Below are 144,179 nucleotides of genomic sequence, written 5' to 3'. Positions count from 1 at the left end.
CACTAAAACATGTAGAAATGAAGTTTTCCTTAATATGGTAAATGATATCTATTTAAAACCAAGAACAAACATTATATGTAATAAAGAGGGGTTGAGGTATTTCCAATAGAATTAGGAGTATAACAAAGATACTCATTATCACCACTATTTAGCATAGCACTAGAGATACTAACTATAACAATAAAACAAAAAAGAGATATTAAGTAAAAAAAACAGGCAAAAAGAAAATACAACTATCACTTTTTGAAGATGATATGATGGTCTAACTAGAGAACTCTAAGGAGTCAGCCAAAATAATTGAAACAATAAATTCATCAAGGTCATAGGATAGAAAATAAATCTGCATAAATCAGCAGCATTTCTGTGCATTACCAACAGGATAACAAAACCCAGAAGGAAGAATAGAAATTGATTTTCTATCTAAAATAAATACAGAAGATATAAAATACTTGGGAAACATATCTACCAAGACACTCATGAGAATTACACAAATTCAGCTACGAAGCACTCTACAGAAATAAAGACAAACTATTAAACTTGAAAGAGGGATTTTTTAACCTTTCTTTGTATCTCCAGTACTTAGCACAATTCCCAGCTCAGGTGTTTAATGAACGTTCACTGATGTGTTGATTTGACAGACCTAAATAGATGGAGAACATTAATTGCTCATGGATTGGCTATGCTAATATAATAAAAATACTATCTAAATTAATTGCTTATTCAGTTCTATATCAAACTAACAAAGGATTATTTGCAGAGCTAAAAATGATAATAAAATTCATCTAGAGAAACAAAAAGTCAAGAATCTGAAGGGAAATAATGAAAAAAAGTAGGAAACAAGGGTACCTTACGTTATCAGATATTTAAGCAAACTACAAAGCTGTAATCATCAAAAGAACTTGGCACTGGTTAAAAAATGGAGAAGTCTGAAATTGATTTTCTCTGATCTCTGCCCAAGAAGTTACCAAAATGTACATATCCTTTTGCTCCATTCTATCATTTTAGGCTTATGCTCCAAAGGAATCAAAGAAAGAGAAAAGTATACAAAAAATACTTATGGCAACTCTCATAGTAGTAGCCAAAGATTGGAGACCTACTGGATAATGGCTAAACAAATTATGGTATATGAATATAATGGAATATTATTGTGCTATAAGGTTTGATAAAATGAACAATTTCATATGAAACTGAAAAAACCTTTGAAAACTGATACAGACTGAAGTGAACAGAACTGGAACAACTTATACAGGATGTCTCAAAGTGTGGTTTTAAAACTTTAATAAGTTTTCATAGCTTCAAGCCCTTTTGGGATACCCTGTTTAATGGTAACAGTATTATAGAGAAAAACCAACTCTGAAAGACTTTAAATCTCTGATCAGTGCAATGATAAACCACAAGTCCAAAACAATGGAGATGAAGCACAACTCTCACCTCCTAACAGAGAAGTGATGAACTGATCATTTGGAAAGAGACATACATTTTCAGATATAGTTAATGTAGACATTTGTTTTGCTGGGTTATATAGATATGTACTAAAGGTTTTTTTTTCAAGTTTGCTCAATGGGGCTATGGTCAAGTGGAGTAGCAAGAGGGATGAATTAATTTAAAAAATCCTTGTTACTTGAAATTTTTTTTCTTTAACATATAATTAATTTATTTTCAGTTTACAACATTCACCTCCACAAGATTTTGAATTTCAAATTTTCTCGCCATATCTCCCCACCCCCACCCCAGGACACTCCATCCACCCCTTTCCCCAGTCTGTCCTCCTTTCTATTACCACCCCCCTTCTCCCATCTCCCTCACCTCTATTTTCCTGTAGGGTAAGATTTCTATACCCCATTGCTTGTACATCTTATTTCCCAGTTGCATGAAAAAGCAATTTTAACATTTATTTTTAAAGCTTTGAGTTCCATATTTTCTCCCTTCCTCTCTCCCCTCCCACCCTCATTGAGAAAGTAAGTAATTTAATAGAGGTCATACATGTGTAGCCATGCAAAACACTTCCATAGTAGTCATGTTGTGAAAGACTAACCACATTTCCCTCTGTCCTGCCCTCCATTTATTCCATTCTCTCCCTTGACCTGTGCCCTCACAATAGTGTTTGTTTCTGATTACCCCTTCCTCCAATCTGCCCTCCCTTCTATTATCCTCCCTCTCCTATCCCCTTCCCCCTTGCCTTCTTGCAGGGTAAGATAGGTTTCCATACCCAACTGAGTGTGTGTTATTCCCTCCCTAAGTCAAATCTCATGAAAGTAAGGCTCATTTATTCCCTTTCATCTCCTCCCTCTTCCCCTCCTTTATAAAAGCTATTTCTTGCCTTTTTTATGTGAGATGATTTGCTACATTCTTCTATCTTTCCCTTTCTCTCTCTCCCAGTACATTTCTCTAAACAGTTAATTTTTTTAGATATAATCCTTTCATATTCAGCTCACAATATGCCCTCTGTCTATGTGTGTGTGTATGTATATATACACACACATATAAATATATATACACACATGTACACACATATACATACCTACACATATACATATTCATATATGATATACACATACACACATACGTTCCCTCTAACTACTCTAATACTGAAAAAGGTCTTATCAGTTGCAAATATCATTTTTCCATGTAGGAATGTAAATAGTTCAACTTTAATGAGTTCCTTATGGTTTCTTTTAACTGTTTACATCTTCATGCTTCTCTTGATTCTTATATTTTAAAGTCAAATATTCTAATCAGCTCTGGTCTTTTCCACAAGAATGTTTGTAACTCCTCTATCTCACTGAAATTCCATTTTTTCCCCCTAAAATCAGTTTTGCTGGGTAGGTGATTCTTGGTTTTAATCCTACTTCCTTTGACCTCTGGAATATCATATTCCAAGTCCTTTGATTGAATGAATTAGATTGAATTGAAACTTGAATTGTTTCTTTCTGGCTGCTTGTAATATTTTCTCCTTGACCTGTGAACTCTGGAATTTGGATACAATATTCTTAGGAGTTTTCCTTTCAGGGTCTCTTTTAGGAGGTGATAGGTGGATTCTTTCCATTTCTATTTTACCCTCTGGTTCTAGAATATTAGGGCCATTTTCCTTAATAATTTTTTGGAAGATGATGACTGGGCTCCTTTTTTGATCATGGTTTTCAGGTAGACTAATAATTTTTAAATTATCTCTCCTGGATCTATTTTCCAGGTCAGTTGTTTTTCCAATTAGATATTTCACATTATCTTCTATTTTTTCATTCTTTTGGTTTTATTTTATAATATCTTGATTTCTCATAAAGTCAATAGCTTCCATTTGCTCCATTCTAATTTTTAAGACATTATTTTCGTCAGTGAGCTTTTGGACCTCTTTTTCCATTTGGCTAATTCTCCTTTTTAATGCATTTTTCTCCTTATTGGCTTTTGGATCTCTTTTGCCATTTGGGTTAGTCTATTTTTTAAAGTGTTATTTTCTTCAGCATTTTTGGGACTCATTTTGAAAGCTGTTGACTCATTTTTCATGATTTTCTTGCATCACTCTCATTTCTTTTCCCATTTTCTCCACTTCTCTTACTTGATTTTCAAAATCCTTTTTGAGCTCTTCCATGGCCTGAGACCATTTCACATTTTTTTGGAGGCTTTGGATGTAGGAGTCCTGACCTGCTGTATATTTTGATCTCCCTCATTGAAAGGATGGAAGAATATACCTTTTCACCAAGAAAGTAACCTCCTATAGTCTTATTTTTCCCCATTCCTGGACATTTCCCCAGACGATTACTTGACTTTTGAGCTCTTTGGTAAGTGAGGGGGTGTACTACCCCAAGTTTAAGAGGTTTTGTGTAGCTGTTTTCAGAGATATCTTTAGGGACCTGTAAGTTCTCAGTTCCTCCAAAGTGGTATAATCGAGGGAGAGGTGTTTACTGCTCTCCTGGCCTATGCTCTGGTCTGTGAGAAAGCACAAGCACTCTTTTCTGCCCTGGAACTGTGAGTAGGATTCCCTCTCCACAGCCACCACCAGCTCTACCATGCCAGTAGTAGCACTCCTCACCCCAGCACTCCTCCTCACCCCAGGACTGCCACTCAGGACTGAGACCCACATCAGTCACTTGATTCCCCCACTATCTGTAGGTCGTGAACTGTAGAAGCAGCTGCCACTGCAACAGTGGCTGCTGCCACCCTGTGGCTGAGGCTGGACAAAGCTCCCCTCTCATCAAGGTCAGAGAGCTTTCTCATTGACCTTTGAAGCTGTCTTTGGCATGTATGGGTTGAAAAGTCTGGAAAACACAGGAGCTGCCAGGTATTAAGCACCCTGAGGCCTGCTTCAGCTCTGTCTATGCTGGCACAGTGTGAGTCAATTTCTACTCTGAGCCTGGTGCAATAGATTGTCTTGGGTTGGACATCTGTTTTATTCTGTCATTTTGTGATTTCTGCTGCTCTAGAATTTGTTTAGAGTCATTTTTATAGGTATTTTGAGGGGCTTGAGGGGAGAGCCCTAGCAGGTCCCTGCTTCTACTCTGCCATCTTGGCTCTGCCCCAGGAAATTTTTTTTTATTTAAAAAGTAAAGAATGTGATCATTGGAAGATATTTGGTACACAATATACAGAAGCAAGTTGCTGTTGTTGAGTTTTTTCAGTCATGTCTGACTCTTTGTGACCCCATTTGGGGTTTTCTTGGTGGAGATACTGGAGTGGTTTGCCATTTCCTTCTCCATCTACAGAAGTAAACATAATGGCTTCGTGCTTGATAAACCCCAAAACCCTGGATATTAGGATAAGGAGTCGCTATTTGGCAAAAACTGTTGAAAAGTGGAAAAGCAGCGTGGCAGAAATTTGTATAGAGCAACAGCTCACACCTTATACTGAGATATTAACTAGATGGATAAGTATGCAACTTAGATAGAAAAGGTTATATTATAAACAAATTAGAGGACAAGGAAAAAAATCACCTTTCATGTCTGTGGATAGGGGAAGAGTTCATGACCAAATAAGAGATAGAGATCACAGAAAATACAATGGACATTGATTAAAATTTTTTTTGCACAAACTAGTACAGTTAAAATTAGAAGTAACAGGTACCTAGGAAAAAAATTTACAGCAAGTTTCTCTGATAAAGGTCTCATGTCCAAGATATACCAGCAGTTATTTCCAAATTGATAAATGGTCACAGGATATGAACAGGAAATCTTTAAAGAAGAAACCCAAGTTATCAATAGCCATATGAAAACTTTCTTCCAAATTCCTAATAATTAGAAAATACAAATGAAAACAGCTTTCTTTCAATGTCTATTTTACCCTCTGGTTATCAGGGCAGTTTTCCTTGACAGTTTCTTGGAAGATGATGTCTAGGCCCTTTTTTGATCATGGCTTTCAGGTAGTCCAATAATTTTTAAATTCTCTCTCCTGGATCTATTTTCTAGATCAGTTGTTTTTCCAATGAGATTTTTTCACACTGTCTTCTGTTTTTTTATTCTTTTGGTTTTGTTTTTATAATTTATTGATTTCTTATAGAGTCATTATTTTACATTTGCTCCATTCTAATTTTTAAGGAATTATTTTCTTCAGTGAGCTTTTGGGCCTCTTTTTCCATTTGGCCAATTCTTCTTTGTAAGGTATTCTTCTCCTTGTTGGTTTTGTGGACCTTTTTTGCCATTTGGGTCAGTTTGTTCCTTAAGGTGTTATTTTCTTCAGCATTTTTTGGGTCTCCTTTAGCAAGCTGTTGAATAGTTGTTTTTTTTTTTTTTATCATTTTCTTGCACCACTCTCATTTCTCTACCAAATTTTTTCTCTACTTCTCTGGATTTTTAAAATCTTTTTTGAGCTCTTCCATGATCTGAGACCAATTCATATTTTTCTTGGAGGCTTTGGATGCAGAAGCATTGACTTTATTGTCTTCTTCTGGTTGTATATTTTTGTCTTCCTTGTCACCAAAATAAGATTCCATAGTCTGATTTCCCCCCCACCCCAACTGTTTGCTCATTTCCCCAGTCAATCACTCAACTTTTTAGCTCTTTGTTAAAGTAGGACTCTGCTTCCAGAGTGGAGAATGCATTGTCCCAAGCTTTAGGGGTTTTGCGCATCTGTTTTCATAGATATTTCTAGGGACTTGTAAATTTTTAGTTCTTCCAAGATTGTTTGATGAAAGGAGAGGTGTTTACTCCTCTCCCAGTCTGTGATCTAGTCTGTGAGTTATCATAAGCACCATTTTCTGCTTTGGAATTGTAAGGAGGATTCCCTTTCCACCACCCTGCTAGCATTCATCCTCACCCCAGGGATGCTACCCAGGACTGCGACCCAGATCCAAACAGGGAAAAAGCAAGAGAATCCTGCTTCAGAGCCAGCAAAGAGATCCCTGCAATCCCACTCTGACCAAGTGTTTGATCTTCCAACTCTCTGTGGGCTGAGATATCTGGAAGCAGTCCCTGCAACTGCTACCACTGCCACCACCCTGGGGCTAGGGTTGGACCATGCTCCTTTCTCACTCACATCCCACAGACTTTTCATACTGACCTTCTAAGTTATCTTTGTCGTTTGTGCGTTGAGAAGTCTGGAAAGTGCCACAGTTGGCCAATGAGTCAGTTACCTGCGGCCTACTCCAAATTTGCTGGGGCTCAGTCTGTGCTGGTGAAGCCCATGCTGGATTGCATTCTTCTCTCAGACTGGTGCAACAGACCTTTCCTGTCGACCTTTCAGGTTGTCTTGGGTTAGAAATTTGTTTTATTCTGTTATTTTGTGGTTTATGCCCTTCTAGAATTTTTTTAGAGTCATTTTTACAGGTATTTGGAGGGGATTGAGGGAGAGCTCGGGGAAGTCCTTGCTTTCTCTCCACCGTCTTGGCTCTGTCCCCTAAAACAGCTTTCAAGTTTTACTTTGCAACCATAAGATTGGCAAAGATGAAAAAAAAAGGAAAATAGCAAATATTAGAGGGGCTGTGGGGAAAATAGGGCTGTGACTTGGTTCAGCCATGTTGGAAAACAGTTTGGAACTATGATTCCCAAATCACTTAAACTATGCATATCTTTTTGATTCAGGCTTCTAGACCTATATCCCAAAGAGATGGAAGAAAGAGGAAAAGGACCCATATGTACAAAAGTTTTTATAGCAGCTCCTTTTTTTGTAGTGGCAAAGTATTGGAAACTAAAGGGATGCTCATCAATTGAGGAATGATTGACTAAATTGTGGTATATGAATGTTTTATAAAAATGAGAAAGGAACAGTTTCAGGGAAACCTGGGAAGACTTTTATGAACTGATGGAGAATGAACTGAGCAGGCCAGCGAAACAATTTACACAATAACCACAACATTATAAAGTAAAACAACTTTGTACAGCTTGAGAACTCTCATTACTGAATGAAATGCTTATTTTCTTTTTTTTAAAGGGACATAGAATGGAGGAGAGGGATAAGAAGAGGGCAGCAAAAAAAAGAAAAAAAAGAAAAAAGAAAAAGAGGATCATTGAGGTATTTCTTTAAAAAGTAAAGAGAAGACAAGAGAATGAAGGCCAGAAAGAAGCACAGACTGGCAGGACAGCTTTGAAAGCTAAATTGAGTCAGCAAGCATTTATTTAGCAGCTACTATGTACCAGTCACCGTGTTATATGCTGGAGATACAAAAAAGCCAGTTCTTATCCTTCAGGAGCTTGAGGTCTAATAGGAGAGATAACATACAAACAACTATGTATAGACAAGATATATAGAGAGTAAACTGGAGATTGTGTGTTTGTCCTTCATTGCTGAAGAAGACCATGCCATCAGAGAAATGATGCCATGACTAGAACTTGACTTTGTTCTGAGTGAGGGAGGGCTGTGCAGGGCACCAGCCTCACTCCTCCTCCTGAGCCATCTGGATCCAGTGACCAGATGGTGCTCTCTCCACTGCACCACCTAGCTGCCTCAAACTGGAGATAATCAACAGAGGGAACAACTAGCATTGAAGGGGGTCAGGAAACAACTTTTTGCAGAAGGTGGAGTTTTAGGGGAGACTTGAAGGAAACCAAGAGGCAGAGGGGGAATAGAAGAGAGAGAGAATTTCAGGTTAAACTGAATGCTTCTTTAACAAGAAAAACAAGTTGTATATAATTGGATTTGTAGTTTCTGTTTTTGTCTCCTTGTTTTGCTATCTGTGAAAGCATATTAAAATCCTCCTTTTTAAGTTTCTTTAGAAATATTAAGAAGCAAGATTTTCTCCAGCCTAAAACTCTCCTTTAGGAAAGTACGTAGAACAAAAATTTAGAGCTTTCTTAGGGAGATGGATTAAGGGTGATAAACAAAGATAACTCTTGTTTAAAGAAGAACGTTGTCTCTTCTTTATCCCAAGAAATGACAAATGCTAGGATATGCCCTTCTTCATTGAGAAAGCATCAAGATATTATTTAAGGGACAAGGTCCCGTTGATTTCTCCAGGGGAGTGGTTCAGGAAAGAATGGGAAGGTGATTTGGTTACATGAGTATTTTGGAATGCTAATTCCAACTTGTATTTTAATACATCTTTTCCTTGTTTAAGATTCCTGTGTTACCTAAAATTGTTTTAGGGCAGAGGATCACATAAAAAGGAATGGGAGATTATGCCAGTTTGGACATCTCCAAACTAGAAGTGCTTAGATATTAGACTAATGTTGAATTAAGGGCAGCTAGGTGGTGCAGTGGAGAGAGCACCAGTGCAGGAGTCAGGAGGACCTGACTTCAAGTCTCACCTCAGACACTTGACACTCACTAGCTGTGTGACCTTGGGCAAGTCACAACCCCAATTGCCTCATCCTGGGTCATCTCCAGTCATCCTGATGAATATCTGGTCACTGGATTCAGATGGCTCTGGAGGAGATGTGATGCTGGTGCCCTGCACAGCCCTCCTTCACTCAAAACAAAGTCAAGTGCAAGTCATGTCATCATTTCCCTGATGGCATGGTCTTCTTCAGCAATGAAGGACGAACACACAGACAATGCTGAATTAAGTAAAATTGTTTGCAGCAGACTTGTACCTAAAACACAGGGACAGTGCAGTATTATTATTATTATTTTTCTTTGAAATATGTATATAATTAGCTCTTTTCAACAATACAGTGATCCAAGATAATTCCAAAAGACTCATGATGAAAAATGCTATCCACATCCAGAAAAAGAACCATGGAATCTGAATGCAGATTGAAGCATACTGTTTTCATTTTTGTTTTTTTTTTCTTTCTCATGGTTTTTACCTTTTGTTCTGATTCTTCTTTCATAACACGACTAATGTGGAAATATGTTTAAACATGTATAACCTATATCAGATTGCTTGCCATTTTGTCAGGGAGGAGAGGAGAGGGAGAAAAATTGGGAACTCAAAATCTTATAAAAATGAATGTTGAAAACTATCTTCACATGTAATTGGAAGAAATAAAATACAATTATATACATATACATATACACATACATATACGGATATAGATAGATATATGAATATTCATTTTATTTGGTGTTTATGAAGTTCAGGATAAAAATAAAATTGTAAACCCTACAGTTTGTTCGGCCATAACCCAACTGGTAGATACTTATTTTGTTTCCAGTGTTTTGTTGCCACACAAGTGCTTTATTGAAGCTTTTGCTGTGTAAGGGGTCTTTCTGTCTTTGACTTCCTTGGAATATACTCTGGTAGTGAGATTGCTGAGTCAAAAAGGTGTGAATACCCTAATTACTTTTCTTTCTTTTTCCTTTTTTATACTTTAGTTACTTTCCTCACATAAAGCCAGCCTGGTCATATGCATAATCTTCTAATCTATTTGTTAATATTTTATTCACTTTTTTGTGTCAATGTTCATTAGGGATATTGATCTATAGTTTTCTTTCTCTGCTTTGTCCTTCCCTGGATTAGGTATCAGAGCCATATTTGTATCATAGAACTTTGAATAGTCCCTTCTTTTTCTTTTTCTACAAACATTTTATAATACTAGAATTAATTATTCTTTGAATGTTCATAGAATTCACTTATAAATCCATCTCGTCTAGGACTGCTTTTCTCTGAAAGTTCATTTATCGCTGGTTCAGTTTCTTTCTCTGATATTGAATTATTGAAATAATCCGTTTCTGTCTTTGTTAATCTGGATATTTTATATTTCTATAAGTACTCATCTATTTCTCCTAAATTATCAGTTTTATTGGCATATAATTCTATAAAAGAGTTTCTGAGAGTTTTCTTTAATTCCCTCTATAGTTGTTTTGAATTCTCCTTTTTCATTTTTTGTACAATGTGAGTTTCCTCTATTAATCCTCTCAAATAAAATTTTATAGATATTCTTGTTGCTCTGTCACCTAAATTTCTCTCTTTATTCCTTCTTTTTTCTTTCCCAGGTAGCCATTCAATTTAACAAAGCTCTATTTTAATCAGATTAGCTATTTACTTTTTTATTATTAAAACCCCATCAGCTCCTAGTTTTATAAACTCGATGTTTTTATTGATTTAATGTTGAGTTTTTTTAAATTTGGAATTGTTTTAATGGATTATTTATTTAATTTTCGTAGTCTGTTCTTTGATTTTCAGGATTTCTCCTTTGTTGTTTAAACCTAGATGCTATTAACAGGATTTTTACTGAGCCAGTCTCTAACCTGAGAATGCTCAGAGCAGCACAAAGCAGTCCTACAGTCAGGAGTACCAATAATCAAGTAGTTTAATTAATGTTTCAGTATGAGGAGTATTCTCCTAGCTGGAGTAAAAGCACAGATTACATGTTTAAATCACAAGTAGGGAAGGTAAACTACAAACAACCATTTAGTGGTTTCCCATGAGAAACTCACACATCACACAATACAACAATTCTGGAGTCAAGCGTTTGGGAGTTGTGATCACCTTCCCTAGGGCACAGAACCAGAATTCTGTGATGGGAACAGGTTCTACAATGTTTGATTCAATTCACTTAAGGTCCAGTTATTGTGAGCCTTATTAGAGTTTTGATTGATCAGTTTAAGCTGCATTGTGAACTCTGACTCTCGAGCCAGAGAGGCAGCTCTTGAGAAAACTAAATTATTAGTATATTCATTATACATATCATATCGATTAATAAAAAATTACAATTCTCTTCTCAATGCCGGAGGCAAGCCCTGATTGATCCTAAGTGAATTGGTAAAGACTAGGTCTGATTTTCCTCAAGAATTGTTTAACCCAGGCTTCCTAGATGTTGAGTTGGGCTAAGGATGCCTCGATATTTCTTAGGCATTTTCTTCTACTGCCATGGGACTCGAGGGTCACTATTCAGGGCCTTTCTCCTGTTGGGGCTCCATTGCTGCCAGTGGGACTAGGCTGCTTTTGCAGGAGCGCTTTCCATCTACCCTGGCTTGTCTCTGGTGAGGCTTCTGCTAGATTCTGGCAGTCTTTTTGTGCAGTCCTAGACTGGGTGGAGGAATTTGTAGCTGATTCTCTTTAGTTTTCTTGAGTTAGTGCATTTGTAGAACTTTATTGGGCTATTTCTAGGGGATATGGACTTGTCTAGGTCTGAACATGTCTCTATCTTCCCACAATCCTTCCTGGCGAAGTTTGTGGGTTCAATTTCCCCCCGGTCCTTGTATCCTTCCCATCTTGAGGAGACTGTGTGACTTTGGATTAGTTGCTTTCCCTTTCTGAGCCTCAGTTTCATAAGAGCATAGATTTTGAGGGAGAAGGGCTCTTACAGGCCACCAGATTCAACCTCCTCATTTTACAGATGAGGAATTAATTGAAGCACTGAGAAGTTAAGTGACTTGCCCAGGATCATCAGTGTCTGAGACAGGCTTTGAAGTTGAGTCTCCCTGACTGCAAGTCCCACATTCTATACATTGTGTAACCTGGCTGCCTCACCTGTGAAATGAGGAGATTGGGCCAGAATGATCTCGAAGCTCTTGTCCAACTCTAAATTCTCCAATCCTCTCCATGGAGGTAGTTGGTTGGTTGTTGTCCTTCGTTCTCAATGAGGACCAAAATGATATCACAATGAGAAAGTGAAGTTTCAGTGTGTACGACTGTGGCTGATCAGATCAACACGAGCTTGGAATGCTCTACCACAGACTGGGCACAGATAGTCTGCGTGAACATTTGGGGTGGATACTCTAAATTTGTGCATCCTGTGTTTCCTTTAAGCTGTTTCAATTATGCTTTGCTCATAGAGCACAGCACCTTCTCTGATGTGAGCACACCATGCTGAGCAGTCCTATGCCAAGGTCTCCCATGTCACACAATCAATTCTATAATTCTTGAGAGGGATCTTGAGAGTGTCCTTGTATCGCTTCTTCTGACCATCATGTGATTGCTTGCTCTGTGTGAATTCTCCATAAAATAGTCTTATTGGCAAGTGTACATTTTACATTTGAACAATGTGACCAGCCCATCAGAGTTGCACTCTCTGAAGCATAGTTTGAATGATTGCCAGCTTAGTTCAAGTAAGGACTTCAGTGTCTAGTACCTTATCCCGCCAGGTGATCTTCAGAATCTTCCTAAGACATTTTAAATGGAAGTGATTCAGTTTCCTGGCATGGCACTGGTAGACTGTCCATGTTTCATAGGCATGCAACAATGAGGTCAGCACCATGGCTCTGTAGACCTTCAGTTTGGTAGTCAGTCTAATACCTCTTCTCTCCTGAACTTTCCTTTGGAGCCTCCCCAAAACTGAGTTAGTTCTGGCAATGCGTGCGTCAACCTCGTTGTCAATATGTACATCCCTGGAAAGTTCACTACTGAAGTAAGTGAACTTATCCGCATAGTAGTACTATGTAGTGAAAAGGGCCCTGACAAAGCATAAGATATTTCCTTTCCTTTCCTTTCCTTTCCTTTCCTTTCCTTTCCTTTCCTTTCCTTTCCTTTCCTTTCCTTTCCTTTCCTTTCCTTTCCTTTCCTTTCCTTTCCTTTCCTTTCCTTTCCTTTCCTTTCCTTTCCTTTCCTTTCCTTTCCTCTCCTCTCCTCTCCTCTCCTCTCCTCTCCTCTCCTCTCCTCTCCTCTCCTCTCCTCTCCTCTCCTCTCCTCTCCTCTCCTCTCCTCTCCTCTCCTCTCCTCTCCTCTCCTCTCCTCTCCTCTCCTCTCCTCTCCTCTCCTCTCCTCTCCTCTCCTCTCCTCCCCTCTCCCCTCTCCCCTCTCCCCTCTCCCCTCTCCCCTCTCTCCTCTCTTTTTCCCTGTTCCTTCCTTCCTTCCTTACTTCTTTTCTTTCTTTCTTTCTTTCTCTTTCTTTCTTTTCTCTGAGTTTTCTTCCACAAAATGAGTAATGTGGAAATATGTTTTACATTACTGCACATGTATAGCCCAGATCAGATTGCTTACCATTTCAGGGAGATGGGTAGGGGAAGAAGGGAGGGATAGAATTTGGAACTCAAAACTTGAAAAAAAATCAATGTTAAAAACTGTTTTTACATGTAATTGGGGGAAAATAAAATATTATTTAAAAATTGCGCATTATACAGAATGTAGTGGAGGGGCACATGATGGATATGGGCAATATATAACCAATGAGAAACTGAGAAAGAGGAGAAGTAAAAGATGTAACCAGAGAAACAAATGTTAGAGGGAAAAAAAGGCTGATCACATGGTGAGGGGGAAAGATGGTGAGGAGATGGTCTGAATATTCTTCTATGACCTGAGAATTGTCATTATGTTGCTTATATCTTAGGATCTCCAGTGCCTAGCAGGGCATCTTAAATCCTATAGTTACTGAATAAATGCTTTATACAAATAAAAGCAAAGGAAAGGAAGGAAAGGTTTCCTGAGCTGGGAGTCTGGAAACCTGGGTTCTCCTTCTGGCTCTGTTCTTTGCTTGCTGTGTTCACTTTGGCTAAATCACTTCCATTCTTAGACCTCAGTCTCCTCATATGTAGCATGAAGGTGTGATTAGATAGCTTCCAAAGTCCTTTCTGGATCCAAGTTCCTTAGTTCTGGATTCTTCCAAGGGCTGATGTTCTTGCGGAAAAGGTAATCTCTCTCAGTGCCAGCAGGTGGCACTCTAACTTTGCCAATGTGGCGGCAGTCAGTCCTTAGTCCATGAAAGTGGGAGAATTGCCATGATGCCCTCGGTTTCAGGACTTCTGTGAGGAAAGGGGAAAGGATGGGGTAGGGGAGTCAAGAGTTCTTTGGGAGGGGCTCTTTACCCAACTGGCCAGAGGGATCTCCTGGCTTTCGGTGATAGTTGTTTTGTTGGTTAGTTGGTTTGTTTGGGGGGTGGAGGAGAGGGAAGTGATTTGAAAGGTAGCTCTTTTCCTAGAGGTGGCAGTATTAGATTGGAAATTCGAGGATCTGCTCTGAGTTCCAGTCCCTGGTCTGCTCTTTACTTGTTTTGTGACCTTGGGTGAGCTATTTCCCTTCTCTGGGTCTCAGTTTCCTTTTCTCTTGACAAAGGTGATCTCTGAAGTATCTTTCATGGCTGGTTCCTGTATGCAATAATGCCTTTTGTCCCTTCCCTCCTTCCTTGGGTGGGAGAGAGGTCCCTGGGCATTGCTAGAGGAGAAGGACAGAAAGGCTGGTGACATCTCAGCAAGCTACTGCATAAAATCAATCCCCTCCCAAGTGACAGGCAATGGTTTACGACTTCAGTATGGGCTTTTCTATAGCTTTTCAGATCTAGGGATCTTGTGTGAGGGAGTTAAAGTAGTAGTTTGATGTGAATGCCAACTTATCTAAATACTGAAATCAAACTCTTGGTAGTGGTGCTGTGTGAGGGAGCAATAAATCTGCCCAGTCAAGCTGTACCTGGAGTTTGGGTCCTGAGAAGAGTGAGGGATCATTTCTGGTGGACCTTTGTGCACTGATGGGGGATTCTCCACCTACCTATGTTCCCAACCCTCAGGTAGAAGCAGGGTAGGCCTGAACATTTCTGAGAATGATAGGATTTAGAGCTGGGAAGGACTTTGGAAATAAATTATCTTAGTTCAGCCCCCTACATTTTACAAATGAGAGAATCAAGACCCGGATGGGGGTTGTGACTTGCCCAAGGTCACATAACCAGTAGGCAGCAGAGCTGGGATTTGAATCCAGCTCTTCTGATTCTGACCCAGGAATTCAGCACTATATCATGCAGTAAAAAAAATTCTTTAAAAAAATTCAAAAGAAATTTTTTTTCAATTAGCAAGCATTTTTTTCTCCATCTCATCCTACCCATATTGAAAATGAAAATGAGAAACAAGACGTGTGTATCAGACATGCATAGCTGAACAAAACAAATTCCTACATTGGTCATATCCAAACATGTATGTCACAATCTGTATCCCTAGTCTATCACCTTTTGGGCAGGAAGTGGGTAGCATGCTTTATCATGGGACCTCTGAAATAACAACAATGATATTAAAATAACAGCAACAACAATATTAATAGCTAACATTTACATAGCACTATGTGCTATGCACTGTGCTAAGAGCTTTACAAATACCAGAGATTAAGTGACTCAGATCTTCTTGACTCTAGGGCCAGTGCTCTATCCACTGAGCCATGTTGATCAGAATTCTTAAGTCTTTCTAAGTTGTTTGTCTTTACAATGTTGTTATTGAATAAATTATTCTCGTGGCTCTGCTTACTTAACTCTACATCCGTTCATGAAAGTCTCCCCATGCTTCTTTCAGACTCTCCCATTTTTTATTTCTTATGGCACAACCATTATATTCATATACTACAATTTGTTTGGCCATTCCCCAACTGACAGGAATCCCTTCAGTTTCCAATTCTTTGCCATAACAAAAAAGCTGCGATGATTATTTTGTATATTTGAGTCCCTTTCCTCTTCCTTGCTTTCTTTGTATCCTGGGTCAAAGGGTATATGCAACTTAGTAACTATTTGGGTATAGCTGCTTTCAAGAATGTTTGAACCAATTCAACTCCACCAACAGTGTATTTGTATGCCTCTCCATCTAATATTTTCTTGAGCCTTCCCTCTGTCAGATAGTTCAGAACTAAGGAATTAGAAGGAATCTTTGAGGTAAATTATCCATTGAGGGAGGAATCTACCCCCATGCCCCATATCTATACATCCCTCTCTCCTTCTTCTTTATCTATCTCAGCTCTTTACTCTGGCCCTTCAAAGAAGAACAAACTGTTTACCGAGACTGCTGGAGAGGAACCATAGAAACACACCATGTGAGGCAGGCATCTGTTCTGTTAGATTTTCTCTGAACAAAGAGTCACAGGTGGATATCCTAATCTCTGGCTGGTGCACAAGGCCATTGCAAGAAGGAGAAAAGGGCCTCGTTTATTATCATTTTAATTTCCATTTCTAGTTGCTGCTGTGATTATATTTCAGAAATTCTTTATGGGCCCATCTGCTGTGGGAGGCAGCATGATGGGAGCACAGAATTTGGAATTGGAAGACCTGAGTTCAAATCCCAACTCTGTTTTTTGCCAGCTTTTGACTCCAGGCCAGCAAGTCCCTTCTTTTCTTTGGGCCTCAGTCTCTTCCTCTGTAAAACAAAGCAGTTAGCTGAGAAGGCCTAGCACTCTATGATCTCATGGGTCATTTCTCCTAAAAGGAAGGAAGAAAAGAAAGAAGGAAGGATAGAAGAAAACAAGTATTTGTTAAGCACCTTCTATGTGCGAAGTGCTGTGCTTACCAATTTTTGTCTCATTTAATCCACACAACAACTCTGGCAGGCACTATTTTTTATCCGCATTTTATAGTTGAGGAAACTGAAGCAGACAGAGGTTAAATACTTGACCAGGATCACACAGCTAGTAATCATCTGAGTCAGTATTTGAACTTGGTTCTTCCAGACTCCAGGCCCATCTCTGTGACTATCCAGGCCTCAGTTTCCTCAGTGTTAAGATGAATGGGACAAGGTGACTTCTAAAAATCCTTTTGTCTTTGATAATCTATCATTCTAAGTCAATCCCCTGCTCTGGGCTTTGCTTTCATTGTAACGATAATAGCTAACATCCACATAGTTCTTTAAGGTTTGAAAAGTTATTTTATTTGTTCCTCCTATTGGCCTCATTTGTAAAGTTGCTCACTTTGTCCCAGATTCCCAGACTCAGTCTCTTCAGGTATGTGTGTGTATGTATGTGTGCATGTGTGCGCACATGCCTGCACGCCTGTTGTGAGAGGGTCGTGAGTTCTGTCTGTTGTACTGAGATCCTACTTAGCAATATAGCTAACATTTAGGCAGAGGTTGCTTTTTCTAACTTTACATTTATATGTCTCTTGCTAATGTTTGGCCTCTTGGTGGTTGAGGCAAAATTCAATTTACTGCAAATGGTTGGGTAATATGACTGCATATTACAATATCTTCAGATAGATAGGTACTCAGGGAGGAAGTTGAGAAAAGAGCTGAACTTTTCTTGGTATTTCCCCCTGTCTGGGCATTCTGCCCTGAATCTGTAGAACTCAGGACCTTCCTTGGTATCTTCCTTCTTCACAGGCTGGATCTACCTTTGTTCCTCCAAGGTGCTGGAAAGCCATATACTCTCATTCCTGGAATTCCTCTCCTTTCTTTTTTTTTTTATTAAATTTATTTATTTAACTTTTAACATTCATTTTCACAAAATTTTGGGTTACAAATTTTCTCCCCTTTTATCCCCTCCCCCCCCAAACACCAAGCATTCTAATTGCCCCTATGACCAATCTGCTCTCTCTTCTATCATCCCTCTCTGCCCTTGTCTCCGTCTTCTCTTTTGTCCTGTAGGGCCAGATAGCTTTCTATACCCCTTTACCTATATTTCTTGTTTCCTAGTGGCAAGAACATTACTCGACAGTTGATCCTAACACTTTGAGTTCCAACTTCTTTACCTCCTTCCCTCTCCACCCCTTCCCTTTGGAAGGCAAGCAATTCAATATTGGCCAAATCTGTGTAGTTTTGCAAATGACTTCCATAATAGTTGTGTTGTATAAGACTAACTATATTTCCCTCCATCCTATCCTGTCCCCCATTACTTCTATTCTCTTTAGATCCTATCCCTCCCCATCAGTGTCGACCTCAAATTGCACCCTCCTCCCCATGCCCTCCCTTCTGTCATCCCCCCCACCCTGCTTATCCCCTTATCCCCCACTTTCCTGTATGGTAAGATAGGTTTTCATACCAAAATGAGTGTGCATTTTATTCTTTCCTTTAGTGGAATGTGATGAGAGTAGACTTCATGTTTTTCTCTCACCTCCCCTCTTTATCCCTCCACTAATAAGTCTTTTGCTTGCCTCTTTTATGAGAGATAATTTGCCCCATTCCATTTCTCCCTTTCTCCTCCCAATATATTTCTCTCTCACTGCTTGATTTCATTTTTTTTAAGATATGATCCCATCCTCTTCAATTCACTCTGTGCACTCTGTCTCTATGTGTGTGTGCGTGTGTGCATGTGTGTGTGTGTAATCCCACCCAGTACCCAGATACTGAAAAGTTTCAAGAGTTACAAATATTGTCTTTCCATGTAGGAATGTAAACAGTTCAACTTTAGTAAGTCCCTTATGACTTCTCTTTGATGTTCACCTTTTCATGCTTCTCTTCATTCTTGTGTTTGAAAGTAAAATTTTCTTTTCAGCTCTGGTCTTTTCATCAAGAATTCTTGAAAATCCTCTATTTCATTGAAAGACCAATTTTTCCCCTGAAGTATTATACTCAGTTTTTCTGGGTAGGTGATTCTTGGTTTTAGTCCTAGTTCCTTTGACTTCTGGAATATCCTATTCCATGCCCTTCGATCCCTTAATGTAGAGGCTGCTAGATCTTGTGTTATCCTGATTGTATTTCCACAATACTTGAATTGTTTCTTTCTAGCTGCTTGCAATATTTTCTCCTTGACCTGGGAACTCTGGAATTTGGCCACAATGTTCCTAGGAGTTTCTCTTTTTGGATCTCTTTCATGTGGTGTTCTGTGGATTCCTTGAATATTTATTTTGCCCTCTGGTTCTAGAATCTCAGGGCAGTTTTCCTTGATAATTTCATGAAAGATGATGTCTAGGCTCTTTTTTTGATCATGGCTTTCAGGTAGTCCCATAATTTTTAAATTGTCTCTCCTGGATCCATTTTCCAGGTCAGTTGTTTTTCCAATGAGATATTTCACATTCTCTTCTATTTTTCCATTCTCTTGGTTTTGTTTTGTGATTTCTTGGTTTCTCATAAAGTCCTTAGCGTCCATCTGTGCCATTCTAATTTTGAAAGAACTATTTTCTTCAGTGAGCTTTTGAATCTCCTTTTCCATTTGGCTAATTCTGCTTTTGAAAGCATTCTTCTCCTCATTGGCTTCTTGAACCTCTTTTGCCAATTGAGTTAGCCTATTTTTCAAGGTGTTATTTTCTTCAACATTTTTTTGGGTCTCCTTTAGCAGAGTGCTGACCTGCTGTTCATGCTTTGACTTCATGTCTCTCATTTCTCTTCCCAGCTTTTCCTCCACCTCTCTAACTTGATTTTCAAAATTCCTTTTGAGCTCTTCCATGGCCTGAGCCCATTGGGTGGGCTGGGACACAGAAGCCTTGACTTCTGTGTCTTTGCCTGATGGTAAGCATTGTTCTTCTTCATCAGAAAGGAAGGGAGGAAATGCCTGTTCACCAAGAAAGTAACCTTCTATAGTCTTATTTCTTTTCCCTTTTCTGGGCATTTTCCCAGCCAGTGACTTGACCTCTGAATATACTCCTCACACCCACCTCGCCTCCTGATCCTCCCAGCCAGCGTTTCGGGTCTGAGATTCAAATGCTGCTTCCAGCCTTAGGGCTTTTGGCGGGGACAGGGCTGCTATTCAGTGTGAGATTAAGTTCAGGTGGTCAGGTCAGGGCAGGGCTGCCTCACAGGCTCCGTTCCCTCATGGGGTTTATGCACAGACCTTCAACAATGGATCCAGGCTCCTGCCTGCTTGGGGAACCCTGGTCTGCCACTGCCTCTCAGTTTCTGCCTCCCGAGGGGGCCTGAGTTATGGGGACACCCCACTCCCCTCTCGACCCGCCAAAGAGACTCTCTCACCGACCCCTGTCACCTGTGGGTGGAGGCACTTGTGCAGCCGCTGGAGATCCCATCCCTGAAGCCTGCTCGGATCTGTTCCTCTTGGTGCTGCAGCCGCGGCAGGTCTAGGCTGGGCTCCGCGTCTGCAGCGCGACGGACCTTTTGCGAGAGGTTTGCAGGTCCCTCTGGAACAGAAATCTCCTTCGCTCCACTGTTCTGTGGCCTCACTGCTCCAGAATTCACTGTGAGTTACTTTATACAGATGTTGTATGGGTTGTGGGTTCGGAGCTATGTGTATTTGCGTCTTTCTACTCCGCCATCTTGGCTCCGCCCCCCCGGATCTGTCAATTCCTCTCCTTTCTAGCTAACTCATTGCTTTTATAGAGGATCTAGAGAGTATAAGGTAATTTACCAGCCAGTTGGAACATGTCTCTTGTTGGTGTCATTTCCCATCATCCAATGGTTTTTAAAGACTTTTCACACTTAGCCGAACATCTTTTGATCAGTAGGTTGATTGATACATGTTTTCACCCAGTTAATGAATCACAAGGAAGATAGAGAGTGGCTGGTTTGAATTCCTCCCTTAGCTATGGTCCCCTGTCTTTCCTCTTTTTGGTGACTAAACTCCTTGAGAAGACCATCTACAATAGGTGCATCCACTTACTTTCTTCTCTCTTGCTTCTTAACTCTTTACAGCTTTTCTTCCAACTTCATCATTGAACTGAAACTGCTCTCTCCAAAGTCATTAACATTCCCAGAATTGGCCAAATCCAATGGCCTTTTCTCAATCCACGTCCTTCTTGATTTCTCTGTAGCCTCTGGTACTGTTGATCACCCTCTTCTCTCTAGGTTTTCATGACGCTTCTCTTTCTCCTGGTTCTCCTCCTACCTATCTGACTGCTCCTTCTTTGTCTCCTTTACTGTATCTTCATCCAGGTGGTGGTTATTCCTCCAGGGCTCTCTCCTGTACTCTCTTCTCTTCTCCCTCTGTTCTCTCTTGCTTTGGTGGTCACATCAACTCCCATCAAGTAAACTATCATCTCCCTTCTCCAGTCCATCCTTCACTTAGCTATCAAAGTGATCGTCCTAAACTCAGCTCTGACCATGTCACCCACTTACTCAATAATCTCTAATGGCTTCCTGTCACTTCTAGGATGAAATCTAAACTCCTTTATTCAACATTCAAAGTCCTTCATAAACTGCCTGCCCCGATCCTCTTATTCCTTATAACAACGTACTCTCTAATACAGGAACAATGGCCTTCTTTGATGTTTCTGGAATATACAACTCCATCTCTTGACTGGGCATTTTCCCTGGCTGTCCTCCAAGTCTGGAATTCTCCCTCCTCATCTCTGCCTTCTGGCTTCTCTGGCTTCCTTCAAGTCTCAGCTAAAATCCTACCTTCTGCAGGAAGCCTTTCCCAATCCCCCTCCATGCTAATTGTTTCCCTCTGTTGACCATCTCCGGTTTATCCTGTTTGTTTAGCTTGTTTGTACACAGTTGTTTGTATGTGGATTATCCTATTGGACAGGACAGGGATTGTTATTTGCCTTTCTTGGTCTGCACAGTGCTTAGTGGCTGGCACATAGTAGGGGCTTAATAGATGTTTACTGACTGAATGACAGGTGCTCTATTTACCTCCTCACACAGAGGTAATAGATCAGAGATGCAGAATGAGACACATTTGTTTTTGGACATGGCCAAATGGATGGAGCCAAAGGTGAGAGTTTGTTTGGCTTGACTAGGCATGTTTGTTACAAGGGTTTTGTTTTTCTTTAAATGGAGAAGGGAAATTGGAGACAGAGAAAGCAATAAATGCTATAAATCTAAAAACAATATATTTTTATGGGAGAAAATGAGGAAGAAGGAATTATCAAAATGGACAGGACTGGGGGTTAGGGCCCCATGTAGATGATGTTACCAGTTGTTTATCTGAGGAAAATGACCCTTTCCTGTCCCAGAGTCTATGATGTACTGCAAATGTACAGGAAGATGAAGAGTTTACAGATTATGGAGGTAACCATGGTCAAGGAGCAGTCTTTGTGTGCTAATGGATGCTACTGAGGGTAGGCATGACCTCCTGTTTCTTCCTGTGACAGAGATTTTGTGAGGACACACAGGAGCTAGGGAATTGACCTTTTGAGTGAAGAAGGGGCCATGCTGCCATCCCTAACTCTCTGGCTTTAATCATCAGAAAAGGACTCTGTGATCTTCTTAAGGATCCTTCCTTGTCCCTAGCATTTGCCACTTCCACAATGCTTCACAGTCACAAATTGACTCCTTTGTGGTGGGGCTGACAATGCCAGTCTGATTGTCTTGGTGGCCCTGGAGAGCTGCTGATGACTGGCTAGTCACTGAATGTGAGCGAGCACTGGGGCTTACAAGGCTTTGGACTTTTCAGCACGACGTCTGGGTTCAGCCTGGCCAGCTTTTGTGGTCACAGCAGGATGGAGAAGGAGGGCAGTGAAGTCCTGGTTAGAATCATGGTTTGCCTTCAGTCACTGCTACCTACTTTTGATTCTAGAGACCACGGGTGAAAAATGGACCTTCTGGATTGAGAACCACGAGAGGTGCTGTAGTTGCCTACCAACAACCAGAAATTCAAGAAGTTATTTGAAAAAAGAGAATTGAATGAGAAGTCAGAGGATCTGAATTCAAATCCGAACTTCATCACTTTGTACCTGTGTGACCTTGGGCAAGAGCTTTGTCACTGGAATCCGAGAACCTGGGTTCAAGTCTGACTTCTGATGCTTACTCCATCTGTGACCTTGAGGAAGTCACTTCCCTTTTCTGGGCCACAGTTTCCTCATCTTCTAAAAGAGAGGGTTGTACTAGATGGTTTCTGAAGTCCCTTTTAGCTCTAGATCCATGATTTTATGAATAGAGCAGAGACAGCAGATAAAACCAATTGAGGAGGAGTAGAGGTGGGCTGAGGCAGGTCAGGTGAGGCTATCTGGGCAGTACAGAGAAGCTCTGGGCAGTGAACTAGTTACCAGGGTGCATTCCCTATCCCCCATCTAGAATTGTGATTCCTAACCTTGACTAGTCTAAAACACCTATGGAATCTCACATAAAACTTGGCCTGGGGTTGGGGAGATAGAGCCTCCTATCTAACCATCCATCTATTTTGTCCATACCATATCCACACAGACTGGTCTCATCCTGCATCTCTTTACCGAGCTCATCTATCATCCAGTTCCCTCCACTCATCTAGTCGTAAATTAGCAAAGGAAGTACAAAAACACAAAGATGATGATATTATCCAAGTAACATCTCCCATGTGGTTAAGGGGAACCAGTGGTCTACAAGTACAGATTTCCTATACCTTTGAATGGGTCTCAGACTTGGTAAGTCCTCCCACCCCCAAGAGAACATACAGAGTCCCTCTGGTTCCTTAAGTCCTTGTTCAGAGGTCTTTAGATAGAAGCTTTTTCAGAAAGGCTGATTAAATTCACAGCTCTACCAACAGCATATTAGTGTGTCTGTTTTCCTACAGCCCCTCCAGCATTTGTTATTTTCCTCTTTTGTCATCTTTGCCAACTCATGGGTGTGAGGTGGAACTTTAATTTGTATGTCTCTATCAGTGATTTTGAAGCATTTTTTAATCTGATTGTTGATAGTTTGGATTTCTTCTTTTGAAAATTGCCTGTTTATATCTTTTGACCATTTATCTATTAAGGAATGACTTTTATTTTCAACAATTTGAAGAAGTTTATTATATATCTTGGATATGAAAACATTATCAGAACAATTTACAGCATTTTTTCTAGTTATTTGTTGCCTTTCTAATTTTTTGGGTTGTTTCTCCTTTTTAAAATATCTAATTTATTTATTTTTCAGTTTTCAACATTCACTTCCACAAGAATTTGAATTCAAAATTTTCTCCCCATCTCTCTCCACCCCACACCCCAGGACAGCATGCACCCCATCCACCCCTTCCTCTAGTCTGTTCTCCCTTCTATTACCTTCCCTTCTTCCATTCCCCTCCCTTCTATTTTCCTGTAGGGCAAAATAGATTTCTATAACCCATTACCTGTATTTCTTATTTCCCAGTTGCATGCAAAAACAATTTTTAACATTCACTATTAAAGCCTTGAGTTCCATATTCTCTCCTATCCTCCCTCCTCACCCACCCTCATTGAGAAAGCAAGCAATTCAATATAGGTCATACATGTGTAGCCATACAAAGCACTTCCATAATAGTTATGTTGTGAAAGACCAACTACATTTCCATCTGTCCTACCCTGCATTCCATTTATTCTATTCTCTCCCTTGACCTGTCCCCCCACAATAGTGTTTCCATCTGATTATTCTTTTCCCCAATTTGCTGTCCCTTCTGTTATCTTCCCTCTCATATCCCCTTCCCCATGCTTTCATGCAGGGTAAAATAGATGCCTTTCTAATTTTAACTATATTAGTTTTATTTGTGCAAAATCTTTTAAATGTAATATAATCAAAATTATCCACTTTATTTTGGGTAATCTTCCCTTATCCATAGAACTGAAAGGTCATTTCTTCCTTGCTTGTCTAATTTGGTTTTGATGTCATCTTTCATGTTGGTGTTATATCCATTTGGAATTTATCTTGGTTTTTATTTGTAGTAGCTTTTTTGTGGTAGACAGGAATTGGAAATAAAAGGGATTCCTATCAATTGGGCTAAATAAAATACAGTATGTGGACATAATAGAATACTATTGTGCTATAAGAAATGGTGAAATGGATGATTTCAGAGAAACCTGGAAGACTTGTATGAACTGATACAGAATGAAATGATAAGAGCAAAGGCAACAACTTACACTTTAACTACAACATTGTGAAAATAAAAAATTTTGAAAGGCTAGAAGCCCCTGGTGGAGAGGTGATAAACACAAGATGTAGAATAAGGCATACATTTTTGGAGAGGGGCAATGTGGAAATTTGTTTGGCTTGATTGTTCATCTTTATTACAAAGGTTTTCTTTTTTCTTTCTCAAGAGGGGGAGGTTTAGGAGGGATAGAAAATAAATGCTTGTCAACTGAAAAAAATTTGAAAATAAATCCAGCTCTATATTAATAATAACAAAATTACAAGGGCAATAGGTAATTAGGAAAAAAACTTGGCAGCAAGTTTCTGTAATAATGATCTCAGATTCAAGATATAAATTAATGGATTTAAATTTATAAAAAGACCATTCTCTCATAGATCATCAGTAGGAATAAGAGTTGAAACGAGGATCCTCAGAGCTTATATGGGATATATATACACCAGTATTTATAGTAGCTCTTTTTGTATAGGCAAAGAACTGGAAACTAAGGAGATACCAATATTTGAGGAATGGCTGAACAAATTGTGGCATATGGATGTAAGAGAATATTATTTTGTCATAAGAAACTATGGGAGGGATGGTTTCAGATAAACCGAAGAAGACTGGTATGAACTGATGCAGAGTGATGTGAGCAAAACCAAGAGAGACATGTATACAATAACAACATTGTAAAGACAAACAACTTTTGAAGACTTAAGAACTCTGACCAATGAAGTGACCATCTACAATTCCACAGAACTAATGATGAAGTATGGTACCTATGTCCTGACAGAGAGTTGAGGGACTCAAGGTGAAGAGTGAGATTTACATTTTTGGACACAGGTAATGTGGAAATTTATTTTGCTCGACTATGCAGATTTGTTATAAGGATTTGTTTTTCCAGTGAAGGGGAAGGTAGGATGGAGGTAAAATAAATACTTCTTAATTGAATAATAACAGCATTTATATAGCATCTTAAAGTTTATAAAGTACACACACACACACACATACACACACACACACACATATATATAAATCTCATTTGATCCTTAACTCTGTGACATAGATACTATTGTTATCTCATTTTACAAAAAAGAAAACTGAGGCTAAGAGAGGTTAAATGATTTGTTCAGGGTCATGTAATTAGTATTTGCAGCAAGATTTGAATTAAGGACTTATTGATTCCCAGTCCAGCACTCTCTTCATTATACCTCCTAGCCACATTTAGAAAAAAGTAAGATAAAACTAAAGTTACATTTTAAAACATGTCAGGTAGTGTAGGGGCATTTGGGAATGGAGGAGGCCCTCCTGGGTCTGTGAGATCCCAACCGAATTACCTATCCCACTGGACTGGGAGGCTGGAGAGTTGAATAGACCTGACATGCAGGAAGGAAGGAAGAAGGGAGAGGTGAAAGAGAAAAAGAGTAAATTGAAGACAGCGAGGAAGGAGGTAATGGAACTTTAGTGTTTCCATTTTCCATTCATGATTTTACTAGGTCAGAAAAGTGATCATCAGCAGAAGCAGCTCATCCTGTGGCGCTGTCCATGTCTAAGGACAAACATCCATATGCTTCTGAATTCCAGATGGTCTGAGTCCACTCATTGCACCAGGTCGTGTGTATGTGTGTGTGTGTGTGTGTGCGCGCGCGCGCGCGCGCGTGTGTGTGTGTGAAAATAGATACCTCTCCAAGTCTGTCCCTGTCAATTCTCTTATGTTATCATCCCAGCAGCACTCCTGAAATAGGAATAGCAGGGTTCATCATTTCATTTTGCAGATATGGATACAGAGGTTGAAAGTGGTTAAGTGACTTCCCCAGTGTCATATAGGGAGTTAGCAGTAGAGTTGAGAGGGTACCCTAGTGTTAGACTCCTGACTGAGGACTGTTTCTGTCTTCTCTTTCCCCTCCCCTCCATTCAGTGGGGGCTGGGTTAGGAGGGGGGTTGGGGAAGAGAGGCCCCAGTTCCTGGGCTTTTGGCACTGAGAGAGTAGCCCTGCTGAGAATATGAAGGGGAAGGACTGTCTCCCTCCTCCTGCACTGTGGGAGCGTTGGGGGTGTAATCTTATTTGGGGACTTCTTTATTGAATTTTGCTTTGTTCTCATTATACCTGCAATACCATGAGCCAGGGAAGCCACAGAGCGCTTACTCAGTTGAAATTTGAGGCTTTGACCATAATTGCAAAAAACCCAGAAAGCAGGAACATCAAATTAAGGAACCAAATCCTGCAGATAAAGTCATTTTCTTCTCCTTTCTTTGTTATAAATTGTCTGTAAATTGAAGGTTTAAGTCCTTGGCCCCAAGAGATAGTCAAAAGAGAAATAATCACCTTCCTTCTTTCTTCTCTTACTTTGCCCTCTAACTCCCTCCCTCTTCATCTTGTCCCATCCATCCCATTCTCTTCTTCACTCTTCATTTCTTCTCTCTCATTCCTTCCTTCTTTGATTGCCCCTCCTTTCTTCTCTACCTCCCTTCATTTCTCCATTTTCCTCATCCCCTCTTCTCTTCATTTTGTCTATATTCCTCACTTCCTTTTTATCTGTTTCTCCCTCCTTCCTTTTCAATCTCTATCCAGCCTTCACTTCTTTCCTTTCTCCCTTTCTGTCCCTCCCTTCCATTCTTCTTCCCCATTCCTCCTTTCTTCCCTCTCCATCTTTCCTCCACTTTTTCCTTTCCTTCAATTATCTCCCTCTTTCTAACCCTTCCTCTCTCCTGTCATCTCTTCATTCTTTTCTTTATCTCTCTTCCTTCTCTCTCTTCCATTCCTTTCTTTGTCCTTCTTTATATATTTTTCCTCTTTTCCCCATCCTTTCCTTTTCTCTCTCCCCCTCTCCATTCCTTCCTTCATCTCTCTAGCTTTTTCCTTTGACCTTCCATCACATTTCATCCATTCCTTCCTCCAGCCCTTTTTCCATATTTTCTTCCTTTCTCCAACCTTGTTTTTCTTTCCTTTTCTCCCTTCCTCCTCCTCTCTTCTTCCTCTCTACCTTTCTCTTCATCTTTTCTACCCTCCTTTCTATCACTCTCTTCTTCCCTATTTTTATGTGAATATACATTTTTATATACATATACACACATATACAGGCATATATGGATGGGATTTGTGATTTAATTGGTATAGGATAATCCCAATGCAGAAGGCTCCCCCTACTGATGCAAGTTGGCACTTTCTCTACAATGTATAGTTCTAAAGGGTTGCTTTTAAGTATAAAGTAATTTTGAGTGTGGGGGAGCAAGAAAACCTGAGCAGGGAGCAGGGGAAAAACCTAAAGTCCTCCTGTAGGAGGTGATACCTTAGCTATACTTTCAAGGGATAAAGATAGCACCGCCTATCACCTGGTGCTTGTGATACTTAAATAAGATGATACATTTAAAGGACATTACAAAACCTGAAATGCCATGGAAATGGATGCTTGGGATGGTGAGATAAGTCTACAATGTGCACAGACTGTGGAACTCAAGGTCCTCTCCAATTTGGTGCTGATGACTCTAGAAGTCATGAACTGTTCAATTCACCTACATATACCCCAGCCAAATCAATCACCATAACCTGAGAATTGGCCAAATTTGTCACCTTGTCTCAGGACTGGAATTCTCCCTGGAAGGCTCTCTGACTCCATCAGTCTCTGCCTGTCAAAGGTCTTCCTATTCTTGAAAGTCCAGTTCAAATGCACACCCTTTAAGAAGCCTTCCTTGTTTACTCTTAGTCAGAAGTGACTTCTCCCTCCTCTGAACTCCCATAACTCATGTCTCATATGGTAGATATCACATCCTGCGTCTAGGTGGCACAATAGTTAGACTACTAGGCTTGTAATTAGAAAGATCTTAGTTCCAACCAGACCTCAGTCTCTTACTAGCTGTGTAAACTTCGGCAAGTCACTGAACTACTTTCTGTCTCAGTTTCCTCATGTGTAAGGTGGATATAATAATAGTATTTAACTCCCAGGGTTGTTGTGAGGATCAAATAAGATAATATTTGTAAAGCATTTAGTGCCTGGTACATAGTAGGTGCTTAATTAATATGTATTTCCTGTTTGCTTTATATTGTAGTTATTTGTGCATATATCTTGTTCTTTCTTCTAGATTGTAAGCTGCTTGGGGGCAGGGATCTGTGCCCTGGTTCTCTCCTCCAAGGATAGGGCATTTCAGGAGTGGAAGGTGTGCTGATTTTAGAGTCTAAGAACCTCAGTTTGAACCCTGGCTCTTCCACCTACAACCAGTGTGACCTTGGGCAAATCTCTGGCCCTTAGTTTCCTCATTTGGACAAGATGGTCTGTGGGGGCCCTTTCAGTTCTAGATCTAGGATCCTATGGGGAAGGAAGAAGGGAACAAGTATTTATATATACTCATAGAGTTCTAACTCTATGGTCCTGTGAATGTTGCAAGGTAGAGAAATGAAAGAAGGCCCAATGACTATTCCTTTTTGTGTTCCCTATAAGCCAGTTCAAGGCCACTGCTCTTGGTCCAAGAAACTCAGAGCCTAGACAACTCTGGCTACTGCACAGGGTAGGCAGCTCTTTGAAATCTGGCTTCCCTTGATATTAAAGGGAGAGAATTCTAGTCTCTTGGGACAGGCCTTTGTTGTGGACCCTGGGGGAACTGGATACTGGAACAGAGCAGCTGACTTCAGGCCAACCCAGCAGTTACCAGCTCTCGATTCTTCACTTACCCTCATGGTTGAGAACAGCTGGCTCTGTCCATGGTACTGTTCTGCTCAATGATTTCATCAATGAGTTGCAAGAAAGCTTAGTTGGCATGCTTACTTAATTTGCAAATCATATGAATCTAGGAAGGATAGCCAACATATTGGATGACAGACTCAGGATCCCAAAAGATCTTATTAGGCCAATTCTAATAAGTTGAAATTGAATTGGGATAAATATAAAGTCTTATATTTGGGTTAAAAAAAGTAACTGCCTAAATACAGATTGGGAAAGACACAGGCTCTTAGAGAGCTAGAAGGGCCCTTAGAGTTATGGTTAGACAATAGCTTCTGTGAACCAGCCTGGGGGTTTTAAGAGATTGCAAGCATAATAGGAATGCTATGTAGCAGCAAAAAAATTAACTTATGTTGCATTAATAGATATATAATTCTGCTGTCCTGTGCTCTGATCAAATCCCATCTGATGTATCATGTTCAGATTTGGGTTCTGCATTCCCTGTGGAATATGGAAAACATTATGTTGAGGAAATTGGGGCAGTGAAACCATGAAACCAGGCCAAGCCCAAAACTTTTCACACAACACAATGATGGCACAGGGGGCCTTTATCAGGGTGGCAACTCTTTTTTTTGGAGGATTTAACATTTATCTTTTTCTCAATTATATGTGAAAACAATTTTAACATTTGTTTTTTAAATTTTTGAGTTCCAAATTCTTTCCTTCCCTCTCCTACCCCCTCACTGAGAAAGCAAGAGATTCGATACAGGTTATACATGTGTAGTCATGAAAAACATATTTTCATATTAGTCATGTTGTGAAAGAAAACACAGACCAAAAAACTTAAGAAAAATATGGCAAAAAGTATGTTTTGATCTGTTTTTCAGACTCCACTGGTTCTTTCTCTGGAGGTGGATAGCATTTTTTCCTCATAAACCCTTCAGAATTGTCTTGAATCATTGTATTGCTGAGAATAGCTAAGTCATTCACAGCTAATTATCATACAGTATTTATGTTACTGTATATGGTATTCTCCTGGTTCTGCTCACTTCACTTTGGATAAGTTCATGTAAGTCCGTCTAGGTTTTTCTGAGAGCATCTTGCTCATCATTTCTTATAATATGATAGCATTCCATTTCATTTGTATACCCTGACTTGTTCAGCCACTCTCCAAATGATGGGCATCCCCTCAATTTCTAATTCTTTGAGGGTGGCAAGCCTTCACCACCACATATGGGAGAATGCAATCCATTTATAACTCAATGGATCAGTAGTTATTAGGGGGTTGCTTAACTCAAGGATAGCCAAGGCAAAATGATACATCCCCAGTGTCTCCTGTTGCCTCCTCAAATACAGTAGTCTCAGCTCATAAGTACTGTTCACCATGACTGCTATGTCCACTGCCTCTTTTTTGACACTGTACTCCCAGTAGACCAAGCTTTCTGACTCCCAAGTAATTTCTGGGCTCTGCTTCCACCACTACTAAGATCCATTCACACTCCTTGTCTCTCTTAGATGCTCCTATGGAGAAACTAGCACTACTCCTTCAGTGGTGAAGTTGTACCTGGGTGCCCATTTGCTCCCCAGCCCTATGGTGTCCCAGTCTTTTGACACTAGACAAGTTGCTGTGCTGAGGCATAGGTTAAAGATAATAATGTGGCAGGATACATTTGGAGCTGTGATTGAATAGAAGAAGGGGCATAGTGTTGGGGGATTCCTCCATCTTCTCTTTCTTGGAATGAGTAATGCCATTTTAGAATGTCTCTATTTCAGTGTAAATGAGCAGTCTTACCTAACCCCTATATAAAGTCTTCCTTTACCTTAGTTCTCATCCAAGGACAACTGAAAGCCCCAAAGGGTAGCAATATGGCTAGGACACTAGACTTGGAACCAGGAATACATGAGTACAAATACTTCCTCAGATACTTACTAGCTATATGACCCTCAGCAAGTCATTTAACTGCTCTGTGCCTCAGTTTTCTTATCTGTAAAATGTGAGGGTTGAAATTTTGAAGGCTTCTAAGATCTTTCAAGTTTTAAAATTTGTGGTCAATGCCTGAGAGTCTTTTCTGCCTCAGACCCTTGGGGCTGACCGTAATTTAGCAGATTAGAAAGTCTCTGCCTCTTCTTCTGATACAAAGCAAACTGTTCCAAGGCCAGTGAATGACTGATTGTAAAGGTAGGTAACTATGTACTTCCTGTATACTACAAGAACCTGTAGGAAATGGCTCAGGTTCAGAAGCCTGCTTGCCCTATGAAGATACTTCTCTGTATGGTAACTGATGCTTTCCTCTGCCTTGACTTATAACTATGGACCAAAGTAGTCTTTTATTGACTTCTGTTCTAAATTGTAAATAATGAGCTTTCTTTCAAGACCATGATTTCATTGGAGACATATGAGGGAGTGCCAAAAGCTCTTCCAAAATATTCTTTCCACAGGCCTATCCCACAACGTGAAATTCCCACCAACTGAGTTGATGATTGCCAGGCCTAGAGGCCTGTGTGGGCTACCCGAGTCTTCTTACCTCACCTCCGAGGTCTTCGGTTGGCCAAAACCGGATGCTCATATGAGAGAAAGGACGTTCCAGAGTTGAACAAGGGTTGAGCTTTATTTCAGGGTCTAGTTACAAGTGCAGGGGGATCTTCCTTAGGAGGAAGAGGGGGAGATTTCCTAAGGAGGCTAGGATCTTAAGGGATTGGAAGTAGAAGTACAAGCAGAGAGAGAGGGGGAGGGGAGAGAGGAAGGAAGAAAAGTGGAGCCCACTGTCCTCTTGGCTCCTCACGTGCTAAGAGAGCTTTCAGGCTTCCTCAATCCTACTTAACCTTCAGCCACACAGTTTGCATCTCAATACCGTGCTGTTAGATAACAATAGTGTGCCCAGATCCGGGACGACCTCGAGGGCAGGGAGACTCCACCCATCACGTATCTCCCGGGGAGAGGAGGAAATACCCGAGCTAGCTCGGTTCACCTCGATCCCCTGCCGTTTCCTGGGAGGGTCTCGTGAGAGCTCTAAGATTTAGAAGCTCCCACCTTTACCCACCCGAGACTGTCCACACGGAACTGAGCTTCCAATCCCAACAGATGATGTTTTTGCCTCCATAACCTAGTTCCTGGGTAAAATGGAAATATGCTATGTAGGAGGGGTAAAACCAGCTATTCATCTATATCCACTAAACATGAGAACAGAGAATGGCTTATCAGATTAGCTATCTGTCACTCAAGAGAGCAGTGTGGATGACAATTCTGAACTCTTCCTTGCCTGGGTACAAAAGCAGGATGTGGAGATCCACCAAAGGAGGTGGATCCTAAAGAGGTGTACATGGAGGAGGGTACCCAAAGGGTTATACCTTGCAGGTGGTGGCCCAATCTGGTGTGTGTGTGTGTGTGTGTGTGTGTGTGTGTGTGTGTGCACGCATGCGCAACAAGGTTATACATTGGTAAGACATGAATGGTTCTGGTAAGAAATCTTGACCAATTTACTGATATTTCAGGGAAGCAGTGAGTGGAGGTGGGCTGGGCTAAGACATGACTGCCATGATGACCAGGGTATTAGGAAGCTACTGTGTGAAAGAGCCCAGAGTCAGAGAAGGATTGCCATTTGATTTAGAGGATTGAGGAATGGAGAATTCCCACATTTCCACATATTCATTGTTTTTATCTTTCCCTTTCATCACACTCTTTTCTTAACTAGTATAAGAAATTAGTGCAAAAAGGCCAGAATAGTCTTTTGAGGACTGTGGTGATCAGCACCATGGACTATTAGTACCTGAAAGATCTCTTTTGCTGACCCATCTTTCCAAATGAGAATGCTCTAAGGAGGAGAAGGAGAAGGTGGAGGAGGAGGGTGTATCTTCAGAGAACAGGCTGATTTTCTGTATCCTGTCTTTTCTTAGTAGAGGTCCTAGTGCTTTCAGCTACATGGCAAGGCTGCTCTACCCTAACTCTGTCCAGCCTGACCAATCCTAGAACCATCAATCATCCATCTATACTCTAAAGCTCAGGTGATTTATGCTGCTGTGGCTCCCAACCTCCCTACAAAGGGGCAATGGTTTTGTTGGTTTTGCAAAGAATTGTCGAGGAGGCAAGATTAGCACCTTGGACAGAGCACATCAGTAGCTGATGGCCAGGGCTCAGGAATCCTATAACTCTCCTAAACTCAAAAATAACCCCCCCCCCCAAACCCCAACACTCCTAGTCTTCAGTCATGCATCTCCACTGGCCTCTTAGATACCTCAAAGTGGATGTTCCATTGTATCTCATACTCAACATGTCCAAAGCAGAGTTCATGAACTTTTCCCCAAATTTTCCTCTCCTCCTAACTCCACTATTGTGTAGGGCACCACCTTTTTCTCAGTTACTCAGGTTTGCAAAATAGCTGCCATCCTGGACTTCTTATTCTCCTTCATTTTGTTATCTTATCATCTCCCTCCTACTTATCTAATTAGCTGCCCAATCTTCTTGTTTCTATCTCCTTAACATCTTTTGCATCTGTCTACTTTTCACTATTCACACAGCCCCCATCTTAGCTCTGGCCCTCACCATTACTCCTGGATTATTGCAATAGTCTTCCAATTGCTCTCCCTGCCTCCAGTATTTACCCACTCCATCTATCCTTTACTCAGCTACCAAAGTGACTTTCATAAAGCACATGGCAAAACACATTACTTCACTACTCAGTAAACTCCAGTGACTCCCTATTATCTCCAGGATCTCATATAAAGTCCTCTGTTTGGCTTCTAAAGCCCTCCTGTTTTTCTAATCTGAGACATTCTTATTCTTCTCCCACTCCACTTTCCAGTTAAACTGAGCTTGTTGCTGTTTCTCACACAAGACACTCCATTCCTTATCTCCATGTTTTTGTATTGATTGTCTCACATGTCTGGAATGTGCCCCCTCCTCACCACTACCTCTTAGAATCCCTTATTTCCTTCATACAATTACTCAAATGACACCTTCTATACAAAGCCTTTGCTGATCCTTGCAACTGCTATGCCCTTCCCATCAAAAATTTATACTGTTTTTGCTTCGCATTACTTATCATATATATGTTGTCTCCTAGGTAGCATGTAAGCTCCTTGAGGGCAGGAGCTATTTTATTTCTGTCTTTGTATCCCTATCACATATCACGGTGCCTGGTGCATATATGGTAGCTACTTAATAAATACTTATTGGTTGACAAGGCCAGAGCTAGATGAATGATTACAGGACATCTAGCAGTTTGGTAGAGGTAGAAAGAGGGCTGAATTTGGATTTAGGGGACCTGGGTCAAAATGCTAATTCTGCCACTCACTGTGTAACCTTGGGTAAGTCACTTCCCAATTCTCTGGACCTCAGGTTCCTCATCTATAAAATAAGGGGCTGAACTTGATTATCCCTAAGGTCTCTTCCAGTTCCCAATGCTAGGATCTGGTCTGACTCCTTTATCACTGGTACAGCTAAAGAGCTTAGGACTTGGAACTAGGGCAAACATGGCTTCTGACACTTAATGGCCAAGGGAAATTCACAGCTCTAAATCTTAGATTCTTCATTAGCCCCACCTCACAGGATTATGAGGAGCTGAAGAGATGTGTGTAAAGTGCTTTGCCATCCTTAAAGTGATTTTTGAAATATCAGCTATTATTGTCATCTTGACTCTGTATGATGGCTCTGGAGGAGAGAGTGAGGCTGACGACTTTGTGCAACTCTGCCTCACTTAAATCCAATTTATACATGAATCAAAAGACATTACCCACACCATTTTACTATTATACCTCAAAGCCTTGTGGCGACAGGCAAGTGATGAAGCAGCAGGTGCATATACACTGGGAGCTGTAGTCATAATCCTGCACACAGACGGCCCAGGCCATAGGGTCATTTCTCACTGGACTCGGCAGCCCTCTGGGTGTCTGAGCAGCCTTTTAAGGATCACACTGCTCACCTCCTGGTGTGAGGAAGGGAGCTAGAAAAGGTGCCCTAAAAATTGTCTGCTTACCCAACCCTGGCCTGATTACCACAGCAGGCAGGGAATCCCACTCTGTGGTTGAAACACAAAAAATGTACAAAATGTGCAGAAACATCTGCAAAGATGATTCCACTCACCATTGGCACATGGAACATGCACACACTCATAGACAACACAAAATTCAGTAAACCTGAAAGATGAACTGCTCTTGTTGCAAGAGAACTCAACAGTTACTGCATTCAAATAGCAGCCGTGAGTGAAACAACGCTGGCAAATGAAGACCAATTTACCAAAGGTGGAGCTGGATACACATTTTTCTGGAGTGGCCACAGTGAAGGGGAGTGCCATGAAGCTGATATAAGTTTTGCAATTAAAACTAATCTAGTTAGCAAGCTGGTATGCCTGTCAAAAGAAGTGAATGACAGGCTCATGACAATGTGATTGCCACTTGCAGGAAAAAGTCATGCCACCATCATCAGTGCCTATGCTCCCACCATGACAAACCCTGATGAGGTCAAAGAAAAATTTTATGAAGACCTAAAGACCTTTATCATTAATGTGCCAAAAGAGGACAAGCTTATACTTCTGGGTAACTAATACTAGCATAGGCTCAGACTACCAGACTTGGTTTTTTGACTGGTGCTGATTCTATTCCAGCTGAGATTTACGAGGTAGGGGGACCATTGCTCATACAAAAATTGACTGAAATTTTCCAGGTTATATGGCAAGAGGAGGTTATCCCCCAGGAGTTCAAAGAGGCTTCCATTGCCCATCTCTATAAAGGTAAAGAGAATAGATTGTCCTGAGACAATCACAGGGGGTCTCTCTCTTAGTTGTTGCTGTCAAGATTCTTGCTAGAGTCCTCCTTAATAGGCTGATTCTTCAACTGAAAGATGGTCATCAACCTGAGAGCCAGTGTGGCTTCAGAAAGGGCTAAGGAACAGTCAGTATGGTGTTTGCTGCCTGACAACTCCAGGAGAAATGCCAAGAGCAGAAAAGAGGTCTGTACACAATGTTTCTAGATCTGACCAAGGCCTTTGACACTGTTAGTCATGAGGGCTTATGGAAAATTATGTCAAAATTTGGTTGCCCAGAGAAGTTCATCGGTATTGTACATCAATTTCATGACGGCATGCTTGCCTGGTCACCAATAGAGTGAAACAGGGCTGTGTGCCTGCTCTCATGCTTTTTAGCATAATGTTTTCAGCCATGTTGACAAATGCTTTCAATGAAGATGAATGCGGTGTCAAGGTCAGCTACAGTACTGATGGCATGTTCTTCAATTTGAAAAGGCTACAAGCCAAGACCAAAGTGGAGGGAGTGTTGGTGCATGATTTTCTGTTTGCAGATGATTGTGCACTCAGTGCAGCCTCTGAAGCTGAGATGCAACAAAGTATGGATCAATTCTCTGCTGCCTGTGCTCATTTTGGCCTAATAATTAACACAAGAAAACACAGGTGCTCCATCAGCCACCACCACACCATCCATGTTGGAACCATCAGGTTACAACAAATGGAGAAGTTTTGAATGCTATGGATAAGTTCACTTACGTTGGTAGTGTACTTTCCATGGATGTACACATTGACAATGAGGTTGATGCACACGTTGCCAGAACTAGCTCAGTGTTTGGGAGGTTCCAAAGAAAAGTATGTGAGAGAAGAGGTATTAGACTGACCACCAAACTGAAGGGTCTACAGAGCCATTATGCTGACCTCATCGTTGTATGCCTGTGAAACATAGACAGTCTACCAGCGCCATGCCAGGAAAGCTAATTGCTTCCATTTGAACTGTCTTAGGAAGATTCTGAAGCTCACCTGGCAGGATAAGGTACCAGACTCTGAGGTCCTTGCTCGAACTAAACTGCCAAGCATTCAAGTTATGCTTCAGAGAGCACAACTCCAATGGGCTGGCCACATTGTTAGAATGCAAAATGTATGCTTCCCAAAAAGACTATTTGATGGAGCATTCTCATGGGGCAGGTAATCACATGGTGGTCAGAAAAAGTGATACAAGGACACTCTCAAGGTCTCTCTCAAAAAATTTGGATTTGATTGTGCAATATGGGAGACACTAGCACAGGACCACTCAGCATGGCATGCCCACATCAGAAAGGGTGCTGTGCTCTATGAACAAAGCAGAATTGAAACAGTGCAAAGGAAATATAGAACGTGCAGATTTGTAGTATCCACCCCAAATGCTCACATAGACTATCTATGTCTGACCTGTGGTAGAGCATTTCAAGCTAATAATGGTCTGATCAGCCTCAGTTGGACACATTGAAACTTGACTTCATCATGGTGATGTCATTTCAATCCTCCTCGAGAATGAAGGACAAAAACCAACCATTATTGTTATATGGGGGAGGAAAGTGAGGCTCAGACAGGTCATACAAGTTAAGGCAGAACCAGGATTAGAAGCCAGGTCTGTGCTGCAATCTGTGATGTTGTTCTTTAAAGCCACCCGCCTCTTCAGACTCTTTCTTCTACCCCCAAGCTTTTGCCGATATCTAAGCCCTACTATTGTCACCATCACTTACCTCAGGAAAATGAATCCTTTGATTAAATACTTTAGAGGAAAGATCACGTCCAACCAGGTAATGCATTTCCCAGAGGCTCTGTTGCTAGCAAGTGCAAACTGAATCAATTACTTTAGCTGGCTATCCATTCATCTCCATTAGAGGCCAGTGGCAGCCTAATGGATGGTTGGGATCCCAATGTCAGAGTGGGATTGCTGAGGCTCTCTCAACCAGAAACCTAGTTCCTTCTGGGACATGGGGCTCCCAACTGTAGTCCCCAAGGTGTCTTCTCTGGTCTCTGAGGAGGCCATTAGATTTGGCCAACACCCTTTGGGAAGCCTGGACTGGCCTGAAATCTCCCTTGCTGGCCTGGCTTGGTGAGTAGCACCCCCGCTGCTTCTGTTCCCCCAAGTCTTTCTGCTCAGCCAGTATTCATCGGATAATATATGCTCTTGAGTGGAACTCTCAGGGTGCATGGGGGCTATAGGCTGGCTGTTATTTCCTCCAGTAGTCCAAGCTACAGAATGGGACAAAGCCTCTCAGTTGAATCCAGGAAGAGGAGAACATGATCAACATACACGCTGCAGGAGCATATGATCTAGAGCTGAAAGGAGCCTTCTATCTCAATCTTCTCATTTTACTGATGGGATAATTGAGGCCCAGAGAAGGAAAGTGATTTGCCCAAAGTCACAGAGACATTATGTGGCAGAACCAGGATTTGTACTTGGGATGTTCATTCCCCCATATGGCTGCCAAATTGAAATCCCCAAGTTACTACCCTGCTTCAGAAGCTTTAGTGATTCCCTATTGCCCCTAGGATAAAAACAAACAAGCAAACAAACTCAAAGAAAGCTCCCTGTGTTCAAAGTCTTTCACAAGCTGGCTCCAACCAATCTTTTCAGGCTGATTATATATTCACCCCCTTCATGCACTCTATATTCTCACCAAACTGTCCCATTTGATATTCCCTGTACATGACATTCCACATCCCATCACCTTGCCTTTGCATAGCCTGTCACCTATGACTGGAATGCTCTCTCATCACCTCTGCCTCTTGGAATGCTTAGCTCCCTTCATGGCTCAGCTTGAGTGCCCCTTCCTAAGAGTTCTGTCTAGACTCTTCCTGTTAGTCAGGGCTGTGCTAGAGCTAGCTCATACAGACTCTCCTGATCTTAACATTTTCAGTGTAAGCATTTAATACTGGGAAATCAACAAATGCTATAAATCAGGGCTTGATTTATTGTTCTCTTGCTTGTCTAGGCTTAAGAAAGTGGTGGGGAAAATGTTAATAATGCAGGTTAAACTTAAAACTATGTCCAGAATAGATTTCTTTCCTTCTTCTCTCCCTCCCTCCCTCCCCCCCTCCTTGTTAAGCATTTGTCAGCACACCCTTGTTCACTACTCCTCCATCTCCACCTCTTGGAAAATTACTTTATGTACATTTTGAGTTCATATATTATATACTTGGTTCTCTCTCCCTGTCTCCCCCAAAGTAAATTCTCCAAGGGCAGAAACTCTTTCATTTTTGTGTTTTTCTCCCTGTACCTAATGCCTGGTACTTAGTGGGCACTGATTTCATTAATGTGGTAGAAATGAATCCAGTTCCTTCCACTCTACCTGAGGGGAGTGGATGGGGCTTGTGCAGGATCAAATCAGGAAAGGTTGAAAGGGGTACTGAGAGACTACTTAGAGAGGAAGTATATAGAAAGAAATATAGGCTACATATAACAAAAAATATCAATGAAAATCTATTAAAAATAGGAGACCCTAAAAGAGGTATTCACTGAAAGATGGGTACTCTTAGCCCAATTTATTCAATTAGCTTTAGTTTAAAATTTAATTTACTTTTCAATTAACAATCATTTGTTTTCTCTCCCTCCCATCCTTTTCCTTAATTAAAAAAAGGAAAATAAAGAAAACTCTTGCAATGGATATGCGTAGTCAAGCAAAACAAATTCCCACACTGGTCACGTCCAAAAAATGGAAGTCTCAATAGTCACTTCTCTGATAGAAAGTGTACAGGCTGGTTCATCATAGATCTTCTGGTGTTCTGGTTGGTCATTGCTTTGATCAGAGTCCTCAAGTCTTTCCAAGTTGTTTGGCAATGTTACAATGTTGTTATTGTGTAAATTGTTCTCCTGGTTCTCTGTTCACTCTATTCTGTATTAGGTCATACAAGTCTTCCCAGGACTCTTTGAACCCATCTCTTTTGCTCCAATTCATTTGAGCTCCAGGTTAGCAACAAGAGTGTGGGTTGGAATCAGGTGATCAGTGTTTAGGGCCCAGGAATCTCTCCATTTGTAATTTCAGGCAAGTCCCTTCTCTGGGCCTCAGTTTCCTCTTTTGAAAAAGGGGAGGGAGGGTGGAGCCAAGATGGTGGAGTAACAGCACAGATTCTAGAGTGCTCCTGCCAAGCCCAGCCAAATACCTGAGAAAAATGACTAAACAATTTCTGGAGCTGCATAACCCACAGAATGATGGAGTGAAGCAAATCTCCAGCCCAAGACAGCCTGAAAGGTCACCAGGAAGCGTTTATCACACCACACTGGGAGCAGAGTGCAGTCCAGTGTGGGCTGTGAGTGCATTGAGGGGAGCTGAGCAGGCCTTGGGAGGAATGAATCTCTTGCACCTGTGGTGATTTCTAGACTTCATGACCCCAAAATGCTGAGGATAAATTGGAAGGTCAGTGGAAAAAGCCTGTGGAACTCGTGCAGGAGAGTGAAGCAGCTGGGACCCATCCCCAGGGCAGCAGAGGGGGGAGGGAGTGGAGGAACCTGTGGCAGCTACAGTGGCAGCAGGGGCAGTTACAGCCACTGTCTCTGGAGCTCTAGGCCCATAGATTGTGGGGGGATTGAGCTGCTAATAATACACCCCCCACCCCCACTGGAAGCAGAGAACTACCTTGACAAAGAGCTCAAAAGTCAAGTAAATAGCTGGTGAAATGAGCAAAAACTGGAAAAAGAATCAGACTATAGAATCTTACTTTGGTAACAAGGACGACCAAAGCATGCAAACAGAAGAAAACAAAGTCAAAGCTCCTCCATCCAAAGCCTCCAAGAAAAATATTAATTGGTCTCAGGCCATGAAAGAGCTCAAAAAGGATTTTGAAAATCAAGTAAGAGAAGTAGAACAAAAATTAGGAAGGGAAATGAGAGTGATGGAAAGGAATCATGAAAAACAAGTCAACTGCTTGCTAAATGGGACCCAAAAATGCTGAAGAAAATAAAACTTTAAAAAATAAACTAACCCAAATGGCAAAAGAGATCCAAAAAGCCAATGAGGAGAAGAATGCCCTAAAAAGCAGAATTGGCCAGATGGAAAAGGAGATCTAAAAGCTCACTGAAGAAAATAATTCCTCAAAGATTAGAATGGAGCAGATGGAAGCTAATGACTTTGTGGAAAATCAAGAAATTATAAAATAAAACCGAAGGAATGAAAAAATAGCAGACAATGTGAAATATCTCATTGGAAAAACAACTGACCTGGAAAATAGATCCAGGAGAGACAATTTAAGAATTATGGGACTACCTGAAAGCCATGATCATAAAAGAGCCTAGACATCATCTTTCATGAAATTCTCAAGGAAAACTACCCTGATAGTCTAGAAACAGAGGGTAAAATAAATATTGAAAGAATCCACCTATCGCTTCCTGAAAGAGATCTCAAAAGAAAAACTCCTAGGAATATTGTAGCCAAATTCCAGAGTTCCCAGATCAAGGAGAAAATATCGCAAGCAGCCAGAAAGACAATTCAAGTATTGTGGAAATACAATCAGGATAACGCAAGATCTAGCAACTTCTACATTAAGGGATAGAAGGCTTGGGATATGATATTCCAGAAGTCAAAGGAGCTAGGATTAAAACCAAGAATCACCTACCCAGCAAAACTGAGTATAATACTTCAGGGGAAAAAATGGTCATTCAATGAAAGAGAGGACTTTCAAGCATTCTTGATGAAAAGATCAGAGCTGAATAGAAAATTTGACTTTCAAACACAAGAATCAAGAGAAACATGAAAAGAGAAACAGGAAAGAGAAATCATAAGGGACTTACTAAAGTTACATGGGAAGATAATATTTGTAACTCTTGAGACTTTTCTCAGTACTAGGGTAGTTGGAGGGATTATATACATATAGGCAGAGGGCACATGATGAGTTGAATAGGAAAGAATGATATCTAAAAATAAAATTAAGGGATGAGAGAGGAATATATTGAGAGGAAAAAGGGAGAAATGGAATGGGGCAAATTATCTCTAAAAAAGAGGCAAGCAAAAGCTTTTTCAATGGAGGGGAAAAGTGGGGAGGTGAGAGGGAAAAAGTGAAGCTTACTCCCATCACATTTGGCTTTAGGAGGGAATAATATGCACACTCAATTTGGTATGAAAATCTATCTCACACTACAGGAAATTAGGGGAGAAGGGGATAAGTGGGGTATGGGGGGGATGATAGAAGGGAGGGCAAACAAGAGGAGGGGGTAATTAGAAGTAATACTTTTGGGGAGGGACAAGGTCAAAAGAGAGAATGGAATAATGGGGAACAGGATAGGATGGAGGGAAATATAGTCCTTCACAACATGACTTTTATGGAAGTCTTTTGCATAACTACACATGTATAATCTATATTGAATTATTTGCCTTCTCAGTGGGGATACATGGGGAGGGAGGGACAGAAGTTGGAACTTCAAGTTTTAAAAACGAATATCAAAAATTGTTTCTACATGCAACTGGGAAATAAGAAATACAGGTAATGGGGTATAGAAATCTATCTTGTCCTACAAGAAAATAAAGAAGATGAAGATAAGGGAATGGAGGGGTGTGAAAGAAGGGAGGGCAGATTGGGAGAAGGGGTAATCAGAATGCACGGTGTCTTGGGGTAGGGGTAAGGGAGAGATGGGGAGAAAATTCGGAACTCAAAATCTTGTGGAAATGAATGTTGAACACAAAAAATAAATAAATAAAAGAAATAAACAAACAACAACAACAAAAAAAAAAACCAAACAAAAAAAAGAAAAAGAAAAAGGAGAGGATAACCCCCACCCTTGCTGACCTCCCAGATATTTTCTCTGTGGGTAAATAAATAGTACAAGACTTTGAAAAGTAGACTGAGGTAAGGAACTATTTTCGTATGACAGTCAGAAGGAAGGCTTTTGGTTTTTCCATTAAAGAAATTAATTTGAAAGAACAACAGCTGGTCTGTTTTGGCTTCATTGAGCTAGACAGAAGACCTTGGGCATGCCTTCTCTTTTCCAAGTGCTTAATGCTTTGTCTCTTCTCTCCTTGGCCTTTCCCTCTGAGCCTAGAGATTTATCTCTTTCAACTGAAGGGAAGGAAGAGGGTGATGCTCCTAGGGACTCTTCCTTCCCTCCCTAGAAACTTGCCAGGGATCCCTTCCCCAGCATTTCTCAGCCCTCTTTCCCTGCACCATGGGCCTCTAGTGGTCTGGGCCAGAGAGGGACATCACAGGTTAATTTGGGAAACCAGGCTGGGACTCAGCACATAGCAGCTGGTGTTGTTGGCATTGACTCTGAGAGGGAAAGAAAATGCTGATGGTTCCAGCTGCCTGGGTGATTTATGAATGTTCAGGGAGGGCCCAGTCAAGGCTGGAGCCAAGTAGGAGACTTGGAGAAAGGGCTCCTCCTCAGTCATTCAGTCAATAGATATTGATTAAATACCCACTATGTGCTAAGCACTGGAGATACAAAGATAGGCAAAATAACAATTCTTGCTCTCAAGAAGCCTAGAGTCTAATGAAGGAGAGAACATAAAAACAATTAGGTAGAAATAAACAATAAACAGGATAAATGGCAAATAATCTACAGAGGGAGGATACGAGGTGTTAGGGCCACAGTTGGCCTGGTCTTTGGGCTCTTTCTCATGAGGATTGAGGGTATGAATGAATTCTGCCATCCTTCTGCCTGGGCACCTCACACTTACCTTGACTCTAGCCTTCCCTTGACCCTCATTTCTTTTGTCTTCCATTGTGGCAGTAGCCTTAAGACCCTTCCTCTGTCCTGGATCCTCAAGTCCTACTGTGACTCAAACATTCATTGCCCTGCTATCAGCTGGTGATGAGTTCCTAAGTAAGATGATGGAGAACAAGTCTATTCCTGGCACCTTGTTCAAAGTCTTTTCAGCTTGCTGATAGAGTAGTCCTTGAGAACTCTGGGTCAAAATCACTTGTCAGGACTCACTGAAGAGGAATTTTATGGAGCTAGTGGCTAATAATGAACTAAAATATGTTTCCACCTTCATATAGAATTTACATGTAACTGAGACCCTTAATGTCTTTAGCTAAAGAAATGAATTTCTAATGATTTAAGTTTCAAGCACTATGACAAGTTAGTCAAAAATCATATTTTGGAATTGGGGTGAGGGGTTCTTCGAGCAGTTAATATTTATCCTCAAAGCATATATTCATAGGAATAGAATGTCAAAATTGGAAGGACCCTTAAATTCATTCAGAGCTTCTTTATTTAACAAAAGAGGGAAACTGAGGCCTACAATCTAGTGGCAGATCATCTCAACAAAGGTGAACTGAGTAAAGTGCTAAGGAACTTCTTTTAATAATATCTTTTTTCTTACTATGACCTAAAAAAATCAACAAAATATGAACATTTCAATATATAAAGAATAGAAACCTATACTGTATTTGAAATCCTGAACTTCTGTTTGGTGTTATATTGAATATGAATTTAGAATGTGGCAACAGAATTGCTTTCCTTGTTTGTGTCCCCTTCTGAACTTCCCTCTGCTCTTTTCTGTATATTTTTAATTTTTCAATTGATGTTATTCTTTCTTTTTTTCCCATATCACTATTATTACTTACTGGCTCCTTTCCTTCCTCCCCCAATAGAAGCCTTTCCTTATGCCCAACACATGTAATCAAACACATTGGTACCTCTGGCCTGCTGCCTCTCCAATAAGATGACATGTTTCATCTTCAGTCTTCTGAAGTCTCTAGACTAGCGACTGGTTATTGCATTGATCAGCAATTTGAAGTCTGTTCTGAAAGCTGTTCTCCCTTACATTGTTGTGGTCATCTCATCACTTGCTCCTGGTTCTGCTCTCTTCTCTTTGCATCAGTTCAGATAAGTTTCCCCTTGTTTTTCTATGCTATAGTGTATCTCTTGGAGCTTTTCAATTTATTCACTTTTTTTAACCTGGCACTCCCACAACAGGCCAGGAGAAGTGGTGGCATTAATACACAGTCTGTCAAAAAATATTTATTAAGTGCCTACTATGTGACAAGTTTTTTGTGCTAAGTTTTGAGTATAAAGGCAAAAAACTCATAATTCTCCCCATGATTTCCTGGGGGATTGGGGGAGAACTGATGGGTGGGATGTTTCTCCTTGGGCCAAGGAAGAAAAGGCACATTTCCTTCCACATGCCACTAGGTCAGTTTTGTTCCCTTTCCAGGCCTGCTGTCCCCACATTGATGGTGAGCCAGAGCCTGGCATAGGGGTGTCCTTGGCTCCCCAGGCTGTCACTGCAGTGCCTACAGAAAGAAACTGAGCAGCAGGACTGGCCTCCACCAACTTTCCTGGTGAGTCAGTTGTCCCATCAGCATCTTACCAAGTAACCAAAGGACAAGGAAGCCTTGCTCAGGCTCTGGTGGAGCCTGATTTGGGGAGAGGAGCATTTAGCACTCCTCAAAACATGGAATCGCAGGAAACAGAGCTAGAAGCGGCCCAAGAGAAGGCTAGTCCAATTCTCTTCCTTCCTTTATTTTTATTAAATTTTATTTTTCATTTTTAACACAGTTTATAACAGATAAAACAATTCAAACTTTTGGTCAGGTAATACTTCTTTTTAAAGGATTTACAATATGACCAACAAAATAATTTTTTTTAAACATTAACCGACTGAGACACAAATAATATTTACGTTGCTAACTTCACAAGCTCTTGACCTAATTGTCTCCGCAGTATTACTAAGAGTTAAAGGACCCTAACTTATTGTTGTTGGTGTAAAGTACTATGCCTAATAGCTTGATTTTAGCCTTAACCTCAGATGTTCCCCCTACCAATTATCTATAATTTAATAGATCTGGTATTAAGGTTACAAACCTTTTGACTATAGGAAATTGCCACCAAGAGTAGGGACATTGCAGGGATATAATATCTCCCCAACTTCATGTCAATTCCAGGCAGGATTAGATTGTCCACTTGCATTCAGTCGGGCTTAAAGTCTGCCAGGTGTCAGTGGGGAAATTGAGTCAGGAGAATCTTACCTCAGCCCAGGCTGAACAGCTGCTCTCCCTCCCTTCCCATGAGATCACCTTTTGCTGGTCATACCAGCATCTCACAGGCTTACTGGCATCATGGATTGGAGGCTCAGACTGCCTTTCCTGTTATCCATACCTGGAGTTAGACTCAGAAGAACAGTCACTTAATAGTCCTATAGCATCTAAAAATGGCAAGTTCCAATAACAGGTTCCAAATATGATTATAATTTCACTTTGGCTAAGGAACATCTTTTGAGGCAAGTCTTAAGTGGCTTACATGTCTTTCTATAAATGTTCTAGTTCCTGATTAAATAGCAATCATAAAATCAAATTTACCATTAAAACCTTGACTTTTCCATCAATGCCAAATTTTACCTGAGGTTACCTTCCTCTAGGTAATTTAGACTAAAATTCTTTCCCTCAAAGTAAAGATGTCATTGATTTATTCTCAGTAATTAATTCAGTCTATTGTTTCAATACTAATTGCTTTTACCTCACTTTGTAACATGTCCAATTTTTCTCCCCATCACTCCCCTCCCCCCTTCCTAATACCTTGCATTCTGATTACTCCTTCCCTCAATGTACCCTCCCTTCTATCACATCCCCCCCCCTTCCCTTATCCCCATCTTCTCTCTTTTCTTGTAGGGCAAGATATATTTCTATACCCCATTCCCTGTATTTCTTATTTCCCGATCATATGCAATAAAAATTCTCAACATTCGTTGCTAATACTTTGAATTCCAACTTCTCTCCCTTCCCCTTCCCTCCCCAACCCCACTGAGAAGGCAAGCAATTCAATACAGACTAAATATGTGTCATTTTGCAAAAGACTTCCATAATAATCATATTGTGTAATACTAATTAAATTGCCCTCTGTCCTACTCTGTCCCCCCATAATTGACCTTGTCCCTTCTCAAAAGTTTTTATCATTCCTCCCACCCCACTTGTCACTTCCTCCCCTACTTTCCTGTAGTATAAGACAGATTTTCATACCAAATTTAGTGAGCATATTATTCTCTCCTTCAGCCACATGTGGAAAGAGTAGCTTCATTTTTCCCCTTTCTCCTTCTCCTTTCTCTCCTCCATTGAACAATATTTTTCTCATCTCTTTTATGAGTTATATCTTGCCCCATTCCATTTCTCCCTTTTTATTCCCGGTGTTTCCTCCCTCACCCCCTAATTTTAATTTTATTTTATTATTTTTGTGGATATCATCTCTTCTGATTCAACACACCCTGTATTCTCTGTCTAAATGTGTGTGTGTGTGTGTGTGTGTATGTACAATCTCTTCATCTACCCAAATACTGAGAAAAGATTCAAGAGTTGTAAATATTTTCTTTCCATGTGATAATGTAAACAGTTCAGTTTTAGAGAGTCTTTTATGATTTTTCTTTCCTGATTACCTTTTCATGCTTCTCTTGATTCTTGTAAAGTCAAATTTTCTATGCAGATGTGGTCTTTTCCTCAGTACGAATGATTGAAAGTCCTCTATATCATTGAATGACCATTTATTCCCTTGAAGTATTATACTCAGATTTGCTGAGTAGGTGATTCTTGATTTCAGTCCCAGTTCCTTTGACCTCTGGAATATCCCATTGTCCTTTGATCCCTTAATGTTGAAGCTGCCAGATCCTGTGTTATTCTGATCATATTTCCACAATATTTAAATTGTTTCTTTCTAGCTGCTTGCAGTATTTTCTCCGTGATTTGGGAACTCTGAAATTTGGCCACAATATACCTAGGAGTTTCTACTTTCGGGTGTCTTTCAGGAGGTGATCAGTGGATTCTTTCAATATTTATTTTGCCCTCTGGTTCTAGACTATCAGGGCAGTTTTCCTTGATAATTTCATGAAAGATAATGTCTAGGCTCTTTTTTTGATCATGGCTTTCAGGTAGTCCCATAATTTTTAAATTGTTTCTCCTGGATCTATTTTCCAGGTCAGTTGTTTTTCCAATGAGATGTCTCACATTACCTTCTATTTCTTCAAACTTTTGGTTTTGTTTACTAACTGCTTGGTTTATCTCATAGTCATTCATTTCCCTGAACTCAATTCTCTCTTTCAACAAATTATTTTGTTCAGTGAGCTTTTGGCTAATTCTGTTCTTAAAGCCTCCTTCTCCTCATTGGTTTTTTGGATCTCTTTTCCCAATTGAGTTAGCCTCTTTTTAAAGTTGTTATTTTCCTCAGCATATTTTTGGTTCTCCTTTAGTAAGCTGCTAACTTGTTTTTTAAGTTCTTCTATTGCCTGAGCCTAATTTAAGTTCCCTTTGGAGGCCCTGGAGGCAGAGGTCTTGACTTCCTCTGACAGTATGCCTTGTTCTTCCTCATCTGAAAGGATGGGGGGAGATACCTGTTCCCCAAGAAAGTAACCTTCTATGGTCTTATTTTTTTCCCTTTTTTTGGGCATTTTCCCAGCCAGTTACTTGAATTCTGAGTTTCCTCTCCACAACCATCTTGTGTCCAGTTCCGCCAAGCCAGAACTGAGATTCAGAGGAGCTGCTCCAAACCCTCAGGGACTTTAGGCATGGGCAGGGCTGCTATTCAGTGTGAGATTAAGATCAGCTGCTCAGGCGGGGGAGGGGGGGCAGGGCCACCCACACAGGGCTCAGTCCCCTCAGGGGGTTTACAATGAGACCTTCAACAATGGATGCGGGCTACTGCCTGCTTTGGGAGCCGCAGTCTGCTGCTGCCTCCACTGCTGCCCCCTGAGGAGGCCTGAGTTATGGGGATACCCTGCTCCCTTCTCAGCCAGCCGAAAAGACCCTCTCAGTGACCTTTGGCACCTGTGGGTTGAGGGATCTGCTCTACCAATGGAGATTCTGTCCCTGAAGCTTGCTTGGATCTGCTCCTCTTGGTGCCACGTGGCCAAGGCTGGGCTGGGCTCTACTCCATGTCTGGTGCAACAGACCTTTCCCATCAGTCTTTCAGATCACTCTGGACCTGAAATCTCCTCCACTCCATTGTTCTGTGGCTTCTGCTGCTCTAGAATTTGTTGAGAGTTCTTCTTTACAGGTATTTTATGGGCTGTGGGGTAAGAGCTAGTGTATGTGAGTCTTTCTACTCTGCCATCTTGGCTCCACCCTCTTCCTTTCTTTAAAGGAAGAAACTGAGGCCCTGAGAATTGGAACTCAGGGAGCCATTGGTGGAGCTGCTACTAGAACTCAGTCTGGGCCTCTTTCCAGGCCTCTTCTCTCTTTCCCTCCACAGTGATTCTGATCCTCACTTTGGTGGGATGCAGGATATAAGAATCTCAAAAAGAGGGGACATCAGCATTTGGGGCAGCATCATCCAGTCCAACCTTGGCTTTTGACCTGTCCACCAAGGACACAGTCAAAGCCACATGGAACAGCTGTTCTCTGGCCTAGGAAGAGGCCCTTGGTCATAACCCAAACTACCCTTTGCTTGATCAAGGCCTGGTATTGATGATGTTAGTACTAACCTGAGCGTTGTCATCTGCTTGGCTATGGGGGCAGCAGGGTAGTGAAGAAGTCAAATGCCACAGGGAGGATCTGGTGTTGGAACTGGTCAAGGGCCATTCTGTGTACCTGGGATGTGGCTTGAATGAAGACTTCCTTATGATGGACTGAAAAATAGGTATGTGATAGGATGGTGTGGTGTAGTGAACTGGGAGTCAAGGACCTGGATTTGAATCCTGACTGCAACTAATTTGCAATGTGATTGAGACTTGCCTCTATGAGTCAGTTTTCTCATTGGTCCAGTGAGGATATTACTGACCTCTCTACCTTGGCCACCCCTCCTCCCCAGGATTGTAATGAGGATCATATAGGTAAATATGGAGAAGGACTCCTTTGGTAAGAAGATTTCTTTGGCTAGAAAGATTTATTCCCATCTGCCTACACCCTCCCCCTTCCTCCATCCCTTATTCCTGAGACCCCAGCAAGGCTCCCCAACCCAGTTGGCTTTTCCATCTGATCAAAGGGAATTATGTGGGGGGAAAGATGCAGAACTTTCATAGATAGGGCAACTGAGCCTGTGTCCCAGGGCCTGAGTCACTTCATTCCCCTGTGCCTTGTTATCTCCATGGGTAAAATGAGGATAATAATATTTACACAAGGTACCGAACATAGTTGTCGAGATGAAAGTGCTTTGCAAAATCTTAAAAGTGAGACTTTGAATTGCTGTTACAGATTCTCATAGCTGACACCTTGCTCTGGGTTAGTAGGATATCAGTAAAGACAGGCAAATGGCCAAACAATTGAGGGAATCCAGCTCTTCTGTGTTTCTGGAGACTATGGCAGATGGATTAGGATGTAATGGTAGATTGGACACTGGGTTTGGAGTCAGGAAGACCTGAATTCAAATCTGACCTCAGACACTAGCTGTGTGACCATGGGAAAGTCATTTCATTCTGTTTGCCTCAGTTTGCTCATCTGTGAAATGAGCAGAAGGAAATGGCAAAACTACTTCAATACCTCTGCCAAGAAAACCCCAAATGGGGTCAGGAAGAGCCAGACATGACTGAAATAACTCAACAACAAAAAGAGGGGGTTGGATTCAATGACATCTGAGGTCCCCTCTGTGATCTCTTACTCCAGTAGGTCTGGGCTCTTGAGGCCATGAGTGGATTGTAGAAGCTACAGCCTGAATGTGGCAGCTCTGTGATGCAGTGGATAGAGGGTTGAACTTAGAGTAAGGAAGAGTCAAGTTCAAATGCTGGCTTAGGCACTTATTAGCTCTGTGAGTCTGAGGAAGTGACCTCTGTGCCTCAGTTACCTCATCTATATAATAGCCTCTAATTAACAGAATTGAGAGGATCAAATGAGAGATAACACATAGAAAAAAGCATGATTTCATAAGCCTGGCCTCTTTTTTCAAAATATCTCTTTCTTTTTTTGAGAGGTAGCTTAGCATAATGACTGGGGGCCTGGCTTTAGAGTCAGAAACACCTGACCCATGTGAGTTGTGTGACCATTGGCAAGTCTCTATTCAACCATTCAAGCCTCTAGGGAACTCTTTAAAACTGAAGTACCACCCCCATTTCTCACAGGGTGTTTTGGTAACACCATAAATCCAATCAAAATCCACCAAAATTCTTTATTGTATTTTGGAGTCCAGGGAAAACTGGCACTCCCATCTTGTTCTCTTTGTCATTCATCTGTACTGAGGTTAAGCATTCCTTCCTTTTCTAGTGGGAGTTCTTTGCATTTTGGGTGGCCCGTTTGTATATTACAGGATTGTTGACCATCAAAGCTGATATAATCAAAGGTTTTTACCTATGGGTGCAGTAGGGGGAGCTGTGAGCAGAGGGAGCTCTGGGTCACCTCTTTCATCAGTGTCTGTGACTACCATGACAGGAGGGAAAGATAGAGGACAAAAGAGGAAGGAGAGAGGTGATCAGGGAGATTAGGTGCCATGACGACCATAGAGATAATATGGAAATTGCCATCTTGACTAAGATTCCAAAAATTGGGCCTAGACGTTAGAATCACTTGTAACCAAGACTTAGAAGATATGATTTTTCAATAATTCTTGTCAAATCTCTCTGTAATTTTCCTATATTAAAAGATTCTTAAAAAATGACCAACTTTGGGGGATAAAGGGAAAAGGGAAAAGGACAGTGGTGTAATGTGCTCCCTGAACTCTGATTAGAAAGTAAGGGGAAGTCATCCTCTGCTGGCTCATTTCAAGTTGTGGCAATGCTGAAGCAGGGTAGAAACCAGGAGAAGAGGTTTGCAGTCAGTGTGGCCTTGGGCCACAGAAAGTGAGGCCCATAGGAAGTAGGGTCACTGGACCTGTGAGGCCTACTCATGGGACACGAGAGCCTACTTTGCCTATACAGGGAGAGTGTATGTTTGAGTGCGTGTGTGTGTGTGTGTAATGTGTTTGTGTAGTGTGTGTATGTGTGTGTGTAATGAGTTAGTGTGTGCGTGTGTGTGTGTAATTGGGGGCAGAGTCACATCGACCCAGTTTTCTATAACCTAATAAACTGGAATCAAGTCACACAATTCTCCTCTCAAGGACAATGTTTCTAAAGTATAATTTTCCAATTTGGGTAAGAAAAAAATACCACCAAAAACATACCAAGAAAGACTCTTGACCAGTGAATAATTTGCAACATTCACATACATTTATAGCCATATAACATACAAGTTGCTTAAAACAATAACATGATTTTTTTTTTGTATTTTTATACCCCCATTTTTTTTTCAAAAAAAAAAAAAATAAAGAAATGAATGTATGGTTACATTGTTTTGGTTTTTTTTTTTTTTTTTAGAAAAAACCTTTCTGTATTATTTCGTATGGTTTGTACAAAAGTGTAAACTTTTTCAAGTTTAAGGTTGCTAGTCCCTCCTTCCCTAACTCAGGGTGGCTTTGACCTTGGCCCCCTCCCCCCCCCACGTAGGGCGGTCAAATGAAAGGCAGCAAGGCAAGCGTGAGCATTAGGTGAGCTGGCCATAGAAGCAGCTGTATCCTTCCGAGTGGAGGATTCTTAAGGCCAAGTGTGGCCAGGGCCAACCTGGGGCCCGCTGCAACTTGGGAGCCTGTCTCCATTTCCCACCCCATGAATTCCCACCCCCCACCCCAACAGGAGATGGTACGGCTAGCCTGCTCACAGGAGAGTAAACAAAAGGGCTCCAAAGGCCACTTGAGGACTTTCTGATTTTTTTTGTCTTTTTATTTCTTTTTATAAAATGGTATATATGCTGGATGACTTTGCTAGAAATGTTGCATCCTCTCTTATCTTTTGCACTTGCTAAGCTTGTGAAAAAGATAAGCAAGGTCTTATTTCATGCAAAGATGCAAACTAAGGATTCCTTTTTATGTCTTAAAAAAAGAAAAGAAAAAAAGAAGGCTATGTTGGTTCCTTGTTACTGTAGTCGTCTTTTGGTAACACTGTACACAATGCAATGCAGCCTCTCCTGTCACTTGGCTGGGGGCAGACCAAGTGACTCCTTTCTCTCATCTCCACACCTTTGCTCCCACAGGCTGCTTTGCTCCTTTGGGCACTAGAGTGTCAACCTGGATCTGGACTATGATGTCCAGTGCTAGCGTTGGCCCAAATTGGATGGCGTGCCCTGGCATTGCAAATTTTACCCACTCATTCTCTCTTACCAGTCTTTACAGTTTGCTTAGGCAAGATACAACATATGGGGTGTTCCCCCCAGGGCTACTTGAGACCCAAACTGCCCCAGAGCAGGCAGTCTGGGCAGATGTTTCTGGTCACATTTTCTTCAAGGATGAGTTGAAGATAGTGACCAGGTCTATCTGTGTTGTGCACATGGCATTCTCAGGTTTGAACCCATCAATGTGACATATCCCACAATCACCCACTGTCTTCCAGGCTAAAGATCCCACCAGAGGATCCTGCTCTCAGAGGAATCCCAGACAAAAGCTCATTTGATAGCAGCCTATAGGACATGTCACTCATTTTCCAAAAGGCAACTGCCATCCCCACTGCCAGGTTACCAGTGCAGGTGGGTACCCCAGCACATCAGTTCTTTTATGTACAGAACAAGGAAATGTCATTGGAAAAGGCCATTCTCTCAGCAACAATTGGCTTGGAACATGCAGAGGCAACATTGCTTTGTGATTAGCAAGAGGACTGAATAGATTTGACAGATACATTTGACAAGTTCCATTCTAACCCAGAAGATCAGCTGCTCTCGAAGCTGGGAGTGGGGAGGAGTGGGTAGGGGGTAGGGGTGTGTGTGTGTGTGTGTGTGTGTGTGTGTGTGTGTGTGTGTGTGTGTGTGTGTGTGTGTGTGTAGGGAAGATGACTGTAGACCCAGCTACACTAGAAAGGAGAAGTCCTGGGAGAGAAACACAGGAAAGGTAAGAGGAGAAGGAGGAGGAGGAGAGGGAAGAGGCAGAAGTAAAGGTATTCTTCTTTGACTGCTTCTCAATCACATGTACTAGGTTTTTGCATGCCAGTCAGTCCAAGAGTTGTTAAGACCAGTTTCCTTTGCCAAGGATAGGCCAGATTTGCTCTGAGCTCTGGCTGTCTGACTGTAGTTACTAAGCAGGGAGATCTAGCCTGGCTTCAGGACCAGTGCAACTGTGGAGGTCCAGAAGGCAGTTCCATAATGGCATGGAGTGGATAAGATGGGCCGCTAGCCGGCTCAGTGGGACTGAATTTAGGCTCCAGTAGGTGTTGACAAAGACCACCTTGGCTACATGAAAGGAAGGAAGATTTGATCCCTCTTGGATTCTTTCTATATGGCTGACTTAGATCTTAAGACATGATCATCTACCCCAGGTGGGGGTCTGTCTGTGCAGTCAATGCCAAATCTCCCTTTCATTTGGGTAGTCTGTGGCTTGGAGGGTCTGTCTGATACATTTAGGGCATGAAGTTCCTCGATCACCACATCACAGTATTGTCCAAAGTTACCTGTCATCTCCCAATTCATTCTAAATCTCACCATTCAAGTAATTTTCCTAAAACATCACTTTGATCACATTTCCCTTCCTCCGTAAAACTCAACTTTCGATGGCTCCCCACTGCCTAAGGATCAAATCCCACTTTTCTCTGCTTGGCAGTTGGGGCTCTCCACAGTCTGGGCCCAATTTACTTCTCCTGCCTACTCCGATCCCCCTTTACTATCTCTCTGTGCTCCTAAGAGAAATGTTCCCTAAGGACTTGCTCTTTTTTCCTCTTTCAGACCCTGAAGATCTAAGTTTTCCTTGACCACTCCATTCTGGAGTGATTTTTGTCTCTTTTGAAGTTCCTCAGAGCCCTGGTCTCTGTTGGAGTCATGGAGCACTGACCTTGGTGTGCTCTGGTTTTCGAATGCTTTTCTCATGTGTGTCTGCATTAGCTCACCTACTGGAGTTGGAGGTTCTCTGATGGTGGAGTTTGAATATTCTTTAGCTATATTTTCTCCCTGGCACAGCATGAGTGCTCAAGAAAAAGCAGCTTTGGATTAGGCATTTTTCCTATCTTGATGAATTTCTTGCCTTTGAGGTCAAAGAATGCTTCATCTTGCTCGTGTCAGTAGACCCTATTTAGGGCCAGCATACTTATCAACATGTGCTCGTAAATAAAGCTCACAGCAATTAAATAGGCACCAGGTACAAGACCTGAATATTCAGCCTCTTTCTAAAACAGCCTTTCTTTCTTCCAACTTGAGCCCTGTTCCCCAACCTCAGGAAGGTGGGGTGAGGGACACAGCAACCAGTAGGCCAGGGCAATGTCTCTGTCCCTAGGCTCCAAAGAACCATCCTTAGTTACCCTCCAAACAGTGACTAGATACAGGATCTCAGGAGTGGCCAACAAGATCAAATCTGTTTTGATCTTGAAGGTGCCTTAATGGACTGACTTTGAACAGCCAGTCTTGGGCTTCCTGCCCTCCTCACATCCTTATCGGATGGGGCCAAGCAGGGTGTGCCACTTAAAAAGACTTTCCTTTGATACTTTTTGAGTGTTTCATAGATGTCTCTTTAGCTGCCTTAGACTGGTTTGTGGCTTGGTCTTGAAATGAAAGGGGCATCTACTCTGTTACAAATGTGTCTAAGCCAGTGAGTGAGCGAGCAGGAGAGAGCGTGTGTGTGGGCAGATTTTTGGGGTATTTGTGTGTGATAGACAAAGAGAGTGACAGTGACAGTGACAGAGACAGAGACAGAGCATTTCATGAGCCAGCCAGTTTCCTGGTGCACTTGAACTGCTTCTCACCTCTGTTTCTGCTCTTGACACTTTAGCCACATCTTTCTCAATGTCTCCACAGGTGTGAAGGTGTACACGTAGCCTGACACATAGCACAATGCCTACAAAAGCAGACCAAAAGGCCACTAGGCCTAGCTGGTGAAAGCAGGCCCCAGAAATGCCATTCTGTGCTACCATGTCCTAATCTCCTGATGGGGGAGACAAAGGTCATCCATCCTCTGGGGCCCATGAGTCAAGGGACCCAGGGCCCCTTTTCTCTTAGTCTATTACTCAACTTGGGGCTGCTCCACTAACTTCGACACATAACATCAACAAGAAAACAAAAAGAAGACACTCATTTAAGGGGACTATATACACACCCCCTTCTCTAGGGCTCTGCCCACCTCCTCCCCGTGTACTTTACTAGGCCTTTTCAATAAACCTTCAAGGTGCTCTCCCCTTCCTACTCTCTTTCTTTAAGTGTCTTCTGAACACCCAGTCTAGTCACTCTCTATCTCTGGCTTCCATGCCTTTTAGTTCTCTGAACTTGCCTTCTGGGGCTTAGCAAGACCCAAGTCATCGTCCTCATTTAGAGAGGCCCTGGTCCTGTGTCTTCCTTTTCTAGACTGGTGGCTCCCATTTGGGATACAGAAGAGCACATCTGTCATAATCCATCAGTGGGTGGGGGAGATCCAGCCCACACACCTCAGGAGAGAGGGGGTCAGTCTCTGACCCCCGAACTGACCCCATCTGCTGACCATAGACTTGCTTTCCAGCACTGTGACTGGGTGTTTCTCCAGTTTCACCTTCTAGTTGCTTCACTGGGCCATCAACCATCTCCACTCCCATTTCTAACACATCACAGGTTCTAGCTCCTCTTTCCCTTCATCATTTTGATTTCCTGTCTCTCTGAGTCAGAGAGAGCCCAAACTCAGGCCTGAGAACCCTGATCAATGCCCAAGGTGCAGACTGCCTTGCCAGGGAGAGAGACCTTGGTTCCTGGGAATGGCCCCACTGTTGGCCCCAGAGATCCCTTCTGCAGGGACAAGATGGGAGTTGCTCTAGGATGAAAAGGGGTCAAGCAGTGACAGGAGGTCCTGCTTGGTTGAAAGACTGGAGCTGTTGGCGCTGTCATTTCTGCTGTCCATATACCTGCACACATAGCAAAGGAGCCACGTATCACCTACGATCAGGCTTGGCTCGTTTTCAGCCCAAGTTGGAAAACCCTACAAGCGTGAGACAATCTGAAAACAGTGCCTGCCTATGCTGGGCTGTCTGCTCAGCCACAACGATGGCAGCTGCACCTGTTCCTGGTTGGATGCCAGGAGACCAAAAGCTCACTGGCTTCAATCAAGTCTGTTCCTTGAGTTCTTTCAGTCCCATCCTTACAAAGACCAATCATTTTCTAGCCCTGGTCAGCTTGGGGTTTCTACACTGGCTCCTCAAACCAGAGGAGGACAAGGAGCAAGTGATCTGGGCTTGAATCCTGAGCTAAGCCTCCAACAAACCCATGCAGGGTGAGGAACTTCAAATACACCCTCTTAAAGAGACAGCTAGTGCACCACAAGAGATTGCAAAAAATTAAGACAGAGATTTCTGTCGATTTCGGGCAATTTGTGAGGTTCCTAGGTTGAGAACCACTGATGAAGGACACATGAACTCAGGCATCCTAGTTCTCATCACTATTCTAGCAAACACTCACAGATGGTAGACAAGTACAGGTACATGGACTTAGTGATGTGATCCCACATTTATCACGTCATTCCTAAGTGTATGCATACATTCTTTCTCACATGCCAGACCTAGACAGGCACTCCAGCACACTCTTACACACACAGACACACACATCTTCTCTCTCACTTTAGATTCAGGCATGACAGAGAGTTGTTTGACTTTCTGGTATATGCCTCTATCTTTGAGTGAGACACACACACACACATACACTCTCTTTCTCTCACACACACATTTTCTCTCTCTTTCACACACACACACATACTTTCTGTCTTTCTCTCACACACACTTTCTGTCTCTCACGCATTTTCTCTCTCTTTCACACACACACGCACATACTTTCTGTCTCTCTCACATACACATACACTTTCTGCCTCTCACACACACACTTTCTCTCACACACACTTTCTCTCTCTCTCACACATACTTTCTCTCCCTCTCTCATGCATATTCACACACTCTCTCACACACACTCATACAGACTCTTTCTCACACATATAGACTCATACACAGTTTCTCTCACATACACACACAAGGGTGAATGGCAAGTAGACACACATTTTCTCTTTCTCTCACACACATAAATAAAGATGCATGGTAGAGACACATTTTCTCTCTTTCATTCTCGATCTCTCGTACACACAAAGATAAAGGTGCATGGCAGATATAGACACACGCACGATCACACACAAAGGTAAATGTGCGTGGCAAATAGACAGTCTCTCACACATACATAGACACTCAAAAATTGTGATTCAAGGACATAGGTGCATACTGCACAGTCACACAAGTACATACAAATCTGGTGACACACGCACATGACCGAGGAGTGGACATGAATTCAGACCACACAGTGATAAGTTCAAGTAGATCAGTATATACACCTGTACATGTAAGAAGTTGAACCAAGAACGCAGGGGTGGGGAGACGAGGGCAAAGTAGGGGCAGACAGGGAGAAAAGATAGCTGAGGACGTGCACAGTATGGTAAGGGAGAGCCTAGTGAGTGGCTGAGTAGACAGGAGATGGGAGCAAATGGTTTCAGGGCAAGAAGCCTGGGGAGCCAGTACAGAAGGCCCCCAAGTGCATTGTGAGTAACACATTCACTTTTGCTCCTGAAGTCAAGAAGTACAGTTTTAGAGTAGCTTGAATGGAAAAGTCTTATCAAATGCTCTCAGGTGGAGCTTTTGTTTGTAAATGCTGTCATTTTGCTATAAATTGTGGCTAATCCAGGTCAAGGTTTCCGTCATTGTCATTAGTCTGAATTCCGGGATGTTACTTGTACACTTAGTTTTTTGAACCCCTAGAATTTCCATGCTGTCACTCACGGATTCTCGTTGGCTTTGAGCTCACTTGGCACCCCCCAGAGCTCACCTCTAGTTCCGATAACAACCTACTCTACTCAGCGATTCTAGAGGCCAACTCACAGTTGTTCTGGAGGTCAGAGAACCTTGGGCTTGCCGCAGCTGCTGCTGCTGCTCAGTGGTGCCAGTAGAGAGGATGGCATCAGCCCTAGGCTGGGAGTCACAAAGTTGGCTCTGCTTCTAACTTCCTGTGTGACTTCAGGTGAGTCACTTTTCCACTCTGGCCTCAAAATGTTGTAATCTTTAAAATGTGGATTATAATCACAAGGTTGATTAAATACAATCAAGCATGTAAAAAACACTTTGACAATTAGAAAGCACGATACACAGTGGGGGAGGGACTATTCTCTCCTCTTAAAGGTTTGGTCCCTGCCTCAGGGTAGAGGCCCACGCAGGGTTTATCACCTCTGCTTAAAAATAGAAATAAGGGGGCCACAGAGAAGAGCTCAGAGACGATCCACCCCCAAAGAGTGCTAGAATACAAAAAGAAACCCCTATATATAATGCACTCGACTTGAGAGGGGGGGGGGTGGAAGGAGCACCTAGTAATTGCCTTATGCCGAGAAGCCCAAATGGCCGGGGGGGAGGGAGGCCTTGGTTTTCATCTCAGCTCCTATAGGGCAGCAGGATGTCCCACTACCCTTAGGATGCCCCTTAGCATAGCCCCGGACTTTTTTTATGCGGGGAAGGAGCTGGCATTATAAAATGTCTCTTCTTGTGTGGCAGAGGGACCATAGGGAGTCAAAAATTGACAGGAAAAGAGGAGAGAGAGAGAGAGAGAGAGAGAGAGAGAGAGAGAGAGAGAGAGGGAGAGAGAGAGAGGGAGAGAGAGAGGGAGAGGGACAAGCAAAATACAGAGGCCATCTCAAATTATGAGCAGTCACCACCTGGCTTATGGCCTTCGCCAGGCAGGGTTGAGAACTTAAGACAACGGTTACTCTCAAAGAGGTACTTGCTTAAGGAATTCTGCTTTAAAATATCAGTACTTCGGGAAAGTTCTCTTATGAGGAGTTGGTTAGAATTTGACGGGTGAAAGCCACATTAAGTACTATGTATTGAACAGTTATCCACCTCTGAATTACTTGTTTTCTAATTGAATTTGGGATGCTGCTTAAGATATCATTTTTAGTTATACCGGGGCACCGGGTTGAAACAAAGTGTACGGTCAGACTGAAAAAGGGAAAGTGAGAAAGACATAAATGATAAAATCTTGAGAAACCCTGAAAAATGGAGAAGGGAGGAAAAGACAAGGAAGAAGATGGAAAGAGAGAAAAGTAAAAGAGAAAGTTTTTAGAATCTTTCAACTTTTTTTGCAAATCAATATTCATGAGGTTTGTTTTGGAGGGTGGGAGATGAACTCTCTGATGCTGGGGAAATGAAAACTGTCCCATTAAATGGGAGAGTTCAAACTTCCACAGCCGGCAGGAAGAGAACACAAAGCTAGCCTTATCTCAAAGAAGTAGATGAGTTTTTGTCTGCTTTTATCCCCCTTGGTCCTCTCATCTGGATGTCTACGAGGCTGAGTGAGGGTCAGCATAGATGGCTGTCATAGCTCCCCTCTTAACTCAAACCTCCCACCAAACCTTCTGCCTGCAGAGGAGGCCCAGGCCCCTCTGGGAGCTGACTGGGGCAGGCTAGTGGCCCCTGTCTACTCTCATTGGGACTTGGGTTGTGGGGCAGTAGGAGGAGGGGACAACATAGTTGGTCACTCTAGTAAATTCTAACATCAGACCTCTTTCCAGTTCTTTGTTACTCTCCCAAAGCACCAGACAAATTAGCCTTAGAACTAAATCCTCCCTTCTCTGAACTTGTCTCTCTACAAACCTTTAGGTCAGATCTCCAGTTATTTCTTAAACTCGGTTCTTCACCAACGAGTGCTGTCCTCACTTCCTGACTGTTTAGGAGACAAATGCTCACCTATTTCTCTGCCGAAAAATCAGAGAGTCCAGCTGGGCAACTAGATAGGCGTCCCACTTAGGAACCAGATGAAGAAGCGATGGAATAAGTGAAAAACGAGCTTATTTTCAAGGCCCATGAATTTTTCTTAACCTGAATGTGCTGGAAAAGTCAGAGCTTCCCTCACTCTGGTCCTTAGAGTTGATCTCTGAAACATTCATTCATTTAACAAGTGCCTACTATGTGTGCGGTACCACAGCAGGGATCAACTCAGCAAAGGCCAGGTGAAGCCAAATCCTGACTAAAACAATGTTCAAGAAGAGGTGGCAGTATCCAGCTTTCCATCTGCCAACAGTTTAAGAGGATATATGTTCCCACATCCCTTTCTGTGTTCCATAGGGCTGGGTAGCCATGGATGGATGAGATGGATGGAGTCCGTAACCTTGAGTATCCCAGAGCCAGCACAGACACAACAGACCCAACTCTTCCCCAACAGAGAATGACAAGCAAACAAAATACATAACTTTTCCTTAGCTTTCCCCTAGGTTCCCCAGCACCTCCCAAACCCCCCTGAAAAGCTCACTGTAATGCCTTCCTTTTTGATTCTTGTTGCAAAGCCATGTACTTGAACATACATATACATACAGTCAAAAACCAACCTGAATGCCCAAAGGTGGAAAAGGTCCTTCCCATTTGTGTCTGTTCAGCTACATGCCCTCCATTGGCTCCTATTTCCCCACCCATTCCTCCAAGTTGCCAATACATGGCCAGCATTAACACTACTCACCTCAGCCTTCCCCAGCTCAACCAGTAAGATTTTCATTGTCTATATCACTTACTTCACCAAAATTCTGAGCCAGGAGAAGGGGAAGGAGCAAGAGCCAAACTCTCACACAATAAGATACATTTTCTTATCTCAGGGGTAGGGAGTCCATCCTAGACTGGGTGAGAAGTGAGATGGAACTGAAATGAACAGTATCAAAGAAAGAAAAGAACTCAGGAGTGATCATGAGTCTGAATGGGGGTTAGGGCCCAACAGAATCAGCCCCTCCCATCCTTCACACTTATTCCCCCACTCAAACTGGAGCTGGTGCTCTGTGGTGAGCACGTTTGGGGGCTTTTTTTGTGGCACGTTTGGGGGCTTTTTTGTGCTTGTTGGCTTGGTTCTGGCATTTTTAGAAAGTGAAAGACTTTCAGCACAAAGCAAAATAGAGGCACTAGTCTCTCCCAACTCCACACACCCTTTCTTCCTCCTCTCCCTATCTTGGCACACCTGCTATTTGCAATGTGCTGAAAAGAGTAGAGAAGTCTAGAACCAAACTAATGAACCAAATAATGGAAGAAGGAACCTAAAGGAAAAGCAAAGTGAAAAAGACCACAGCGCCCGGGTCATACTGCCCGATTATCTTTCCCGAGAGGCCACAGGGACTTAATTGACATAGTATAGCCAGTAAAAGAGGTTGAAGAAGGCAAAGGTGACCGGAAAGACAAGCCGAGACCACTTATCAACCACGCTGACATCATTCAAGGTGGGCATTCTGAGCTTCAGCTTGGGGGAGCGCCGGCGGAGGCGGCCACCACGGTGGTGGCGGCGGCGACCTCCAATAGGGCTGATGGCTGGCTCCATTGGCTGGTTAAGGGCAGCCCGAGAAGTCGCTCCCCTGCGCAGTTGAAGCCCAGAGATGTTGAAGGATACTCCAGAACTGCCAGCTTCGGATTCCTCCATCTCATTGGTTATTTCCAGAACACTCATGGCAATGTTTCCATGGGCATCCACCTGGGAGGGGGACAAAAGCAGCAACAAGGTTGTTAGTTTCAGAGAGGGAACCTGAGCAGGCAATTTGGGTGACTTCTTGGCAGGTGATCAATGACTGACAGTGTAGAAGTTCATATGAGGAGCTCTCCCCACAAGGTTTCGGAAAAGACCTGAAGCAATGGATCCTTACATTTGATGGCCTTTTGGGAGGACCCAGAGGGCCAAGTCTCTTTCGGCTATCTTAGAGCTTCTCTGAACCCAATTCAGAGGTGCCATCATCCCCGGATGATTTCTAGAAGCTTGAGTAGACCCTGCAATCCTAACCCCAAAGGAAATAGTGGAGAGTTACTTCTCACACCTAGGCTAGGACATCCTTTCAGGCTCAGTCTGGGGAAGCTCTAGAACTTTGAAATCCCTGAGAGAGGGGTTCTGGATCTATTCAGTGTGGAAGAGGATGACCAACCTGGGGTCCTCTGCGCCCTTTGCCTCGCTTTCCCTGGGACTCAGAACGTTTGCCAGCCTGGGCCTGCCTGCTCTGCTCGCTGGGACCACGTCCAAAGAAGATGTAGTTAACAAAGGCATATTCCAGAAGAGCCAGAAACACAAAGACAAAGCATCCCATGAGATAGACGTCGATTGCCTTGACATATGGGATCTTGGGAAGGGTCTCCCGCAGGTGAGTGTTGATGGTGGTCATGGTGAGCACTGTAGTTACACCTGCAAACAATATAGCACCAAACATGTCAGAGGACTTGAAAAAAAGAGGACCTAGAGAAAACTCAGGTGTTGGGGTCTGTCTGTGGATAAGGCCACAGACTGCTACATGTGCAACAAATTAGAATCAAGTAGGCTGCAAGAGAAGCAAGAGAGGCCTCTTAGTTAAAGGGAGAGGTCAATTCCAAGGTGAGGGAAATATTGTCAGAAATGACCCTGATGTCAGGGCAGCTAGATGGCACAGTGGATAGAGCACTGGCCTTAGAGTCAGGGGGACCTGAGTTCAAATCCGACACTTACTAGCTGTGTAACCCTGGGCAAGTCACTTAATCCCAACTGCCTCCCTGCAAAATGACTGATGTCAAAATAGGTGGCACTCATAAAGGTTACTTCTATTCATATCCATTTTTTTTAAACTGCCTGGGCAGTAGGATACTGGAGTGAGGGTGGAGGGTGTTCCTGCATGTGGGTCTAGGAGTGTAAGGACTCAGTTGGCTCTCAGTCCTGTTGCAAAGGAGACCAAGTTTGTCTTCAGCATCCCTCCATCTCTATTCAGCCTTTTCCTGTAGCACCTTCCCCAGGCTTACCTTGGGCCAGGTTTCAGGTTTTTCAGAAGGTTTTATGGATTATTTTTTCCCAGGAGGTAGTTTTATTTTAATGATCACAGCATCGTAGGTCTAGAGTTGGAAGGAACCTTGGAAGGCACCTAGTCTAACCCCCTCATTTTATAGAAGAGGCAACCAAGACCCAGACAGAGGAAGGGACTTGTTTAAGGTAAGGAGCAGAGTTGGGATTTGAACCTATGTGCTCCAATTCCAGACCAGGATTCTTGACTCTCCACCCCTACTGAATAGCACGGGATGGGTGGAGTCTGTTGTCTTCCTGAGCTCTGTCCACATTGCCCCCATGGGTGCCATCATGTTCAGAATAGCTCCTCACAGCCTGTGCCAGGGCAGGTGTCTAAAGATCTCTTCCTTGGAGGGGGTGTGTGGGGAAGGTGGCGAGAAGTGTAATCTCAAAGGCCACCTCTCCTGTTCTGTAGCCTTGAAAAATGGCTGCAATCCTGGTGATTACTCCAGAGGCAGAGACTTACCTAGTGCCACCCTGGCAGCAGAAGCATCATAATTGATCCAGAAGGAGACCCAGGACAGGATGGTGATGAGGACAGAGGGCATATAAGTCTGGAGGATGAAGTAGCCGATGTTTCTCTTGATCCGGAAACTCAGTGACAAGCGCAGGTATGAACCTAAGGAGGAGACACCCCAGCCGGCCATTCCTGTTATCTGGTAGTTGATGCCAATGCTACTAAGATAATGGGAATGGGGAACGCGCCAGTGAGGCCCTACTGCATCTAGGCTCAATGACAAATGCCTCTCTTTGGCATTTAAAGCTTATCACAATTGTGTTTCTAATCTATCTTCCCAGTCTTGTTAACTATATTACTCTCCTTCACACACTCTGTGTTCCCAGTGGGATTCCCTCCCCTGCCCCAGGGCTTTTCCATATACTACCCTGCAGGGCATCCTGCCTTTGCCTCTTGAAACATTTCCCACCCCCCCCACCCCCCCCCACCCCGCCCCCGCAACTTCCCTCAAGGGTCAGTTTAGATGTCCCCTCCTATGTGAGACCTGTCCTGATCTCCCCAGTTGTGCCCTGCCAAATTCTGCGGTCATTGACTTATTTGTGTATATGCCACTCCCCTCTTACCCCCACCCCCACCCCAGCGGAATGTAAGCTCCTTGATGGCAGAGGCTGTTTTCATTTTTGACTTTGTATTCCTAGGGCCTAGCATAGTGCCTGGCACACAGTAGACTCTTTACTAAATGCTTGTTGAATTGAATCGAATTTTTAGGGAGGAGTATAAAGAGGCGGGCATATAAGGGAGTGACTATGAGTGCTAATGCCCATTTATCAGCAAACCAGGCCTTTCTGGAGGCATTGTCAATGCCAGGCCACTACCACCTGGCCAATATGCACTCAGCTCACTATAATCTGATGGCTGCTACATGGGCTATACATTGGGGTCACCAAGCCAGGTCCCCAGCAGGCAGGAGCTCAACTGTCTTTGTCACACTGGTTAATAATGAACCAAACTGTTGGTACAGGGGAGGGAAGGCCAATAGGAAAGGCACATGAATGGCCTGTGGAAGAGGAGAGGGCCCCCTGGTAATAAAGGTGCCTTTCAACAATAACTCTTGCTTTTGGAGAATGTTAAGGTTTATGGTGATTTCTTCATGACAATCCCGGGAGGTACGGTTATTTCCCCCTCTTTTACAGGAGGAGAAACCAAGGTTCAGGGGGAGTGAGGTGTTCAGGGCCATAGAGCTAGGAAGTGACTGAGACCTCTCTATCCCGTTAGAGTTCCTCTAAATATTCCTAGGGATCAGAGTATGGACAGGACAGAGATCATTTCATCAAGCTTGGTGAAGAGCTTGATTGTTTCCAAGGCCTCTAGTGAGAAATCATTCCTTTAACTTGGACTTGGTTCTGGCATATAGTTGGACTTGGGGAACCTTTTGTCTTATTCCTCAGCTCATCAGCTTGAGACTGGGACAAGACCCCCAGAAACTCAGACTCACCCAAATGATAGCCACTAGCCCCTCTAAGCTGCTAGCTTGCTTCTTAGGAGCAAATACAAACTCAATTATGAAATGCTATGATAAAAATAAAAGCTAGTGGCATGCTCTTAGAAAAGAAGAGGAAAGCCCAGTGGAAGTCTAGGCTATTGGGCACAGGGGCAGCTGCTTCCAGGGCTGGGTGCTGGTGGGGAAGAGAATTCCATGTGACTGAAAATGAGATACATAGGCAGGCACCAACTGATGGAGCCCTGCATCCTGGGCCAGTTTTTTTTTTTTTTTTTACAACTAACTAGAGGATTCTGGGCTGGAAGGGTCCCAGGGCCATCAAGTCTAACCCTCTTATTTTATACATGAGGAAACTGAGGCCTAGAGTGGGGAGGCGATCTCCCCAAGGTTACACAAGTATACATCTTAGTGCTCTGAATTGGGCAAAATGAAGCTTTTCCATGGTCTGTATGTCAACTAGCTAGGTGCTGTGACCCAAGAAGAGACGTGCTGAACTAGGTGACCACTAAGGTGGAGTCCCTTTCAATTCTGGCAGCCAGTCTGGACTTGGAATCTGTCTCCCTGGACATGGAGCTGTCACTTCAGCACTAAATTCCCTAACTCTGATTTGTCTTGTTTTTCTTGCTTGACTTCTGAGGACCATCTGAAGGGGGAAATCCTTCAGTCAGGATATGGGCAGTTCAGTTGCCCCATGAGCCGCTGTTACAGAGTAGAGGTTATCAGGCAGACAGGTGAGGTGTGGTTCCTTGAAGACCTCTCTGGGCTGAGCTCCCTCTGAGGCCCTGGTACATATTGATTCTGTGAGGTAGGGGTGAGGGTGCAAAGAGGGGAGGAAGAGAAGCCTCCTCCTCCAGACCACCCTCCCAGGAGCACTTAGGCTGGGGCAGGGGGGAGAGAAAATCAAGAGACGCACAGACAAGGGAGACAGAGGAGAGGGGGTAGGAGAGAAATGGAGCCTGTTCTGACTGAATGAAAATGCGTTTATTAAGCGCTCATGATGTATCAAGCACTGTGCTAAGCACTAGGGATACAGAGGAAAAAAGCAAAGGCGGTCCAAAGAAGGTAAGGGGATGGGGAGAGGGGAATAGAGAGGGAGGAGGAAGGGGTGATAAAGAAATAGAAGGAGAGCGGTATAGGGAGAGGTTGAGTCAGAGTCAGACACACACAGACAGAGAGGGACAGAGAGACGGAGAAAGAGAAGGAAAGAGAAAAGGAGATAGAGAGGATAAGAGAGAAAGAGATAGAAATAGTGGCACAGAGACAGATGTAGAGGCAGAGGGCAAGGCAGAAAGAGACAGGGAAAGAGATAGACATAGCAAGAGAGAGGCAGAGACAGAAACAGAGGCAGAGATAAGAAAGGGTAGGAGAAGGGTAGTTAGTGGTTTGGCATGTGGGTTTCCGGGGCCCACCTGTGGTAAACACCACTTCTCGGGTAACCAGTCTTTGTTCCATGATGGTAAACTGAGGCAGCTCCAACGTATCCATCCCAGTCACAGCTGAGTCATTGCCTTGCCAGTAGAACACAATGTCATCAACGGTGTAGCCATCTGGAAGGAGGAGGGGGAACAGAAGCAGGGAGATGGGTCAGTTTCAAAATAGACCTGCAAGAGTCAACTGCACTCGTTTCTTAGCAAGTATCTCTTGGGGACAGGAGCCTGAGAAAGGGGTCTCCTTTCCTCCAGGTCCTCAGCCACTTGCAGGGACTCCATAGCTTAGGACAGACAAAGGTGCTCAGCAGCCCTTTCAGAGGGCCACCAGGGGGAGTCTTCTATGGGCCATGTGGACAAAGGGCCAACTTGATAGTTTCTGAGCTAAGCAGGGGCAAACCCCACCCCCATCATCCTGTCACACACATCTGTGGGTGCTTTGGATTTTATTTCTCAATGGGTTCTCAGCTGCCCATATAAGTCTTCTTATTAGCACAGTGCAACCCCCTGTCCCTAATTCCTTCCTTCAATCTAGTCCTTGCTGCTCTTCCAGAGAGGTCACCGCCCCCCCTGTCCGTGTTATTCACGTACAAAGGGATCAGCGTTGGTGTACAGGCTAATATGTTTTCAGCTGTCTGCGCCTGAGTCTTTGGCTAATATTTGTAGTCAAGATGAATGAAAAAGCATGGAAAAGGATGAAGCCTTTGTTCTAAGGCTCCCAAAGGTCACTAGCCTCTCCTCCCTCAGGTGACCCTTTCAGAGTCAAAGAAGTCAGCTCAAAAACCCAGAGTTAAATTCAAACTCTCTAAGTGGCAAAAGACAAAAATGTTAAGGATGTCAATTCTGCTTCCCACATTCTGAGAGAGGCTTATAAGTAATGGAGAACCAAAAGAAAAACTGGTTTTAACAGTAAATTTCCCTAGAGTGTCTCATTATAAACAAAATCACAGTGTAGGGAATTGTGTATAATTCCTATTCTGCTGTTTTCTTGGTCATAAACTATTCTCAAAATACCAAGAGGTACCAAGTATGACATCAGTCATTGGTGCCTTCAGGATCTCATTTACATTCCATTACCAATCATGCTGAGCCTTACAATTTACTGTTCATCCTAGCCTTTGAAGTACATAACTAGTACTTTTGTCAGATGCACATTCACAAATAGAGCATCAAGTTTTTGGACAATGCCTGTGTTAGAATTCCATTGTCTTATGTTCATTTGAATGGGAGGCAAAAAGGTAATATATTCGGAGAATGGTTGGAATTAAAAAAGGATTTTGATTGCGTTTCATCAGTCACCAAGAAGGAAGGATCAAGGGTCTCTCTGGCAGCTGGAGACTCCAAATCACGTGGACTAGCATGCATCTAGAGGCAGGGGCTTTGGAAGAAAAGCAACGAGGAAGCAGATTCTGCCTCCAAGCCCCTCCATTGCTCCTTCCTTCTTGTGACTCACAGAAACTGGAGCAGAGGGAAGACAAGGGACAAAGGAGGAATACGTACAACTCTCAATTTCGAGGGTGCAGTTCTGCTGGTCCAGGGGGTATCTTCGCAGGTCCATCATGCAGGCGGCAGTAGTGGTGATTCTGGGCAGGGGAAAGAGCATGAAAAAAGACATGAGGGCTAGGTGGCAGGAGGGGCTGTTGTTTCCCTGGCAACCAGGGAGACTTGGGGAGGGGGCTGGCAGGAGGGGAAGGGAGGGAAATGCATCCTCCATGGCATGTGGTTTCAATATTGTGAGACATTTCAATCTGGCTGAGCTTATTCATGGAGTTGTTGATTTCCCAGGATAGCAGGGGTAGAAGAAACCTTTTGAGATCATCTGGTCTATTCCTCTCATTTTAGACAGGAGGAAACTGAGGTTGGCCTGGGAGGATGTCAAATGAAATAGCCAAGATGGCAAAGCCAATAAATGGTAGACCAGAGAACCAGAACCCTGGTCCATTTTCTTCAAACCTGGTTCTGCTTCCATTGCATCAGAGTTTTTCAAGGTAGAAGGGATCTTAGACATAATCTACTCCCCCCATTTTATTATCCTTTTTTGGTTTAATATGCTTATTTTTACGATTTGTATCAATTTACTGACAGTGGATAAAGTAGTTTTGTTAAGAGTTTAGAGGATCATAGGCTTTACAGCTGTAGGAACAATCTAGTCCACTCCACTCACTTTAAATGGAGAAACCAAGGCCCTTGGAGGGAAAATGACATATCTAAGGTTTCAAATCTAGTGACAGCCAGAACTTGAACCCAAGTCTTCTGACTCTAAGTTCAGGGCTCTTGCCACTAGACCACTGTCTCTCTCTGTTTTCCTCTGTCTTATTTATCCATCCATCCATCCATCCATCCATCCATCCATCCATCCAACCATCCAAACATCCAACCATCCATCCATCCATCCATCCATCCATCCATCCATCCATCCATCCATCCATCCATCCATCCATCCATCTCTCTGTCTTTCAATCTCTCTATCTGGTGAGAAGATTAATGAGTTGAAGATGTGGAGGGGAAGGAAAGAGTATTATATGTGCAACAAATTACCTAGAAATCTGCCAAGATTAAAAACAAAAAAAGCGAGCCCCTGGGAAGGGCTGAGAGACATTAGTCTTTGGGAACGTGGGACCAAAGTCATCAGAACCAAGACACTTGCTGCAAATTCCTAGGCTCCTTGGCAGAGTTGGTGGGAACCTGGGAGGTCATCTACTCCAACGCCCTGATTTTACACACAGGGGAACTGAGGTACAGAGAAGTTAGAGGACTCCCCAAGGTTACATGGACCCCTGAAGCTCCCTCTTGGGCCATGCAGCTGCCAGTGTCTGAGGTCATGAGAATGGAGGTGACATGTGTTGTCCTGGTGTGTGTATGTATGTGTGTAGATAGGCCTGTATGATTACACACAGCTATTTGGTAGCTTAGGGAACATACCTGGAGCTACCAGCATGCATGTGCAGTGGAGAGAGAGTGAAGGTTTATGCATAGGTGGACATGAAGGGTAGCTGGGCCATTGTCTAGGTTATGTCCTAAGTGGGGGTGTGTATGTGGCTGAAGTGTAGATCCTGGGAGGAGAAGAGAGATTGGGGGAGAGAAGTGAGGAGTGAGTGGGATAAAAAAGCCTGATCATGTTTTATGTAATCATTCCCATCAGCTCCCCACCCCGTGTCAGTCTGCATTGTCCTCTTCATCCCAATCCCCTTCAAAGCTCCATTTTCTCTTTCTAGCCTCACTGAGTTCAATTTCCATTTCGCATAGTGTGTGCACATGTGTGTGTCTGTTCACCTCCCCCCTTTAATTAGCAATCCCCAAAGCATTCATCAACTGGCATACTTGTTTATGGAGCAGGGAAAAGCAGTGAAATGTTCACTGGGAGCTGAGCTGAGCCCTGTGGTTTTAGAGATGGGCCCAGGATAAAGCAGGAGGGGGTAGAGGAGCACAAGGACAAAAAGCCAAGGCCTGAGCAGAAAAAGGGAAGTTGAGAGAACCCTCAGAGAAAGGGTAACCCAAGGTGGGGAGGTGGCAGGCAACGAGTCAGAGGAAGAGACTGCTTCACTGTCTCTTTAAGAAATGCTGTGTGTTAAATTTATCTCTTGGCTGTCTGGGAAGACTGTTTGTGGGAGATGAAGCCTTGAGGAGACTCTTTGTCATTGCCTGCTGTGCTATAAATAGATTTAGAGAGACACGTCTCACACACATACATGAGCACATACACATACACATTCCCTACACACACACACACACACACACACACACACACACACACATACACACACACACGGAAATGCACACCTCCATCCTTCCTGCCTTTGGCTCCAACATTACAAACAACCCTTTAAGGGGGAGAGGAAGGAGAGGGGCTTCCACTAGAGCTTGGCTAATGAAAGGAGGTGCAGAGAGGGGAACCAAGTCACCCATGATCAAATTGTGATGAATGGAGTCCATGTATCTTGGTTTCCCAGGGAGGGAGAGCAGTCAATGTCTTGGTCACCATTGCTTCTGAAGTAATGCCAGACAAGGAGGATGGGGGAGACATTCCACCATGGGATGGCCCTTCTCTTCCAGATTAGCCAGGGCAGAGAGTCCTCATGGCCCCCACCTGTGAGAAAGAATATCTCTAGAAGGGGGTTCATCCCTAGAAGGGAACAAACACTGTAGTAGGCAACTTGCTGGATCTTGTGGGCTGAAAGTGGCCACCAGAATTCTTCTCAGGGGAATGTTCTTATCTTCCAGCTTCTCAGAAGAGAATGCTTCTTCTCAGAGAAAATGTTTCAAGAACTCCCCCAGGGTTAGCCTCATTGCCTGTGTCTTGTCTTCTTGTCTTGCTGGTACAGTGGCACTATCATTCCAGGTGGCTACTGGGATTTGGAGGACGTTGATGTTGACATTTGGTTATAATGTAGTAGCAGTTCAGTCATTCCAGTCATATCTGACTCTTGGTGACTCCATTTGGGGTTTTCTTGGCAAAGATATTGGAGTGGTTTGCCATTTTCTTCTTCAGCTCGTTTTGCAGATGAGGAAACAGAGGCAAGCAGGGTTAAGTGACTTGCTCAGGGTCACACAGATAGTATGGATCTGAGGCCAGATTTGAATTTAGGAAGAGGAGTCTTCCTGACTCCAGACCCAGCACTCTATGCATTGTGCCACCTATAATGGCTATAATGTACTTGGCTCTTTACTTGAGGTCTCAGAGCTCTGGAGGAAGTGTAGTGGTTTGGGACTCAAGCCAGGTATGCCAGAAGAGAGCTGATGACAGAAAAAAGGACTTTGAATCATTAGTAAGGAATGCATTTCCACTCCTTGGTGGGGACTGGGACCCACAGGGAGAATTCAGACCACTGAATACAAGAGAGGGGTATCATTGTTCCTGTCTGCCCTCTCCTCCCCTGACCTCTGGTAGCCAAATATCTTTATCAGGGCACCTGCATGGCATGGTGCTAGACAAGAAGGGCACAGAGGGTGGAGAGAATGGTGCTAGCAAAAAATCTCTTCCAGATCTGGTACAGTAGCACCCTATTATCTTCAGGAGGAAGAAGGGGAGTGACATGGAAGGTGGGGGGCTCCAGCACTCCCCAGGCCAAGGATCCCAGACTGGCTCTGGCATCACTTGAGAGGTGTGAACTTCATTAGTGGCCTCATCCAGATCTCTAAGGGTCCATTGCCCTCCAAATCTCATGGCTATCACTGCAAAAAATAATTTTCTTTTCTTTTGTAAAAGCCTCTTCTTTGTGGTAAAAGCTACTGCTTGTTGAGAAGATATGCTGTTCCAGCAACACTTGGAAGGAAGGATCTCTTTGCTCATCAGTCTTGGTGAAGAGCAAGACAAAATGGTGGCCTGAGTATTTACAGCACCTCTTTTCATTGTGGCAAACAACTGGAAACTGAGAAGTTGCCCATCAGCTGAGGAATGGCTGAACAAGCTATGGTACGCGAAGGTGATGGGATACTTTTTTACTATGAGAAATGATAAAGGAGATGGTTTCAGAACAACCTGAGAACGCTCATAAGAACTGATGCAAAGTGAAGAGAGCAGAACCAGGCAAACAATTTATACATTGGCAAAGACAGTGAAAAGTAAAACAACTTTGAGAGACATAGGAACTCTGATGCAACACCATGACTAACCACAAATCCAAAGGATTCATGAGGAATCATGCTTGCTACCCACCTCCAGATAGCGAGTTGATGGACTCAGTGCAGATTTAAGCATATTTTCTTTTTTTTTCTTTTTCTTTTGTTTAGTGGGGGGACATGACTAATGTGGGCATTTGTTTTGCATGAGAATACATATTTGTAACAGGTTTTGTTTTTCTTGCTTTCTCGATGGGAGGGGGAGGGGGAAGTGCAAGGGAGACATTTTGGAACTGAAAACAAAATAAAACAGAATAATACCCCCCAAAATAGTAGCCTGAGGCTCCCATCTTTCCCTATTGCCACTGTGTACCCAGTTAACTGGCTCAGGATGCTACCTGAAGAGAAGCATCAGGTCAACCTGCTGGCTTGCCACCACTACACAGTGGTTTCCATCTTGGAATGGAAGTCCAGGCCAAAGCACCCCAATGAGGATTTCCTCATTTAAGTCATATGTTTCACCTCCTACAATGTGGCTTCCATAACTCTTTTAAACAACATTTCTCATGGCAGCTCCAAGGGAGATGATCTCCATTTTTCTACTCGTAATTTGCCAAAGAGCTAAAGTAGATGGACAGCCAAAGGCTCTGGTGATCATGAGAATGCTGCCAGATATCACTACTGAAGACTTGCTGCATCAAGGATTTCATCAGAGAGGTACATGCCTAGAAAAGGAGGTGGGCAGGTCATATAGTATAAGCTGGGGATGTCAGATGGAAAGCTTACTGTCCACCAGAGGCTCCACTGGTATCCATGCCATGTTAAGAGGTCAAGAGGACCTCTTCTTGACCTAGAGGAAGGCTCCTATGGAAGATATGGATGAGAATGATACAAGATGACAATGGATGGATAGGTTATGATTTGTAAGTCTTTAGTAGGAGTCTCATGTCCCCAAAGGGAAGCTCGGACAGAGTCCTTGCTCAGATAGCCAGGCTCTACCATGCAGCTCTGGTAGTAATATTCCTTTCCCGGGATGTGGTTTGTCCTTTGCTATCTCTGATGGTCACTAGGGTTGATGAGGGGACAGAGGGAAGTTGGAGGTCAGAGCCTGGATCCTGGCCCCAATTCACCTTCTTGTGTCCCCAGTGGCTGCTGCTGGTCTACAAGAGATTCAAGCCCCCTTGAAAGCCAGGCCTTGACTAGAAAGATGGAAACCAAATTCTCCTGGGAGCTCTCAAGGGTCCTTCACCAGAGGGGGCTTAGATCCTCATAACCATGGCAAGGAAGACATCTTATTTGTAGTGGAGAGAGAGACTGAGAGCCGGCTAGAGCCTGCAACAAGGCAGGGAAGTGGGGAAGCAGGGTGGGGGCCAAGGAAAGTCTGGCCAGTACTTGGACACCTAGCTTTACAGTGCCTGAAAAGGTGGGGGAGATTTCCACCCAGGCTACAGATGGTGATAGCTAGGATCAGAGGAGCCTGGTACTCTTAGATGGGGGTTTTCCCTCTCCCTCTTGAAAAAAGAGAGGGAGTTTGACTGGCCTCAAGGTTCTAGTCTGTTCCAGCAATCCCAGTGCAGCAGATTCCAAAGCTTCCCTGTGATCTTGGGAAACCTCTGGACTCATGACTTGGTTGCTTTGTTACAGGGAAGCGTCTGCCTGGTAGATATTTCAGGGACTTCCACCTTTTTCCTTCTGGGTCATGTTTAGGTTCTTGGGAAGACCCCAAATCTAGGCCAGCTGAATACACTGATCCTAGGCGACACTGGCTTGGGCACCAAGGTCTTCCTTTCCTATGGCTTCTGGGGGCAATGAGCCCAATGACCTTTGGTCCTCCTTCCTTCAGGCCTTTCTGTACTCGGAGGGATGGTTGAGGCTAGGGGCTGAATTGGGCTATAGGTGTAAGAAGGAGACTCATAACTCAGGGTACAGCAAGAAAGAGTCAAGTTGACTTTCCAGGGTTCCACCTGCTACAGAGTAAGGTTGTCCAGAAACATAATATAGAATATTATTATTATTATAACCATGATCAGACATTTATGGCTGTAAAAGACCTGAGAAGTCAACTCCCTGTCATGATACAGATGAAGAAACTTGGGGCCTAGAGAGATTAAGTGACTTGTCCAAGACCATAAACAGCAGAGGTGTGGGATTTGAACTCAAGTCCTTGGACTTCAAATCCACCATTCTTTCTATTACATCACATGGCTGCTAACAACATGGCAGCTTCTAGTTTGCCAAGTACTTTCTGTTCATTTTCTCATTTGAGGCTCATAACTGTTTGATGAGGTGGGTACTATGGTCTCTATTTTGCACTTTGGGAAACTGAAAGTTAGGGAGGGAATAACTTGTCCATGGTCACAAAGTTAGTAAGTGCCAGCATTTTGTGCTTGCCTTTCTAGATTAGCTGATCAGATTAGTTGGTTGTCCCCTAGAATACAGCAGGGTTTGACATATAGGCCAGGACACACAATTTTGCCAGGGAAGGGCTAAGGCCACAGTATGGGAGGGCTGCTGCTGTTGGGGGGTGGGCTGCAAGAAGCATTGAAAAGGTTCTGGGCCCCTGAAGTAGGAGCTGGCCACTAACAGGGGCAGATGAGAAACTGCCCTTTGCAAAGATCCTTTAGTGTGGCAGGAAGGTCTCTGGGGGCAATTGTGGGCAGGGAGGCTCTGGAGCCAAGAGGGTCAAGGACCCCAGGCTCAGACAGGCAGAAGCTGAATGTCCCCTGGTTCCTCATCTCCCCTCTAAAGAATGCCTTTCCTTCCCCGAAGTCTGGCTTCCTCACCTGCCAGTTTCACAGCAAAGCCCTAATCCCAAACTTGTGACAGTGCTGTGGGTATGATAGAGATGTCACCAGGGAAGCAGCTAGACAGGCTGGTCATGTGGCAAAGGAAGGGGGAGGCCTGGAGGCAGAGGAGGGCTAGCTTTCCCCACCTCAGCCTGGAGAATTTGTGAAAAGGCTTAGACAGGAGCTGCAGTGAAAGCCTGATTTTTTAAATGGAAAGATCATATTCTGAGGCTTTGCACTAACTGAATGTCATACTTTGGCAGGGGAGGATCTGAGGAGCAGAAGCCAGAGGAAAGACCAGCAACAGTGGAGGTCTAGGGATCCCAAGGATTTTCCCCATGCGGGTATGTAATTGTGCATGTATGTGTCCGCAGATGCATGCATGCAGGTTTCACGTCACCATCATTTGGGAGACAAAATTGGGAACATGAGCAGTTATAGTTGTGAGGAAGCCGTGGACACAGCACTCATTTCTGGGGGTTCAGTAGAGAGCCACAGGTTTGATTGTGTTGGCTGAGCACACTCCCATGGTTGGGCACCAAGAGAGAACATTCCTGCCCTTACCAGTCTCTCTCTGTCTCTGTATCTATGTCTTTGTTTCTCTTTGTGTGTCTCTCCCTTTGTCTCTGTCTTTCTCTCTTGCTATTTGTGATATTCAGAAATTTTATGTTTTTTTTCCCTCTGACTAGATGAGAAGCTTCTTGAGGACAGTAACTACCTAATGCTTCTTTGATTCACTCCTCTCCCCTTGCTCCACTTTGATATTGGGGACTTTAAAAAAGTATACACCCAGTGTGTTACTGAATGCCAATGCAAGTTATTTTTGCAGTGCCCAGTAAGTGGGAGCTGGGTTTCCAGGCTCTCTACCTAGCTGATGGTGAGTTCTAGACTCCTAGAGGGAATTACCTGAGGCCATAGAGGACCGTTCCATCAGGATGGAGACGGATCATGCGGTTCTTCACAGTCACACCATGCAGGAAGGATTTCTTGTCATTCAGAAAGTAAGTGTCAGGGAGCCACAGCTGATCGGCCACACGGTTGTCCAAAGTCAGGTTGAAATCAAAATCGCTGTATGCTAGGCGCTTGTCCCTCCAGCTCTGCTGGAAATACATGGTGATGGTGTAGTCCTGTGAAGGCATAAAGGAGAGCCAATATGTTGAAGGTAACTGTGCGTGTGTGTGTGTGTGTGTGTGTGTGTGTGTCTGTGTGAGTACAAAGAATGGGAGCTAGAGCTCTGTCTAGGGAGTAGTGGCTAAAGGCATCCCTATAAGGCATGGAAATGAAAAAGATGTTGTTTCTCCCTATCCTTCTGGGCGGTCCATCAAGTCTTCCTCCATTAGCAAGGCCAGAGAAGAGGAGGGAGATGGCCTAGTCTGGGGACTGAGGGGTGAACCTCTGTTCTAGTTCTCTAGAGAGGCAGAGGAAGAGGCATGCCCAAGATTTAACAGCACAGTGGGGACAGCAAGGACCAGTGTCCCAGAGATCAAACTCTTATTTCCACACAAGCCATGTGCCTTTCTCTGGTAGTGCTCAGAAAGACAAGTTCCTGTTAGGTGGAAGAAAGTCAGGGAGGAATTTCCCTAGTGGCCCCCTGGGTCAATACTCTGTTTGGAGAAGGGAGGCCCAGGAACACAGCATCCCAAGACCTTTATTGGTTGTATTGCACCTGTGCAATGGGAAGAATATGGGTCTGCGAGGCAAGAGGCCTGAGTTCAACTCTTGGCTTGGATAGGGACTGGGCCTGTGATTTGATTAGCATAGGGAATTCCTAGGTACAGAAGGAGAACCTTCTCTGCAATGCACAGTCATAGAGAGTTGCCTAGAGAACTGCAGAGTTAAGTGAATTGCCCAGGGTCATATAGCTGTATAGTCACACAATGTCCAAAGTAGGATTTGAATTCAAGGCTTCCTAGTTGGGTACCAGCTACATAAAATTGGGCAAGCCACTTTTATCCCTCTGAGGTTCAGTCTTCTCATCTGTAAAATGGGCATAATAATCCCTGTCTGGCCTCTCTCCTAGGGATGCTGAGATTAAACTAATGTGTGATGTTTCCACACCTATATGCAGTATTGGGATCATGCCTGGTGTGCAGCATTCCAGGACAAGCTTCACACTTGGGTACCATCCTAGGCTCTGAGGGGATGTGCACATTTCCCTGGTGACTAAGCTAAATCAGCCTCTGCATACGTGGCTCCCTTCTTTTCCCTCCCCAGCCCAAGCACAAGACACTCATTGGAAGGGGGACTGAGTAAGATACAAGAATGGGGTCAGTCCACTTGTGGTCTCTGTAATACAAATAGAGATCCCACCTGAAACTTCCATTCCCCTGTGGGTACAGCAATGAGGAAGGCACCGTCCTTTTTCACAAACTACTTCCATTGAGCTGCAACGGGTGTTTTTCATAGTTACACAGCAGAAGTCACAATCTTCCCTGCCCATTTCAGCATTATCAACCAGTGAGTTAGGAAGGTGACCCATCATTAGTGTAGCTCATGCCCTGAGCTTCTTAGTTGAGCTCTCCAAGGTCCTCACACCATTAGTTGCGTTTCCTTCTGTCTTTTCCAAAATGATAGAGTATGAACCAGTAGCCTAGTGATGGCTGGATACTGAAGCCCTTCCCAGCAGCCCAACTGCGGCCCCCTCCCTTCCTTCCCCCCCGCCAACATGCATAACACACAGTGCCATGGCTCAGCCATCCAGCTATTTTTCAGCTTTGGGTCATGCAGAATTAGGGGAGCAATGCAAGAGCATGGCTGAGCAGGCTGTGTTAGTTGCTTTGAAGCCAGGTAGCTGAGCAAGGACAAAGAGATCTAGTTCTTAATAAAGAATCTCAGATTACAGGGAAGTGTGAAGGGTAAGAGGTAAAGAATTATGTCTGTGCTGATCTCTGGAACGTAGCAGGCAAGAGGAGTCAATGGCTGTAGTTGCTCCAATAACTGCCCAAGGGCTTTTGCTGCCAAAATTTTAAGCTGGGATTGATGTAGGGTCCCTGCTTAGTGCCGCTCCTCATTATCCGACGAGTTCCTAAACCCTCTGGGCAGTTAGATTCCCCTCCATTCTCCTTTGTCCATCCTACACTACAAGAAGATATTAACAGTGAAGAGCATTGCGGTCTCAGAGTTGAAAGGGACATATTTGGCCATCTAGTTCAGCTCACATATGAACAAGGATCTCCTCTATAATATACCTATGAAATATTCATCCAGTCTCTGCTTGAAGACTTTCAATGAGGAAGACCAAGCACTTAGCAGGATCAGTTTCTCCTTAAGGAAGCACAGGCTGCTGTGCCAGGGCACTGATCCTGAGCTTGGAAGTGGTGGAAAGAACCCTGCACTTGCACCTAGGATACCTGAGTCCCTACTATGAGTCTGGGGGCAAGTCACTTCATCTAGCTGAGCCTTAGCTTCCTGACCCATGAAATGGGACCACTCTGCAGGGTTGTTGGGAGGAAGGCACTTTGTAATCTTTGAAGTGCTACAGATATTCAAGCTGCTTGGCTTGTGTTTGTGTCCCTATCTGCCCATGGCTGCTTGGAACTCTCCAGAGGAAAAGGGCTATGAAAAGTGGTGACATCACAGTTAACCATGTGATTTAAAAAACAAAGATTTTTTTGAAAATTGAGAAGGAAACACAGGAGCCTAGACTACTGCCCTCACTGCTGGCTAGAGAAAGTAACCTCCTCCCTGCCACTGGAAACACAGGAGTCTAGGCTGCTGCCCTCACTGCTGGCTACCAGCTGGCTAGAGAAAGTAACCTCCTCCCTCTCTCTAGGTCAGGAGAGATCTTAGGGTGTTCTCCTCCTACCCATCCATGCAGACAGTTATGCGAGGTGGACGGTATACCTACAAAGCCTTTGGGCCCATGTAGGTCCACTGAAGGCTTCTGGTGCTCACCTCTCATCAGCATCCACAACCTTCTACCTTCCATCAGTAGCCTAGGAAAAGACCCTCCAACTGTCTTCTTGCTATCCACTTGGGTATTCTACCTACATCTTGAACCCAACACATCCACAATGGAATTTTAATGGTGGCACTATCCTCGACCACAGACCATCAAAAGGTCTGAAGCCATGGTCATTTTTGACTCTTCCCTCTTCTTCACTTGCCCCCTCCCCAATTAGTTTCCAAGTCTTACTGATTCTACCTCCACTCCATCACAGATCTTGGTCCTGTAACCACTATGGATCATTATCTTGGGTTTAGACTATAGTAGCATCTACCTAAATGGTTTGCCAGCTTCCCCTCTCTAATCTACGCTTCCTATCACTGTGCCAGCATACTCTCTTCCTAAATTACAACTCGGATCCTATCACTCTTCTACTCAAAAGCCTGCAATGGCTCCCTAGTATTTGGTTACCAACTCCTTATTTTGGTGTTCAGGGCCTTTCAGTCTGATTCCAACCCATATTCCTGGTCTGACTTTATATTACTTTCCCTTCACACATTTTATAAGCAAATCCATGAAGCTTCCCTTGATGTCACCAGCTAGACATGACCTCTCTTTCCTCAGTTTTCTCATGCTCCTCTCTTTGATCTTTCCTATGCAATGATTATATTCTAAATGTCATGGTACAGAATACTGCCCCTAATATAATTCACTGATTCTGTGAAAATACAACTCTAGGTGAAACGTACTTATGGGGGGCAGTTAGTTCCATAGCAACAGAGTTATAAATGGAAGAGCTGTTCCTGGGCAGTCTAAATCGAGACCAAAAAAGCTTCCAAAGCGTCTTTAGAGAGACCTGCAGTTATAGCAGGACTAAACTGGGCAGGGCTGCTGGGATATGCCAGAAGACCCAAGGTGTGTAGATGAAATGCGCTAAATCTTTGCATGGATCCTCAAGGAAGAATGGTGGGGATGGGTAGGAGGGCCATGGTGAGATGACCGGCTTAAGGATAAGCAGCCAAAAAGCCCGATATTAATCTAGGTGGAGGATGGGAATCCTCTGATCTGTAGCTTAAGATCTCATTAAAGGTGACAATTCTCAAATGAGTCTTCAAAAACAATCTTTGACTCACAGCTTGGTAGGGACAATACATCAGCCCCGGAGGCACAAGGCATTCATAAAAGCGTACTGAGCTCTAGCAAAGACTGCAGAAAGCTGGACTTGGCGGGGAGGTGTCAGCAGGTTTCATTTGGGGGCTAAGACCTGAGGGGCTAAATCCTTCCGACCTGAGCCCAGCTTCCTTAAGTGACTGGAGAAAGCCCAGCTGTCAGTGGAGCAGTGACTCTGACCCTGCAGGGATTGGGCTAAAAGTCTGAAAAAAGCTCAACCTTTATTTATCTTTTCCTAGTCTCTTTCCCTTTGTCTTCCAGAAGCAACTAAGTTGAACTATTAATTCAATGCCTCTTTGTCGTGAATGGAGCTGCTGCTCACTGCTGCTAAGGACAAACATATATCAAGTGTTTAACATGCTAGTCATTATCTCACATTTTTATTTCTTTCAGATGCACAGAACACTTTCCTTCCAACAACCCTACCTGATAAGTAGAGTAAGTGAATATATTAAGTGAGGAATAAGGAACTAGGGACCCACCTTTCAGGTGGGGATTGACTAAGCTTTTGGAGGAAGGGTCTATGTTTAGTTTCACAGATTTACTGCATATCAGAGCTAGAAGGGTCTTCAGGGAACAGCTACTCAATACCCTAACAGGTATCCGCTCAATAACATATGTACCAAATAGTTGGTTATCTAGCCTTTGCATGAAGACCTTAGAGATGGGGAACTCATTACTCCCTAAGGCAGTCTATCCCACTTTGGGTCAGCTCTAATTATTACTAAGTTTTTCTTTCCATTGAGTCTAAATTGGTCTCTGTGTCATCTTTCTATGCCTGGTGCCTTGGATAGTGCCCTGCACACATCGCCGATACATTAATAACATGGATACATCAAGAAGATTATTAGTGAGGGGACTCCTTCCACTAATACGGGTAGCAACCTATTTGGATCATTCTCTAAGAGCAATTGCCAGAAGCTCAGAGAAGTTAAGTAATGGACTCAAGATGTCATAGGTAGTAAGAGTAGAACCAGGATTTGACCTAAGGTTCCCCTGACTCTACATCTAGTTCTCTTTCCACCGCTCCATGCTGCCAAAAGGGCTTGGGAGAAGGATAGTGTCTAGATTGTGGTTTTAAAATGGCTGCTCTACTGCTAATGGCTGATTATATTGTGGTCAAACATCCAGAAACAGGTTTTTAAAAATCATTTGCCATTTTGATAATCTATAACAGCTCTTACTAAATTTCAGTTGGGTCAGATTCCTGGTCCCAGGAAAAGTGATCCACACATTCAATCCATCTCATTGGACTTAAGTATATGAGATGGAGAGAATAGAGGTCCTAGGAACAGATCTTCCTTAGAACCATAGACTCTTAGAGGCTGGATGGATCTCTGAGATCATCTGGTTCAAGTCCCTCATTTTTACACATGGGGAAACTCTCAATCCTATCATCTGCTGTTACTGTTATTGTTATTGGATAAATGAGGGATAATACAATATAGGTAAGATAATATAACATTTCACCCAGTTCTAAGATTTTGTGATTAGGAGAATACAACCTTTTTTATTATTATATCTCCCTTCTCCTGCATGTCCTTCCTTTCTCCCTTTGAAGTAAGTGAAGCCAATACCTGTGCCTCATCAGGAAAACTGGTGAGAAAATGACTCTGCTAATTTTGTCCAGCTGAACCCCACATAGGAGGAAAAGCCTATGGTGAGAAGCTAGAGGATGGCATCCCTGGACTTCCTGGTTCAGCTGCTGGGATTAGCAGGAGGAAGGCTGCCTCTTTGTCTCCATTCTCTTACCCTATGACTAACAGATGCTTCTGTAAAAAAAGACTGGGGCTTTTTGAGAGTCACTGAACCAAAGCATCAGGCCCTGTGGGATTGCTACAGAATGTATGCCAGTCACCAGAGACTGATGGTACCAGGGAGACGCCCACCAGAAGCCCTAAGCATGGTCGATCGAGTGGAGGCTGGCATCTTTAGGACTCCCATTTCCAGGGAGAATGCCAGTAAGAACTCTGAGTGTGGATGGTGGTGTCCATCAGATTAGAAAGCAAGAGGGGGGAACTCCCCCAAATGTTTCCTGATAAAATATAGTCTGAGTCAAAATGGCAAGAGCACCCATGTTGTTGATAAAGGTTAGGATGAGGTTTCTTTCTCTCTAGGCACCAACATTTTCAGGCTGATGGAGAAGAGGAAGAGGCATGGGGTAGTTAATATTCTGAGTCAGTGACAAGTTGCTAGGCAACAGAGAAGGATAAATGTTTAAGGCAAATGATTAGGAAGAAGAAAGAAGAGTGATACTGGAGTGTTGGAGGTCAGCCACATCTTTTGGATGGTTGGAAAGAGGTTCTGAAAAACCCAATTGAGGGCTAAGACTTCACTCAGCACACATGGAGAGGTACCAAGCTGAAGAGGAATATTGGGCTATTGCTATTTCATCAATAGAGAGATGGAAGAGGAAAGCACTTTGGAGTATTTAGATCTGATCTCAAGGTCAGTTGTTGCCTCTACAATTCAGGACCTGGTTTCTTGGGTAGATCTAGAACCCTGAACTAATCCAGAGTTTCTCAGGCTGTGGAGATACAGGCTCATGCAACTGAAACCCATACAAGACTGATGGAGAATTTCAAGAGCCAGTCTGCTAATTTACAATTAACTTACATAATGTGGGCTAGACAATAGTGAAATTAAGGGTTGAATGCCTGGACACAAAGAATAGTCATTAATGGCTCAGTGTCAGTTTGGAAGGAGTTTGCCATTGCCATTGCCATTGCCTTGGCCCAAAGGATTTGTGCTTGACCTTGTGTTGTTTACTATTTTTATTGATAACTTGTATAAAGGCACAAATGATGTGGATGACACAAGACTAGTAGGATTAGCTTAAATTTTGTATGATTGATACAGGCTCCAAAAAGATCTGGGGAGGTTAGAATATTGGACTGAATTGAATAAAATAATATTCAATGGGCATAAATGAAACTTTAAGGTCTTATACTTGGGTACAAAAAAGCAACTTCACAAGTATAAAATGGGAGAAGTTTGACCGAATAGTTAGTCATTCATCTGAAAACTGGGTGTTTTAATGAATTGTAAGCTTGGTGTGAGTCAATGGTGTGATGTAGCTGACAAAAAAATGAATGAGAATTTAGGCTGCTGGGAGATGAGAGTCTCACTGTACTCTAGTCAGATAGGATCTAGAGTGCTGAGTTCAGATCTGGAACAGACAGTTTAGGAAAGAGTGGTAATCTAGAGGAAATCCAGAAGAGGCAGAGCAGCTTGGTGAATGAGAGTTTTTCATAGCAGTGAAATCTCAGGTGAACCCTTTCAGTGCGTGAGGAAATGGGGTCCAATTGTACCGACAGTCATGCCCAATTCCATCCATTGTAGCACATAGTGTGCTTGGTGGGCTCTAGTCCCAAGTCCAAGTTATCCTAAGTCTAGTGCTATATAGATCACATTTAGGGAGAATGACCACACTAGTAATCTTTATCTTCATCTGTGGGGGTCACTCCCAAATTTCCTAATTCCTCTTTAATGGGTTACCCTGGAGAGCCCTAAATCACTTTTTATGTATAGTTAGGCATAGATCACCAACGTACTACACAAGAGAAATGGTTTCAGATGTTTACTGGGCAACGTCCAATTGAAACTGGACATGGAAGACCCAAGGAGTTATCTTGGGGGCTTCATCATCACCACATATATCAATAAATGATGATTCAGAATTCACTCAAATAGTCACTATTCTGGATTCAGCTTGGAGCCCTGACTCTGCTTCTTGCTGTCTGTGTGACTTTGGACAAGTCACATAATCCCTCTGAATCTCAGTTTTCTCATCTTTAAAATGGGGATAATTACTACATTAACTTTATTTGATCCTTACAATTACCCTGGGAGGTAATGTTTATAAAGTTGTTGGCAAATATTAACGTGCCATAGACATGACCATTCTTCTTTTTTTAAACTATTATTAAATGCAGATGGTGGGTCAGATGTGGCCCTGCCCTGAAGGTTTAAGGACTTCTTAACCCAGTGTTCCCAGACTCCACCAATGGGAGCATGAATTTGGATGGGAAATTACATATTTATTTTCACTCTCCTCTAACTGAAATTGAGCATTTACTTCAATCATTTAAAAATATTATTTTGAGAAAGGCTTCATAAGCTTCATCAGACTACCCAAGGATACCCCCAAAAGATTAAAAACTCATGGTCCAATGGGAGAACCAAGAGAGGTATATCTATAGTCATCACACACATATACATGTTAGTACCTACATGAAGAACTGAGCTATTTCTAATTGGGGCTCTCTAATTGCTAAGAGGCCATTCACCTGATTCATATGCTAAGAAACATTAAGAACCATTTTCAACTCACTGGGATGTGGACATGGTTGAAAAAAATTCATTTGGGATGCAGAAGTAGAGTTGTCTTTCCTCGGGATAAGCATAGCAAACAAAAAATGTGAAACCTACTAGAAGACATTTGTGAGCCATTCTGGCATTGATGAATTAGAAAGATTGAGAAAGCTGGCAGAACCAGATCTCATTTGGAAAGACCATCCTTCATTCTTTATCTGCACTGTGCATGATTGGCTGCCTAACAAATTTTTCTTGGAAGAATGAATGAAAGTCAAAGGTAAAGGTCCTACAAGGTTAGAATGGCCCCAAACCAATTGATTGCCTATCTGCATTTGGGCCAGTTTTCAGGTATGACTCAACATTTTTGAAGGATGAAACAGACATCAATGGAGGCATCCGTGCTCAATGGAGGTAGGACAGGAAGAAATTTATGCATTTGGCATGGCTGGTGAGCGTTTTCTAGGAGGATGTGAGATTTCAGTGGCATTCAGAAGGAAGGGAAAGTTGTGATACAAGAGATTTTTGACGGGAAGAGCAAGGTTGCAACTTTATGAATGGCCTGAGTCCCTACACACAGCAAAGATGGAGAGATGTAGACTAAACAATAATAAAATTAGGTGGATTAGCAATTGACTGAAAGGCTCAGAAGAGTAGTTATTAATGGTTCAATTTCAACTTGGAAGGAGGATTTTATTGGAGTTTTCCTGTGATACATGCTTGGCCTTGTGCTACTTAGCATTTTTATTAATGACTTGGATAAGGGCATAGCTGACATACTTATTGAATTTGCCGATGACATGGAGATAAGAGGGTTAGCTAACATGCTGTATGACAGAATCAAGATTAACTAGACAAGTGATGACATTGGCCGAATCTAATGAAATGAAATTGAATTTGGAGTTATAAATGTAAAGTCTTACATTTTGGGGTCAAAAAAATCAACAAGTACAAGATGAGGGGGAGTTGTGGCTAGACAGTGACTTGTCTGCAAAATGATCAAGGGGTTTTCAGTCACTGGAAACTCAATATGAGCCATCCATGAAAGCTGAAGCAAATGTAGGCTTCATCAAGAGAAGTGGACTGGGTAGGACTGTACAGATGATCGAGAGTATGATTGCTTCTGGAATGTCCTATTCAGTCCTGAATAGGGTATGTGGCTTGCTGGGAGTTGTAGTTGTTCATGACATTTATTTTTTTGGGGGGAAAGGGATATTTAAGGTGGGAAGTGGCTCACATCACAATGCCTCAGGAAGACTTCCATTTAGGAAGGACATTAACAAACTAGACTGCATCCAGGACATTATGTCCTTCAAGAATCAATAGGAGATAAGTTATTTAGCCTAGAGAAGAAGAACCTTGGGGAAGAATGTGAGATATCTCTTTACATTTTTGAATTTTTGAAAAATGTACATTTTTACATTTACATCTCTTGACTCTTGGGGGGAGAACTAGGAACAGTGGATGGAAGATGTACAGATTTCTGCTCAATATAAGGAACAGTTTCTTAACTATCAGAACTGTCTAAAGGTGGGATGAGCTTTTTTTTTTTTTGAGTCTATCAGGGTTAAGTGACTTGCCCAGGGTCACACAGCTAATCAGTGTCTGAGGTCAGATTTGAGTCCAGGTCCCTCTGACTCCAGGCTCAGTGATCTATCCATTGTGTCACTTAGCTGCCCTGGAGTGGGTTGTGTTGGGAGAAAGTGAACTCCCTTTCACTGGAGGATCACTTGTCAAGGACTTTGTACTAGGGATTCTTGTTTAGATATGAGTTGGACTAGATGGCTTCTGAGGTCTCTTTTATCTCTCAGATTGGGTAATGGGTTTTTAAAAATAAGAGTTGTCTCTTCCCTTTAGAGCCACACCTAGCCAGAAATGTATTGGGACTACTTAGCTCCTGATTTTCCCAGCTTCCACCAGCCAGCTAACACCCTCTTCTTATCCCTGGATGGGCAGTACAAACGCCAATTTGTGTAGGACTGCAACTCTACCTCACCTCCTCAAGGAGCTGAGGCTATTTCCACAGTAAGTAGATTGGAAAAACAAAACCAGTTATGATTATGGGCAGTAGCCAGCAGTCATGAACAATGCAACCACAGAATGTTTAAGATGGAAAGGATGGAAAGACTCATTTAGACTACCAACCTCCCCCACCCCCACCTTATTTTACAGAATGGGAACGAGAATCCCTGAGGTCACATAGCTAGATGGCAGGGCAAGACTAGAATCCAGGTCCCCTGACTCACAGAGCTCATAGTTCTTTTCCTTTCTTTCTTCCTTTCTTTCCTTCTTTCTTTCTTTCCTTCTTTCCTTCTTTCTTTTTCTTTCCTTCTTTCTCCCTTTCCTTTCTTTCTTTCTTTCTTTCTTTCTTTCTTTCTTTCTTTCTCTCTCTTTCTTTCTTTCTTTCTTTCTTTTCTTTCTCTCTCTCTCTCTTCCTTCCTTCTTTTCTCTCTTTTTTCTCTCTTTCTACACTTTTAGAACTAGTTTTAAATGAGTAGAAAGGGGGTATATTTGTGTATGCTGTGTGGGATGGGGCAATTTGGAGGGGTCTTCCATGGGGGGTTATCAGTGGGCTAAGGGGTATATGGCTTGCTGGGAGTTGTAGTTGTTCATGACATTTTTGGTGGGGAAGGGGATATTTAGGGTGGGAAGTGGCTCACATCACATTGCCTCCTGAAGACTGGCTTGAAATTGATGCCAGCTGAAACCAACAGAGAAAAGCAGGAATCATCATATCCTTCCTCTACCTCTGTACCCTGGAGATAGCAGAGAGGAGCAAGAGGCTGAGGTATCCTTGAGGAGTCAAGCCTTTCTCCTTACAAAACGCCAAGACCCTCTAGCCCCTCAGACTAAGGCTCTATTTTTGTGGAATTCATGATTGGCCACATGGACAGGGATCCTGGCATTTTCTCTCTCCTACAAATAGTAGTAGCCTCTCCTTCTCTAGGGGCAGGCAGCTGACCTTATTGATCATTTCTGAACTGCTGGATGGAGTAAATGAACATCTACCCTTCAAAGCTAGATGCCAAAGGGCTGGGGCCAGTCATAGGAGCTTTCTGTGACATTAAGTGCACTAGAAGTCATTTGGAAACATTATTTGGGAGCATAGCTCTGCTGTGGCATGGTCTACTATTCCCAACACCAGAGAAAACCAAAGCTGGCCTGGGCCTTCTCATTTCACAGGAAGAACCCAGAGCTGCCAATCAGACTTTCTAGTTATTTTTTACCTATCACTATTTTGTATTTATTTGTCTCTACGTATAGTCTCCCTCATTAGAATATAAGTTCCTTGAGGGCAGGGATGGTTTCATTGTAAATTTTGTAACCCCAGTTCCAAGAGCATCAGAAATGCTTAGTACAATGCTTGTTGAATGAGTAAATGAGTGGGACTCTTTAACCAAAGCTGAACAGGGAGTTAGTGACAGAGCAGGCCCAGAGCTGAGGCTCTCCTGACTTTGGAATCACCTAACTGCCTCTCTTGGACCTCCAGCACAGAGACTTCCTTTCCATCAACCCATTACTCAGAGCCAAAGAGGACTTGCTTCTTGTCCTATATAGCCACTCTCTCTGAAGGCTGGGGTTGAGCTAGTGTCCTGGAGGTGAAAGGTGAAGAACAGTCACTCTCTTCTAGTCTCTAGCTAATTGTCTCTGGTCACCTCCTCCTGGGAGGGAAAGACAAGCCGATCTTCCCCCACTCCTGTCATCTACAGGGAGGAAACTGCAACTCTGGACTTAGGGGAAAGTCTGAGAGTCACACAGAGTGGAGGATTATTATTGTCTATCCAAGCTCCACAGATTCATGCAAAATGAACTTTGGAATTTTAAAACCATATAAAATGTGGGCAGCTTTGAGTCTGAGTTCTCTCCAGCCACTGGGTCTGAAGTCTGAGCCCAGAGTCTTTCGTTACTTGAACACCCTATGTATTTGCCAGCATGCCAAATGCTATGTTGGAGGGTTTACTTGTTACCAAAAAGCTGGGCTCCTTTGTGATGGTGGTATTCTTTGCAGAATAGTATGTATGTCCAGTTGTCCACATTTGCCTTATTATCTCCCAAAATATGCTATTAAGGTGCTCAGCTTTATATTCTGAAAGCTCATCTAATTGGAGAAACCTGGGGCTGTAGAGATATGGGTGACTGCCCACCCACCTGCACTATCTCAGGTCACTGTCCCCAACATGCACCAAGGGAGGTGAGGTGAGGACAGAACAGGACAGGCCTCCACTTGTCACTAGAATGCTGCCACCCCCTGCTCCCTGCCTCTTTCTTACCCAAGGCCGAGCCTAGTTCCCCCAGTTGCTAATGCCTTCCCTGCAAAGTAAATTAGTATTTACTTGGCATATGCTTTATAATTACCTAGATGTGGAGAGTGAAAACTTCCTGAGGTCAGGGATTGATTTGTTTTGGTCTTTGTAGACCCTGCACAGGGCCTAGAGCATTGTTCAATCAATCGTTCAACAAGCATTTGTTAAGCATGTATTGTCTAGATCAGAGATTCTTAACCTGAGATCTGTGAACCTGTTTTAAAAAATATTTTGATAACTGTATTTCTCTATAATTGGTTTTCTTCATAATACAATGTGTGTCACTTTATGCACTTTAAAAAAATGTTATTCTGAGAAGGGATCCATAGGCCTCATCAAACTTCCAAAGGGGTCTATGTTATAAAAAGGTTAAGACTCCTTGCTCTAGAGGTTTTATATGCCTCCAAGGGCTCCCCAAGGTTCCTACTACTCTTCCTTTCTCCTTGGATCTGTAGTCAGTGTCTTATGGCAACTTGTACACTGGGCTTGGAATCAGGAAACCTGGGTTCAAATCCTAACTCAGATAGTTTTTGACAGTGTAATCATAAGGTTAGTCCCACCACCTCTTTGAGTGTCAGTTTCCTTAGCTGTAAGATGGGGACTGTCATGCTTCCATGTGTTTCACAGAGTTATTATGAGGGAAGCATTTGCAAACCTTAGTGCTATAGATATCTGAGTTCATATTACTACTTCTTGCTCTCCAGGTTGAGAGAGAAGGTGAGTCAGAGGATGCAGTCACTTTTCCACTGCTACCAATTTGTTGTCTTAGCTATGTGACCAAAGGACTTTGCTTTTCTGTGAGACAGACTACAACATCAGAACAGCCATTGCCCCTCCTACCTCTTGGAGGGGAAGGCCAATGGACATGAGCTTCATTGCCATGCAGGAACACAGGCTTTCTCTACTGGGGATAGACACCAAAGAGCTGGGCTTCCATTGGAACGAGCAGGATAGAGGCTAGGCAAAAGGAAGAAAGAGCTGAAATGGACCACCAAAGAATGTCTATGAAGCATTACAGCATCTCAGGGCTGAGCAGGACCTCTGAGACTTTCTCATTCAACCTGTACTTGAACAGGAATCCCTTCTGTAACATCTTCAACGAGCCTTCACTTGAAGACTTTGGGAGAGGGAAAAACCGCTACCTCCCAAGGCAGTTCATTCCATTTTGGGAAAGCTTGAATGACCAGGAAGGTTTTCCAGACGCTATTTGCTTCTCTGTAACTTTCACTGGTCTCCACTCTTTTCCTTGGAACATTCATTCAATCAACAAAACTCTTCTGAGCACCTATCCCTGAAGTAGATTGGGCTATGGGGCCCAAGAGGATGAAGAAGGCAGAGTCTCTGTCCTCTGTCTTGGAAGTCTTTGTCTCTTTGGAAGACATAACTATGACCCAAGACAGAATGTGAGTGGGCAATAAGCGAGGGTTTAACATGTTGTTCACCGCAGATTTTTGTGGAGTTGGTCTGGAGGCAGGGGGATGGACTAGATTCCTAGTTCCTTCCAATCTACTGCTTTTGTGACGGAGAATGGCTGCCACCAACAGTAGGACCTCACTTAACACCAACTGCCCCAGATTCTGCACGGGGACATGGAATAGCACACTTTCTAGCACAAGTATAAAGGAAAGACTGAGAGTGTGCAAGAAAGATTCTGAAAGGACAGAGAACCAACTGTGTCTTCATCATTTAGTCAGAATTTCCTTTTTTAGAGACTGACGTTCCTCTTGGGTCCACTTCATTAACTATTGTGAACTCTAAGATGACATGGTCACTTTCTTTCAAAGTTCCCGTATCACCAACCACTCCCTCCTTGTGGGTCAGAACTGGGTATAGAGTACCATTGACTTTGTTGCTTACTCCTCTTCCTGAGATAAAATGATCAAGGAGGCACTGGAGGCCATAAGTTCTTGACTCTTTTCCCTGCTGTTGAGAATGGCTGGGCATCTCCTTCAAGATTGGACTCCTTCTGGATGACACCCTGGTTATCTTTCTAAGTACCTGGTTTTGCAGTTTTATCTGAGGATATTTTCCCTTCCTCCTTCAATTTCAGCTCAATGCCCTCTGGATCAGGTCAGTGATTCCTCTGCCAAATACTTTCATCCCACTTCCCATAAGTTGTGCTCTGTCCCTTGCCCATTATTCTGGTATCTTGAGTCATGGTCCAGAAAAATCAACTGCCATTCTCAGACAGAATCTACTTGGCTAGCTGTTTACCTTCCATATCCTCCCTTCTCTTTCAAAGTGATACATACCTTTCAAGTAGAGAAAAGTGATGAAAACACCATGTGTGTATGTGTGTGTGTGTGTGTGTGTGTGTGTCCCATCTCCTCCAAGTCCTTTGGTTTCCTATTGTGAACTTCCCTAGAGATGCATCCCAGGTTTCTTCTGGTGGCATCATTCTTACCCATGTGAATCAGCAGAAGTGGGCTGGAGACTTGGCAGCTTCTCTGTCTCATCTTGGCTCTGTACCCTAGGAAGACGGCATACCTCCCATGTGGCCATGTGAGGTCCACGTATGGCCTCCTTTCTGCCCTCAGGAAGGAGGATCTAGTCATCACTCCCTATTTCTTCTTCCTGAGACTGGTACCAGCATTCCTTGCACCTAGAAATCCTGCTTATTGTCTTCGAAGCACAGGGTGATCCTTCTTCCCCAGAAAATTCATCTGTCCTCTGGAAGAATTGCTTCTATCTGTTGTGTAGTTCCAGTGGGGTTAGTTCCTTCTTCTCTTTCTCCTCTTGGCTATATTCTTCCACTTAGCAAAGGCTTGCCATCTCTTTGAAGATAACTCCTAAACCTATGTCCAGTCCCAACCTGTCACTCAAGCTTGATGTCCACCTTGTTAATAACCTAGTAGACAGCTCATAGGATTATAACAAGTCTAGAGCTGGAAGGAAACTTCTTATTCTATAAATGGGGAAAGGGAAGTCCAGGGAAGTTAGGTGTTGGGTGCCCAGGGTTCCAAAGGCAGCAAGGAATGTTTCCAAATTTCTGACTCCAAATTCAATGCTATACCATTCGATATTCCTCATGTGGATGTCTGTTCTATTACAATAGCCTCCTAATTGTTTTTCCTGCCTCGTCTCCCCTTCTTCAATTTATCCTCTATACAGTTGCCACACTGCTATTTCTGAAGCACAAGTCTGATCATGTCCCTTGCCTTCTCAAGAACCTTCAAGGGCTCCCTATTCTCTCATGGATAAAAGACAAGTTTTTCTGTTGGGCATTTAAAGCCCTTCCAAACCTATTGTTCCAGACTGATCTTATATTACCTGTATATTGTGGCTTTCTTGCTGTTCCCTGCAAATAAAATTCTCCCTCCTGCCTCCCCTCTCTTCTCTATCCCTTGCACAGGCAGGCCCCCATGCTTGGAATGTCCTCCCTGTTACCCTCAGTTTTGTGGAACCCATAACTTTATTCAGATCACAGCATAGGTGCCACTTCCTATAGAAGGCCTTTCCTAATCTCCCCATAAAAATTGCTTGGTATTTTTTCTGTATGTATTTTGTGTATATTTGCTTGCTAAGCTTTCCTCACTAACCTCAGCTCATTCTGAGCTTTAGTGCTCCTGACACTATTCTTGCAGGATGATGCCATGCTCTTGTAGCCATCCTCTGTTATCTAGCCTTGCTGCCATCTCCTACATGTGGCTTTAAAAACAGAAGTTGTTTGGTGAATTCCCTGTGCATCCACACCAGTCTTTTCATATGATTCCTGTTTTTCCTTTCTTTTCAGGTCTGTGTCCCTTTGTGTCTTCAGAATTCTAAACTTAAGAGTTTCCCATCCTTCTTCTGTTTATCTCTCCTGAAAAATTTTAGTTCATAGGATCCTCTTTATCCTTCCTCTGAACACCTTGGAATTTCCTCTCCTAAAATCTAGGGTGCATGTCAAACTATACCTAGCTTTCCTTACCTTCTCCCTTCAACCCCTGCAACCAGTTCTACCCTGTTAAGGATAATTTCATCCTTCAAGGATGGAGGAACCAACAAAGACAAATTCCATTTGGGATCAAATTCTCTCTAAGGTAAGTCAAGAAGTTATTAACTGCTCTGCATTTCATAGATAATTGAAGTGCTTCCATCACTACTATATCATACCTCTGTACTAGACTTGTGATCTGTTTCCTGAACTCATCTATTTCTTCTCTCTGTCCAGGCGGTCTGCTGTCTACTCTGATGACAAACTGCTTCTGCTTCTCCCTCTACTAATCTTCTTCTGCCTTTCAAGCCATTATTTATACTACTGCCAGACTAATCTTTCTAAAATGTTTCCCTACTCACAGGTACTTGTAAATAACTCCCCATCACCTCCAATATTAGGTCTACACTTACCTTGACATTCAAGGTCCTCTGCAATCTGATCCTGACATGCCTTATCTTTCACTGCTCATTCCCATGACCATTAAGTTCCTTCTGGACTGATCCCTTCACTGCTGTTCCAGTCACCGCAAAACATTACACAATGCTCATTTCTGTCTCCATGCCTTAGTTTCTACTGTACCTCTGACTGCTTGAAATACTGGTTATTCTTCCTCTCTCCCTACTCCAATCTTCCAATTCTTTAAGATCCAACTCAGGTACCATCTGCTCCAGGATGCTTTCTCTGACAAGGCTAGCCCCCAATGACCTGTAGTTCTTGGAGTTCTCTGCATAAATCTGTGCAATTTGCATCTTGTTAAATCTACTGTCTTTTCCCTCTACTTGTATCTACTGTCTAATTTAGTACCAAAAATCCACCAGGGTATAAAACATAGATCTGCCTCCATCATCCCTGTCTTATGCAACCCGTTTAAGGTCTGCAAAGCACTTTGCAGACATTATCTGATTTGATCTTACAATGACTCCATGAGGGAGATATTGTAGGTTACTATTTTTCCCATTTTAGAGATCATGAAGTTGAGGCTCAGTACAGTGACGTATCCAAAATGGGGTTTGAACTTAGGTTTTCTCTCGACTCCAAATTATGTGCCGTATCCATTACACTAACTCCTTCGTTTTATAGGTGAGGAAACTGAGGCTCCTAAGAGAACTGGGAGGGAAACAAAGGAGTGATAATTTTTTGTTAAGGCTCTCTCACCCCGTTGGGTGGCTCTGGACAACTCCAACTATCCCCACAATTCGTAGGCCACACCAGCCTGATTCAGCTGTGATCGGACAGGAGACAGTGTTGCTGGGCACCAAGAGATGCTAAGCTACTTCCATGGAAACCCAGGTCTGCTTAAGCACTTCTCATTTCTTTATTCTCTGGCCTTCTCCTATTACACCCCATCCCCGCACCCCTTCCCCTTCCCCCCACCATTGAGAAACAGTACTTCACTCTCCCTTGTGTCCATGAGCTTGGATTGAGGGCAAGACTCAAGCTACCAGTGGCAATAATTACCATTGTTAGTATCATTTTAAATCACTAGTAGCATGCACTAATACTTCTACCTTGACAAACCTTTCTTCACGGAGCACATGGAGGGCCGGTGCTTGCTTTCCATTCTCCTGGCATAGAGTTGCAGGCAAGGTCCAAAGGAAGCACCTACCTTTGTTTTTCCATCTTGCCTAGTTCTCTTTAATTGGTACTCACAAAGATGGCACCAAGTACCCCTTCTCAATATTTCCCACCCATGTAATAATATTAGATACAATCCCTCCCACTCATCCCCAACCTCCAACCCCAGCCTGTTCCTCCTGTTGAGTGTCTCCCAGTGGAGACAGCCTTCTTTCTCCCTCCACCCCCATCTGGCCATAGTGTGGCCATCAACCCATGGGCCAGACTGGTGAGTCTGGTGGGTGCCTGGCCAATTCACGTTGGTCCAGGAACATCCAATCCCAAAAGGTAGCTATGTAAAGAAATGGCCTCTCCCTGGTGGGGTTTTATAGGATCACAGATGTAGAGCTGGAGGGGACATTAGAGCCCATTGAGTGTAATCCCTTATTTTTTTTTACACATGGGAAGCTTGAGACTGAGAGGTGAAGTTACTTGGCTAGGGTCCCACATCTAGTAAGTGTGGTTTTCCTGACTCCAAGCCCAGTGACCTATCTACTATGTCATACTGCCTCTCACCATGTTTTCCTCCTATTCTCTTGGTCCTGTCCCTCATCCCTAAAAGGCTCACCTGAGTGTCTGTCTTTGACATAGTTTAAGAATTAGAGAAGGCTTTTAAAGAAGACCTTAGGTCTATCATGGCATGGAGGTAAATTCATGCTAGCCTCTCTTCTCCCCCTCCCTTTTCTCTTTGGGAGGGGCTGGGACAGATTCAGAGAAGTTAGATTAGGGGTAAGGAATCAGACAGTCAGAGAGGTTTCTACTTGATCAAGTGAACTTTCACTCTGCTTTCCATTGGTGTTTCTTTCCCCTGGTCATTTCTTAATAAAGCTGTGTATTGTTTCCACTCTGTTGTTCCTCAGGTAGCTTATGGTGAGAGGATTTTTGGTTCTTTGCCGTGCCCAGGACATCTGGGGGCCTCTGGGGACCCCAGAAGTCAGAAAGGAGCCAATAGCCTCAAAGATAAAGGTGATGCCATCATGGTTGATTCAGAGAAAAGGAAATCCCTTCCAGAGAGAGGTCTGGGGCTCACTGGTAAGTGCTGTCCCCCTCCCCACCAGAGGGGCTTCTTTACACAACTTCCTTTCCTCCACAGTGTTCTTGAACAGGAAGGTGAGTCTCCCTTCTTTTTATATGGATGAGATCACCCAATGCATGGTGGGAGTTAGGAATCAGGCTTGCCCACTCTTTCTCAGCCACCACCCCAACCCCCATACTCTCAAGATGGTCCTGAGTCTATGGAAGCCCCGCCTTAGCAAAGACCCAGCCAGCGGTTTCACAGGGCCAGATTTTGCTGGTCAGAAGTGAGTTCTACTCTCCTGGTGAATTGGTTTTCAAACATAATCAGATTTCCACCCCTCCCTCCAAGACAAATGGACATTATGTAGGTCTTGGCCAAAGTGTCTTTTGTCATGGACTCACCATGTTGACTTCTGAAATCTGATCAATGCTGGAGATGTGGATGCTCATTCCAACGGTGACAGGGTTTCCTGTGACACAGATGGATGGGTTAGAATGACAAACACAGGTGGCTGGTGAGTCCCTGACATAGAGAGGAAGGCTTCCTGGTTACCAGGTAAGGTGGAAGAGGCATAGGCTAGGGCCAGAGGAGAGCCCTGTTCTAGTCTCAGACGTGCTTGTAAATAAAGCACACAAACTCTCTGGGTTCTACTCTAGAAGTTGGGGACTGAGATCCCTGTCTTGTATGTGTCAGGGTAAGAAGGTGGCCAGACAAGATAGCTTCAAGCCTTAGCTGTGTTACTCATTCTTCAAATGTTTCCCTGTCCCTGGATGCAACATTCTACTTCCCACCTCCATGCCCTTGCCTGGAACATTCTATCTCTCATGTCTTGGAATCTAGAACTCTCTTCAAGGTTCAGTTCAAGTGCAACCATGCAAGTAAGGCCTTTTCTCATCTCCCTAGCTCTTGGTACTTCCCCACCCCATGAAATACATTTTTGTGTTTACTTCTCTGCATATGTGTTGCAGGGGGGAAGAGAAATCAGAGGACTTGGGTTCAAATCATGACTCCATCACTACTACCTGTGTGATCTTGGGCATAACACTGAAGGTCTCTGGCCTTAGTTTCTTTAGCTACAAAATGAGGGGATTTGGACTATATGACTTTCCAAGTCTCTGTCTATCTCTAAATCTGTGATCACATGATCCCATGCTGTCCCTCCTTCCTGCAGAATGGCCATGATCAGGTTTTGTTTTGGTCTTTGTATCTTTAGCAGCTAGTCCATGGTAGGTGTTTCATAAATGTTTAAGGAACTGAACTCAAATAATTTATATTCTCAGGGTCTCCATTCCTTATCTCTAAAATGAAAGGGTTGGTCTAGGTCATCTCTAATGTCCTCTCAGCTCTGACATTTTATGAATTTACATTCCAATAGGATATTGTGATCAAGTGAGACAATAAGTAAAAGTATCCTGAGAATTGGAAAATTAAAAAGCCTGAAAGAGTTGGAATGGAAGGCTAGATGGCAGACTTTGAATTAAAAAAGATCAGAGAAAAAAGTCTGGTGGCAGTGGCCCCATTTGGAGTGTTATTCTTATCCCATCATCGTGGCTACTACTTTTTTCTATGGAGTCTCTTGTCCACATCCCATCCCATCCATGGGAATGTGCCTCCATTGTCACCAATGTGGTGAATCCTAGAATTCAATAACATGATTCTAAAAGGGACTTGAGAGACCATGAATTCTAATCCCCTCAATTTACAGACCCAAAGAGGAGAAAGGACTTTGCAGTGGTCACACAGATAGCAAACGAGAGCCAGGATTTACATCTAGGTCTCTTTTCTATAGAGTCTCTTGTTAATGGCCTTTCAAGCCTTTACAAAGAAGCTATCACTGCTTAAATGGCTAAAAGGAAGATATAGTTTCCTCTTTCATAGTATGGAGTCACTGGAGGTGTAGATGTTGTCTGTGGACTTAGGGTCCCAAGAATCCCCCAATTTATCCTCACTTCTCCCTTTTCTGTTCTCAAGTGTTCCCACACCCATCCTTTCCCTGCTGGGACCTTCACATGTGGACATTTCACTTGTGGCCTCGAACCCTGAGTGGGAGATTGCTTTGCCAATGGGGTCATGGGTTCAATCCTTCCCTTTTCCTGGCAGTTGGCCATGCTCTATGTCCAGTCTCTCCCTAATCCTGTCTATATAGCTCACAAAAGGGAGCAGTGAAAATAATGTGGGGCTTAGTGCCAATGCAGCTCCACTGCTGGAGACCCAACAGTGTTCTGCAGCCTGTCCCTGGGGACCCAACTCACGCTTTGGTAGTTCCTTAATGCAACAAACAGAGCAATCATAATTGGAAAGCAATTAATAAGATCAATAAATAAGGTAAGCACTTTAGCTCCTGTCTCCTTCACTGTGCACAGCCTAGAACTGGGAAACTAGTCTTCTGGAGGCCACCTGGGGAAGTTCAGCTGGGGATGATTTTCAGGACCCTGGAGAGAACCTGGCTCCTCTCAGTGGCCTTTGTGGTGGAAAGCAGAGAAAACAGAAAAAAACCCCAAACCTCCCCTTCTTCTTTCCTCCCCACTCCCCTAGACCATCCTCCTCCTTAAACCATTACCCTGCCCCACCTAGCAGAGCTAGCCAGTGCTCCAACTCACTCATAGCCCCTGGGAGGACTGAGCAAAATGATCCAAGCAGAGGGGGGAAAAAGCAAGCCAGAACCTGAAAATGAAATGGTGCCTTAATTATGCATTAATGTGAGCAGGGAAGCGGTGTCATTAGTGCTTTTTGGGGACTGGGTGTGCTGTGTTGTCACTAAGACAGACCCTTTGCCAGGCTGCCAGCCAGCCAATATTCCCTTCAGTGCCACAAAACTAACACTTAATATAGCTTCATCTGGAGTGATGGGAATAAGGATCACCTTTGTAAATCTTCTTAAAGGGATAGTAGACTCAGAGACCTTTGGGATTGTTTGTTTCAGGGAAGAGGGCTCATCCTGAACACTGTACTCCCTCAGCCAGTTTTGAGGGCACTAAGGTGAAACTAGGGAGACTCCAAGACTCTAAGCATCCCCAAAGTGATGCTGGGGTCCATTGAGATATCCCAGGGTTTGAGGGGGGTTGGAAATACTGTTCTGTCCCTATCCTCTCTCCCCATGGAGGTCTGATGCATTTGGACAAAGATATTAAGAAATAGCTCCTGTTGTGTCCTGTCATGGATTGTGTATCTGAGGTGGCTGCCTACCTTACTTGTCCCTGGTTCTGGTACTGCTTCCAAAATGATACAAATTGTACATGAATAAATACAGAATGAATTGGGTCCAGGCAAGAAGCTGGACTGCCTATTTAGAGTGTCTCCATCGTAGAAGAAGAACACGGAGGCTGATCAGAGGGCTGGCTCAGTTTTCCAGTCACCTGATAAATAACAATATTGCAAGCTTACATTTCTATAGAACCATGATGTTTACAAAGTATATGCCTCATAACAACTCTTTGGAGGAGACAATGGAAAAGTTATCATTTCCATTTTGTAGATGAGGAAATATAGGCTCCAATTTGAATGCGACCTCCAAAGCTTCCTAACTGTGTGACCTTGGGAAAGTCACTTGACTTGGAAATCTCTGCTTCTCTATTTGTAAAAGGGAGATAACCCCTGGAGTAGATACCTCAGAATGCTGTTGTGAGGATGTGCACTCTGACAGGCTAGAGCAACCTCAGATTTCACAGCTGTGGTTCTCTGTATGTGCTAGTCCTCCCCCACCTCCTCCTGCCAAACTGGACTCTGTTCTTTCAAGTTAAGGGCTTCTCCTCCCCCACTCCCTTGCATGACTGTGTGTGAGCCTGAGGTCCATGTGCACTCATGGTCTCTCACAGTTCTTATACCTTTTCCTGTACATTCCAAACTCAATGGAATTTCTTCTCCATCCCACTTGTCCTGTCACACTAGGTAAGATGGAAGAGAAAAATGGAAATTTCAAGTGCCTGATGTCAATCTAGACACTCGCAGTATTGATCTCAGAGCTCATAGGAAGGGAGTGATTTATTTCCAAGGAGCATCTCTTGGGGATGGCTTGAGTTTTGGTTGGGGGTGAGGAAGGAATCATAATGGAAGCAACATGGGAGGGAAGAGTAGGGGAGTGGAAAAGTGCCATGGGATGGGAGGCAGGGGCTAGTCCTAGCCTTGTTCAAAACGTGCTGTGTGATCTGGGGCCAGTGTCCAAGCTCTCTGGGCTTCACTTTCCCTATATGTTCTGGATGGTGTTGGCAAAGTCAATGATGACTGAAGGCCCTTCCACCTCTGATGTTCTAGAATCTTTCTAAGTGAAAGAAGACCAGACTTGGCAGTCAAAGGGTTCTGATTCTCATTTTAGCTCTGCAACTAACTGGCTTGTGGGGCCTAGGTTAAGTCACATCATCAAAGGTTACTTCATCAATAAAAAAGAAATAATAATACTCATCCCAGATATGGGTTTAATTCCTGACTTTATCATACACTGCAGTGCATCCCTGAGCAATCAATCAAACATTTATTAAGCACCTACTGTATGTACTATGCTAGGCACTGGGAATGCAAATACACAGAATGAAACTATTTCAGTTTGCAAAGACCTCACATTCTCATGCTAGAAACAAAAAAGACATAGATAAATATATATGCAGAATAAATATGAAGAAAATAGATACAAATATTTACAAAGTACTCATTACTCTGGGCCTCTTTCTTTTGCTGTCAAGTGAAGGAATTAGTGAGTCAATCAATAAACATTTATTAAGTACTTACTATATGCTAAGGTGAAACCGTCCCTACCCTCAAGGAGCTTAAATTCTAAAGAGGGAGAAAAGTGGTAGATAACTAAGTACACATGAGATCCATCCAGCATGGATGGAAGACTGGATTCGAATGAACTCAGAGGTTTCCTGTCAACTCTAACATCATATTCCTTGGCTGTTGTGAAGAAAGTGCTTTATGACCTGGGAAGTGCTAGGGAGCAATATAAAGCTCCTTCCTCCACCAGAACCCAGAGCCTTTCCATTCCTTAGGGGACTTGGCTGCTTCTTCCTTCTATAATTTGGTTGGTGATAAGAATCTGTGCTGATCCAAAGCAAATAGCATTGGGTCCCAGGAGACTCTGCTCCAAAGGGCAATGGTGGGTGGAAGCTAGCTGCAGTGCATCATCAAGGATGACTAGTTCTGGCCAAGTGATGGAAATGATACCTGCTGAGACCATTTTTGATTAGAAGAGGGGGATGTGTTGTGACAGTCAGAAAGATGACTGTGACAACAGCCCTCGGTGATGTATTGCTTCCTGAATTGAAGAACCAAGGGTCGGACTCCAGGGCCTTTGCGGGGAGATCCTCAAGGAAATTCACTGGAAGGCATGGACACTAAGGACCCTACGATGGGAGGGTGGGAGTGTGTGTGTGTGTGTGTGTACGCATATGTGTGTGAGCACTCCCCCCACTGATAATGCATATCCAGCTTCACTGCTACGCAAGCAGGGAGTTTGCATGTCAGTTTGAATGGTGTTCACCTGGGAGTTCCTCTTTGGAGGGTGAGAGAAGAGAGAAGGAGGGACAGCATAGGAAAAACCCCTATGGTGTTTAGGGTAATGAGTCAAAGCCCTTAGGGTTTGACTTTCAGGTTTCCTAGCCTCCTAGTGCACTTATCAGCTCTGCTATCAACCCTAACAATGATATCACCTAACAGAAGATACTTTCTTCCCTTCCAGTGCTCGTTGTGAGGATCAGATGAGATAATGACTGGCCATGGGGCTTTGGAAACTGTAAGCCTTCATCCTCATGAAAGGAGGAGCTTATTTTTGGCACTTTGTCAGGGGAATTAGGGGGCAGTGGCTGGGGAAAATGTCAGAGGTGCCCGGGATCTTTGGGAGGAAACAGGTATTCCCTTGGCACCATAGGGAGTGACAAGGAATACTTTGGTGTCCCCTGGGCCAGTCTAGGTGGCCACCAGACTATTCATCCAGGATATTAAAGATAAGAGGGCAGCTGGACACTTCCCCTGGAAAGGGGGAAGCTGCTGGTAATAATGGGGAAAATTGGAGGGGTATTAATGAAGTCACAGTCATTTGTCTGGAGGGACATGGCCCCTCTATGGAGCCTAGGGAGTGGGCAGTGGTGAGCTGTCAAAGCACAAGCCCCCAAAGGTGACATGGGAGAATCTTGTTGGTGATGGGAAAAACAGAGTGACCCCATGGTTGGTTGGATTCTCATCACTGTCAGGCACTTTAGGTCTTCACAGGGATCTTTGGGTCTTAAGTAGTTGGTGCTCTGGCTGTTTCTGTTGGTCTAACTGTTCATTTTCTAAGGCCATGGTGACCACCTCATACGTGTCTGGGAATGGCTGATTTGCTTTGGGGCCTGGGGCCCCCTTCCCCTCTCCACACTCATTCTCCCTCTTCTAGTTACTTATATTACACTTTGGTGCTACCAAGGCTGTCTGTAATCCCTGAGCATCTTATAAAAGACAACTATCCCAATATGATTGATATAAATTGTGAGAAACAGATGTGAATCACAAGGCTAGACAGAGAATTGAGGGGAAGATGGCAATGAGTTGGGTGCCAATGGGCTAAGCCCTTTCTTACCACTATCACCATCTTTCTGCATGACCTTTGGCAGGCTACTTTAACTTCTTGGTACCCAGTGCCACAAGTGGTCACTATATTGATCTGAGTCCTGAAGTTTTCTCAGTGTTTTTCTTTACGTTTTGGGGTCCATCATGTTATTCCGCTTATTTTACTCTGTATCAGTTCATACCAGTCTTTCTAAGTTTCTCCAAAGTCTTCATTGTTATCTTTCTCTATGACACACTCCTGCTTCTTCAATTATATGAGGAATTTAGGCAAAAGCAGGGTTGGGTGCCTGAATTATTTGCATAATTGTGTCTGGGTAGATCTTGTGTCAACAACCCCATTTCTGAAATGAAGTAGCAAAGCCTGTCTTTTTCTAAAGCATTTTGAGAGCCAGTGATGAGAAGCATTCTGTCAAGCAGAGCCTCATTATTTCATTACCAAATAATACAAGTATTTTCAGTCCAGGAAATCTGTGGCCTTTCCAAACTCATCAGCTATACAATGGAGAGATAGGTTTCATGCTCCCTCTCCCCAATTCAGAAAGAATAAATCACACTTCCCTACTCATCATTTCCCTAATAAACAAAAATGCTCAAGTGCTAATTTTTAAATGTTGTCTTGATACAAGTCCAGCAAAAGCCAAGCCCAGAAACAATGGCACATTTGGAGACTTATGAAAGGGCCTATTTTCCTCCAAATATGTAAATAGAGTCTGCCAATAATACTCTTGTCTCAATGGGTTCCCATCCTGGATCTGTCCTGCTGAGTGCATGGCTGTCTGCATGTGTATCTAACACACCCATGCTTCCTTCAATTTGTATCCATTTTCTTCTCCTGCTATGGAGATGCTCTAACAGTCACTCCAACTTCCTGTCTGGATCCAATTCAGTTTAGATTTATTCATGTATAGTTTCCATCTCTCCTGTTTTGGTAGTAGTACCAGAACTAGTGGCAGGCAAGGTAGCAGCCACCTCGGGCATGCAATACTCCATGGAGGCCCAACAAAGTTCATTTTTAAACATAATTTTGCATAAATGCGTATATTTGACAGTGCCTTAAATTATTACCCTCTCTAGCCAAAAGGGATTGATTTGATGACAAGTTGGGCGGGATGTGTGTCAGGGATGGACACAGGGGTACTGTTTTTAAAGCCTGCCTGAGACCAAGCTCTGTTTACAAGGATTTGCTATGCTTCCCCCACTCTATCTCCTCCATTGGGTAATGATTTTCTTAGTGGGCTTCAACAGGGGCTTGGGAGGAACCATTTGCCATTACATGTGGAATGTGACAGAAAGTTTGACTTTCTGAAGTTTTATGGCCTGCATCTGGTGAGAAGAACTCTGTTCATTCTGGCTAGCTCTGGAAAAATGTGCCCATCTTCACCCCCACTGTCCCCTCAGGAAGGGAATTACAACATGGCAGTCAACCTATGATCAATATAGTCTTTCCTTGGCACAGTGGTCCCTTCTCTATTCCCCAGTATGAGAGCAAGAGAGTAATCCATAACAATCAGTAGCATAGATTTAGAGCCAGAGCAGACCTTAGTGGCCATTGAGTCCATCACTTTCATTTTTACATACGGGAAAATTGAGGCTGAGAGCTGAAATGACTTACCCAGAGTCACACAGCTAGTAAGCATTTGAGGCAGGATTGGAACCCAGGTCTTCCTGACTCCAGGTGCTGATAGAGCCCAAAGGGAATATTTTAAAAATGATAATAGCATACATTTCTATAGTGTTTTAAAGGTCACCCAAGAAGAAAGGAGTAAAAGTGTTATTAGCATCTCCATTTTATGACTGAGGAAACAGACTTAGAACGGTGAAATGATTTTTGGCTCCCAAATTCTGTGATTCTATGCTTCCTTCCTGTTCCAAGATTCTATGAGCTGGGGGTGCCTGAGGAGGGGTACCAGTGGAACACATGGGAAAAGCTGACATTGATGCCACATCCCTAATTGCAGCACGTAGACATCTGGCCTCATCTGGCCTCCAGTCTAGTCAGTGTCATGACTAACAGTGACAGCTTCCCAAAAGAGAGGAGAGCATCATTCCCAATTCAATGAATCCCCCCACAGGCCAGGAAGAACTATCTCCTCTTCTCCCTTGCTGCATCTCTAGGGAGATCAGGAATCAGGTAGATTAGAAGTTCTTGGAAATGCCAGACCTTGACTGTTCTCCACTCTCTTGATCACTATCAATTCTATGGGAACGGTCTATGGGCCACAGACTCCAGCAGCAAATACTCAGGTGTGTGACTCTGGGAGAGCCTCTTCATCAGTTAAATGTTGATTATATCCATTTCTGTAGCTGAGTCTTAATTCTCATCACATAGCTGCAATGGAGATGAATATGATGGCACAAATTCAGGGGGCTTCCCTCCCACTTTTGGAGGATTTTGTGAGGAACCAGACAGCACAAAGGACATGTGTTTGAGGACATGCCTCAGTCAGAAAAGCAAGATTGAAAAGAAGTGCCTGGGAAGGACATGAAAAGTAAATGGGTTTGCAGAGCATTTTAGTTGCAAGTAATTGTGAAGGCGTCTCTTGAAAGTGTTATGTGGTACCAACTGATTCCATAAAATGGCTCTTTTCTGCTGCCCTTCTGAACATCCTCTGTACCTTCAGCTGAGAAAGACAGACTTCAGGTCTGGTTTGAGATATATAGGCAGGGAGCTGTAGGCAAAACAGGACAGATTTTCTATGCCAAGAAAGGAGGAAGGACTGGGCACATTGACACAGGAATCAGCTGATCATCTCAGCACTTAGTAGAGTCTAGGATCATCCAAGTAGCAGTAGCATGACAGGGTTAAGGTTAGGCGGGTAAGTTAGACCGACTCATGGTAATGGAGAAGGCTAAGTGAGTTCAGGGTCAGGGAGATGGAGATCCATAGCATCACCAGTAGACTGGTGGTGAGGGACTTTTGCCCTGGTCAGCTGGGCAGTACTTGACCAGTCCCAAATGCCAGGTCCATCCAGATGGAAAATCTTCTAGCCAGAAGCCCTCAGTGTCCACTGGAGAATGACATTTTCTGGCCAGATTTGGAGTTCTGTTGAGATGTCCATGATCTCCAGGGCTTATCTTGGGTCAGGAAGCAGAAAGGGAAGTCCATATTTACCAAGGTGGACCCCCACTAGAGCAAAGGTCCTGATCCAAGAACCCCTGGAGGAGACTGATACCCTGAGCCAGTTTATTGCAAAAAGCACACAAATTAATGAAAAGGCATTTATTAAGTATATGTGCCAAGCACTGCACGTATAAATACAAAAGCAAAGAGTTTCTGCCCTCAAAGGGCTTACATTCTAATTGTGGAGGCAGGGAGCGACACTTTGGATTGCAAAGTTTCAACGATGATAAGAGGGGCTGTAGAATAGTAATATGACAAATCCCATCCAGCAACAATGGCTGAGTTGATATAGTCCCAGATCATGTTTCCAGAGCAGGAGGTGGCTGAAGAGGAGAGAGGGACATGAAGCATGGCTGAGGCTTTCCTGAAATGGTGGTGTGGGAGACAGCATGGTCCCAGAGTGAAAGTTATTCCAGAACATGGTCTATTATTGCTACAGAAGATCACAATAAATCTTTAGAGGCATAACGAATGGTTGGAAGAGTGCTGTCAATGTTTCTCACTGACCCCTGAATGTAGTTTTCACTCTGGGCTCCTTGGGGTTAAGCCTTTACAACCAGCAGTTCAGAAAGTCTTGTTTTGACTGATAAGCTGATCAAGCTTGTCCCATGAATCACCGAAGGCGATACTATTACCTCAATCCAGGAGACAAGGCAATTGAACCATGGGAGCAAGAAGGCAGAAGCTGTTGTCAAGAACTTTAAGGAGGGCATTGATTTCTCTTACATTCTAAGCCTGACTTTTGTAGGTTGCTATGAAAGCTGTCTCTGAGCTGGCATCCCCAAATAAGCTGTCCTGTGACTGTAGAGCTGCCTGGATGGACCAGAGGGAGAGCTAGGTAAGGCTTCTGTACATAGGTATGGCTGCCTGCCTGACTGTGCCTGTTTATGTGCCCTTGTGTTGTGTCCCTTAGGAAAGCCGTGTATTGGGCTGTGCTGCAAGTTGCTTGAAGTCTTAGGTACAGGGAACATCAAAAGGCTGGGGGGTGATGACTCAGTTTCAAAAGATGAATGACAGCTGCACTCAATATCTTCTGAGTTTCTTCTATTGTCTTGGCTGGGCCTTGGTAGAGGTCACAGGACCCTAGCAGTCAGTGATCATGGGACTATGACAGATACATGGATGGCAGCAAGCTGCCATTATGATCAAGGCAGCTTTCTAACCATACCACGGATCTGGTCACCTCCAGCCTGAATTCATGACCTCTGGAGAAAAAATTTCAACCAGCTCCAAGTATAGCAGGTGAGAAATCAGCCATTTTCTAACAGTGAGTTCTCACATCGGGCCATAACCACTGGAAAGAAGCATGGACCAAAGAAAAGGAAGCAGCCTTGGCTGCAAGGAGAAATAGCTATGACAATTGTGTGCAGAGACAGGCTCCTTCTCCAGGAGAAGCCCACCAGGAAGCATCAGGACAGCCTTGGAGATTGCAAATAGTAAGTAACCTCTTTCCCCACAGTGCTCTAACCTTGAAACCGGGCTAGTGGGGTCATGGACTTAGCTGCACTCCTGGTTCCTTTTGCTGCCTCCCCACGGCAGTGGGGTCAGGGGTGGTGGCTTGTTCCAACTGTGTTTGTGGGGCAGGAATGCCGTTTCTAATTTCTATGGCAAGTGGAACTTCCAGGTTTCCATCTTGGTTAAAAAGATGACTGATTTGTCTTCTAGTATCAAGAAAGTGAGAATTCTAGAAGCTATTGCTTCCTATTTTCTAAGTAAGTTCAGAGCCAAGAAGGAAGTTACAACCCCCCCCTCCGCCCCCCAACCCCACAATGCTAATGATAGCCTTCTGTTCTTTTTAGTCAAAGACCTCAGGTCAGACCTTCTAGCAGGACACAGTGAAGGTCCAGAAAGGTTGTTTGTAGTTTTTCTGTAGTTTCAATGGCACTTTTCCTACCTCATGTTCAGTTCTTTCCATTGCATACCTGAGAAGATCAAAGTCAACACCACTCTACTCTACAGATTGAAAAAAGGGAAGCCAGACACAGAGCAGGAAGTACCTTGTCCAAGGTACCACTCTGAGTGAGAGGCAGTGGTGAGAGCTAGGTTCAAAATTCTGATCTCTCACCGCTCAAAATTACTGTTCATTTTATTTTATTTTTGTTTTATTTTTTAAAAAGCTTTATTGATACCTTTTGTTTTTACACCCTAGTAATTTACGGATATATTTCTGCTTCTATTGGCCAGTGAGCCTTCCCTTTGTAATAAAGAAAAAACTTAAACAAAATCACTGCTTTGACTGTGTGTACATGTAATATTCCACACCTATGGTTCCTTTACTCCCTCCTCCTCCCAACCCCAACCTTTCAGGAAACCAGAAATTACCGCCTCTCCAATGAAAGAAGGGTGAGCTATTCTACTAGGATCGCATTATTCATCAGACTAGCTACCATGCCTACCACACTTCATGGTTTGCAAATTCAGCTTCAGTGCAGTCTCTCATTTCAGCCTCACAACAACACTGTGAGGCAGGTAGGTGACACTCTCACTCCCATTTTACAGATGAGAAGACTGAGAGAGATGAACTGACTTGTCTAGGGTCACATAGAATAGTAAGTGTTTGGGGCAGGATTTAAATCCAAGGCTTTTTGACTCCAAGTCTAGAACTCTATCCTTTATTCTTAACCTGGGGCCTGTGAACTTATTTCTTCAGTATTTTGATACTTATATTTCACAATTAGTTTCCTTTTCCTAATTTCCTAATTAGTTTTCTATGTAATTTGATATATTTTATGCATTTAAAGACATTGTTTTGATAAGGGCTTCATAGACTTCACCGACTTAAGAAAGGTTAAGACTCCCTGCCCTGTGCCATGCTGCTTCTGGAAAGGTAGTGAGCTCCCTATTACTGGTAGTATTCAGTCAGATAGCATTGCAAAAGGCAGGAATGGGGTAAAGGACATTCTACTGAATAGTATGAGCAAAGTGGAGCATCTGGAAATGGTGAGTAATATAGGTCTTTTTAGAAGGCCCAACACAATTTTAACTCATGTAAACCCATCAAAGTCTTCAGTTTATGGTTACAGATAAAGAGATCAGTCATTTTATTTCTGCCTCTGTCTCTCCAGAGCCTAGCATGTGGCCTGGCACATAGTAAATGCCAAAATAATGCTTATTGAATTGAATTGTCTGAAAAGCCTCTTGATCTGTTCCATGAAAATGGGCTCTCTGCCTAACTTGAGCCCAAAGCCCTAGCTGTTCAGGAGAATCCAGGGGACAGAAGGCAGCTGTAGAGTGGCTGTCCCCTTTTTGGTATGGACTTAGAGTCTTGGCCCAAGTATAGACTTGGTATAGTCCGTACTATATGGAGGGAATAGGGGACCTTCTGGTTGGAAGGAAAAGGATGGAAGGCTTCCCCTGGCATTTGGCCCCTCTACTGGTACTAAGGCTCCTTCTTGGGAGCAAACAAATCCTAAACCCTATGTTTCCCTCTTCATCTTTTTTAAAAAGGAAAACCAGAGCAATGAGCTTGGATTGTGGGAACCCAACTGGGAGATTTTGGGGAGGCAGTATGAGGCAGAAGCCTGTGTGACTGACTTCCTCCAGAGCTTGCCCATGAAGAGCTGGGGTAGCCCTTGCATGCTGAAACCTGGCCCAGTCTCCTACACCAGGCCCTCTGGGTGAGGGAATCTCCTCTCTGGGGAGCAACTAACCCTGTGTTCTAGGTGACTCCTCAAGAAGGGCAAACATGGGGCTTGGGGCCTTGCTTTTATGGGTAAGCGGTGGGGGGCAGTGAAGGGAGAAGATAGGGCTATGGAATGACTTGATCTCAGCATAACTGAATCACTGATGGTTACTTTTGAATAATTTTAAGTGTGGTTTATGTAACAGTAAAGGTAAAAATGGAACATTTGCCAATTGGCAGGGATCTGGGGGGCATTAACTGTTTTCCTGCCAACTCTGCAGGTTCCTTCATCCTTTGTGTATTTCTCCATCTTACCCTCTTCTTTCTTGCCCCTTTGCTTTACACCTTGTTCTATATCTTGTTTTCTCTTTCACCCTCCTTTTCTTCTTTTTTCCAAATTCTTTCCTCTGCACTCTCCCTCTTTCCTCTTTTTTCACTCTTCCCTCTCTTTTCCTTATTGCTAGCCTCCATCCTCACTCTTTCCTCTCTCTTCTTCCAATCCCTGCATTAAATCTGCTGAGGTCTAGAGGACCTCCCAACTAGGTCCCTTGGCAACAGTCCACTGGGCTGCTGAACACCACAATGCTTGGCCTCCACTAGTTTAACATGCCATCCCTTGATCCTCTGACTCCCTCTAACTATTACCCTAGGGCAATAGGTGACACTACAGTGGATAGAGGGCTGGGCCTGGAAGATCTGAGTTCAAATCTGGCCTCATATATTTACTAGCTATGTGACCCTGGGCAAGTCATTTAACCCTGTTGATCTCAGTTTCCTCATCTGTAAAGTGAGCTGGAGAAGGAAATGGCAAATCACTTCAGTGTCTTTACCAAAAAAACCCCAAGAGGAGCCACTAAGAGTCAGACGTGACTAAAAAATGACTGAAGAACAACAAAAGTTATTAACCTCCATCCCTCTCTCCTTTCCACCATCAGTGTCTTCCAAAGGATCCATCTACCCCAACTGCCTGAGTTATCTCCCACCCCCAATTACTTCCTTCATTCTTTGAAAATCAACTTCTAATCCCATCATTTCACAGGATTGTTCTTTTGAAAATCCTCAGTGATCAGAATCGCCTGTGGCCTTTTCTCAGCCCTCATTTTGCTGAACCTCGAGGCAGAAATTGCCACTGTCTTGAGCTCTTGTCCTTTGGCTTCTACTGTACCATCTGGTTCTGCTTCTTCAGTTGCTTCCCCTTCACTGGCTCCACGTACTCTTGCCACCCTCTAAATATGGGTAACCCTCAAGGCTCCAGTCTGTGACTCCCTGCTCTTCTTTCTCTATCATTTCTCCCTTGGAGACCTCCCCTATTCCCATACCATCGACTCTCCTTAGATCTCTAACTTTAACCCTGGCTTCTTTCCTAAGCTCTAGCAAAAGATCACAGATCTATAATTGGAAGGCACATCAGGGGCCATCTAGTCTAACCCCCAGGCTCAGCAAGTTAAGTGTCTGGATGCTGGATTTACAGTCTAGTAGACTTTGGACTTTGGGAGGGCAGGGGCTGTGTATTGGCTAAACTTTGTATTTCTCTCAGTCATTCACCAGAACACTGCTTTGCACACAACAGGCACTTCAGAAATATTTCAATGGAATTGAGGTGACAGACATCCAGTGGAGCTTTCAAATAGGTTCTCCAGGCTAAGCGCCTCTGTGGCATGGTCTCCATTTCTCTCACCATCCTCTGGACTCTCTCTAGCTTGTCAGTGTCCTAAAATATGGCACCCAGACCTAAGCACAGTAATCCAGCTTTGGTCTGGTCAGGGCAGATAGAGGACAGCAGAATTCCCTTGTCCTGGACACTCAGAGAGCATCGTTTTTCTGCCCGTTGCCTGATGGCAGTCATGCTCTGAGCCAATCTACTATGGACGGCGTAAGGACAGGACAGATCCAGAGTTTGGGAAAGATAGTGGGCCTTCAGTGGTGGCTAAAACAAAGAAAAAGTTTCCAGGAAAGGCTCTTTGGACTTTCTAACTCCTCTCCCTCCACTCTCTCACTCAAATCTGCAACTCTTTGGGGGTTGTGAGCATTAGTGCAAAACGATCATTGACTATTCTCTTCTTGCTGTTTCTAGCATTTGGGAACCAGGAACAAGATGGCAACATCTCAGTGGTAGAGAGGGACCTTAGAGATCATTTTGACCCCCCTTCTGCCCTGTGCAAGAATTTCCTTTACAGCACCTCTGACAAGAAGTTATTTGTATCTGCTAGGAAACTATCAGTGACTGGTAGCTCACACCCTTACAAGGAACCTGTTGTACGGCTGAATTTATTATTGTAAGTTTGTCCTTTCAGTCAACTGGATCTGTGGTCACATCAGTTTGGATGTTCCCTCCCAATGACATGGACTGCAACTCACCCATACTTGTCTATCCCATGTGATTCTTGTATATGTCTGCCCATAAATTCTCCTTTGGGTGTCCTCCCAACAAACTGGAAGCTTCCCATGATTTCTCTTGTCTACCTGACATACCTTACTCTTGACCCCTGCCTCCTGTTTCAACTTAGGACTCTGTGTTGGATCTCTTCCATCACGGTAGTGAACACTGATGTGGAGCATACATCTCCCTGTTTTGTGCCTTGCCTAAATCTCAAGCAAACCAACTAATTGTTGACAGAGGTTTTTGTGGTTCTTTTAGTCTGTTTCTTTTTGCAATTGATTTGTACTGTAATTAAATGTCTGAATAAAATTATAATGCATGTCAGTGTCATTTCTGCTGCCCATTATCCATTTTTCTTTATCAATTACTTGTTTGAATAGATAATAGGTCAGGAGTATGTTTCAATTGAATGTCCTATCTTTTTCTAATTATCATTCTGTCCTCTAGCTTTTTATTAAATCAAATCTTTGATCTGATAAGTCAGTGATCTGACAGCTGATTCACAGATGACTCTCACATCAATATCTTTTCTTATATTGATCCAAAACATGCCTCCTTGTAACATTTCTCCCTTAGTCCTAGTTGGGACCAACGCCCAACAATCCCAAGCCCTGCTTTCTATGACAGTGTCTGCTATGTGAAGATGGCCATCATGTCCCTTCTAAGCCTTCTCTTTTCTACCCTAGCATTCTCATTTTCTTCAGCAGAGTATTATATGACATGAACTCAAGGTCCTTTGCCATCTTCTCCTAATCTACCTCCAGCTTGTTTACAACACTTCTGAGTAGAGCATAGCAGGACTGTCACCTCCTTCATCCTAGAACTTTTTTTTTGAAGTGGCCCCTTCTAAGTGCTAAACAGGGGCACCCTGGCAATTCCCCTTCTGAGGATTTTCTGAGCTTCCCCTTTCCCTTTCATTCAAGTCCCTCAAGAGCCCTCAGATTCTCCCACTGAAACCTAGATGCCCTGGGTCTCCATCTTTGGATCTTCTCCCATTCTCTCAGCCTCTATTCAGTCTGATGTAGTGACAAAATCTCAGGTTCTGGGAGAGTCAGGGCTTCCCTATTTTCACCTCCACAATCTGATTTTCATTAGGCTCCATCAATGTGAAAAAGAACATGGTCCACATGTGTGACATTTCGTCCTATCCAAAGAACTTTCATATACTGATAGTCATTAGAGTATCTCAGTAGGATTGTGATGTATACGCAAGGCTAGCATCAATCTCTCCATTCCACAGAAGACGAAACTTGGGCCCAGAGAAGGGAAATGCTTTGCCTAGGGTCATGTAACTAATTAAACATGGAGAATTAGAAACCAGGTTTCCTAACACCCATTGGAGTGCACAGTCCACCACACCCTGCTAGATTTTGAGGCTGACTTGTAGTTCTATCCTGGCTCCAGTTAAAACTGTTCTCTTCCCAAACAAAAACCCCAACCAGAACAGTAGGTTCTGCCTTCAAGAGGCACATGGAGGTTGGGACAGGGCCAAGATGGGGCAATGGTGGGGGGCTTTGCTATTCAGTAACTGTGTGACCTTGGCCAAGTTACTAAACCTCTTGGCTTCAGTTTCCTGATATAATGAGGGGGTTGGACTAGATAACCTTTGAGCCTAAGGTTGTGGGCAATATCTAAACCTCTAACCCCAAGCCCCATTCTTCTCCTCCTTTATCAGAATGTCATTCCTAGCACGAACTTTTTTAAAAAAGAATTATGTCTTTTTCTAATTATCAGGCATTTCTTTTTCCTTCCCACCTCCCTCTCCCCTACTTAAAAGAAAGAGAAAATTCTTGTAATTAAAACAAATCACTGCACTGGTCATGTCTCAAGATAGGAAGTCTATCCATTCTCCCCTGTATCAGACTGGGAGAGTCAAGAGACCTGGATTCCAATCCTGCCCTGGTCTGATGACTCACTCTGAATGGTTGGGTTGAGTCTCTTCCCCTCCCAGCAGTCCGGTTTCCCCATCTGTGAAACAAAGGAGTTGGACTTTGTGGTTCCTAGGGTCCCTCTCTGCCTCTAACATTTCCCTCATACCCAAGTTAAAAAACTGTTGGACATGGGGTGTCAGTCTGCTGAGAATCTCCTGTTCTATTACTCATGCCTCAAGGGGCAGGCAAACCCCAGAGAGCAGGCAAGAAAGCAAGAAACCTTGGTTACTTGGAAGGCTAGTCAGGTGAGGGTGCTGGGGAGACTTGGGAAATTCCATTGACTGGTACCTGGGATGGGGGAGGGGTTAAGGCTGGGCCCCTGGAAGGAGGGAGGGGATAGATTCTATCCAGGCCTGCTACTGCCGAGCTCAGCATGAAGCTAAGGAGGACTTTCAAAATTTAAAACTGAACCACAATCCCCAGTGGACATGTCCTCCTTCTGGCTTCAGATGGAGATTTTGTTCCACTTCTGAGAGGGTCATGCCAAGGGGGTAGGGGTTGAAAGGGCCCAGCAAGGCTGAGGAATTCCCAAGGCCAGGTGGTATGGGGACAATGTCCCCTCCTGGGAATAGGAGGGGGTGGGCATCAGGGACAAAGATCTGCAGCACCAGGCTGACTAGCCTCCAAGAGTGGCATGCCGCTTAGGGCTGCCTGTTTGGTATTGGCTGGCCTCCAATCCTGGGGCTGACCTGTCCCAGGGCCCTCCTTTCTCTGTCCTTATAGCTCACCTACCTACCCTGCCCCAGTTCCTCCAGATTATGAAAGAGGAACAGCTGAGAAGAGGGAACAAAGCTAATGGAAATGGGAGTGCCCCTGAGCAGGAGCTGGTCAAAGTTGCCTTGCCAAGACTGGGTAAAAGAGAAGCTCTCCCCTTCCTGGTTATCCATGAGAGATGAACTGCCTTTGAATTCCATTCCCATACTTCCTAGGGGTGTCCTAAGGTGAATTGTTAAACCTCAGTTTCTCCCTGTGTAAAATGGGATCAATGCCACCTACCTCATAGACTTGAATATCAAATAAAATGAGGTTAAGTGCTTTGTAAACCTTGAAGTGTCATGGTAATGCCAGCTAGTGTTATCATTGAGAGAAATAGCCCTTCTCTAGAGATAGAAAGAGGAAAATCTCTAAGATTTAAAAAAAATGTGTGGTCATTTCTCCCTTGTAGACTTGATGGAGAAATCAATATCCCCATTTCTTTTTCACTTGTATCTTTCTTTTTGTTTTGCATATACCATAGAGAGATAAGGAGAGATTAAGACATAGGGCCAAGAAAAGGCAGACTAGGGTGCGGAGGGAGGGGGCTAGAGAGACCAAGGATCAAGGAGAGAGCCTGGGAGGCTGGCTAGACCATAGTCCCGGGTGACAGAAGGCAGCACTGCCTTAGACCCTCACATGAGAACGATAGCTAGGGAGCAGACAGAATGGAGAAAAGCCCAACTGGCCTTTTGCAGGGGGATTGCAGGCCCAGGACCAGAGGGGCTGCCAGCTAGCTGCCAAAGGAGCAGGAGGACCCTCCGCCTTTGGATACAAATAAGAAATGCAGGATCCATGGAGTTAGTCCATTTGCCAGGAGACATTGGAAGACCAAGTGAACTTTCAATGGAATCCACTCGAGTGCACACCAAGCATCTGGGAAGCCCAAGTCTTGTTTTATGATGAGAACACCACTCCAGGATGGCCTGAAAATAGGGAGCTGGTGCTTTCCAGTATGGAAGCCCAAGACCCCCTCCCCCTAGTTTTAAGGGAAGGAAGTGGGGCACGTTTAGGAACAGGGAGCAGGTGTGAGGATGGGAGGGACACTGAAGCCCACTCTCCATTCTACTTGGACCCGGGCTGAAGGGAAGCTTAAGGGACTGGCATCAGTCATGTATGTCTCCATTTTCATGCCTCCCTATGGATGGGGTGGGCATCATTCCAGAGGAGCCCACCCCACTCCTCAGCTGTCCAGCCTAAAAGAGTGTTACAGGTAAGATAGATGTGGCCAGAGAAAAGAGAGTGGGGGCACACTATCCCCCACACCTTCACCAGTCTTTCCAAGCCCTTGGTGCCTTCAGAGCCCCTTTCCTTTTCCTCTGTCCTAGACATTGGTGGCTGATCATGGCTTATGCAACACCTTGTAGCTATAGTATAATTATTTTTAATAATGACTTACATGTGACTGCTGCAAGTCTTATGTACTAGCACTGGTTCCTGCTTCTCCTCCCCCTCTCCACTCAAACCCCCCTCCCCCAATTCCTTTGCAATCAGAAGAAACCAGGCTACAGTGAAACTGGAGGGGGTGAATGGGAAGAGACACTTCTTCCTCAGAGCCTCGATCTGATCCCTCCAGCTGCTAGACCTATGTCCATCAAAACTCCTTGTATTTATTGTCTACATAATTTCTATGTAACTCTGCAGAGCCATGTGGTCTCCCCTAAATAGAATGGAAGCTCCTGAAGGCTTTTTCATTTTCATATCCCTAGCACAGTGCCATGCACATAGTAGGGGCTGAACAAATGCTTGTTGACTGACTGACTGACTGATTGAAAGGACTTCATCGGTCATTTAGACCAGGACTGTGAAACTCTAAGAGAAATGGAGGCCACTAATCTATACATATATTGGCTTAGTTTTAAAATGAAATGTTATCTATGTTTTATTGTATTTTTATTCATTTTTAAAATATTTCTCGATTACATTTCATTCAGTGTGGTTCTGGCTGCTTGGGGGCAGGTGGGCTGTACATCTGACAATTCTGATCTAGACCAACCCCCTTCATGAGGGGCTGAGGAAACTAAGGCCCAGAGAGGGGAAAGGTCTCATAAAGGTCTCAAAGTCATATAGCTGAGCCAGTATTTAAAAGATCATAGGAACTTAGAGGGGGAAAAGGACCTTAGAGCTCACTGAGTCCAACCCCTTCATTTTACAGATGAAAAAACTGAGGCTGAGAGGTGCAGTCACTTGCCCAGGGTCACACAGCTGCTACATGAGGTCAAATTTGAACTCAAGCCTTCCTGACTCTGTGTGGTGGCTAGGGGCCCTTCCAAGCAAGAGATCTTGGGCAGTCATTCCCAACTGTCCCAGAGATGGCTTTTCTTGGAGTGCCCCCTTTTATATAGTTCAAAAATTTCTCTCTCCGCTACCCCAAGATACTTAAATGTCCATATCTGACTGAATTCTTTCTCTACAGAATGGGATTCTCAGTGGTCCCTATATATCATGCAAATTTATTAATTTACTCATTCAATCCTACACTATCTTAGCTCAAAGTATCCTTGGGAATAATTTGGTCTCTCTCATCTCTTTTTACATATAGGGAAACTGAGGCCCAGGGTGGGGGAGGGCCTCGCCCAAAGACACATATGGAGCTAGTGACAGAGAGTGAACTCAAGTATCAGGGCAATTGACTTTTATTCCAGGACCCTTCCCACTATTCTTTTTGTCTTATCCATTTGCCTAGGCTCAGAGAGTTGAATTCCAAGGAGATGGGCTAAAGATAGGCAAACTTTGGGGAGAAGTAAGGAAAGACTCTGGAGCCAGGGACCTGCCCCAAGAAGGTGGGTCACTCTCTGTATTGAGAGTCAGCATGAAGGCTTTGCTAGGAGCTAGTGAAAGGGTGGGAGGTGGGAAGTGGGGGCAGGGTGGGGAGAAGCTGTCTTCCCTCTCTAGAGGTTGGGAGAATCCCCTGCAGTGCCTAGGGCTGGGCTCTCCATAGAGGGGGCACACATTCAATGCTTTTCCTTCTGTCACTGTTCCACTGTTCCAATCTCCTGGGGCCCCTACTGACCTTGGGATCAGCCTCCTCACCAATCCTTCATGAATACCTAATGGGCATCAGGTCCCTCCCATAAGACAGTTGGGTTTGCATCCCTAGCAGAGAAGATGAAAGCTGGACTGAAGGAGGGGGGCCTTTTGGGGAAGGTAAGGTTGAGCACACTAGGGGTTTAATAAGTGATGGACTGAAATATATGATCATAGGAGTCTACATCTATAGATGGAAGGGACTTCAGAGCCATCTCATTCAATCTCCTCCTTTCACAAAAGGGGAAACTGAGGCCTAGGTATTTTAAGTGACCAGGTCTAGAGCTCAAAGGGACCTCAGAGTCCAACCTTATTTTTTTATAGGAGGGGAAAATGAGGTCCATAGATCTTAAGTGGCTAAATCTAGAACTCAAAGGGATCTCAGAGCTATCTCATTCAATCTCTTCCTTTAACAGAAGGGGAAACTGAGGCCCATGGATCTTAAGTGGCTAGGTGTAGAATTCAAAGGGACCTCAGACCCATCTCATTCAACCTCCTTTAACAGAAGAGGAAACTGAAAGCCAGGCATTTTAAGTGGCCAGGTCTAGAGCTCAAAGGGACAATCTATTCCAACCTTTTTTTTTTTTTTACCTAAGAGGAAACTGAGGCCCATGGAGCTTAAGTGGCTAGATATAGAACCCAAAGGGACATCAGAGGCCATCTAGTCAAATTCCATCTTTTTATATGTAGGGAAACTGAGACCCATGGTTCTTAAGAAGATAGGTGTAGAACTCAAAAGGACTTCAGAGGCCATCTAGTTAAATTACATCTTTTTATATGTGAGAAAACTGAGGCCCAGGGATTTTAGGTGGTCAAGTCTAGAGCTCAAAGGAACCTCAGAGCTATCTAGTCTAACCTTTTTTTACAGGAGGGGAAAATAAGGCCCATAGATCTTATGTGGTTAGATCTAGAACTCAAAGGGACCTCAGAGCCCTCTCATTCAATCTCCTTTAACAGAAGAGGAAACTGAGGCCCAGGTATTTTAAGTGGCCAAGTCTAGAGCTCAGAGGGACCTGAGGCCATCTATTCCAACCTTCTTTTTTTTTTTACAGAAGAGGAAACTGAGGTCCATGGATTTTAAGTGGCTAGATATAGAACTCAAAGGGACCTCAGAGGCTAGCTACTCAAATTCCATCTTTTTGGAGGTGAGAAAACTGAGGCCCAGGGATTTTAGATGGTTCTAGAGCTCAAGTGGATCTTAGACATCATCTAGTCCAATGCCCTCCTTTTACAGGAGAGGAAACTGAGGCCCAGGCACTGTATGTGGCCAGGTCTTGAGCTCAAAGGAACCTCAGAGGCCATCTAGTCAAACTCCATCTTTTTATATGTAGGGAAACTGAGGCCCATGGCTCTTAAGTAGATAGGTGTAGAACTTGAAAGGACCTCAGAGGCCATCTAGTCAAATTACATCTTTTTATAGGTGAGAAAACTGAGGCCTAGGGATTTTAGGTGGCCAGTTCTAGAGCTCAAAGGGACCTCAGAGCCATCTAGTCCAACCTTCTTTTTTACAGGAGGGGAAAATGAGGCCCATAGATAATGACTAAATCTAGAACTCAAAGGGACCTCAGAGCCATCTCATTCAATCTCCTCCTTTAACAGAAGGGGAAACTGAGGCCCAGGGATTTTAAGTGGCCAAGTCTTGAGCTCAAAGAGACCTGAGGTCATCTAGTCCAAACTTCTTTTTTTACAGAAGAGGAAACTGAGGCCCAAGGATAGTAAGTGGCTAGATATAGAACTCAAAGGGACCTGAGGCCATCTAATCAAGCTCCATCTTTTTACAGGTGGAGAAACTTAGGGTCAGGGATTTGAAGTGGCTAGGTCTAGAGTGCAAAGGATCTCAGAAGCTATCTGGTCCAACCTTTATTTACAGGAGGGAAGAATGAAGCCCATAGATAATGACTAAATCTAGAACTTAGAGGGACCTCAAAATCATCTGTTCAATCTCCTCCTTTAACAGAAAGGGAAACTGAGGCCCAGGGATTTTAGGTGGCTAGATCTAGAGCTCAAAGGGACCTCAGAAGTCATCTAATCCAGCCCTCTCCTTTTACAGAAGAGGAAACTGAGGCCCTGGGCATTTTAAGTAGCTTGCCTAGATGCACATTTAGGATCCTAGATCTGTGGCTGGAAGTAACCCCAGAGGCTGTATTTTATAATCTTCTGCTTTTAGAGAAGAGGCCATATAGTGTAACCCTCTCATCTTTCAGTTTAGTAAATAGAGATCCAGCTTTTTTTTTTTTAATCTTTCCTGTATTGTTCCTTTCTGCCTCTCTTTCCTATCAGCTAAGGTTATCTCCTTTTTTTTGCTCTTCTCTCCTCTTACTCCTGTCCTGTTAATTCAGTTCTTTTAATTTGCTCATTGGCTTTATTCTCATTTTCTGCCCTCATCTCACATTTTGCTTTGCCATTCTTACCATCCGCCTTCAAAGAATCATTTCCATGGCTTTTGATTAAACCTGTCCTTTCCTTTTGGGATCTTAACTCTTTTCCCCCTATACCTCCAACTACTGGCCTGTTTTTTGATGCAGTATGATCAAAAGCCTACTGGATTGAGAAGCAAAGGATTGGGGTTCAACTCCCAGGTCTGTAACTCCTTCACTTACCTGTGTGACCTTAACCAAGTTACTTTATCTCTGTTTGCCTCTTTTCTCACTGGCAAACTGTGGTCCATAAAACCTGCCTCCCAAGCTTGTGGTGAACAAATGTAAAGAGCTTTGCAAACCATCAAGTGTTACAGGTAGGCAGCTCTTCTTATTTGAAACAACACCCCTGAGCAGATGCACAGGTACTGGAGATGAGTGTGCAGTTGTGGAACTCTGCATGGTTTGGTTTTTTCTTTTTCTTACCTTTGCTCTTCGGTGTCCACGATTGGACAATTCCAGTTGAGGACGGTCACCGATGATGGTCCCTAGGTGTATCTGTTTATATGTGCTGTTCTCCCCTTCCCCCCTGGACCCCCATCCCACCCTGCTCCCACCATCCCACCAAGGGACTGGTTTTCATATTGTGACTACCATTAGTCCTTGCACACAATAGGTGCTTAATAAGTGCTTACTATGCTTTGCATACACTCCACCCCACCCTCCTCCCCAATGTTGGGGAGAAATGTGTGAAGGGACTGAGCTAGGAACATTAATCAAAGCCTTGGCAGTGCTGGAGCTGAGCTCTGTAGGCTCTTAGTCCCTTATTAGTGGTGAATATGTCCCCAGGCTCATGTAAGCGTTCTATACAGACAATGGCAAAACCCTCTTTGCACAAATACAGGAAATATCTTTTCATGTTCACATCTGAAAGGGGAATCAATGAAGTTGGGATAACATTCTCCAACAATGTAGCATATGCTAAGAAAGAGAAGTAACTAATTTTACTTGTTTCTTTACTTCCCCACACACTTCCAAGTGGGATTTGAACCTACCCCTGGAAGAAAGGTCTGCTGAACTCTCCCCTAGGGGAGACCAGGAACCTTTTTGTGCATGCTCACACATCCCTTTGACATGTGAGTACATGTCTGCCCCTCAATTCTTGGGATGAGGGATCTGCTCAATTCTTGAGTGCCCAGGGGCTGATTTGGAGAACTTATTCCCAACTCCCCTCATCAGTATATATTCAATTATTTGTGTACATGTGATATACAGAGCTTTGCACATAGGAGTCACATAATAAATTCTTTTTCATTCATACATTCAGCTCATTCATTTATGTATTTTATCCCCCCACCCCCAGGAGAAAGCAGACTATTAGGTCATTGTCCCTGTATCTCCCAGTATGCCTTGGGCATAGTAGGCATTTTGTCAGGGCAGGTTGGATTGCTAGATTGGATTGGGGTAACTTCAGAGTTCCTCACTGCTATAACATCAGGCACAAAGAAGGAAGATGGAGAAGAGGAGCATATTAAGGAAGGTCGGTCTTGGACATTCATGTCATATGTCACATGTTCTATGTAGGAGGGGCCTGTGGGCCTACAGAAGCTCTAGGTGCCCCGCCCATCTGCGGCTGCCTGGTCATATTCATTCTGTCCACACCCATTCCTCTGCAGGGGAAGGGGCAGGTCTGGCTAGGAGAGCTGATGGGGGAAAAGAGGACGGGGGAGGGAAAGGAAAAGGAGGGGGGGGGGTGCCCTGTGATGAGACATGTAAAGCGCTTTGCAGATCTTAGAGTGGCATTTAAAGGCAAGCGCTTATGATTACGATTGCTATGGGAGGCAGAGCCAAAAGGAACAGGGAAAGGAGATGAGGGAAGGCAGGGGGAGGAGGACAATTGGGCAGAAATCATAAGTTGGGGGTCTGGGTGAAGAGGATGAGATGGGAGGCGAATGGAAAAAGAATCCAAAGCAATGGAAAACAGGAGGAGTCCACTGCCTGGGAAACTGGCAAGAGCCAACTGTTGATTGGCTTGTATTTCCTTTCTCTTCCCTTGACCGCAAAGAGAGGGAGTGCAATATGGCTTACCTCCAAAATCAGGTCTGAGACGGACGTCGTATCCCTTCAGCAGGCGGTCCACGATCTCCTTGACCTGAGTCATGTTCGCAGAAGTTTCGCTGAAAATAAAAAGTTAACGTTAGGGGTAAAAACCCGAGGGAGATTTCTCCTATCTAAAAGGGTAGTGCGCTCCCCACACCTACCTATCCATAGAATGGCGACTAGTCCCACCTCTGCTCCCTCACCTCCGCACCCCGCCTTCCCGGATCTTGGGGAGGTAAACCTCCTTCATCCCTCTTCTGTCCAGCCTTCTCCTCCACTTTTCACGTCATCCCATCCCCTCCCCTCGCCTCGCCTCATCATTCCTGGTTGGCCAGACACAGCCTCTTGAAAATGGGGGGGGGGGGGCCCTCTCACGAGGCGCCAGCTAGAAGCCTGCGCCATCTCCCGAAGTTCCGCCCTAGCCTAGGGTTTCGGTGTGCTTTGCCCTTAACATCTTCATGTGTGTTTTCTCCTTCCGCCCTCCCCCTTATCCCAATTTTTATTATGCTCCGGAGAAATACAATCCGCTTTATGTGTATGAGAGCGTGTGTACATGTCTACATATGTGTGGTTAGCTTTTCAAGCAGTTTCCATGGCAGGGGCACCCCGGTGCACCTTGGTTCTCCCGCTCCGTGGTCACATTTCTCTCCAGGCAGGCTTCTGGACACCGTTCATGTGGCTAGTTCTAATTTCCTCCCACCTGTTTTTGCATTTCTCTGTGTACCCCCAAAACAACTTCTCTCTTCTCTTTCCCTCTCCTCTTTCTCCTGCTCTGGGCTATCCAGAAGATTTATTTCCTTTTATGCTTTGTTTTCCTCAGGGAGTTCTAGAGAGAACAGTTTCTACTAGCTTCTCTAGCATCTTGTGGCCACCCCCCATCAGCTTTGGCTGATAAGTGCCAGGATAATAATTCGCCATTCTCCCCTGTTAGCAGAGCCATCCCAGCTAGTCCTTTTTGTAGTTGAGAGGCTGGGATGGAGTGTGTGTGAGCGCTCCTGTCTCTGCACTAGTGTGTGCGCTTATGTGTGAACTTCCCACTGCCTTGGATTTCTGAGTCCTTAAGATCTTTTGGGGACTGAGAATGGGCTAGGGGGCAGTTAATTAAACACAGGGAGACAAAACAGGAGCTGGTGTACTGGAGACAGCAGAGGGAAGAACGACCTCCCCCAGGAGTGATTATTGCATCCTTTGATTTTCCCCCCAGGACCCTAGGGTCCTCACACCCTGGATGTTATTTCCCCACTCCCCCAAAGCTGGAGAACAGCCTCCCAACTCTAGAGCTACATCTTTCAAAATACACTCCTTTCTTTCCCTAGTCAGTCTAGGTCCTCCAAAACTGCACTACCATGATCCTATTGCCAACCCTGGCATCACAATAGGTTTGAGGATTTTGCTGGCAGATCCATATGTCCTGGTGCCATTGTGTACACGTATGTTTTTGTATGAATCTGTGACAGAACTGTGTGTTTATGAATGCCTAAAGGTATGTGACAGGTATGCAGCTGAGAAGCTCCTGTCCTGGAGAATGTATTTATCCAATCACATCACATCTCGCTCTGTCTCAGGATCTTTGGGCACACTGATTTCTTTTTGGGAGGGAGTAGAAGCATTTGTGTTTTCAAATTAAAGCAACTGGGGATCTTGAAATGCACTGTTTGCCATGTCTGGATCTAGGTGTGTGTGTGTGTGTGTGTGTGTGTGTGTGTGTGTGTGTGTGTGTGTGTGTGTGTGAGAGAGAGAGAGAGAGAGAGAGAGAGAGAGAGAGAGAGAGAGAGAGAGAGAGAGAGAGAGAGAGAGAGAGAGAGAGAGAGATCTTGACACTGGTTCTATTTGCATGTCTAGATCTAGGGGTCTCTGTGTGTATGTGGTCTTGGCATTGGCTCTGCATGTGTGAATCTAGGTGTGTGTGTGTGTGTGTGTGCGTGCGTGCGTGCGTGCGTGCGTGTGAGAGAGAGAGAGAGAGAGAGAGAGAGAGAGAGAGAGAGAGAGAGAGAGAGAGACATTTTGCATATTCATGGAATTCATTAGGGTTAGGGTTAGGGTTTCTTCAAAATAATGCTCAGCTTCAAGCTCAGGATGTCTCTTCTTTTGTGTGAGTGACAACTGAATCTTTCCTGGGCATTTTAGCGTCATCTGTTGATCAGGAGAATTAATTGATTTTAATGCCCTGGCTGTGCATTCTGGGTGCGTATGGTTGCAGACAGCGCCTCTGCCTGTTCCCGTCTTTGTGCCCAGTTATTTATTTTATTTATTTTATTTTTTCCATTACCTTCAGGTATATACTTACGGCTGGATTTGATCAATTATTCAACGTTGTCATGCAGAAAAATGAACTTTGGAGTACTCCCACAGTCGACATTTAGACATTAATTGTTCATAAATGGATAGGGGGACCCCGGGGCTATTTCCAAGATTCCTTATTTCCACAGTGTATATGGATTTGATCAATCCGTGTTTATCGGTCCTGGGATGTATACTCATATATATGTACATATATATATATATGTCTATATGTCTATATCATCTTTGTACTTGGATGTTCATCCTACGTACGCAAGCAGAATTCTTCATTTAGGGATCTAAAGGCTTACTCTAGATGGCTCCATTTGGATGTTTGGAACCTGCAGCCTTGCATAAGGAAGGTCTGCATTGAAGAAGCTATGCTAATGATTTTGATGCGGTGGGGGCGGGGGGGGGGAGAGGAGGGAGTCTACAAGGAGCTCGATGAGCCCAGAACTCCTCCCCTGGAGAAACGCCAAGACTATTCGTCAGAACCCAGGTTGTCAAGGAGCCAAGGATTCAATGCTGTGAAAGCGCTGTACTCCTCCTCCCTCCTCCTCCTCTCTTCCCCCCTCCTCCCTCCTCCTCCTCTCTTCTCCCTCCTCCCTCCTCCTCCTTTCTTCCCCCCCCCCCCCCCCCATCACACCAGGATCCATGCTGGGGCTTAACTTTGAGCTGGGAAGCGACTCTATCTTGTGTTTATTAAGCTCCAATTTGCCCGAGAATCCGCCACACACTTGCAATCTGCCCCTGTCTAGTAGCCACCACCTGTTCATTAGTGCCGGGGCTAGAGACCCTTTTTAGGCACAGCAATAATTGGTCAAAATTGATTTCTGGTGATGAGGGATGTCTTTAGACATGCACCTGCGTATGCAGCTATATGATCTAGTGAATATACATGGGCAAGTGTGGGTGGGTCAAAGGCTTGCCTGAGTGCGCTAGTGGTGTGTGCGTTTGCGCATATATTCAGGCACTGCAGTAACAGGTTCAAGTGGTTGAATTTGCACTCCCTCCTCCCCTATCCCTCCTCCTCCTCCCCCCTCGGGCTAGTGGGCACACCCCAACTCCCCCCCTCCCTTTCTGCGTCTGTTGGCGACACCCGTGTGTGTGCTTGTGTGTGTGTGTGTGTGTGTGTGTGTGTGTGGAGGGGGGGGGGTCTCTGCGCTTTTGCGCAGGGGCTGCAGAAAGGCTGCAAGTGCACGGGGGGGGGGTGTATATGCTTTTTTGGGGGGAATGCGCGCATTTATGGCTATAACGATAAGACTCGGGACCCCGTTTTTTCGGGAGCTGAATTGCGCGGCTATTCCGCTCTCTGGCTCCTTCTCCCTTCTCCCCCGCCCTCCGAGGACCCACAACGAGGTCTGGGGGCTACCTGGCTGGCGGGACCTTATTTCCCCGGTCCGCGCCGTCTCCCCTCCCTTCCCTAGGGTCCCACTCCCGGCCCCATGGGCCACCTTACCTTTGCGCGCTGCCGGCGAGACAAAGCAGCGCCAGCGCAGCCAGGATTCCGTTCCACCTGTGCGCCAACATCGTGCCGCCTGGACAGTAGAGACACGAGGAACTGGGACACAGTGTCACACTGGAACAGCAGCGGCGCAGCGGTGTAGGAGAGAGCTTCGAGGCTCTCTTGGGGGGGGTGGGGTGGGGGGGAGATCCCTAGTCTGCCACTAACTGGATGAGGGAAGGGGGGAAGGGACGGGGCAGAGGCTGGGGCAAAGCAGGGAGAACCCTCACCCAGAAGGGGGAGGACCCGAAAAGGACGCCTGTCTTCCTCTGTCTCTGTCTCTGTCTCTGTCGGGGATGGAAAGCTAGGGTTAGCGTCGCTTTGGGTTGGAGGCGAAGGGAGAAATTCCCGGGGAGAAGAGGAGGAGAAGGAGAAGGAGAAGGAGCAGAAAGAGAAAGAGTAGAAGGAGGAGGAGAAAAAGGAGAAGAGCAGCCTCTCCCGAAGGGCTCAGCACGGGCTCGGGAAAAGGGTTGCGGATATACCGAGGGACAGGGAAAAGGGTTGGAAGCCCTGCCCTGTCCCCCTGCCTTCCGTTACCCCTGCCTCCCAGTCTGCTTCCCAGTCTTCTGGTCTCCGCTCCTGCCCGTCTGCCCGCACCCTCCGCTCTAAGAGCTCTCTGCCTCTTGCCTGCAATTTTGCTACCCGGGCTCTGCAGACGCAGTGTGGCTGGGGCTGCCCACCTTCTGAGACGACGAAGCTGAGCTCGAGGGGAGGGGACTAAAAAGGAGGGAGGGAGGCGGGTGGAGATGGGAGGGGGAGCAGGAGGAGGAGCAGGGTGAGTTATCTGGCAACACAGTTTGCTGCCAGATTTTCAGTCCCCCTCTTCCCCTCCTCTTTGTCTCGCCTCTCCCCCCTCCCTTTGGGGTCTAGTTTTGCGCATCAGGGTGCTAGGATGGCGCCTCTGCTGTTACTGCGGCTCTTGCAGCTGCGCCAGGGGCTGGGGGGAAAGGGTGGTTAGCACCCCAAACCAACGACCCCCGATCCTCCTCTCCCTCCCTTCCCGACAAGGGGCAAAACCCGGGCTGCAGAAAGAATGGCTACCAAATCCAAAATTGCCTCTCTTGTTGCTGAAGCTTCTGTGGAGTTTTTCTGCTCATTTCAAAGTCATAAGGGGGCGGGGGGGGGGGGGCAAGTGAGGGAGATGGAGAGAGGAGTTTGCAGATTACCAAAAAAATCTGGGCAAATTGGGATCCTAACGTCATTGCTGACACCATTAATCCCTGCTGGTTTGGAAGGGGTTTGGGCAGGAGGGTGGTTTGATTGGGAGACTTTGGGGTTCTTGGGGTACCCTTTGAGAAGCCAGGAAAGGAAGCTGGAGCTGCAACCAGTATAACCAGTCTAGTGCACTCTCAGCTTCTCACTGTCCTTTTCAGCTCAGTCCACAGAGCTTCTAGCCCCTGTCTGCCTCTAGAAGGTTCTAAGAGACCCCACCCCACTTCCCAAAGATTGTTCTAGCACAGGGAGAGGGGTGTGTGCTGGAGCCTTCCTCCTTCCAGAGCCAGTAACTGGACTGTTGACCAAAGGCAGAACTGGTGGAGCCTTCATTCCCTCTGAGTGATGGCAGCCACAAGTGTAAACTCATAAAGTCCTGCCTTTGACCAGCCAAATGCTAGGAAGCCTGGACATCCACTTGAAGGGCAGTTTCACCCGCAGAGACCACATAGAAACCTCTTAGCAGAAGGCAAAGACTCACCTGCTGTCCACCTAAGGACCCCTAGAAACTACAGGCCAAGACAAAGTCAGGGTTCGGACCCTTAGGACCAATGTGCCAGTCAGTGAAGCATGGCTGACATGGGGACAGATATTCGTGCTTGGTCATCACCCATAGAAGCTTCACTGGTAAAGACTGAAGGGGCCTCCTGTCCCCGTCTTGTTCTCTTCTCTTTCTTTGTTAGCTCCAGACTCAGATTATTACACAAAGTCAGAGTTGAAAGGAAACTCAAAGGTGGTCAAGTCTACCCCTTACCCCCTTTAACAGAGAAGGAAACTGAGGACTGGTGTTTGAGTGACTTGTCAGAGGTTACAGGGTTTGTTAGTGCAGAGATGGCACTAGTGGCCAGGTCTCCTGACCACTCTCCCCACTCCCCCCCCCCCAATATTTTCTCTGAGTTAAGATGAGGAAGTATTTAACTTATTCTACCAGACATTCATGCCTTACTGGCTTCTGTGCTGCCAGCCACTTACTGAATTGGTCAGCAGGGGGCGCTGTACAAAGAGACTAGAATGCTACAGGCTGCAGATAGTGTGTGTGTGTGTGTGTGTGTGTGTGTGTGTGTGTGTGTGTGTGTGTGTGTGTGTGGTGGTGGTGCTAAAGCAGGGGCCACTACAGCCCTGCCCAATTTTTGCCGCAGATTCTAAGTGAGCAGCCTCTAACTGCTAGCTTTGGAGAGAGATGGGGAGGGGAAGCAAAGTGAAGGGTGTTCCTTGCTCCTTGTATCTCTACCCATAGGAAGGGGTAATTGCCTTTTCTCTTTTCTGTTTTTTGGGGGGCTATATAGTTAAGCCTCCATTTAGTAGAATCCATGATTGGATTAAAAAAAACATTTTCAAGCACCTCACTTTAGGAGAAAAGAGCAAAGGATGCTAGATCAAGCTCACGTTGGAGATTTTAGTAAAAAAAAAAAAAAAAGAGAGAGACCAGTGACGTGTGTGTGTGTGTGTGTGTGTGTGTGTGTGTATCAGGTGAGGGGAGTCAGAGTACAGCACATTTGTCCCAACATTCTGCATCTATTCTGCTTCCATTTGGGGTCCTGGCCTCTGTGGATTCATGTTTGGAAAGATGATCATCCCCCCTCTCTCTCCAAGAGGGGAATAATGACAATAGTAAAAAAAAAAAAAAAAAAAAAAAAAAAAAGATCAGCCATGTTCACTAGACTAGCCTGTGTTTACCAAGACCAGAACATGACTAATACATTTCAAAAGGGTGAAGACAAAAGGAATTTCAGATTCACCTTCAGCTGGCCAGAAAATTCAATTAGCCAGAATTCCAACCTCTGTCCACTCCACCCCTCACCCCCAATCTTGGGGTATTTTGGAGAAATGAGGTTTGATGGCATATTTTTGCCTGTTGCAGTAGTCAGATTGGAGCTGTCTGGAAGCCTCAGGGACCAAGTCATCCTGGAAATCTGAGCTTTTCTGTATAGCTGAAGATTTAAGGGCTAAGATTCTTATATATTAATCACTCTGGGTGGAGAACTAAAATATATAATATGCTCCCCTCTCCCCCCCAGTGGAGGACTGAACACGCTGGGGCCTTTCTTTGATAGCTTTGGGCAATATGAACAGTTTTGTAATGTGAGGGTGCTCTTAGGGACTCCTGGGGTGTTTGGGAGCATTATTCAATTCTGTTCTCTTTATTTCCACTGCACTCCTTTGCTGATGTGATCCATTTCAGGAGCCCAAATTCCCTTGTCTTCCCCTTCTCTCTTCTTTCCCAGATTCACAGCATCTCTAAATTGGCAAAGTCCTTCACTGGGACAGTCATCTACTCAGGTCATCATCAGGTGTACTCTGCAAATAAGGAGCTCAACCTGTACCTAAGTATGAATCCAGTACATACCATCCTTCTCCCCGAAGACTTCCAGTGAAGAGGAATCTGCTATTTCCCAAGGTAACCCATTCTCTTTTGGGATAGCTAACCCTCATTATTAGGAAATGTTTTTCTTAGGTGAAGGTGAAATTTGCAACTCTTCTTTCTTTCTCTTAAAGAAAAGGCAGGACTACTCAACTTAACTTGTTTTTTGGTTTGTTTGTTTTCTACTGAGCAGAATAGTCTTCTGACTGGGGAAGGCTAGAATAACATTGATTAACTGGGTACTGAAACCCAGTACAGGTGAAGTGATAAGATCAACTTACTCCCCACAAGAAGTACAAGTCAGCAGGCCCTCACAAACTAAATCTGAGGAAATGGAAAGGACCACTGTGTGCTTGTTGAGACACTGACAGTGGCCTTTGAAAAATGGAGATTCAGACAGGTGCTACAAGGGTGAAGACAGAGAAATGTTCCCCGGTAGGAAAGATGTGGATGGCAACTTCCTCTGAAATTTGACAAATAGAGGAGTTGAAGTGGAGAATCTTTGAGGACCCCTCCCACTCAGACATCTTATGATCCCTGTTTTTAAGATCCCTTCAAGTACCCCACCTAGGCTGCAGGAAGAGGATTTTGATGGAGGGAACAGCCACTTATCACATATGGGAACGCATTGTTCTTGTCCTTGAAAAGCCTCTCTAGGACTCAGAGTTCTGACATTATGTCTGCTTCCTGCCTAGGATGCCGGGGAGCTGATTGCAGGTCATTCTCCCAACACTGCCTCTCCCCTCCCAATTATTCTTTGTGTGAAGAGGCCTCTGAATCACAAACTAAGTGGATGGAGGAGGAATAAGGGCCAAAATGGTCCTGGAATTTAGACTGGTTGAACTTGTTAATTGCCTGTTTACCAGAATATCTGGATGGAATATACTTGAACTTAAAAAAAAAACCTAGAAAATTGTGCGGTATACAAAGAGTCTTTAAATCAGAGTCACAAATATCTTGGCCCCCCCCTCCTGTTGTTTCATAGAATTGGGGTCCTCATTTCTTTTTAATTGATTAAAATATATTTACTATGTGTTCCTCCCCTCCCCTTTACCCCCACCCCAGACTTTCAATGCAGTCTAATATATATGAGGGAGGGAGGAGAGGGAAAGGGGGAAAGGACTGTTCCCTGCTCTTCGAGGTTGCCTGTCATAGAAGAAAGAGGGCTGGACATAGTGTCAGAACACCTGGGTTCTAACCCTCCCTCTGTCATTTGCTATTTGGGAGACCCTTAGCAAATCCTTGCTCTCTGAGCCTTAGAATCTCCACCCATGAAATGGAGAAAGTAAGGGCTGTATTATCTTCTCTCCCCTGGTTGAGCTGAGCCAAAGGTCGAATGAATGAATGAATGAGTAAAAAGGCATTTGTTAAGCATGTAGTATGTGCCAAGCATTGTGCTAAGCACTTGAGATACAAAATAAATCAAAAGAGTCCCTGATTAAAATCCTATAGAAATGGAAGATGTTTTTCAATATGTGACTGAGAGGATTGGACTTTACTAGTCAATTTCTGAAGGGCCTTGAAGGGGAGGGAGAGGAAAGGAGGGGCATAGTGTTTGAATTTTAGGGGAACATCTTCCCCGTTATTACTAATCAGTGTACTGCTGCTTGATAAATTGAGCCTTCTCTGTACTAGAGTGAAATTAATTTTCCTCTAAGAGCTACACATGGCATGTACCACATCAGGGCTGAGATGGTGTCTGAGTCTGAAATGCTGTCTGCCACCAAGCTATGAGGCAGGGGAAAATAAGCTTCTGTGTTTTTCCTAATAGAAAGCCAGTTAAAGAGGGACCTTTGCTACTTCCCTCTCACCCCGAGTGTTCCCCACTTAGGCACTGGGAACAGAATACAGAGGGGGTCTTTGGAATACCCTGTCAATACCATCTAGGGCTAAAAACACGTAGGGAGAATTTTGGCTTCACTAAGAACAAAATGTTTACAAACTATCTATTGCAATGCAGATAATTATAGCAAACACTTTCTCTTCTCTTGGCCTCAGTTTCCTCCTCTGTCAAATGAAGTAGTCCAAGACCTTTTCCAGTTCTGATGATTTGAGATTCTCTGGGTCCCACATGCCAGTGGATTTGGGAGTTCAACTGTCCAGTTGAATGCTATTCTCATTCTCTCTTCTGCCATTTTCTTCTGAGTGACTCTCAGTTCTCTGGTTCAGGGGAAAGGGAAGGACACACAGGGCTTCATTAGAGAAGGAAGGATGGCTGAAGGAAGGTGGGGAGGCATTGCTAGAATACTAAAGTGGGATGGTGGCCAGGAGGAGCAAAAAGGGGGGAGAAAATGTGGGGCATGGAAATAAGTAAAACAGGGCAAGGAAAGTAGGAAGGAGAGGAGACAGACCACTCATGGGCTTGCTGAGGTTTAGGGGAAACCTGGTGTTCTGAGCTGCCTGGAGCCAGAGTACGCTGTTAGAGGAGGTGAAGAAGAGGGAAGTTCTGGTCTACACGAAGCCAGAGGTTGGGGTGGTGCTTGATAATATTCTATGCGAAGGACAGTACTCTATCCTAACTCCAGTCACCACCATGGCAGGCATGGATGGGCCTTTTTCTAGAAAGAATTTCTCCATGGTTGAGTATGACTGTATAAGAAAATACTCGCATTCCACAAGCTATGAATTTCATCTTTCTCTTGGGGTACACAAACATCAGTTGGGGGTGGGGGTGGAGAGAGAAAACCTGTGCATCTCTCAGTTCTGTGTCTCTGACCTGATTGACACAGAATACTTCTTTTCCCAGTTGACACAGCCTTCAGTGTACCCTGAAATCTGAGTATGACTCCCTGGGGTGACCCTGTGTTGACTTTATCTCCTTATCCTGTGTGCCATGTGCCGCCTCCTCTCAGGATCCTTCTAAATAATGTAGTTACATATTGTATTCATCCCTTTCCCCAACAGAATATGACCTCCTTGAGGAGAGGGACTGTCAGTGGTTTTGTCTTTATAGCTCCAGCACATGGCACAGTTCCTAAAAATGTCCTTTCCCTTCTCAAATACTCCTAGAGAACTTAGTCTGGATCTCCCCTTTGCCCTCACCACTTTTTCCTGCCTTTTACTTTGAGTTACATTTAGTTCACGTTGTATCCTTCCCTCCAAAGAATATAAGCTCTTTGGTGGGTGGGTACTGTTACCTTTTTTTTTTCTTTTTACATAATAGACACTTAATAAATGTTACATTGAATTAAATCAAGGCAGAATCTAGAAGTCTTCATTAGCTCAGGACGGAGGATGAGGAGGAGCAAAAAGCTTAGTGATGTCAGAGAGAAGTATTGTATGTTACTTGGGGTAGGGGTATGGAGGGATGGGTGGGAGTGGTTAGAGCTAGGAGACCCAGAGTTAACAGAGCCAACGTGCAAGGAACAGATCCGGAGTCAGAAAGTGTCTCTGAGATTTTGTACAGTTTTTTGTGTGTACATGTTTCATATCAGTAGAACGTAAGTTCCTTGAGGGTAGGGACTATCGTATTTTTATCTTTGTGTATGCAGTACTTCGTTGGACTATTGCATTAGAATTAGCCTTGCCTAAAATTCCAACCATCAGTGCCTTCTCTGGGGTAGGGTACTGTTACCTCTTAAAGGAAGGAGGCCTTCTATGAGGCATGCCTGCCTTGAAAAGTGGAAGCCAGCAAATCACTAGATGGCAGAGCATCCAGTCATTCAGTGCTGACTTGGGCTTTGTCCCACATCTCTATGGGCAGGATTGGTTTGTCCACCCAGGTCTTTTTGCCACATAAAACCACATTTGATGCATTCCTCTAAACCTCCCTATCACTCTTTGCTTCATCTCCTATTTTCTTCTCCAGTATTCCCTCCATTTAAAAAATCCTATTTCTTAGTCAGATTTTTCCCATTTCTTCAGTCTGAACTCCATGTTACATAAACACAAATCTATGCAATGTTACAGCAGGCAGGTACCTTGGAGAGCGACTCCAGTTTTCTCATTTTAAGGATGGGGAAACTTTGACCCAGACAATGAAAGCTACTTGCCTAGGGTTAAAAAGTGACTTAGCAGCAGAAGGTAAGTCTCTTCTGCCTTCCAGCCCTATGCTCTTTTTATTACAGCCCCCTGACCCAAGGGAGGTTGAGTAAGAGAACATCTCACACTCGAGACTTGAAAAACAATAATTGAGTCCCATTGTGACTGACAACAAGGGGAATAAAAATCTGGCAAGCCAGAGGGGAAATTCTCTGTTGTATTAATTGATGCCTAAGTGGTTAGAATTCATCTAGCTAAGTAGCAGAGGAGATGGCTCAGACTGGAAGGATCTGGCTGACAGTGGCATCCTGTCACCACTCTATCAGCACAAAATATCTTTCAGATCCATGCCTTATATAAGAGCTGCAGTAGAGGTGGGGGAGCAGGTATGGTCAGTATAGGTAAGACTACCATGGGTCACCCAGGTCTCAAGAGGAAGGTGCATATATGCGGTCCACACCAGGTGACAGAGCTGGCTGCTCCACTAGTTTAGGAGATGTCAAGCAGAAAAGGGGACTGATTTCTTTCTATTTTTATTGCAACTTGACACTTTGTTTAAATATTTTATCTTTTCAATTACATGTAAAAACAAATTTTAACATTTAGTTTTTAAAAATCTGAGTTCCAAATTCTCTCTCTCCTTCCCCCCCATTGAGAAGGCAAGAGATTTGATGTAGTTTATACATGTGCAGTCATGAAAAACATTTTCATATCAGTAATTTTGTGAAAGAAAACACAGACTAAAAACACCTCAAGAAAAATAAAGAAAGTAAAAAATGCTTCTATTTGCATTCAGACTCCATCAGTTCTTTCTTTGGAGATAGATAGCATTTTTCATCATAAGTCTTTCAAAACTGTCTTGGATTGTTGTATTGCTAAGAATAGCTAGGTCATTTATGGTTGATCATAGTGCAATGTTGCTGTTACTATTTACACTGTTCTCCTTGTTCTGCTTCCTTCACTTTGCTTCAGTTCATGTATGTTCCTCTAGGTTTCTCTGAAAGCATCCCACTTGTTATTTCTTATAGTATATTAGTATTCTATCACAATCATATGCCACAACTTATTTGGTCAGTCCCTAGTTGATGACTATCCCTTTAATTTCCAATTTTTTGCCACCACAAAAAGAATTTTTACAAATATTTTTGCACATATAGGCCCTTCTCTTTTTTTGAAATCTTTGGTACATAGAACTAGTAGTGGTATTTCTGAGTCCAAGGGCATATATGGTTTTATAGTCCTTTGGACTGGCTTGCCTGGTGTGATCTGGGATGGACTATGCCTTCATTCTCTTCCCAGTGAGACAGATCTTTCCTTCTGACCCTCTAAGTTGTCTTAGACTGGAAAATTGTTTCACCCTGTCCTTTTGTTGGTTCTGTTGCTCCAGAATTCATTTGGAGGCATTATTTTTAAGTTGTTTGGAAGGGAATTTGGGAGAGCTCAGGCAAGTCCCTTGCCTTTACTCTACCAACTTGGGACTGTTTTCTTAAGCTCTATATAAAGGCACCTTTTTTGACTGTACTGCCCAGGTTCTGACACCCATCAGCTTAAGTCAGCACCCCTATTCTCATGGACTGCAAGCATTTTTCAAAATGGAAGTGGTTTCTATTTTGGGCTTCAGCCTGTGGGTCTACTTTAATTCCTGAATCTGATGAGGAAATAGGTAGCACAAGTTGGAGTCCAGATTAGTTGGAAGAACAGAAGGTATTGGGGTCGTACCAATTCCCATATAGTAAAATAAATTGGAGAGGCATTGTGCAGCAGTGGCTAGGGGGCCAGCCATGGAGTTAGGAAAACTTGAATTCTAATCCTGCCTCTGACTCATGCTGGCTTTTCAACCCTGGATAATTCACTTAACTTCTCAGTTCTTCACATATCTCTCCAAGATAAAAAGTTACAGAGGAGATTCTGAGCTGCATTGGTGGAAGGAGTTTCCACATAATGATATTTTTAACCTGGAAAAGCCTATCCCAGGCCTCTGGACAATTCCAAGATTTCTAGTGAGTGGGATCATATGGTTTAATGCTGGAAGAGATCTCAGAGATTATCAGTCTAGGATGAGTCTTACCTTGGGATCCATGGACCCTTATCCTCCTAAAAGGGCTTAGATAGATTTAATAGAGTCCTTAAACTTGGGCTGGGAAAATTCCATATTTATTTATTTTGCTATCTTTTAGTTTCCTTTTAAATCCTATATATTTTATTTTGTGTATTTGAAAAACATAATTTGGAGAAGGCATCCATAGGCTTTACATGGCTTACAGAAGGGTTCAGGACACAAAAAGGTGAAGAATCCCTGATCTAGTCCAATTTTCACATTTTACCAAAGGGAAAACTGAGGCTCAGGGGGAAAGACTTGACTGATGGTCACAGAGATAGTAAGTGGCAAAATCTGGGTTTGAACCCAGTTAGCTCTAAATCTAACATTGTTCCTTCAAGTGGCCTGGTAATATAGGTCTTTAACTCCACCCCATGCTCTTTATTTCAGAGGAGAGTGTCACATATGGAACCCACTGATTAGAAGTAGAATATGAAGGTACAACAGCAAACTAGAGGAAGGCTCATCTTTGTTCCTACTTGAAGTCCTGGGAAAGGGCATGGGACTGGAGGTGGGAGATAAAAAAATACTACAGATTGTGAGAGCCCTAGTCAAATTTATAGTCATATCACATAAGAGGTACTTAATTAATACTTGGTGATTGAATGTATTTACAAATATAAATCAAACAAAAATTGGAATCCAGAGGAGGATGACCAGGATAGTGCCATGGAAAAGTTTAGCTCGTAGAAGGGAAAACTTGGGGGTGATGGTGGTGGTGAAGCATTGTAGTTGTTTTAAATTATTGAAAGACTGTCCTGTAGAAGAGGGTTAAGCTTTGTCCAGCTTGGCCCCAGATTGCAGAACTATAAGCAATGAGTGAAGGGTTCAGAAAGGAAGATAGAGACTCCATGTCAGGAAAAATTTCCAACAATTGAGAGCTATCCCAATGTAGAATGGGCTTCGTTGGGAGGTATGTGGTTTCCCACAACTGGAGACTGAATGACTTCCTGGGGGGATTCGAAGGGCTATTCAATCCAACCCACCCTAGGCCACTGAGATTCTTTGTGACATTGAGATTTCACAATGCTGTAATTTTGTTTCTCAAGCTAGCAGGTTCATGGAATCTTTGCTGTGACCCAGGAGGCACTGCTTAGCTGTAAGCTTTCCAGATGAAGTCAAAGTGACCCTCTTTATACTCTATTAAATAGAAAGAAGGCAAGAGAGTCTCTTTCTGAAGAAATGCTTTAGTCTGACAGTCTGTTCTTGTAGGGCTTTGCTTTGGGCTCATTAAAATAAATGGAAATGTTTGTTCAAATTTGAAGACTCTGTCCTGCCTTGAGTTGACAAAAGGACAAGTTATTCCCTTACCTTTAAAGAAAATCACTCTACCTGTGATCAGCCAGCTCTGGAAAGGACATGTAGGCAGCCCCAGAGACCTTCTGAACAGTCTCCAGGCTGAGTCCAGAGGTTATTCCAGAAGAGGGAAGACTGATAGGGAGGAGGAAAGAGAGTCCTCATGGTATGGAAGGGGTTTTCTTAGACCCTCATGTTACTCAAATCTTAGTTTACTGATTGCAGAGAAAACAGGGCACTCATTTGACAGTCAGAGGGCATGAGTTTGAATTTCAGCTCTGTCTATGTGACCTTGGGCAAAGTAGCACCCCTCTCCTGGATCTTAGCTTCCTTATTCATGATGTGAAGGAATTTGACTCAATAAGCACCAAGGCTGTGTCCAGAAAAGCTATCTCGAACACCAAATTATGTACCTACTGATAAATTTACCTCATTAATTTATTCATTCCCACCATGACCCCCTAGCTTAGTTTGGTTATGATAATTCACAAAGCAGAGAACAACTCTTTATAGGTTGTCTATGGGATCCTAGAACCCAGGCTGTCCTGTCTAAAGATTTTTTCCCCAGAAACAATTAACCTGTTATGGAGTAGTGGTTGTCTTACTTTAAAGTTTCGAGTAATTTGACCAGATTTGATTTTTCATGTTGCACACTTTCTAAGGCTTCTCGTAGTTTCTGTTGATGCTATTGGTCTGAGTGGCACTAATATGTCCCCTCTCCTCTCCAGTCACACTCTCAATGCAGTTTCTATAGTAGCCAGACTTTGACCATTTACACCTTTCTATCAGCAGCTTGATCTTAGCTATTGCTGTGGATGCAGGAACATGAGGTTTGAGATCTATCACTGATTCATGATGGGGCACAAGACAAAACATTGGCTTTCTTCATGTGTCTCATTTGCCTGCCGTGAGTGGGAATGGCAATTCTATATTGACTTACTCCTGACCTGCTCCCAAGGCTCTATGAGAAATGGACTGCTTATAAAGAACTGTCATCTCCCTAGAAACCAAGGCTTCCAGGAATGAAGTCTAATGCTTTCTTTCTCTATCTGTGTCACGTTTCCTGTAGCCAAGGCCCCTTCCCCTTAATGAGGAGAAAACCAAAGACCCTGTATTTAAGCCCCTAGGTGGTCCAGAACTCTCTGAGAGTTTTAAAGTCTGTCTCAAGGATGTTGTAGCCTTGATCATCGACCTAATAAGGGAGCCTGGCAAGATGGTAGCAAAGACCGTCTATGTCCAAGAGTCCTTACCAGACAAAGTAGAAGTGTGCAAATGGTCCTGAAATGCCTGGGCGTGAAAAGTAATTGAAGCTCTCAGGCAGCTGTTGGAGCGACTATTGCCATGGGCCTCCCCTGGCTGCTATGTCCAAAAGTTTCTGGAAATCCCTAAGCTCTTCTAGTCCTATTCCTGAGTCACAATTCCAAACTGCCCAGACAACGGAATCCCAGCCTTTGCATTAAAACTGGTGCAGGAACCCAGCTAGCGTCATACATCAGCTTTCATTTGTACTTGCATTAGAGAAGGGAGGGAGTATTTGTCTGTGTTGCGAAATGGCAACGGTACCCAAATGTCACATTTGTCAGCCTTTGGTACTATTCACTGTATAGTATGTGGGACTGTGGAGTGATTGACCAGGCCAAACATAGAGGAGTTGTATAGAGGGGCAGTTGTCTCTTTGTGGTTCCTTGATATTTTTACCTGTGCCTTGTATGTGTGTGTGTGTGTGTGTGTGTGTGTGTGTGTGTATCTGGCTACTGACCCAATGGCTAGTGTCTCTACACAAGTGCTAGTACAGGGCACTATAAATTATTTTATTTATATATGTTATATTTATATAATGAAACAGGGCCACAGACAGCCCTCTAGGTCCTCAAGTGTGGTTCTTTGAGTGAATCCAAATTTCAAAGGACAAATCCTCTTGATAAAAGGATGGACACAGTCCATGGAAGGGCATATCTGAAAAGTTATGGTATCTGTCACAGACTCAGCCTAGCACTAAACATCTGACTTGTCCTGGCCTGAGCTCCAACATTATTCCATTCTTAGGGAAGAAATGCTGGGTGTTGGGTATCTTGGTTGTGACATCTTAGCTGCTTAAGTGGCTTCATCATAACCTTGATTTACCTGGACCTCCTAAATTCGTGATCATTGATGCTTTCTTGTGTCTGACTCCTAGGGGGCAGACATAAGGTACCCTGGGATAACCAGTGACAACCTGACCTTGATGCTGATCGTCTGAGGCCCAACCACCTGTTCTCTCACTCTGTACTTCTAACTCCATAGCTTTCCACCTTTGTTGAGTTCCTTTATTGAGACACTTTTCCTTATGAACAATTATAGTAACAGTTCTTCAATATTAGAGATGCATGTCTGTATTGGAAATCGCAGCAAACTTAAAAATCAGGTCAGTGCACTGGGAAAGAAGACTGGATGGAGATAGAAGAGCTGGCCTCCAATCTGTGCTTTGCTACTGTGTGTGACCATGGGCAAATCATGAAATCTCCCTGGGCCTCAGGCCCTGTGTGTTAAACACAAGAGAATTGTTGGGGGACAACTAGATGGCACTGCAGTGAATAGTATGCTGGGCATGGAGTCAGGAGGAACTGAATTCAAATCTGGCCTCAGACACTTACTAGTTGTGTGACTCTGAGCAAGTCATTTAAGTCCATTTGCCTCAGTTTCCTCATCTGTAAATGAGCTAGAGAAGGAAATGGCAAACCACTCCTGAATCTTTGTCAATAAAATACCCAAAATGGGTCACAAAGAGTTGAATACCACTGAAAAATGACTGGTAGTCAACAACGACAACAGAACAACCGACAAGGAAGTTGTACTAGATGGCCCCTACCATCTCTTCCTATCAAGCATTCTATGGTTTTCTGATTACACCTTACCTTTGCATTGAGTTGGTTGCCTAAGTGGCTTAGAGGAGACAACACCAGATGAGAAAATGGTCAACCTGTGCTCTAGTGTTGGATATGTCACTTTGAGGACAAGTGAAATCCCCTCTCTGATCCTTTATTTCTCCATCTGTAAAACAGGGATAATGCCAGCTTCACTTACCCATGCTTGTCGAGGCAATCAAATGAGATAATGCATGTGAAACTGATTTGCAACCTATCGTGCTATCTGTGTCTGCTAACAACAACAACGACAACAGCAACATGTGGCATGTCTTTGATTTGCAGTAAAAGAAGTTGTAGAGAACAAAAAAAAGTCCTGAAAAGAAGGTGCTGAACTATGGGAAAGGGGCCTGGACTTTTCCTTGGAAGACTAGCTTTTTTTGGTCTTTTGTCATGAATAACCTTGGTCACTGTCACTGTATCAGTGGACTAGGTCACAATCCTTTAGACAGCTAGATTTGGAGATGTTTGATAAGGTACGTTATGTCCTTATTCAAGCAAAATTAGGTCAGGGTCTGTTTAAGATTCTATATTTGGTTTGCCACAGCACAGAGATCCATTCTCAGGAATCACCAAGCTCCCTAAAAGAGTCATGTCAAAAGAAATATGTAACCTCAGTGAGTTGAAGCAGGACTCTTGAGCTCTGACCTCCCCTGTGCTCAGAGAACTGTCAGCAGGGTCCTGAGGTGACTGAGAATACATTCTTGCTTACAGTGGGAGATGAGGTGGAAACCTGTACTTGTCACCAGAAAGGCTAGAAGTTGTACAGTATAGGAAATGGAAAGGGCCCTGCTTGGGAAGCAGAAGCCCTGGGATCATCCTGGCTCTTCTAGCTTGCTGTGTGATCTTGAGCTAGTCCCTTCGTTGTCCTGGGTCTCAGTTCTGCCCTGCCTCCTACCATCATGAAGTGATGTGGTTGAACTAAATTATCCCTTAGGAACCTTTTAGTTCAGATATTTTATGATCCTGTGTGACAGATTAATAGGATATGGAGAAGAGTTTCATGCATGGATAAATTGTGCTTTTGTATCATTAGAGTATAAGCTTATTGAGGGCAGGGATAATTTTCACTTTTGTCCTAGTATCTTGAATGTCTACCATACTGCCTGGTATCTCGTAGGTGCTTAATAAATTTTTATTGATTTAAATGGAATTACATACTCTCAAAGCCACAGACCCATTAGAGTATGGTGTTATGAGAGGATGCCCTCCCAGTGTTTATGTGAGTAGAACAGGTTACCCTGCTGGCCTCTGGAAGAGTAGAGAGTATTCACTTGAAAGGTCCTCTAGATAAGCATGGAGACTCAGAGGTTGCCTCTTGTGTGTATAAAAGCTTTAGAGATGAGGGGGAGAAGGCACAAAGATCTTGTCCCTGCCTGCCTCTCCATCTTGGTCAGATCAGGTGCCCACTGTCCAGGCTACCCTTCTTTTTCTTCTTGTTCATCTTTATCACTAGAGTTTACATACCTAGAGGGCTTTCTGTGCATGAGATGCTTTCCACATCTCTTCTTCTGTGATCCCTTGGTAATGTTATAAAGGATGGACACACTGACTACTGAGTAGTGGTGGGAATGGATAGAGATGGTGGAAGTGCAGCAGGCTGTAAGAGGGTGGAGGGTAGACCTCCAGGGAGAAAGCTGAGCATTATATACCTGGCCAAAAAAGGTATCACAAATCCATGAGACATTGCTTTGCAATGAGATTTATTACAAGAGAAATGAACGTGCAGGTGGAACCCTAAGCAAGAGCAAAGAGTTCACAATTCAAACAGAAGTTTGCATATTTATGAAATTGCAAAAAAGAGGAGAAATACAGCACTTGACAGGCCCCAGAAAGGGAAAAAAATTCTTCATCCTGTGGCTATGACAAAAGAGAATCTACATAGTTGGGCTCATTGTGGGATTTCAGGCTACTCTGATTGATAAACGTTGTATCTCCTTTTTAGAATATAAGCTCCTTGCGAGTAAGTGTCCTTACTTTTTGATTTGTATCTTTAATGCCTAGCACAATGCCTGACACATAGTAGGTGCTTAATAAAGGTTTTTTTTTAATTGATTCATTTGATCATCTGTGTGCATTGTGCCTGTTGTGTTTTTTCTTCTTTGAATAAGATGTCCTTCTCTACCACTGAGGCCACTGGGCTTACAGGTGGGGATGTGAAGCCAGTCAATTGAACTCTCCAGTAGAAAGGTTTTCCTAGGTTTATGGATGGGTCAGTAGAAATGTGACACCAGCCAACAGTAACTGAGACATCCCTGACATCAGTGTTACAGACATCTTGCAAACACTCAAAATCCTTACAAATTGATCACTAGGGCCATTTGGAACTGTGGACACTCACCAAGAAAAGGAGTCATGGCTATGTTGCTAAGCAGGCAGTCTGCATTGCTCACTCCCTGTTGACTTCTGACCTACATGGGTATTTGTGGAGCCACTGTGTGAGATGACTGATCCATGCAATGGGCTTTCTCAGTTGGTAAAACAATTTCTCTTTTGGAGGCTTATGACAAAGGGGCATACACTTATTTTTCCAGAATGGCTAATAGCAGGTAAAATGTTTCTCATAAAGTGCCCTCTCTTGATCATTGTGTGGGTTCTTGTCCCCAGATACATTCTTGCTCTCAGAATATTAATAAACAGCCTGTGGTTTTACTCAATCTGCATAATGAATACTTAGGAAGGTTGGTTATTTGCTCTGAATTGTTTTCATCCAAATGCAAGGCTGCATAGAAGGTGGAGTGACAACCCAGCTTGTACTTCCTTTCTTTGGGTTCAATTGTCCTATCCTTCATTCCTTCCACCCGCCATTTTCCAAATGAAAGTCTATGGCCTGAGTGTCCCAGCCTAGGTTGTTTCTTCATGGTTTCAAGAAGAGACCAGTACAAAATATCAGTAATTTGACAACAGGCAACTGTCCTCAGGAAGGAGAAAGACTGAGAGAAAGAAAAGGAGAGAGGGGAACTTTCAAAGACTGACCCAGTTAGAGAAACCTCACAACCTAACAAAGCAATCTGGAACTGGAACATGTTTCTAACATTCAAGGAACTGTTTCTGAGCATCATACATCTTCAGTGGCTCCCCATTGCCTACTATATAAAGTCAGAATAGCTCCTCGTTCAAGGATCTCCACAATCTAATACTAACCTTTTGCAGTCTTATCTCCCCTTGGTCCTGAACTCATACACGATGTTCTAACAAACAGGACTATTCGCTATTCCCAAAATGTACCTTGTGTTTTCTTGCCCCCCCACTTTTGCTCATGTGTGCACTTGGGGTGAAATATTCTATATTGCCATCTGTTGAAATCCTCCTCATCTTTCCAGGAGGGTTCACCACCTCTATCTTTTCTTCTCAGATCAACACCACCAGATGTGACTTCTTCTATTTTCCCCCTATGATACTTTGTACCTCATATGGCAATGATCCTACTTGCCTTTACTGCTGTTGTTTGTAGCTGTGTCCTATCTCGCAGACCATAAGTTCTGGAATGGATGGGATCATATCTTTTCTCCCTTCTCCCACACATATAGCTCAGTGAAGAAAATCAGGAAATGACTGATGAATTAATGACTTTCTATCTATCTATCCTTGCCAGATAGGCTCAGTTTTCCTCTGGGGAAAATAGGTGCCTCAAAAGTGGAACTTTCTCCTACTTACATTTCTTGCATCTGGGTCTTTTGACCCAGAGATGGAAGTAAGAAGAGGGAGAGGGACCTGGGCTCCAGAGCAGAAAGCAGCTTGGCACTGAGGGAAGTGTGCAGCAATTTAAAATGAATGGGATTTGCCCAGTTTTCTTCCATCTTCCTTGGCTCTGTTGACAGGGGTAATTTGTATTTGCGAAGCCCCTTTCTTCTCAGAAGCCCCAAGGGTCCTAAAAACACTGAGTTATTAGTCAGCATCGGAGCCCATGAGCTAGATGGAGCTTCTGATAGCCCCAGTTCACACAGGGGAGCAAAATAGTGAGGTCTGGCTTTTCTTATGTTTCAGATACAACTAAAATGATGATATAAGATTTTCTTTTGCTATGAATGTTCTTCCACAAAGAGTAGTGCTTATGGGGTGTTGCAATAAAAACAATAAAGTAGATGGGTGTTAGAACAGTAGTCTCAGAGGGCCTGGACAGGTAAGGTAGATGGAGAAAGAAGACCTCATCTGTTTGAGGGTATCCCCAAAGTGGAATGGGTTGCTTTGGTAGATGTGCAGTTAGCCCTTATTGGAGACTTTTGAGCAGATTATGATTCCTTTTGGATATCAGTTGGACCAGGTGTCTGCTAAGGTCCCTTCAACACTGAAAATTCTGTGATTCATCCGAAGCCCTTAAACAGTTGTTGGAGCAGCTATTGGCACTGCCTCTTCTCACCTCCACTCCCCCACTCCAGAGAGCTCTGCTGAATTAACATTTATACTTAAGGACTTTGTAAACTCCCTGGAGATCACCTGGGATCTTCGGATTAAGGATCAAGCCTTTTTGCCCTGGATCAGCTACTTGGCTTCTTACCAACCCAGCCTGTTCTTGCCTTGCTCATAGTGCTTAAGCCCTTGTGACTTGGTGGGTGTGACTCCAGCTGTCTTAGGTACAATTTAAGTGACTTCTGTGCCCTACAAAAACAGTAGTAGAAGAGATTTTGGCCATATAAGTGATCACAGAGTAAAAAGGAAGGGGCCTACAGGCAATGGGGAAAACTCTTGTGGGCTATCTGTTAGGACTGGCCAGTTCTGAGCCTTGATAGTATGGTTTTTGGGGTGTGTTATGAGACAAGGGACCAAGACTGAGAAAGAGAAACTACCCCAGAAAGGTGGCAACTTCAGGAGCAGTTTCTTTCAAACACAAAGCAGAAATTAGATATGAAAATAGTGTGAAGAACAGCCAGATTTGTGTCTGCAGGAAATATCATTACATCATTGGCAGCCAATCAGAAAGCCTCTTGCACATCTTGTTTCAGGGCCAATGTAGAATTTCCTCTCCAAATTGCAAGTATCTGGCCCAACCTTGTGGGCGAAAGACAACAATATAGGGAATTTTAGGAAGGTCATCAATAAGCTGGAGGGTACCTAGAGGATGGCAACTAGGATGAAGCAGGACATTAGGATCGTATTTGTGAGGTTCTGCTGAAGAAAGTGGGGATATTGGTTCTGGAGAATCAATTACTTCAGAG

General features: G+C 43.7%; 1 protein-coding gene across 2 annotated transcripts; it reads right to left on the bottom strand.

The window, feature by feature from the left end:
* Positions 1-61,888: 61,888 nt before the first annotated feature.
* Positions 61,889-125,261, bottom strand: GABRQ (gamma-aminobutyric acid type A receptor subunit theta). Of its 2 annotated transcripts, XM_072625872.1 has the most exons (10): positions 125,127-125,261; positions 121,376-121,464; positions 95,961-96,028; positions 89,849-89,965; positions 76,241-76,461; positions 68,490-68,572; positions 66,972-67,109; positions 64,071-64,223; positions 62,727-62,980; positions 61,889-62,284 (listed from the first exon to the last, which is right to left on the bottom strand). In XM_072625872.1, the coding sequence occupies exons 1-10, from the start codon at positions 125,195-125,197 to the stop codon at positions 61,937-61,939; spliced, it is 1,542 nt and encodes a 513-aa protein (XP_072481973.1). In that variant the 5' UTR covers positions 125,198-125,261; the 3' UTR covers positions 61,889-61,936. The 2 variants fall into 2 exon arrangements, with proteins under 2 accessions (XP_072481973.1, XP_072481974.1); XM_072625873.1 differs by lacking the exons at positions 89,849-89,965; positions 125,127-125,261 and having other exon boundaries at positions 121,376-121,483.
* Between the last annotated feature and the right edge of the window lie 18,918 nt (positions 125,262-144,179).

The sequence above is a fragment of the Notamacropus eugenii genome, chromosome X, assembly GCF_028372415.1.
Source record: "Notamacropus eugenii isolate mMacEug1 chromosome X, mMacEug1.pri_v2, whole genome shotgun sequence".
Taxonomy (NCBI): Eukaryota; Metazoa; Chordata; class Mammalia; order Diprotodontia; family Macropodidae; genus Notamacropus; species Notamacropus eugenii.
The sequence above is the reverse complement of the archived record's forward strand: the minus strand, read 5'-3'. Positions and strand labels throughout refer to the sequence as shown.

Bases quoted from the DNA above. Each gene is read 5' to 3' on its own strand.
- GABRQ (XM_072625872.1), bottom strand. From the start codon at position 125,197: ATGTTGGCGCACAGGTGGAACGGAATCCTGGCTGCGCTGGCGCTGCTT. The intron at 96,029-121,375 runs GTAAGCCATATT...TCTGTGTCACAG, and splicing joins TCTCAGACCTGATTTTGGAG to GAAACCCTGTCACCGTTGGA. The intron at 76,462-89,848 runs GTAGGAGGGGCA...ATGCCTTCACAG, and splicing joins TTGGCCTTCCCCTCCAAGAG to GACTACACCATCACCATGTA.